Genomic DNA, 128,052 nt, shown 5'->3' on the forward strand with positions numbered 1-128,052 from the left:
GTCACGTCTCCACACTCAGCGCGGCAGCAGCGGGGAGACAAACTGGAGGTGGACGGGCAGGCTTCCAGCCTCGGAGCCCAGCGCCTCCTGTGAACGGCTTCCGGGGACACGGCGCACACACAGGATGGGGAAACAGCCAAATGCCAGGACATCAGGGAGTCAGCAGCGCCCACGGTCCAGGCTGGGAAGGCGGGGGGGGGGGGGGGGCGTCACGCAGAAAGAAGGGCGGAGCCCAGCACAGGGGAGGGCGTGGGAACGCGGGGCCTTACCCAGGGAGGCTAGAAGGGACAAGGTGTCCAGCATCACGTCGTGGTACAGCAGCCTCTGAGCATCACTAAGGAGCCCCCACTCCTCCTGGGAGAAGTACACAGCCACATCCTCAAAGGTCACAGGGCCCTGTCAGGAGGGGGACAGGTGAGTTCACAGCAGCCTCTGGAACCAGGACCCCCAGGTCATGGTCGTCCACCCAGGGCCCCCCTCAGAGTGGAGACTGATGCCACAGGGACCGCCATCATTCAGATCATTCAGTTAAGCCAGAGAGGGAGGGGCGGGCTCACAGGTGCTCTGGGCGGCCGCACACACGCCCAGTTACTCTCCTTCCGCTCGGCTCTCCTGGGATCACACAGACCGTGCCACCAACAATGACACTGGCACTCAGCCTCCTGGGGGAAACCTGAGCACAAGGGCCCCGAGTCATCCTCACACTCCCTCCCCACGGCCCAGCGGGGAGGATCTCACCTCCCGCACCCGCAGACCATGACCCCACCCCCACCCCAACACTGCCACCTCTGCTCCAGGCCTCGGGCGTCTCACTGTGTTCCCCACACCCCCTCAGCACAGGCCAGCCACTCTGACAGTCTGCAGGCTCCAGCAACACTTATCACAAACCCTGAGCCTGCGGAGGGGAGATAGTGCCCCAGGCCTCACCTCTGGGTCCCTCTCAGTAGTACCTTCTCCACCCCCTAGGATCCTGTGCCGCGACCAGGATGCACCTGAGGCCCCTCACAGCCCCAGCACACACACTCATGGTCACTGTACCTACGCATCCGTCACAGTGATGACACCCACCCCTGTCCCAGTGCCCAACAAGTGAGCCAGTCCACGGAGAAGACCCTCCTCCCCCACAACCTTCATGCCATCGCCCCCATGACCTGTGAGAGCTCAAATCTGGCCTGGGCCACGTGCTCTCCACCTGCTCAGGAGCACCTTCAAGCCTGACCCGCCTTCCCTGATCTCCAGAGGTGTTTCCTCTTGCCCACCTGACACCTCACACTCAGCCTGGTGATGCGTAACTCTGGCTAGCACTTCTGTTAATTACTCCTACTTTGGACTTCCCATCTCAGAAACGGCATCTCCACTCTCCCCTAAAGGCACACATCGCGGGGTCGTGTCAGGCCACTGTCCCTCACCCTGTACAGCAGAAGGTCACCTTTACTCACACACGAGACAGAAACGAACCTCCTCTCCTGCTACAGAGCCGCTGCTGGGATCCAGTCTCAGTGGACCTTCACCAGGGCTGTCCCTCCACTGGGTCTCCCTGGCTCCACCCTCACCCCCACAATCTCCTCCCCTGGGCAGGCAGAGCAGCCTCTTCAGACCCAGAGCCAGACCACTCCCTCCTCTGCTGCAAACCCGGCACGGCCCCCACACCCTCAGGAGAGCCCCAGCTCCCCAGGCTGCCGTCCCAGGAGCGACTCCTGCCCTCAGTCTTTTCAGCGGAATCCTGCTGCTCCCTGAGCCCTCCCAACTCACTCTCATCTCCAGGCATGTGGACAGGCCAGCCCCTGTGCCCAGGGACATCTCACCATTTGACCTTCTTCACTGGACATACAGGAACACCTCAGGACCACTTCTGACCTCCAGGATCCTGGGCCTGAGGGGACCCCAGGGCCCAGAACCAAGGACAACATCCTAGGACAACAGTGTCTCCAGATCGTGTGCCAGGACCAAGGGTAGGGATGACGTCTTCTTCCACTTACCTGTCCAGGGACCACAGATGTTGCTGCTACTATGAGAACCTGTGAAAAGATGGAGGATGTGAGATAAAGGTGATCATGGTGAGGTGAGGATGTAAAGCCTGAGCTGTTTCCCCCTTCCTCTTCTTTGGAGATGAATGGCCTCAGGCTGGCCTCTGACCTCAGATCCTTACTCTTTGGAACTGTAACTGGACAACTCTATGGCCCTGGACATAGACCCAACCTCACTGAGACTCAGTGTCTCCATGTGTAAAATGGCAACACTTAGGATGTCCCTCTCATGATGCTGCAGTGGACACCAGATGCATTACTGCATGTCTGTTGCTAAGGCTGAGCTATCAGACAAGATGAACATTTCTGCAAATGCTTTTGAAAACAGTATCTCTTAAATGTCTTCCACATCACTGTATAAATGTGACATTTACTTGATACCTGGAGTTTCTGTGATTCTCTTTCTGACATTAAATACACGGAGTCTTTTCAACCACAAATGATCTGATTCAATGACACAAAGTGGGTGTCCTACATTTAATCCTATTCTGATAGTACCTGAGGTGAGTGACAGAATCCACAGGTTTAAGGGCTCAGTCCCACAAAACTGCCCCCTTTTCAAAAGCCAGTTCCAATCTCTAGTGCCCTGGCAACCAGTACTTCTGTCCCACTTGGCTACAAGTTCAGGGTTTCAAGTGAACGTCTCCTGAGTTTTGATAACTTGCTAAAAGGACCCACAAAAGTTAAGAAACCACTTTTCTGATTTCTTCTCGTTTATAATAATGGATACAAGTTAGGTACAGCTAAATGGAAGAGCTGTCTAGGTCTAGGAAGGGGGTGGAGGGCAGCAGAGTTTCCAGGCCCTTTCAGTATGTGCCTCCCAGAACCTCCATCATTTGAATTTGTGTACCAATCTGGAGGCTCCTTGAATTTTATTGTTCAGCAGCTTTTACATCTAATTTCCAGTTCCCTTCTGATCCTTGGGAGTTCCCCAGTGGTGCTAGAAGTTTAAATTTATAATCGTTTGTTATTTCTGGTGGCCTGTCCCTATCTAGGGGACTGACCCTAAGTCACTTCATTATAATAAACTTCTGTTTCATAAAAGGGGCTGTTGTATATAATAAACAGTACTAATGCCCAGGAAATTCCAAGGGGTTCAGAGCTCTATGTGAAGAGCTCAAGACAGTATCTATCTATCTATCAATCTATATCTATCTATCAATCTATTTATGTAACACAGACATATATACTCATTTTAACCAATTACTACTTGCATACAGATTGTTACATTTATACACCTTTACCTCACAGTTTCCTGGGGGAGCTGAGGCACCTGTGCCCGTGACCAGGCCTGGGCTGCCCCACCAGCGGGGCTGACCCATTTCTGGCCCCACAAGGAGTGGACAGTCGGCTGTGTGCAGAGCAGTGAATCTACACAAGCTCACGCCTCCTTGTCCATCTCCATCCCAGCCATGGCTCCCGACTCCTTACACCCCTGCTTCCCCAGAAAGCCCCGGAACTACAGGACCCTCCCATCTGCAGGCAGCCTCAGCAAGTCCCACCCACTTGGCCCTGCCCTCCAGCCCCAGCTCTCCCTTCCCTCATCTCACAGATGAGAGAGTTTCAGCTCACAGAAAAGTGACAGGACTTCCCCCCAACTTGAGATCCAGACTTGGCCCCCCAATCCAGGACTTAGGCTGTCAGCACATGGACATCACTGAGCCAGCGACACCCCACCCAAATTCCAGACTACAGATTCCAGCAAGCTATATATTTCAAAAACAGCATGTCCCAAATCCAACTTTTAATCCCTTGTACAAACCGATTTCCCACATCAGTTTCTTGCCTCAAGTCTTCCAGACTCTCAGCCAAAAGAAAACCTTTATTGTCCTTTCACTGACCTTGATGTCAGAGCCACAGTCACTGCACCAGGAAATCCTGCCAATTATCTTCAATTGGGAACCTAATAACTTACATTCCTTTGTAAAAAATTAATGAACAGAAACCTCAGTTAGAGTTGGCACGCCAGAAGGGTGAGCCCTCACTGACCTCAGACAATAGCGGAATCCCGAAGGAAGAGGGGCTCTCTTCCCTGGAAAGGACTCAGCCAATGAAAGCCAAGGACGCTTCACTGACTACAGCCCTTCTAACTTCCTTTTTAAAATTTCTATGACAGTGTTCGCTAACCCTGGCAGCACATCCCAGTTTCAATATTCCCTGATGATCCCACAAAAAAAAAAACATCTTTGCAGGAGAAATCGCGGGCAGTCTATTTGTTTCAGGTCAACAACTTCCACAGCCACCACTCTGGTCCAGAAACCACCGTATTCTTCCAGTCTAACGCAGTCGGCTCTCCCAGTCTCCCTGCTTCCACCCTCATCGCCTTCCCTAGTCTGTTCCCCTCTGAGCAGCCTTTGAAATACTTTCCAACCTTTAACTCAAAAATCAATCAAACAAACAAAAAAACCAAACTCTAACTCTGACCGTTTTCCTGATTTATTAAGAACCCTCCATGGTTCTCAGAATCCTCACACTATTGGCCCAGACGCTGAGGCTGCCCTCACAGCTATGATTCATTAACTTCTCTGCTCCCTGCAGAAGGGACTCGACCCCAGGTTTCTCGAATGCCCCGGACTAAGGTGCACTTCCGTGGATTTGCACGCGCTGGGTCCACCGCTGTTAACACTGTCCGCACTCATCACATCGCCAGTCAGCAGCGGGGCCACCACACGTGCACACCTCCTGTTCTGGAAACAGAGTCCTGACCCGCAAGGCCCTGAGCAGGAGCCCCTCACTGGGGGCCTGACGATTTGCCCAGGATCTGGGGAGCAAGTCACCTGGGCCGGGTCCGTCAGCGCGCCGGTTGCCATAGGACCCTCTGGGGTCCGTGGGGCCAGGAGACACGCGGGATAATGGCGGACACTTCAGGTGAAAATCCCGGAACTAGGGTCCGCAACCCGCTCACTCCTGTGCAGTGTGGACGGTGCCCCCTCGGGCTCTTCCTATTTTCTGTTACTCGGCGGGACCCAGGGATCCAGAATTTCGTATCCCACAACCGGCTGTACGAGCCGCGACACAACCGCCATCAGAAAGAGGCCGGAAATCCCGCCCCATCCTGTTTAATGTTCACGGAAATGCCCCAACTAGGGGTCGTCATTGGAAGAGAGCGCAGGGCGCCCGCGCACGTCCTTCTGGGTAATGTAGTTCCCGTTGCGCGGCGGATTGAGTTGCGTGTGCGGCCCTCCCCCACCTCGTGCGCACGAAAAGGGCCGGGTACCTGCCGGCAGGACTGTTAAAAGCGTTATCAAAATACACTCAGCAAAGCCTATATGTACAATCTTCATAAGATTCTGATTTAACTCGCATTTATCAACATAAAAGTTGATAGAGGATTGGAAAAAAAGCATTCCAGGTATGAAAAGCCTGAGTCGCTACAGTGCTTGTTTTTGGATTTTTTGAAAATATTGGAAGATTTGATGAAAAAAGTAAAGTCCATAAGATTTTGGAATAAAAATATGTCAGGCATGTATAAGTAGCATTGCTATATCTGCCAAAAACATGAAAATAAGAAGCAAAGAAGTAAATTTGCAAGAACAGAATGTAAAACAGAATTTTTTAAAATCGGACCTGAGAATACTGTAAAAAATGGAAAATAAAAACAAAAACTTGGCACACAGGTGTTAAAGGAAAATTTCACAGAGTTTAATGTTTGTATTTAGTTTGCTTTTACCTAGTGCTTCACGAACTGGAAAGCATCCAGTTTGTAAAACAGGAAGGTGCTCCGAAGATCTGTACAGAATGTACACCAATACTTAAGAACAAGTTATAGTAGGCAACAGCTGATTGGTCATAGCAGGGTTACTTTCCTTAGAGGGGGCAAAAAGGAAAGTTTTGGAGCTAGGTTGTGAAAAACTAATGCTGACCAGGCATATTCTGATTGGCTGGCCTTGGGTTTCCACTCCTGAAAGAGCCAGAAACTTACGAAAAGGAGAACTAGAGGTAGGTTTTAGCAGGCACACTTGGATCTTCGCATGAGCCACTCCCTTGAGGCTCGTTTAGACACTGTAATCCACACCAGGGGAAAAAAAAGTAAAATCACAGTCTATTGTTTTCTGGCTTTTGTGAAAGAAGCCGTTATTACGGTGAATAATTTCCCCCAAGTATTTCTGAGTCACATGATTTCATTTTTCTTGTGGATAGACCCTACAAGTGAGATTACTGTGTCATGTGATATGTATATGGATAGCATTAAAGAAAGTAGCACAGTATTTTCTTTTTTTTTTTTAGAACAGTATTTCCTGAAGTTATTTATCTATTTGTATTCCCTCAAGAAATATACGAGAGGTGTAGCTGTTTCACATCTTCATCAATTTAGCATTTGAATTTTAGTTGTTCCAATGGTGTGTGGTACTCCCTCACTGTGGCTTTAAATTGTGTTTATGATGGCGAGTAATGACAAGAAGCACATTTTCATTTTCCTATTTACCGTTTATACATACGCCTTTTATGACATATGCCTTCAGAAATTCTGTGACTAATTTAAATTGTGTTATTTGAAAATTTTATTTATAAATACTATTCATATTAAGAATCGTTGTCATTTGTCAGATATATTTCTTGCAAATATCTTTCCCCAGATTGTGACTTGAGTTTTCACTTTCTTAACTGTCTCTTGAATGGCAAATTTTAATTTTGATTAAGTTTCAAATAATCAGTTTATTTTCTTTCATTGATGGTCTTTCTTTGTAAATAAACCCTTCCCTGCACCAAGGACAGAGAGCATTTTTCCTATGTCGTCTTTTGTAGTCTGTTTTTTCTCTGACATTAAGAACTGTGTTGGATCCATTTCAAATTCATTGTTAAGTGATGTGAGGGGAGGTTTACACTTTTTCATCTATTTTTTAGATAAGCCCCACCATATGATCTGTCAGGACAATTTGTTGAAAGTGTTCTCCCTTCTCCCTTAAATGCCTTTGGCAACTTTTATTGGAAATAAATTGACATCATTAGGGTTTGTAGATATCTCAGATCTCTATGCTCTTCCATTGTGCAATGACTGGTTTAGATATATGGTAATTTTTTTCTATTTTATTGTTTTTAATTAATTTATTTTTCTCCTTTTTGAGAGGTGATTAGGTTATTCGTTTTTTTAACGGATGTTCTGGGATCAAACCCAGGACCTCAGGTATGCTAGGCACGGGCTCGTCCACTGAGCTGTCCCCTCCCCTACAGTATTTTTTTATAAGGAAAAACAGATTTTAATTTGTTGTCTTCAAATAATGATTTGTCTATTCTAGCTTCTAGGCATTATTACTTAATAATTTTCGAATCAGTTTATGAATTTCTATCAAAAGAGATTGCTGGGACTGTTAACGCATAATGTGTTCATGTAGAAAAATTAGGGGAAAACTGACAACTTAAAATGTTCTCTGCTCAGATTGAGGTACACACTTCACCTTAATCAAGATCTTTCTTCTCTAGACCTCCAGGAACAAATGTTACGTATTTGTAAAAGCTATTTTAACATCGTTGTCTACTAATTGTTGAATGCTTCTATTGATTTGGGGTTTTTTCTGCTAATTGTGTATTATATTTCTGATTGTTGCCTGGTTAATAATTATCTTTGGATACCAGATATTTTTGACTGCTGCATTTGGTTGCATTGCTTTATGTAATGTTACAATTAAACTTGACATGGAAGTGGTTTCCCAAATGGGAGGCTTCTCTATCAGGCACAGTTCCATTAGTTGCGAGGCCACATGACCCAACCCCTGGAGGCTGGCACAGAACTCATCCCTCAAGAGGTCTCAGTGATTCAGGACGGGGACTCTCTCCACCTTTCCCAGTGAGTTGTAGGTTGTAATCTCATGTAAAAACCCAAGGCCAAGCGGCCACCTCTGTCTCTCAAGACATTGGTGACCTTAAACGATATGACTGTGCCTTCACCTAGGAGACATAAGGGCATCTGGACCTGGCCCAGAGGACACTGTAGGGGCTCGTGATGGAGAACTCTGAACTCCTAGTCTTGTTTGGTAACTGCCATGTGGGCAACCCAAGGCTTCCTCCTTGATCAACCTTTTGCTCCTTCCTGGCTGGTAAGCACAGCCTCTCAGGCCTCCCACCTCTACCCACTGCCCTACTGTGCGCTGTGTTCTGGTCTCCTTCTGCCTGCTCTTCCTGGTTCTGCAACCAGAGACGTCAGACAGGAAACATGCCTTCTGAACACAACCTTCACCCCAGTGCCCGGCACAGTCTGTCCTCGGTCTGAGGTTCTTGTTCCAGAATCCACGAGAGAGAGGCTGACTGGCCCAGCCTGGTTGAGGTGCTCGCCCCCACTGTCCATGTAGCAGGGCAGTGAGGGATGGGCTGTGCTCCGAAGAGCGACTGAGCCAGGCAGGACCCCGAGTAGTGTCTGTCATCAGTGCCCTCCAGGTCTGGCGTCTCTCTTTTGCAATTGGGTTCCAATGTTATTAGTGTTTCTTTCCAGTACAATCTGCCATGTGTCACTAGTCTACTGCGTCAGCATGCACTGACGATCATTGGGTAGTTGATTATTTCATAAGCTGTTGAAACATTTGCACCCTACTTCGATGGCTATTTCTGCATTTATAAACTAGAAATCCTCTATAAAGAAGAATTTTCAATAATTTTCTGTTAATTTACCTTAAAATACAGTTTGTACAGAAAAGGGAGGCCAGAGCTTGTTCCCCTCACTCTATTTGGTAATTCTCAGGATAATTAATAGGAGCACCGATCTCATCCTCAGACAATAATCAAACGTTTATCTTGATAAGATGCTCCCGTTGCACACGTGCTTAGACTGTGATCCTGGTAGCCTCTGTCCCAGGAGGAAAAAGCATTTGGTAAGTGGCTCTTCTTTTCAGGTAAATCTCATATTAAAATGTTATCTGTTTTAGTCCATTTGAACTGCTATTAAGACAATACCATAGACTGGATGGTTTATGAACAACAGACATTTGTTTCTCACAGTCCCGGAAGCTGGAAGTCCAGACTCAGGGTGCCGGCAGATTCAGTGTCTGGTGAAAGCCCACTTCCTGGTTCAGAGACCAGCTCCTTCTAGGTATGTCCTCATGAGGCGGAAGAGGATGGGAACTTTTTGGGGCCTTTTTCATAAAGGCACTAATTCCATTCACGAGGGTAAAAATGTCATGACCTTGTCGCCTCCCCAACGTTCTGTCTTCTAATTATGACACGAGGCGTTAGGTATCGAACTTATGAAGTGAGGGGGACACAAACATTGAGACTGTAGCTGTATCTATGTCTCGAATTTGAGTTAGAAATATTACATGGGAAAAACAGTTGGGCTTGCTGGGGTTGCAACATACACACAGAGATGTATCCATACGGGGAATAATTTTTGTTTGTGTCTGAGAAACAGGCAGAATGCCACGTCATCTACTGCCTTCTGGGCCTCCTGACAGCCAACATCCATTTCCCCTGTCATCATTCTGGCTGAATTCTATTCTTTCTGGTCCCTTGACTGCACATACTGAAGCCTACAAAACTGTATGTGATACTTTGATCTGCCTATCGTTGAAGAGCAGTAAGATACTATTTGTTGGTTGCCAACTACTGAAATGTACGGAAATACAGAAAATACAGAAATGTATACAAACCACGATGCTGTGGACCACAAGTTAACAGAGCGTTGTAGGCCAATCATACTTCAAAAATAAACAAACTCACTGAAAAAGATATCAGATTTGTGGTCATGAGGGCCGAGGGTGGGGGGGTGAGGGGAGGGGGAATGGGTGAAGGTGGTCAAAAGGCACAGACTTCCAGTTATAAGATAACTAAGTACTAGGGATGTAATGTACATGATAAATACAATTCACACTGCTAGATGTTATATACGAAAGTTGTCAAGAGAGGAAATTCTAAGAGTTCTCATAACACGGAGAAAAGTTTTCTATTTGTTTAATGTTGTGTTTATGTGAGATGATGGGCATTCACTGAACCTCACTGTGGCTATTTCATAACATGTAAGTCAGGTCGTGATGCTGTGCACCTTAACCTTACACAGTGCAGCACGTCAGTTATACCGCAATAAATCTGACAGGAAAGGAAAAAAAAAGAGGTGGTTTTTGAAACCTAGATTGTAAACCCTGACCTAACTGGTATGCAATCTTTGTGACTGTGGGCAAGACACTTGACAGAAAAACAAAACAAAACAGAAGCATACATATAGATATAGATACCACACAAACACATATATTGTTTGTACCCTGGATTTATTCTTCATAAGGGGAAGTTTTATAAATATCTTTCACTGCTGCCAACCTTGCACAAAATACTCTTAAAAAGTGTAGGTAGCAAATAAGTATCTAATGAATTAATTCTGTCCTCTGCAAAAACAGCTCATGTTATGTAAGTAGCAGTGGATTCAGATGTAACACTGTGTACACTGACAGACTCCAGCTGCTCTAAGAATAAGTGTATAACTAAAACTAATTTTTAAAAATACGAGGAGCATAGTTTTGTTATACCTGGATAATTAAGAATCCAGGAAAAGTCAAAATCTTAATTAACATTGACAAACATATTAACATTACCAAAAAAAAAGCCTCTGTTCCATAAAACACAGAACAGGCAAAATTTAGATACCAGTGAAAGAACAGGCAAAACAACTACATTAAAAATAAAAAGTCAAAAAAGCCAGCGATTCTCAGAGACTTACTCCATCAGGCAAGTGGGCATTTTTTGGCATCAGAGAATTGTTCTGTACCTAGATTGGGAAGTTTTTTTAGGGATAAATGCATTTGTCAGTCATCAGATTGTACAGTTGATAACTGATGTCTTTCCCTGAAATAAATTTTATATTTAAATAGTTTAAAACCCTCCCTGACCTTCAGTTAATGGCATGGACTGTGCCATCACAGGGTTAGTGTTTGCGAACCTAAATCTGGCGCCGTCAAAGAAGCCTGGAAGCAACAGCTCCCTGGTGTAGCACTTCCAGGACCCTGTTCTTGATTTCTCCATACCTTTCTCTACCAGAAGGAAGAACTCCTTGGAGAAAAGACTGATGCCTGGCAGGGCAAGGGAAGTTGAAAGATGAAACCTTAATATATTTGGTACCTTAGGTGCACCAAATGTCATGGTGACATGAAATGGGGACAGACCAGCCAGCATGAAGGATGGCTCATGGGAAACCTGAGCTTCAAAACCAGAGACACTGCAGGAGCATCACCCACTTCAGTATTTAAGAATCCACTGATACGAATTAATGAAAAACAAATGGACAGACAAGTCACTGGGAAAACTGACTTCCAAAGAAGAATGCCAACTAATACACGTAGAACACTGATGGAATTTGAAAATCATCAGTGGTGGGGTGAGATACTGATGTGGATCAGTATATTCACCTAGTTTCAAAACATCTTCTTAATTATTTACTAAAAAGAGAAATAATAATTTTACTTATTCTTCATTTTTAAAAAAACTTTTCTCTCCCTTAACAGAAACACTGGGGATTGAACCCAGGACCTCGTGAACGCTGAGCATGCTCTCTACCACTGAGCTGCACGCCCCACCCCCGGGAAAGAGTCATTTTAAAGGCAAGAACACAAACTTAAAGAAGTGACAGAGATTAACGCCAACACTGGTAAAAGCGGACAGCACCACATCACTTCTGGGGTTTCACTGTAAAGCAAGGCAACAGCGAAATACAGTCATTAGCAAACATCAGAGAAGCAGGAGATTTTACAGAATAAATGTCATAATGTTTGTCAAAAACAGTCAGGTCCAAGAAACTCAATGAAAGGCTGATGGAGTGTCTCCTTAAAGGAGTGTAGGGGGAGTAATGGTAACTAAACACACCATGCGATTCTGGGTGTGGTCATGGACCAGGAAAAATACAAAGGGACAATATTAGGATGAATGATGACATCTGAACTTCGACCATGGATTAAATAGTAGTATTTTACTAATATTGAATTTCCTGATTATGATAATACTCCAGTATAAAATATGCTCTTAGGAAACATGCATTGAAGTATTCATTTGTACAGAGGCAAGATATTTCCAAGTTAAACTCAAACTGCTCAGAAACACACATACATATACGTGGAGAGAGAGAATGATAAAGAAAAAGATGCAAAGCAAACAAGTGTTTAACTCGGGTAAATCTGACACAAGAGTATCTTGTACTAGTCTTACAAGTTTTCTGCAAGTTTAAAACTATACAGAAAACTTAAAAACACAAAAATCAATATATATGTTTCACCACCTACAGAAAACATGTCATATAATCAAATCAGAAGAGGCATAAAGATAATTTGATGCTAATTCACTCATTCTTGCTGTTTTTTTAAACAAAGTATAGAATGGATTTTCCTTAAACATCTAATCCACAAAAAATTCTACAACATATGCCATACATATGATCTATTATTAAATATTTCCCCCAAGGAGGTGAGGGTGTAGTTCAGGGCTAGAGTGCATGCTTAGCATGCACAAGGTCCTGGGTTCAATCCCCAGTGCTTCCATTAAAAAAAAAAAAAGAAAATTAATAAATAAACCTAATTATCTCCCCTCCCCCCAAAAATCTCCCAAAGATCAAGGATAAAATAAACATAACTGGTATCTCCTCTGTCCTTCAACATTACTCCACAGGAGTTATTTAATTCTGTATGGCAAGAAATAATATACACCTGTATGCATGAGAAAGGAAGAAAGAAGCTATCTTTTCTCACCTCTTTAAAATATGTGCTACCATATTGTCGTCACCCCATCAGTCCTAAGTGAACACTCTATTAATGTTTCACCTTGCCCCTACCCCCATGTTTTCCTTCCTCTGTGTCCTCTTTCCTCTTTTCCACGGAACTCATTACTTTCTAACCTACTGTGTAACTTAATCACTTAGGGACATTGCAAGTGGAATGTTTTGCTCAACCAGAATATAAGCTCCACCAGGGCAAAATCATCGACGTCCTGTGCATGTGCATCTCATCTACCCGAAGTGTCGGACACACATGATGTACAACTAATTATTTCTTGGAGCACGGAATAAACGTCACCTTACTTTGTCATCCATGTGTGCCGATGCTGCTACTCACTGTAACTTTCCCGATTCACTGCCCTCCCTGCATACTCAGTACCCTGACTGCTCTCGAGCATGAGAAACAACTAGGGGTTGGGGCTTAACAGATACACACACTACTATATATAAAATAGATAAACAAGGACCTACTGTATAACACAGGGAACTAAATTCAGTTTCTTTCAATAACATGATGGAAAAGAATCTGAAAAGAAAAAAAATGTGTATATGTATAACTGAATCGGTTTGCCGTACACCTGAAACTAACACTGTAAATCAACTACACGTCAATAAAAAATAAAAATTTTAAAATAAAGCGAATTACCTCCCTCCGTTAAAAAAAGAAATGATAATAAAAGATCAGATCAGGGATGGCTGAATATCCTGCAGCAGCCAGATTGAAAAAAAAAAAAAAGCCTTATGGAAAACATCTTAAAAAAGACTTGGTCATTGTATGGAAAAGGAACCTGTTTGGAAATCCAGGAGTTTATGAGGAAAGCACTAACCATTCTCTAGACTGCTGTTCTAACCTGCAGATCCTGGATCTGAGCTGCGACGTTCCCAGCCTCCAGTCAGCCCTGCTTCAGACTGGTCCCCATGATCCATGATGACAGAAGCCAATTCCTTAATATCCTGTTGCTACTTTCCTGAATCCAGAGGTTTTCGTATAGTGACACACTCCTGAAAGTCAGGGGGAGATTGTCAACTCTGCCCTGAACGGGTTTTTCTTCAGATTGCAGGGCTTGTCCCTATACTTGCTTACAAACGTGAATAGTTATACCACCCTCTAGATTTTTTTCCAGTTGTCGAATATACTGTGCAGTGTTTAACTCAGATACTTCAGTCTGTCCATTTATCTTTATTTCAAAAATCTGAACACCAGCGTATACCGAGCTCAGTGTGATTACAGTAGCATGCCCCATGCATGTGGATTCCTATTTCCGGTAATTGGCCTACTCTAGCGGGTCAGTCTATGCTAGTGGGCGGTTCTTGTGAGGTGGGTGGGGCAGTGGGCAGGGCTCTGTGCCTCCTCAACACTTGCCTTTTGCTCTCTAAGCAGGACAGGAAAAGCTTGTTTCCCTCTGGATATTGGGGCCCTTTACCAGGATTAACTAAATGCATGGGTTTGGGTTTAGGAAAACAACGCCTTGAGTTACCTACCTTTATGGGGCCATTGCCTAACTCACTGCATTTGCAGAGTTTTTTCAAAGTTCTGTTTAATAAGCACTTGGCATAAATTCTTTCCTGTTCCAGGAGGATTTTTCTTACAATTGCATCTGGGGGATGCTGCTCATGTGTCCAGTATTAAAGAAGTTTTGCTATTTTGCATCAGTAGTGGCCTTTTCCCCTCCAGCCCTGCTAATTGATTCTTTTTAATAAACCGAATGTTTGGTTAAAAAAAAAAAACTTGATGATTAATAAATATATGTAACTATGTTAAAAAAAAAGTGTTGTCATGCCCTGTGCAGCACATAAAGGGTGCACGCCCACTGTGAAAAGATGAAGTGTGTACGTGGTCTTTAAAAAGGCGCTGAAGACAGTTCCAAGTGAGGAAATTATTTTATCCTTTTCTGTACAAGAAATTTTTTTTTCAAAAAATTTTTAATTGGGGAGGTAACTATTTATTTAATGAATTACTTATTTTTAACAGAGGTACTGGGGATTGCACTCTACCACTGCACTATACCCTCCCCTCTTGTACAAGAGATTTTTTAACCAGAGTTAACACTGATTATCTTGCAGCGCTTGAAACTAATCTCAAAGTAAAAAAAAAAAAAAATCTCGGAGCAAATATCAAATAATCACATCCAAAGGCAGCACAAAGGAGTAAGTCCACAGTGCCCACTGGGAAACCCATAAAGATGCCACCTGCATGGACTTGTCTGGACTCACCAGTTACACATCCCTGGCCCTAGGAGGGAGGGTATAGCTCAAGGGGCAGAGCGTGTGCTCATCATCCGCAGTACCTCTGTTAAAAAAACAGGAAAGAAAGAAATCTAATTACCTCTCCCCACTCCCACATAGAAAGAAATCAAGGGCTGGCATTCTGGAGTACAGACATTTTTTAGAGCAGTGAAAATGCTTTGCATGACATTATAATGATGGATATATGTCACTATAATTTTCTCCAACCTAAGGTGAACTGTGGACTTTGGTGATTATGACGTGTCAATGTAGGGTCATTGTTAGTTAAAAAAAAAAAAGTACCACTCTGGTAAACGACTTTGACAATGGCTATGCACGTGTGTGTTAACGGTGTATATGCAAAATTTCTGTACTTTCCTGTCAGTTTTGGTGTAAACCTACAACTGCTTTAAAAAAAAGTCTTAAAATTAAAAACAAGTGTTAGGGTAGGCATTTTTGGCAAAACTTTTTCAGTTTTATATATATGTCTCCGTATTATACATGTGTTTTTGTGGGATTGTGATGTAAAATGTATTTTTTAGGTTAAAAAAAGTTTGCAGGCGTGAGGGTGGGTATAGCTCAGTGGTAGAGTGTGTGCTTAACATGCACGAGGTCCTGAGTTCAATCCCAGTACCTTCATTAAGAAAAACAAACAAAAAAACCCTAATTACCTCCCCCACTATTTAAAAAAAAAAAGAATTTCACAATATTGTAAACTGACTATACTTCAATAAAAAAAAGAATGCAGAAAAAGTTTGCCACTGTCGGTTAAGTTATACCAGCAAATAAAAGCACAAATTAACCCCTCTCCCCTAAAAAAAAGAAAAGGAAAAAAAATCAAGGGCCAGGATCCTTTTGCTCTCAGACATCGCCCCCCACCCCCACCCCCCCGAACCTGATGAGAGACCGCAGCGGGCGTGGCAGGGCGGTCTGGAAGAGGCTGCCGAGGCACCTGCTTCTTCCGTTTACAGCCACCGCTGCCTGCTTTCCTTCTTCCTTTTAAGGTAATGCTGAGATGGCTTCTTAATTGTGAACCCAGGACCCCATGCACGCTATCTATGCACGCGCTCTACCATTGAGCTATGCCCTCCCGAAAGCTGTTCCGTTTTGTTTTGGGCCCTGGGGCCTGCTTGGATGATGGAGCTCTCTAGTAGGTCGCGTCCCCCAGCTCTTCTGGGCGGGATCTGTAGGGCTCTCCCCAGGGAGACAGGCTGGGCTTCCGTCTCAGTGGCATCCAGCTTGTACCGGCTGAGCACTGTCCCTCACCCGTCCTGGCACATCACCCTCGCCCTGGCCGGAGCACGGCCTGAAGATCCAAGCGGCTGGAATCTGCACATCTGGACACAGAGGTCCCTCCATCCCCGCCTCAGCCTCCCTGGTGTCACTCTCCCCGCCAGGCACACGAGGCAATGCCCGGTGCGGGCTGCCCGGGCGCCCCAACCAGGTGGACTGGCGCTCCTGCGGACGGGCGATCATCTCAGCACGGGCTGGGCAGGCTGGGAGGGCAGACCAAGCGAAGCACCTTGGCCGTGGCTGAAGGCTGCGGTCAGGGCCCGGGACGCCACGTCTGTCCCCGTGTGCCTCCTCACAGGTGCAGCCCGAGCTCCGCCGGGTTCCAGCGTGAGCCCGCGGGACAAGTGGTGACCGGCCCGGGCGGTCCCGGCGGCGACGATGACGCGGTTCCTCTCCGTTACCTGTGCGTGTCCTCGGGGCTGAGAATGGCTCTCGTGTTCGATGCAGCATCTCTCGCCGCGTGTCTCCCGAGGTCGGCGGGGGCGGCCTGCAGGCGACGCGCCTCCTCCGTGGCGCGCACCCCCCAGCTGCCGGCGGCGGCGTCAGGCTTCGTGCCTTCACTGCGCCCCACGGCGGCCCGTGTGGCCGAAGCCCGACAGCGGAACCCTCTGCAGCTGCCCCCGCACGCACGGGGCCCCGCCCTCCCGCGGGGCGCGGGCCCGCGCTCACGTGTGGACCCGCCGGTGCTGCAGGAGGTGGGAGCGGCGTTTGAAGGCCTTGCCGCACTGGCCGCAGGCGAACGGCGTGGCGGCGGCGTGGACCACCGCGTGCTGCAGCAGGTAGGTGCTGCGGTGGAAGGCCTTGCCGCACTGGCCGCAGCGGAACGGCCGCTCGCCGGTGTGCAGGCGCCGGTGCTGTGCCAGCTCCGAGCCGCAGCGGAACGCCTTGCCGCAGTCCCCGCACGCGAACGGCTTCTCCCCGCTGTGCGTGAGGCAGTGCTGCAGCAGGTGCGCCCTGTGGCTGAAGGCCTTGCCGCAGTCCCGGCACGCGAAGGGCTTCTCCCCCGTGTGCGTCCGACGGTGGCGGAGGAACGTGGACCGGTGCGTGAAGGCCTTGCGACACTGACCGCACTCGTAGGGCTTCTCCCCGGTGTGCACCGGCCGGTGCTGGGTGAGGTAGGACCGGCGTTTGAAGGCCTTGCCGCAGTCCCCGCACCGGAAGGGCTTCTCCCCGCTGTGCGTGAGGTGGTGCCGGACCAGGGTGGAGCTCTGGCTGAAGGCCTTCCCGCACGCGCTGCACTCGTAGGGCTTCATTCCCGTGTGAACCCGCTGGTGGCGAGCCAGGTACCACTTCCTGCGAAACCCTTTCCCGCACTGCTTGCATTTGTAGACGTGAGGAACCATGGGGCCTTTTGGCGGTCCTGGTGGGTCAGGCTGGTGGAGAACAGCCCCCAGAGAGACTCTCCCCTCTAACGCCCCAGAGCGCAGACTAGCACCCGTTCCCAGACCCTCGTTTCCAAGGCTCATCTTCCTGAGGTGGGTCTCCTTGTGGGGGGCTGTCTGTGGCCTCAGCTGATCCCTCTCCACTTCCAGAATTCCCCCTGGATCCCTGGCCTGCCCCGACCTGGAGCACCTTGAAGATCCCAGAGTCAGGCTTCCCCGGAGCAAGGCTCCCTCGGACAAAACCAGCTGCGAAGTGCTTGGCTCTCTGGTCTGAGGTTCTGCTCTGTCACCTGAAGAGAATCCAACACACAAAGGGACTGGTAGTAAAGCAATACACGAGAGAAAAAAGCAGCACTTCAGTGGACAGATGAGGATACTTCCTGTGTTTTTACATTGATGTAATCTAGATTTCCAGTGACTTTTTATGATCCTCGTACCCTGACACCACTAGAGGGAAAATCCGGACAGTAGCCTGGGCCAGGACACAGAGAACCGGAGGGGAGACTCCTCCCACAGCCCAGAGTAGGGGAGGGGGACAGTCTTGATAATACAGTCCGGGGAGCATCTGTTCCAAGGACTGAGGTCCTGCTGCTATGAAAGCTTAGGGAACTGACACCTAACAAGACTGGGAAGGAAAAGGTCATCTTCCCTGGGAGGATCTCAAGAGCTGGGTCCTAATGGGAAGTCAGAGTCTCCAGAAAGAAGGGGCACTGGCTGAACAGGAGGAGGAAGCCTGGGTACATTCACCCTTGGAGACCGTGTGAGACTTAACGACGAAAATGGCTGCCACGAGGCATCACCTCACACCAGTCAGAATGGACATCGTTAAAAGCCCACAAATGACAAACGCTGGAGAGGGTGAGGAGACAAGGGAACCCTCCTACACTGATGGTGGGAATGGAAATTGGTACAGCCACTGTGGAAAGCAGTATGGAGGTTCCTCAAAAACTGTACAAACAACTCTTACCGTATGATCCAGCAATCCCACTCCTGTGTATATAACCAAGAAAACTCTACTTTAAAAAGACACATGCACCCCTATGTTCATGGCAGCACTATTTACAATAGCCAAGCCATGGAAGCAAGCCAAATGTCTACTGACTGGATAAAGAAGCTGTGGTATGTGTGTGTGTATGTGTGTATATAAATTGGGACTTTGGGATTTGCAGATACTAATATATATAAAATAGATAAACAACAAGGTCCTACTGTGCAGCACAGGGAACTCTATTCAATACCTCGTAGTAACCTAGAATGAAAAAGCATATGAAAACGAATATATGTATGTATATGTACGACTGAAACATGATGCTGTACAAAAGAAACTGACACAACATTGTAAACTAACTATACTTCACTTTAAAAAAAAAAAAGAAGGAAATGGCAGCAGGGAGGGTGTAGCTCAGTGGTGAGTGGGTGCTCAGCATGTACAAAGTCCTGGGTCCAATCCCTCGTACCTCCATCAAAATAAATAAGTTAATTAATTAACAAATAACCTAATTACCTCTCTCCACAAAGAAAATTTAAAAAATAAACCAAACCACTGCTTTTCTTGTTTTCATACTCACACATATTTAGAGCACTCTATTTTGTTGTTTTGGTTAAGAAAACTTAGCATTTCTTAAAGAAAACCAACCCCATTCAAGTTGTCTATTAATTCTGTCAGCTTCTATCTTTGTTATTCATAAATCTCTTCATACTGTTGTGTTTTCCCCCTGTTTAACGACTGATACAATATCCTAAACACAAGGATATTTTGGACTTAATACCTTGAGTGTAATAAGAATGGCTTAAGAAAAAAAAAGAAAAAGAGAGTGAAGACGCAGGTTCCCCAAGAAGGCAAAGGTACCATGCAGGCTCCAGCAGAGGAAGTGGATGCGATCAGAGGAAGACATCCTCTGTGGGGTGTGGGGGGACCATAGGGGAGAGACAAAGGTGAGTCTTCAAGGGCTCAGGAGCAAGACACAGAAGGACACAGCCTTTATTTTTACTTATTTATTTAATGTCTTTGCAGGGGGAGCAGTTAGGCTTATTTACTTAATTTATCTATTTAATGGGGGCACTGAGGATTGAACCCAGGACCTTGTGCACGCTAAGCACGAGCTATACTGTCCCCATGCCTTAATTTTTCTGATGCTGATTTTAGCTAAGACACCAGCGATGGAGGATGTGAGAAGATCTGGAATGTGTCTGGGTGGCCACAGGGCAGGTGCAGGGACGACTGCTGATCAGAAGCATAGAACAGATGTGCAGAGACCTGGTGGAGACTCTGGCATCATCCGAGCAAAGGATGATGCAAGCCTGGAGGAGGGTGTTGGTGATGGATTCAGGACACATGGACAACATCCAACGGGCAGGGCTGGGGATGGACAGATGGAGGCAGAGACCCTGTCTGAGGTGTTTCCAATGTGTTTTTGTTTGTTCGTTTGTTTTAAGCAGAGAAAGGTTTACTGCAAGGGTCAAGCAAGGAGGACAGGCGGGTCAGGTTCAAAAGACCCAAACTCCCAATCTTCTCATCTGCGCAGATGGCAGGAGGTTCTCAGAACTGGGCACGGGGAGGCGTGGGCAGGATCACGGGTGTCTTCTAAGGTCTGATGCACCTGAGGTGCCGCTGAGACACTAACATGGAGACTCGGGATTAAGGAAATGGGGGTGGAGGAGTGGCGACTGAAACAGAGGGCCTGCGGTGGAGCTGGCTGAAGACACTCACAGGCTGGCCGAGAAGCTGAAGGACCACTGGAGAGACTCGCTCCGGATTATTCCAGTCACAGTTAGCAGCACGGATGTGGGGCCAAAAAAGCCAACATCTCCTTGGTGTCTTTTCGGGCAAGAGGGGCAGGAAGACTGTCCAAGGGGCTGCTTCTGAGTGTCTGATGGACAGACAGGAGGATGGAGAGATGGACAGAGAAGGTGGGCAAGGGCTCAGTACAGAGCACAGCATAGATCCTAACCTCAAGGGGAAGAGAGGCCTTTTCCCTCTGAGTCCAGAAGCCCAGGAAAAAAGGCACGACACCGCCGCCACTGCCGACGGTCCACACATCACACGGGTGCATGGAGAGCTGGCCTCTGCCGGCCTCTCCGAGAGGCCGGGCGCTATCCTGAACGGCTTGCTGCATTGTCTCATCACAACTTCGACCAGCGCTCACCCAGAAACGATCCTCACTCTGACTTTCTGAGAGCGGGGAGCGTACAGTAGCCTGAGGTCACAGAAATCAAGCCCACCGGCCCCCCGGGCACACGGCTACCCCGCACTCTCCAGTCCTGAGCACCCAGGTGCAGCCAAAGGCCCAGTTCTTGTCAGTGGAATTTCTGCGAGCAAAGTACAGGAGCGTCTGGGTGTGACCCCCGACCTCGCTTCCCCTCCGCCTGCTGGATGGAGCTGGACCGACCTTGAAGCTAGACAATGATGGTGGAAGGTGCCTGGGTCTCTAAGTAACAGCATGGGCCAGGGCTGACCTGCTGATGCACACGATCCTTTGATGTGAGAGAACAACCAGACTCTGCAAAGAGTTCCCTCCAGAAGGTGAGAGGCTCGGGTCCCCGTGCGTTCCAAAGGCTGCCCTGAATCCACTGTCCCAGCGAGCTCCCAGTTCCTACCTGGACATGTACTCCATGAGAGGCCCCTCGTGACTGTCCATACCTTTGGCCCAGGCTCCAGCAGGTGCATCAGCTCTGCTTTGGGAACTGGATGCCCTGTTGATGGAGGAAGAAACAGCACATAAGTGTTTGGATGAGAAGAATGAAAACCCCTCCACTCTGTCTGGTACTTCAGGACAGAAGTGAGACCGTGAATGTAGCTGCCCCCTAAGGAAAGACCATGTTGATGGGTGACCTGGAAACCAAGGGCAATAATACCACTCCTGGGCCACATCTGCTGTCGAGGGCGGTGCTGTCTGTCTACACAACACCGCTGCCCTTGAACTTCATCAGGGGAAGCCGACCCCATGCAGGTGCACGTGGCTCTCACACACAACCCCGGGATGCTGGGATGGTCAGCCCTCCACCCAGGACATGCTTCCTAACTCATCTAAGTCAACTGGTCCTCAAACACCTTGTGCTTCAAAACTCCCCATGGATGCCCAATCCCAACCTCAAACCAAAAGAAACAGAACTTCTTAGGGTCAGACCTCGGCATCGCTATTTCTGAAATCTCCCCAGGAGATTCTAACGCCCAGAGAGGACTGAAGTCCATTGGTGGAAATAAATCGGCCAATGGCATCCCTGGTCATCAGTCATCTGAAGGAGGCAGGTGACCTCAGCTGGCCTGTCTTCTGAAGAGAGTCTTTATCCCAGCGTGGGACAAGAGGGCTGAAGACGGGGTCTCTGCAGCATCCTCCACCCCCACCGCGAAGCTGGCCCAAGGAAGAGGGGGACGCCGGCCCAGGGAGAAGAGCAGCAGAACCTTCGCGCCACTGATGATGTAGCTGCTGCTGTGGGGGCCCTGGGGCTTGTCCTGAGTTGAGGTGGTAAATTCCCACCCAACGGGGAAGCCACTCTAAGTCACTTTTCTGTTACATGAAGCCAAACGCATCTCAACAAAGATGGAGGGGGGGTTCTGTACTGAAGCCCAGGGACTGAGGTTCCAGGAGCCACCCAAGTCTCAACTGGCAGGTTCTGATTCTCAGCCCAGGATTCACTCCAACAGGTCACAGTACAGGTCACCAATGTGTGCTATGTGCCGGACACCACGCTCAGGGAGCGGGCAGAGGAAAGGTGAATCGGCCGGGAGCTGTGCACTCTCTCCCCTCAGGGCCTATTCTCCTGCTGGTTCCTCCACCTGGAACCTCTCCTCACCCTCCCTCCCAATGCTCAGCCTTCCAGTCTCAGATCCAACATCACTGTCTGAGATGCCTTTTTCGAATCATCCATGATAGGTTATGGCCTCCTGGATATACACTCCTGAATTCCTTATTTTTCCTTCTACAACTCATCACACTTCATCTCAGGTTTGATGTCTATAGATACAGCAAGTTTCTACTGTACAGCACAGGGAACTATGTTCAATATCTTGTATTAACTTATGATGAAAAAGAATATGAAAAAGAATATATGTATACATATGACTGAAACATTATGCTGTACACCAGAAATTGACACAACATTGTAAACTGACTACATTTAAATTAAAAAAAAAAAAAAAAAAACTACAAAAAACCTCTAAAAAAAAAAAACCGATGTCTGCCTCCACAATGAAACTCAGTGTCATGGGTCTGCAAAGCACACACAGTGATGGATGGCTTCTCTTTAAACTGGCCCCTTTTTAAAATTTTTCCTGAACAGTTGACAACACTTCTTCGCTTTGGTAAATGAGCAAAGTCAATTTCACTTTCCATAAATGGAAATTTACCATCAAAATACAACAATGAAATCAAAACAATGCCATTAAATGGCGGGGGTGGGGGAGGTACAGCTCAGTGGTAGAGGGCATGCTTAGCATGCACCAGGTCCTGGGTTCAATCCCCAGCGCCTCCATTAAAAATAAAGAAATAAATAAACCTAATTCCCCGCCTCTCCCAGAAATGGCTGAGTAAAGAAAATACTAACATTATTTTTTTTTTAATGCCATTTAAGGCCCCAGGGAGTTCATGTAGACTGCTCAGGGCTGTGAGCTGAGGCTGTTCCTTCCTTGAAAAGAAAACTTAGCCACCATTAGGGGACACGGAATCCTCACCCACTCTCACTGATTTGAGACTTTCTCCTGACAACGATCAGCATGCGAGACACAGAAGGTGAAAGGACTGGCTTCTGCAGGGGATATCCCATGGCCTTTCCTACACTCCTGTGCACCTTCCAAATCACCTCCTGCCCAGTGGAGGGTCATGGCCCAGTGTCAGAAAGTGTGGTAACAATATTAGCACTTCTAATCGAGACTGTGCTGTTCAGAAGATCCCTGGGTGGCACCAGTGACAAATGACAAGCAGGGGTCTGCCTGACTCACCCTCCCTTCTGAGAACAGCCCATCATCCACGGCCCCTGTAACAGGGCTGTGAGACCTGACCCACCAGGCTGGTCCAGTCAGCTTCCCTCCTGTGGAACCTGGAACGGGGACCTCAGACTGAGGCCTGGGTGTGCTAGGCACTGGGATGAAAGTTGGTGTTCAGAAGGAAGTTTCTATCGCACTGATCCCTGATACAGACAGAGGGAGACCAGAAAACTGCAGGGCCTGTGGGGAGGAGGGAATGTGACTCCTGTGACCCTCTTTATTGGCCAGGAAACAAGAGGAGGCTGCGGTCCCCCTCAGGTGTAAGACATGAGCACTTACCCAGTGACACCAGGAGCCCACAGGTCTCCAGCATCACCTCCCGATACAGGGTCCTCTGGTCCAGGTCAAGTTGCCCCCACTCCTCCTGGGTAAAAGTCACGGCCACGTCCTTGAAGGTCACCAATACCTGGAGAGTCAAACAAAGGTCATGGGATTGGCCCTGTGCCCTCGGATGAGATCAAGCTTATTACTCAGGTGCTGGTTAGGGTGCAGGGACTCAGGCCTGAATCACCGAGGCCTCCTGAGGGCCAAGCTCTGTGCGGGACTCAGGGTGAAGGTGGAAGCAGCCTTTGGATATAAGGCAACTGTGGCTCAGAGAAAAGCCTCCCCTAGGGGAATCTACCAGCAATGACACAGACAACGGTGTTCTGTGAGGACGGTGGAGGGGCAGAAGGTAAGTGCTCTGGGAAAAATTTCATGAGGGCAATTCCGACAATGATCACGGCAGAGGCAACAGCTGAGCCGCCCTGGTCCTCACCGTGCACCTGTCCTGGGCTGAGGGCTTCACATGCTCAGGTAAAGTGACTAAAGCTCCCTGGCTCTGGAGCCAGAATTCCAGGGTCTGAATCCAGGCTCTTGAATCTGTCACTGCTGACTGTGTGACCCTGGGGCGGGCATCCCACCATTTCTCTCAACATCCATTTCTGCACCAATACAGGAAACAATTCCCACTATGCCAATTCTGAGAACTAAAGAGAAAGTGTTCACACAGCAGATGCTGGCACAGCTCAATGTATCTTGTGAATTTTTTTCTAATCCTCTGCCAGCCCCTGAGCTAAATGCCAAAATCACCTGCGTGTCACAGTCGGAGGCCTGAGGGTCAGGCAGCTCTAGAAAGTCACCCACAATCTCAAATTTAAGGAACAGAAGTGGACATGGAATTGAACATTCAGCAAAATCCAGAACACAGTTGTCAGAGTTGTCACATGGGCAGGTGGGGGCCAGGGGTACCTCGGCCAGAACTGACACAGCCAGGAAAAAACTATCCAAAGAGGTGATACTGATGCACAGGAAGAGTGAGGAGAGACAGCCCTGCAGAGACCTGAGAACAGGGCCCCACACAAAGGAAAGTGCAAGGGCAAAAGCTGTAAACTGGGGAGGAGTTTGGCAAGTTCAGGACCTCCTGGCCAGGTGCAGTGAGCTGGCTAAGAATGGAAAGGAAAAAGGCCTGGAGGCAGGCAAGGGGCACAGCCAGCAGAGCTCTGTGGGTCCCGCTTGGGAGGAAGATTGTATTTATTATAAGTGTGATGAGACCACCTATTGGGGAGACCCAGTCATTCATTTAACCATTTGTTGAGTACCTTTTACAAGCCCAGGCACTCACAATCCCGGGCTGGAAAGAGATCCTAAACAAGCAACTAAGTAAACGAGCAAGACAATGTCAGAGGGACCTAAGATGCCAAAGTCAAGAAAATAGACTGAGAAAACTAAAGAGGTTACAGTCTGCTGTAGATGGGGCACTGGAAAAGGCCTGTTTCAGGACAGCACACTGGAGTGAGTATGAAATAAAGTGAGGAGGGGAGCCACGTGGACGGGAGATTAACAAATCAGACAGGTCCTGACAGTCAATGAGGACTAGGATGAGGGTACTCAGGGTGACGGCTATGGACTTACCCAGGACCTGCTGTGCTTTCGTGTCCAGACGGACACCACACTCCTACGCACTGTCCTCAATGACCATCTGAGTGGACTCACTTATCAACATAACTGAATCTCAACAGGAAAACAGATTCACGACTGTCAGTAGGAAGCCAGTTCACCTGCTCTAACCTGAAAGATAAAATTCCCTGGCCTTCCTGGCCCCCAGCCTGTCCTGACACCCATTCTGTCCTAGCAGAACCGCTATAACCAAACTGCTGCAGGCTACTCCTGGCTCTTCCCCTCCCCAGCTCTTTTCTTCGTAGAGATTACAGGACAGAGAAGCCCAAGGGTCAGATTCCCCCGGAGATGGGCCGCTAAGAACAGTGTAGGCCCAGGAGGCACTTCCGCGGAGAAAGAGCCAGAGCGATGCTCCCTGGACTGTGCTGGACACCAGGGAACACACCACCCACGTCCCTTTTCTAGTTCCCTTAACCCAGGTGCAGGAACTTTAATCTTCCTATTTTATAACGGAGAAAAGAGAAGCCAAGGCAGCAGGGGAAGGTGCTCGAGGTCACAGCCTTGGGAAGGAACGTAGCCGCAACACACAGAAAGGTCTCGGAAATGTCCGGCCTGCGCTCCTCCCCGCGGGTTGCTCCACGCAAGCAGGAGGGATTCCACACGGCATGCCACTGACTGTCAGAAACGACCCTCCCCCGGAGGCCCTGGGCTGGACTCCGACCTGGAGCACAAGGGACCCCTCCGGAGGCGCGACGAACAACGTCCTGGAGAGCACACGGCGAAGAGTCCGGGACAGCGCCGGCCGCGCAGCAGAGCGCCTGGGCCTCGCGCTGGGGGTCCGGGCGGGCGTGGCCTGGCGCGCCGTCCACTCACCTGCGCCGGGGTCACCAAGGCCGCCATCGGGCCGCGGGGAGGCTGGGGCCGTGCGAGGGAGAGGGGTGGGTCGGGGGCTCAGCTGACCCTCCCCGCGGTCACACAGGCGCACGGGGCTCCTCCTTGCGGTCCTCCCCGCGCGGTCCCAACGCCGAGCTAGAACTCACCGACCAGAGACAACCGCCCCGACGCCAACAAACGCCCACCCCAACGGCGCCGGAAGCCCCACTCCCGACAGAACCGTCCGCGACGCCCCTTTCCTGTGACGTCACCGGTCCGGCTGGCACCGCCTTCCTGTGTAGCACAGCCTTCTGGGTAATGTAGTTTTTCTCTGTATCTGTCCAGGAGAGGGAGTCTCTGCCTCTTTAGGACCTCTGGGCCCAAAGACGTGGCCTCTGACACTGGAAAAGAGACTGCAAAGGCTCTAATGAAGGCGAGGCATCGGATGTTCTAAAGGAGACGCACCCAGATTTCCCGGTTGTGTTTTCGGTATCTTGTATTTAAGATGCTCCTAACCGAGCAAGTGGACACATTGTACTGTAAACTTTTGAAGCTTCATATTTTGCTATCCTCACAATTATGTTACGAGCACCCCGCCCAGGTGAGCTAGTATACCAGTGTTATAAGGCTGACCCCTGACACAAGTTCCCCTTCGTGTCCTCCCCTGTGACCTAGTGACATCTCAATGCACCAGTGAAATCCACTCATGACATTTGCCTGCATACTCCCCTGACGCCCAATAATGGCACTTGTCTCGGGGTCTCACTCTCTCTCTCCCTCCGGGATCTGGTCCTGCTTGGTTGAAGCCTCCTTACATGATATCATGACACCCTTAAGATATAGGATACCTTAAGTCATAGGCGTGAACAATAAATTCCTTGTTACTCTTCAGAGATATGCAGACTGAAGCTTTACAATAATTTTGTAAGTGTCATTATGTTTGCTCAGGGTCAGGTGAGAAAGGACTTCACACATGGCCATTACTGGGATGTTGGGGAAGAAGAGGTTAAATGTGCCTGAAACAGACGGATAATAGAAAAATTTTGCTTCCTATAAATTTTTAAATAAATTTCTGAAGCCCTGAGAACTTTGTGTTCAATATATAGAATACATTTATTTTATGAAAAAAGACAGAGCTTTGACATAAATTATAATTTTAAGCTTATGTTATTATCCAAGTATCTGTATATTTTTTTCTGTCCTTTCTCTTGTTTGAACATATATTCCCTTTAAGGGAGACATTACATTGCAGACTGCATTCAGCAAACAGGAACCAAAGAAAAATCAGAATGAGCACAGTGTGGTGCCACTCAGTCACCAAGTGCATGCTTTCAGCAGTTGGCAACCAACAAGTATTATCGTGTTACTCTTCAACTTCACATAGATCAAATCTTCGGAGATAATTGTGTAGGCCTCCATACGTGCAGTCAAGGGACAAGAAAGAATATAGGTCAGCCAGGAACATGACGGGGAAATGGATGATGGCTGTCAGGAGACCCAGAAGAAAGTAGATATGTGTAGTTTCCCACACAAAAAAAACTCTTCCCTACGTTGAAAACATCTCAGTGTTTGTGTTGCAAGCCCAGCACGCCCAGCTACTTTTTCCATATATTATTTCTGGATCAATTTCCTGAAGTGCATACTGCTATGGTCTCGACATTTCTGTCCGCCTCAATTCATTTGTTCAAAACCTAATGCCTAATGTCATGGCATTAGAGATAAGACACTTAGTAGGCGGTTAGGTCATGAGGGTTCTATCATCTTAAATGGAATTAGCGCCCTTATAAAAGAGCCCCCAGATTGTTTCCTTCCCCTTCTGACATGTGAGGACAGAGCAAGAAGGACCTTTCCTATGAACCAGGAAGTGGGATCTCAGTGAAACTGCAGGCACCTTGAGTTTGGACTTCCAGCTTCCAGAACTGTGAGAAGTAAATGTCTACTGTTTATAAGCCAATGAACCTATGATATTTTCTCCTAGCAGTTTGTATGACTAAAACAGATAAAATTAATATTAAAATATGGGACTTATCTGAAAAGAAGAGCCACTAATCAAATGTTTTGCTATTACAACAGAGGCTGCCACGATCACAGTCTGAGCACGTGTGCAACGGGAGCATCGTATCCCCGAGATAAACGTTTGCTTATTGTCTGAGGATGAGGTCAGTGCTCCTATTAATTATCCTGAAAACTGCCAAATAGAGTGAGGGGAACAAGCTCTGGCCTCCCTTTTCTGTACAAACTGTTTTTTGAGGTAAATGAACAGAAAATTATTGAAAATTCTTCTTTATAGAGGATTTCTAGTTTATAAATGCAGAAATAACCATCGAAGTAGGGTGCAAATGTTTCAACAGCTTATGAAATAATCAACTACCCAATGATCGTCAGTGCATGCTGACGCAGTAGACTAGTGACACATGGCAGATTGTACTGGAAAGAAACACTAATAACATTGGAACCCAATTGCAAAAGAGAGACGCCAGACCTGGAGGGCACTGATGACAGACACTACTCGGGGTCCTGCCTGGCTCAGTCGCTCTTCGGAGCACAGCCCATCCCTCACTGCCCTGCTACATGGACAGTGGGGGCGAGCACCTCAACCAGGCTGGGCCAGTCAGCCTCTCTCTCGTGGATTCTGGAACAAGAACCTCAGACCGAGGACAGACTGTGCCGGGCACTGGGGTGAAGGTTGTGTTCAGAAGGCATGTTTCCTGTCTGACGTCTCTGGTTGCAGAACCAGGAAGAGCAGGCAGAAGGAGACCAGAACACAGCGCACAGTAGGGCAGTGGGTAGAGGTGGGAGGCCTGAGAGGCTGTGCTTACCAGCCAGGAATGAGCAAAAGGTTGATCAAGGAGGAAGCCTTGGGTTGCCCACATGGCAGTTACCAAACAAGACTAGGAGTTCAGAGTTCTCCATCACGAGCCCCTACAGTGTCCTCTGGGCCAGGTCCAGATGCCCTTATGTCTCCTAGGTGAAGGCACAGTCATATCATTTAAGGTCACCAATGTCTTGAGAGACAGAGGTGGCCATTTGGCCTTGGGTTTTTACTATTACTCACTCGCTGGGAAAGGTGGAGAGAGCCCTGGTCCTGAATCGCTGAGGCTTCCTGAGGGATGGGTTCTGTGCTGGCCTGGAGGACTAGGGCCATGTGGCTTGTACCATGAATGGAATTGTAGCTGATAGAGGTCTCTGATTTGAGAAACCATTTCCGAGTCAATTCAAAATATAACAGTATGTGAAGCAATGCAATCAAATGCCGCAGTCAAAAACACCTGGTATCCAAACAGAATTAGCCAGTAAGGAGACAGGAATTTAATACATAATTAGCAGCAAAAGAAACCAACTGAACAGAAACACACAAGAATTATCAGACAATGACATCAAAAGAGCTTTTATAAATATCCAACGTTTGTTCCTGGAAGTCTACAGAAGAAAGATGTTCATGAAGGTTACCCACTTACCTTCATCTAAGCAAGCAACAGTTTAAGTTGTCAACTGTCCCCTACTTTTTCTGTACAAACACAGTATCCATGAACAATCCCAGCAGTCTCTTGGTGAAAATCAATAAACTGATGCTAAATTATTATGTAATGCCAAGAAGTTAGAATAGATTAAATGCTTTTTTTAAAAAACCAATATGAAAATATTTCTCTTCTTTTTTAAAAAAATTTGCCATATATCTACACTAATTGTAGAGCAATGGGAAAGTATAGAGAACCTGGATATATCCAAACCCTAATAATGCCAATTTTCCTCCAATAAAGTTGCCAAAGGCATTTAAAGGGACAAGGAGAACAGTTTCAACAAATTGTCCTGAAAAATCATATGGTGAGACTTACGTGAAAAATAAATTAAAAAATGTAAAGCCTCCCCTCAAATCATTTACGGATTAATTTGAAATGGATCCTACACAGTTCTTAACGTCAGAGCGAAAACACAGTATAAAAGGTAACACAGGAAAAATGCTCTTTGTCCTTGGTTCAGGGAAATCATTACTTAAAAAACAGAAAGATCGTCAACCAAGGAATATAAATCATCTGAAGTTAATCAAAATTAAAACTTTGCAGCGCAAGAGACAGTTAAGAAAGTGGAAACTCAAGTCGCAACCTGGGGAAAGATACTTGCAAGAAATATACCTGATAAATGACTGTAATTCTTAATATATAAATAGTTCTTATAATAATAACAAAAAATTACACTTTAAAATGTTCAGAAAAGCTTGGAAGGTGTATATCACAGAAGAAGTATAGATGGTAAATAAGAAAATGAAAATGTGCTTCTTGTCATTACTCGCCATCATAAACACAATTTAAAGCCACAGTGAGGGAGTACCACACAATCGTTGGAATGACTAAAATTCAAATATTAAATTGATGACGATGTAAAACAGCCACAGCTCTCCTGTATTTCTTGAGGGAATACTAATTGATAAATAACTTTAGAAATACTGTGCTACTCTCCTTAATGCTACCCATACACACATCCATGATTTAGTAATCCCACTTGTAGGGTCTATCCATATGAAAAATGAAATCATACGCTTCAGAAATACTTGGGGGAAATTATTCACAGTAATAACAGCTTCATTCACAAGAGCCAAAAAGCAATATAATGTTTGTGATTTTACTTTTTTTCCCCTGTTATGGGTTAAAATACCTAAACCAATCTCAAGAGAGTGGCTCATGCTAAGATCCAAGTCCGCATGCTGAAACCTACCTTAATTTCTATTTCTTACAAACATCTGGCTCTTTTAGGAGTGGAAACCCAAGGCCGGCCAATCGGAATATGCCTGCTTAGCTTTATTTTTTCATAGCCCAAGTCCAAACTCCCCTTTGCCCCCTATAAGAAAAGTAACTGTGCTGTTTGACTTCCTTGTTCTCAGGTAATTTTATCTTTATAATCTGCGTATTCTGAACAGCTCTTCTGAACACCTTCTTGTTGTCCAGACTGGAGCTTCCCAGTTCATGAGTTGCTACTAAAAGCCAACCAGATACCAAAATTCAGGTCTGTGAAATTTTCTTTTAACATACATGTGTCTAGACTTTTTCCCTTCTTTTAATAGATTTCTATGGTCTGAATTTATAAAATTCAATTTTACATTCAATTCTTGAAATTTTATTTCTTTGCTTCCCCACCACCCACGTTTTTGGCAGGTATGGCAATGCTACTTAGACATACCTGACATGTGTCCTTCTTATTACACTTATTTAGGTATCAATAGAAAGTAGTTTTTTGCACAAAGACACAGTTTTGTAGTTACTGTATAATATCAAACTCATCTACAAACTGATTTTAATAGATACCCAGTGATAGTTCATGATATTTACTAATTTCTTCAGTGTTAGCAGTGTTTGGTAATGTCAGACTTACTGAGTCTCATCAATCTGATTGGTTTCATTTGCATTTGTATTTTCCTGATGGAAAACAAGGTTCTTTCAAAAATTTTTAGTTTGTTTTTTGTAATTTTGATTTCAAGTTGGCATACAAGAATTTTGCCTTTTTGGGTTTTAAATCTCTCATTAATGTTAATACTTATTGAACTCATTTATTATTTATAGGTTAACACTTTTAAAGTTATACATGGCTGAATAGCTTCTTATGTGTTTTCTGCTCGTTTCAATTTTTATGTTTTTTTTTAAATATAAAAGAAGCCTGCTATTACCATATAGTTTGTGTATATGCTGTGGTAATTTTTATATTTGGATTGAGAACTCCAGGGGTGTTGCAAGGCAGGCCAAATAAATAGTTTTTTGAAATGTGAAATAAAATGGAGTCACTTATGTCAAGGGGTTTAAATTGAAGCTGGGAAGGTATTAATTACCTGCGATGCCTCACCTGCTGAAAGCATGAACTTTCAATCTGAGTTAAACTGTAAATATTCCAAGGACTCTTCAAGAACGCCTGCAACTTGTCACAAAATGAACAATTATTTCGCCCTAGTGACCGCCTTAGCCTCAATCATGTTCCGCCAAGACTAGCTTCAGCCTCCAACTCTGATTAAAGTGTTTTGTAATTCAAACCTCTTTTTGTCTCTTAAGGCCCTGAGTTTTACTTTTTAGCTGGACACCTTTCGGGTTGCCGATTGAATGTGTGCCCCAAATTGCAGTTCGTTGGTCCCAAGTAAATGAGTTGAGCATGATTACTATCTTTCAGGTTCATTTATATCAACACCATCAACGTTAGACCTCGTCACCTTATTTTATGTATTTACTTTTTTTTGGCCAATAATAAAGATACTTTGTGGCATATAATTCCCCTTTTAATTTCAAAATCTTCTTGACATGGCTTTTCCTGTCAATTCTTCCAAGATTCACATAAAAAACAAAAACAAGGACTGTGGCGTCTCAGTCTTTTCATACCTGGAATACCTTTTTCCAATCTTGTATCAATTTTTATGTTGAGAAATGTGACTTAAGTCAGATTTTTATAAAGATTTTATATATAGGCTTTGCTGAGTCTATTTTGATACGCGTATACGGTCTTGCCCCCAGGGACTCGGCCCATTCCTGTCCCCGAGGTTGGGGGAGGGCCTCACAGGCACCTCAATCTGCGGGGCGACGGGAACTACATTACCCAGAAGGGTGTGCGCGGACGCCCTTCCCTCTACTCCAATGACGGCCCCTAATTGGGGCATTTCCGTGAATATTAAATAGGACGAGGCGGGACTTCCGGCGTCTTTCTAACGGCAGTCGTCTGGTTGCTTATTATCGCCGGTGGTGGGATCCGGGGCTCTGGATCATTGGGTCTCGCTGAAGTAACGGAACCCGGAAAGGTTCCGAGGGGGCACCGTCCACACTGCACAGGAGTGAGCGGGTTGCGGAACCTACTTCCGGGATTTTCACCTCAGGTGTCCGCCATTATCCCGCGTGTCTCCTGGCCCCACGGACCCCAGAGGGTCCTATGGCAACCGGCGCGCTGACGGACCCGGCCCAGGTGACTTGCTCCCCAGATCCTGGGCAAATCGTCAGGCTCCCAGTGAGGGGCTCCTGCTCAGGGCCTTGCGGGTCAGGACTCTGTTTCCAGAACAGGAGGTGTGCACGTGTGGTGGCCCCGCTGCTGACTGGCGATGTGATGAGTGCGGACAGTGTTAACAGCGGTGGACCCAGCGCGTCCAACGCCTTGGCGGTGCAGGTTAGTCCGGGAACATTCGGGAAACCTGGGGTGGGAGTCCTTTCTGCAGGGAGCAGAGAATTTAAGGAGGAGTCAACAGTCTGGGCCAACAGTGTGAAGATTCTGGGAGCCATGGAGAGTTGTGAATAAATCAGAAACAGTCTGAGCTAGAGTTGGGAAAGTATTTCAAAGGCTGCTCAGAGGAGAACAGACTAGGGAAGGCGATGAGGGTGGAAGCAGGGAGACTGGGAGAGCCGACTGCGTTAGACTCGGAAGAATACGGTGGTTTCTGGACGAGAGTGGTGGCTGTGGAAGTTGTTGACCTGAAACAGACTGCCCGCGATTTCTCCTGCAAAGATGTTTCTTTTGTGGGATCATCAGGGAATATTGAAATTGGGATGTGCTGCCAGGGTTAGCGAACACTTTTACAGAAATTTTAAAAAGGAAGTTAGAAGGACTGTAGTCAGTGAAGCGTCCTTGGCTTTCATTGGCTGAGTCCTTTCCAGGGAAGAGAGCCCCTCTTCCTTCGGGATTCCGCTATTGTCTGAGGTCAGTGAGGGCTCACCCTTCTGGCGTGCCAACTCTAATTGAGGTTTCTGTTTATTAACTTTTTACAAAGGAATGTAAGTAATTAGATTCCAACAAACCTTGAAGATAATTGGCAGGATTTCCTGGTGCAGTGAATGTGGCTCTGAGATCAAGGACAGAGTGAAAAAACAGTTAAGGCTTTCTTTTGGCTGAGCGTCTGGAAGCCTTGAGATTGAGAAACTGATGTGGGAAGTCGGTTTCTGGGGGAGATCAAAAGTTGAATTTGGGACATGCTGTTTCTGAGATCCCAAAGTTGAGGTAACATGTAGGCTGCTGGAATCCATAGTCTGGAATTGAGGCGGGGGGGCGTCTCTGGCTCAGTGATGTCCATGTGCTGACAGCCTAAGTCCTGGATTGGGGGGCCAAGTCTGGATCTCAAGTTGGGGGGAAGTCCTGTCACTTTTCTGTGAGCTGAAACCCTCTCATCTGTAAGATGAGGGAAGGGAGAGCTGGGGCTGGAGGGCAGGGCCAAGTGGGTGGGACTTGCTGAGGCTGCCTGCAGATGGGAGTGTCCTGTGGTTCCGGGGCTTTCTGGGGAAGCAGGGGTGTAAGGAGTCGGGAGCCATGGCTGGGATGGAGATGGACAAGGAGGCGTGAGCTTGTGTAGATTCACTGCTCTGCACACAGCCGACTGTCCACTCCTTGTGGGGCCAGAAATGGGTCAGCCCTGCTGGTGGGGCAGCCCAGGCCTGGTCACGGGCACAGGTGCCTCAGCTCCCCCAGGAAACTGAAAGGTAATGATGTAAAGATTTAACACCCTGTGTAAGCAAGTAGTAATTGCTTAAAAGGACTATATATGTCTGTGTTATAATAACATATAAATGTTTAGCTTTTTCTTGGGCCCTTCACCTCGAAATCTGAAACCATTGGAGTTTTCTGGGAGTTGGGACTGTTTTTTGTTATTTACAACTAGCCCATTTTATACACAGCAGTTTATTATAAGGAGGTGCCTTAGGGTCCGTCTCCTGTATATCCTCAGCTTGGGACTGGTCTCCAGAAAAATCAGGTGATTTGAAAGTTTAACTTTCATCACCATGAGGGGCCTCCCAAGAATCAGAGGAGAACTAGAAATTAGGTATAAAAGGTGCTGAACAGTGAAATTCAAAGAGCCTCTAAATTGGTGCACAGATTGAAATGATGGAGGTGCTGGGAGGGTGGCACGTACTGAAAGGGCCTGGAAACTGTCTGCTGCCCTCCACACCTCTACCTGGACCTAGGCCGCTCTTAGCCATTTGGCTGTTCCTAAGGTATCCAGTATAATAAATCAGAAAAAGTAAGAAAAGTATTTTCCTAATTTTTGTTGGTTCTTTTAGTAAATTATCAGCACTGAGGTGAGATTCATAGGGAGGCCTGAGTTTGTAGTCAAGTGGCATAGAAGCACTAGTAGCCTGGGGACCAGGGATCAAAAGTGGTTTCTTAAAGGATGGCAGTCTTGTGGGACTGATCCCTTACACCTGGGACTCTAACGAATTTCAATACTATAGTAATAGGAATAAGTTATAGGGCACCCCAGTGGTGTCATAAAAGCAAAAAGCTGGTGGTTTAAAAGAGATATTTGGTCCCAGAATGCCTTGAAAAACATGTAAGAAAAAACTAATTTCAAAAACATTTATGAAAATGTTAATCCTGTGTTCTGTAATTCCGTAGGTGAATCTTAGCATGGGAGACGCATTTTGAGGTGTACACAAAATTATGAGATGGGCGTCCTAAGTGTTGCCATTTTACACATGAAGACACTGAGTCTGAAGGAGGTTGAGCCTTTGTTCAGGGCCATAGAGTTGTCCAGGTATAGCGCTGAAGATAAAGATCTGAGGTCAGCCAGAGGTCATTCATCTCCAATAAAAGGAAGAGAGGAAAAAGGTCAGCTTTAACATCCTCCTGATGATCACTTTGATCCCAGGTCTTCTTTCTTTGCACAGGTTGCCATGGTAGGAGCAACATCTGTGGTCCCTGGGCAGGTAAGGGGAAGAAGCCCCGGTACCTACAGAAATGCCATCCCTACCCCTGGTCCTGGCACATGATCTGGAGACACTGTTGTCCTAGGATGTTGTCCTTGGTTCTGGGCCCTGGGGTCCCCTCAGGCCCAGGATCCTGGAGGTCAGAAGTGGTCCTGAGGTGTTCCTGTATGTCCAGTGAAGAAGGTCAAATGGTGAGATGTCCCTGGGCACAGGGGCTGGCCTGTCCACATGCCTGGAGATGAGAGTGAGTTGGGAGGGCTCAGGGAGCAGCAGGATTCCGCTGAAAAGACTGAGGGCAGGAGTCGCTCCTGGGACGGCAGCCTGGGGAGCTGGGGCTCTCCTGAGGGTGTGGGGGCCGTGCCGGGTTTGCAGCAGAGGAGGGAGTGGTCTGGCTCTGGGTCTGAAGAGGCTGCTCTGCCTGCCCAGGGGAGGAGATTGTGGGGGTGAGGGTGGAGCCAGGGAGACCCAGTGGAGGGACAGCCCTGGTGAAGGTCCACTGAGACTGGATCCCAGCAGCGGCTCTGTAGCAGGAGAGGAGGTTCGTTTCTGTCTCGTGTGTGAGTAAAGGTGACCTTCTGCTGTACAGGGTGAGGGACAGTGGCCTGACACGACCCCGCGATGTGTGCCTTTAGGGGAGAGTGGAGATGCCGTTTCTGAGATGGGAAGTCCAAAGTAGGAGTAATTAACAGAAGTGCTAGCCAGAGTTACGCATCACCAGGCTGAGTGTGAGGTGTCAGGTGGGCAAGAGGAAACACCTCTGGAGATCAGGGAAGGCGGGTCAGGCTTGAAGGTGCTCCTGAGCAGGTGGAGAGCACGTGGCCCAGGCCAGATCTGAGCTCTCACAGGTCATGGGGGCGATGGCATGAAGGTTGTGGGGGAGGAGGGTCTTCTCCGTGGACTGGCTCACTTGTTGGGCACTGGGACAGGGGTGGGTGTCATCACTGTGACGGATGCGTAGGTACAGTGACCATGAGTGTGTGTGCTGGGGCTGTGAGGGGCCTCAGGTGCATCCTGGTCGCGGCACAGGATCCTAGGGGGTGGAGAAGGTACTACTGAGAGGGACCCAGAGGTGAGGCCTGGGGCACTATCTCCCCTCCGCAGGCTCAGGGTTTGTGATAAGTGTTGCTGGAGCCTGCAGACTGTCAGAGTGGCTGGCCTGTGCTGAGGGGGTGTGGGGAACACAGTGAGACGCCCGAGGCCTGGAGCAGAGGTGGCAGTGTTGGGGTGGGGGTGGGGTCATGGTCTGCGGGTGCGGGAGGTGAGATCCTCCCCGCTGGGCCGTGGGGAGGGAGTGTGAGGATGACTCGGGGCCCTTGTGCTCAGGTTTCCCCCAGGAGGCTGAGTGCCAGTGTCATTGTTGGTGGCACGGTCTGTGTGATCCCAGGAGAGCCGAGCGGAAGGAGAGTAACTGGGCGTGTGTGCGGCCGCCCAGAGCACCTGTGAGCCCGCCCCTCCCTCTCTGGCTTAACTGAATGATCTGAATGATGGCGGTCCCTGTGGCATCAGTCTCCACTCTGAGGGGGGCCCTGGGTGGACGACCATGACCTGGGGGTCCTGGTTCCAGAGGCTGCTGTGAACTCACCTGTCCCCCTCCTGACAGGGCCCTGTGACCTTTGAGGATGTGGCTGTGTACTTCTCCCAGGAGGAGTGGGGGCTCCTTAGTGATGCTCAGAGGCTGCTGTACCACGACGTGATGCTGGACACCTTGTCCCTTCTAGCCTCCCTGGGTAAGGCCCCGCGTTCCCACGCCCTCCCCTGTGCTGGGCTCCGCCCTTCTTTCTGCGTGACCCCCCCCCCCCCCCGCCTTCCCAGCCTGGACCGTGGGCGCTGCTGACTCCCTGATGTCCTGGCATTTGGCTGTTTCCCCATCCTGTGTGTGCGCCGTGTCCCCGGAAGCCGTTCACAGGAGGCGCTGGGCTCCGAGGCTGGAAGCCTGCCCGTCCACCTCCAGTTTGTCTCCCCGCTGCTGCCGCGCTGAGTGTGGAGACGTGAGGGGGGGGTGTCTGCGTCACAGGCTCCGCCTCCTGTTCTGTGCCCTGCCTGCCCCCGGGGTCCCAGGTACTTACCGCTGAGCATTTGTGGTCCACACACACTCATGTTTTTCAGTATTCTCCCCACGGTTCCTACAGCAGTAAATATCTTTCCTCAAGTCTGTCATTGGTTGATTCCCTCTGGGCCAGTGTCTTTCTCATAGTGGCCCTGTTTTCCTGTGAGGACTTGGATCTGGTAGGTTCCACGGCCACCCAGCCTGAGCTGAGGGGTGGAGGCAGCCCTGGGTGCCTGACGAGGCAGACACCTCTCTAGACACAGGAAGAGGGTTGACTGGATCCGGGGCCGTGAAGAGGAGCTGTAGGAAGGCGTGGCAGCATCCGTGAGACTCATCCTACAAGCAAATGTCCTTTGCTCTCCCCTGATTTAGTGCCAAGACTCAACAGTTGTCACACTTCATTTCTTTCTTCCTTTCCTCCTCATTTTGACAGTTGGCCACTTTTCACTTCTGTGCTTTCTGACCCCGTCTCTTTCCTCCCTTAGCGTCCTCCACATCTCTGTTTTGCCCTCTCTTCAGGGTTCTCCAACATGATGCATTTCATCTATTGTACATGTCTGTGTGTGATGTTTTTTGAGAGGTGCATGTTTACGTATGTGGTCCTCAAACACTGGGTCGCCAGGTAAGATTGCATTTTTGTGGAGGCCGACACACATTCTATGTGCACACACTTGTCTCCACCATACCCTGCTAAACATCCCTGGCCAAGGAGTGGGTGGTTCCCGGCCTCTCCTCCTGGCAAGCACCATATCCAGGTATCCAGGTTCTTGCTGGTCTGAGACATTTCCCATCCCGTGACCATCATAAGGCAAGCACTGCACAGTGCCCTCGTCTGCTACTTGATCCTTCCTCCCTTGTGTTGAAAACAAGCCCACTGACCTATGTGTCATGCACAGAGTTGTAATGGGCTCCTGTTGCACCAATATCTCCATGCAGCTTTTCAGCACTTTTTGTGCTTTCAGGTTGTTGTCCTGGAGTACATGCCGAGGTGGTCACTTCTGAACAAGGTGTTTCTGTAGAACAAGTGACACAAGCCAGGAGTCCAAAGCCAGACCCATCCATCCTGAAGACTCTTACTTCCGATACGTGTGTCCTGGTAGAGAAGGATGTTTCATACCTGGCCGAGCACCAAGGAGTCCCTCCTGGTCTGGAACCACCCTCTCCTGGGGCCTCTGGGGAAATGTTCAGTTCTTACCTAGAGCAGCACCAGAAGCAGCCCAGTGGAGAGAAACACCTCACAGGGGAGGGGAGCAGGGCCTTGCTCGTGACCGGCTGCAGAGCGCGTGTATCTGACAGCATGTTCACATGCAGGGAGGTCGAGAAGGATTTCCTAGGCACCCTGGACTTTCTCCAGCACCAGCCCTCCCACAGCGGAGAGCACCCACGTCGAAGCAGGAAGAGCAGGGAGGTCTCCCACTCTGAGCAAGGGCATTACAAGTGCAGCGACTGTGGCAGAGCCTTCAATAAAAAGTATAAATTCACAGAGCACCTGAGAGTTCACACTGGAGAAAAACCTTATGAGTGCAGTGACTGCGGGAAGTTCTTCAGACTCAGGGGGGGTCTTACTCATCATCGGAGAGTTCACACAGGGGATAAGCCTTTTGACTGTAGTAAATGTGGGAAAGTCTTCCTCTACAAATGTAAACTCGTTGAGCACCAAAGAGTCCACACTGGAGAAAGACCCTATGAGTGTAAGGAATGTGGGAGAGCCTATGCCCGCAAGGATTCACTGGTTCAGCACCAAAAAGTCCACACTGGAGAGAAACCTCATTCCTGCGGTGAATGTGGGAAGCCCTTCCTTTACAGAAATAAACTTCTCGTGCACCAGAGGATCCACACTGGAGAAAAGCCTTTTAAGTGTAAGGAATGTGGGAAGTCCTTCAGTTACAAAACAAGTCTCATTGTCCACCAGAGAACCCACACTGGAGAACGGCCTTACGTGTGCAGTGAGTGTGGGAAAGCCTATGTCAACAAGAAAAGTCTTGTTGTCCACCAGAGAATTCATACTGGAGAGAGGGCTTACGAGTGTAACAAATGTGGGAACTTCTTTACAAGCAACTTTGCCCTCAATAAACACCAGAACGTTCACACTGCACGAAGGCGTTATGAGTGCAGTGAGTGCGGGAAAGCTTTCAAGAGGAAAATTAGACTTATTGAGCACCGGAGGATCCACACTGGAGAAAGGCCCTATGAGTGTAATGAATGTGGGAAAGCCTTCAAGCTAAAGAATACCCTTGTTGGCCACCAGAATGTCCACACTGGAGCAAAGCCTTTCAAGTGCGGTGAGTGTGGGAAGCCCTACAGCAACAAAACAAGTCTTGTTGTCCACCAGAGAATTCATACTGGGGTAAAGCCTTTCCAGTGCGGTGAGTGTGGGAAGCCCTACAGTTACAGAACGAGTCTGATTGTCCACCAGAGGATCCACACTGCGGAAAAGTCTTACGAGTGCAGTTCTTTGTAGGCAGCTCCTAAGTGCATGATAAACAAGGGATTTCACACTGGGGAGATGCCTTCTGGACTTGAGCTTTCCTGCACTTGAGTTAATATCTAGCAGCACAGTCCCTGGGTCGTAGTGTAGGTGCCTGTTCCTCTTCTGTGGGGCCCGTCACACATTCCTGAAGTGGCAGTGTCCTTGTACAGTCTCACCAGAACAGCCAGAGCCCGCGTTCCCGTGCTTGACGTTCTCACCAGCACTTGGTGTGGTTAGGCTTTCTAACATCAGTGACATCATAGGTGTATGGTGGTAGCAAGTGATTTAAATTTGCATTTCTCTAACGAGATGGTATTGAGTGGTCTTCCCTGTGTTAATTCCCAACCATGTATCATTTTTGAAATGTCTGTTCATATCCTTTCTTGTGTTAATTACTGACTTTTGACATTTCTTCATGGATTATTCATCAAGGTTCTCTAATGGAAATATTTACCAATACATTCTTCCAGAATTGGGTTTGCCTTTTCAGTCGATTTTCTAGGAAAATATTTTTAATTTCAGTGTAGTCTAATTTGTCCATTTATTCTTCTGCTGATGATTCTTTTGGTGTTGTAAATAAGCAGCGTTTTCCAAATTTAAAGACACTGTTTCCTGTGTTTCCTTCTGTAATTTGTATGGTTTAGGGTTTTTATTGATGTAAATGAATCATTTTCAGTTAATTTTAGAAGTTATTTTTTAAAAATATGGATACCCATTTATCGCAGTGATACTGATTTAAAAGATTATACCTTTTCCCCTGAATTGCTCTAGTATCTTCATTGAAGGTCCATCAATTTAGGTATATGTTTATTTCTGGACTTTCTCTTCTGTTGCCTTTATCTACTGTGTTTATACCAGTATTTTGATGTGCTGAGTAATTTGTTTTATATATGTCTTGAAATCAAAGTCATATACTCCAATTTTCTTTATTTTTCAAAGGCATTGTAGCCATTCTTGGTTCTTAGCCTTTCCATGTGAATTTTAGAGTCCAGTTTTCAGTTTGTACATCACAAAAAATCTTCCTAGAAGCTTGATTGGGATTGCATTTAATCTTTAGTTTAGAAAGAAATACTGAGTGTCCCAGTCCATCAACATGATATATTTCCTTTTATTTAGATCTGATTTAATTTTTCTTAGTAATGTTTTTTTAGATTTCTATTCACAGGTCTTGCGTATGTATTTTCTACAACTGATGATTCTGTGAATAGGAATTTTAAACACTTTTTTTAATTTGTGAGTTGTTCAGTGCTAGGACACTGAGCTATCAAAGTAAGGATAGATGTGATCCTTCTTAATCTTATAAGTGACATCTACAGAGAGCTGTTAGAAGTGCTGTACCTTTGAACCATTATTAAAATACTTGCATTAGGATAAAATAAAAGGAGGACAGCTGCCCATTGCTCTCTTACTCACTGCTGTCCTGGAGCTCCAGTTTCATTCAGTGACGCAAAATGACGAATATGCCGCAGTGGGAAAGGAAGAAATAAATCACCAAACTTACATCCTCATTTGTCATCTTCACAGAGTCCAAATGTGGACACTCAATTTAGTGCCTGAATCCATCATAAACTCCTAATTTTTTCATCACCCATATGCTGCCCTTCTTGCTTCCTTAGGACCCTTCCCCTTCTGTTACACTATGCACTCAGCATCATAGATGAGCTGCTCATTGTATTGTTCCAGCAAATACAGAGTAAGTTCCAGGAGGGAAATGTGTGTTTATATGTTGTGCACTGATAGATTCCATAGTCCTGGAAAAATGCCTGAAATACATATGGTGCATATTGACGTCTTAAAATACGGAACAAACTATCAGCACAAATGTAACGTTCATTTGCACATCTGTGAATATACTTTCTACACCTCCTCACACTGTCTTTACTTCATTACCCTTAATGCTCTTCAGTTATGGGAAGAAACCATATTTTGCAAAAAGTGTTTAAATCAACTAAAAGGCTCCAACACCATTTTATTGGCTTCCTTCTCTTCTTAGATCTCAGATTTTTTTCCTCACATTCCATCAGGATTTTGATTGTTTATTCCAAAAACCAGTTTTCCTGCATCAATGTGTGCCACTCCTGATGGGTATCTGTCTTATGAAGCACTTTTGATAGCTGTTGGTAGGTACACAGTCCCACGTGTTTTTCAGAGTCATCTCCACTCCCCGTGCAGACACTGCGAGTGCGCTCACAGGTGAAGTGTTAATCAGTTCCCCATGAACAGATGACATCATGGACTTACAAACCTTCATCACAGGCTTATATGTCACCCCTGTTGCTCACTTTCAGAGATGCTGCCATGGCAGTCCTTGTTCTGGGAGCAAATACACATTTGGTAAGTATCTCTTCAGCAATCTGATTGTTTGGAAATATTTATCTCAGGAAACCAAAGATTAACTATTTTAAAACTAAATTTGGCTTCCTGAAATTAGAACAATAGAAATAAAACCTTAGATAGATTAGATATACAGAAACAGAGATTTAGACAGACAGATAAGAAGAAACCCATAAAAACAGGAAAGGTTTGCTGAGGAAAGCAAAGGCATGTTGCCTGTCATCAGCCTGCTCCAGGAGTACCTGGCATCTCCCCTCATTGCTTTGAAACTGGACTCACTGGATTCTCAGTAACCACACTGACTATAAAAGGGTTCACTGTCGAGGCTTCAAGCTAAGGTAGGTTGTGGGTAGTCAGATGAAGATGAGCTCTCACTCTGAATGGAAGCCTGGTGTCTGTGTGACATCTGTTGATTGGGGACATGTTTCATGGAGCCTTTAATGAAGTCTACATTTCCATCCTTGGTGGAAGGCTGTTCATGGCACCTCACATTCCTGGGTGTTCTCTTTATCATACTAATCGACACACTGCCCTCCTGGGGCCTTGGCTTCCATTCCTTCTATGAAAATGGATCCATTCTCCTCTCTTCTAACAGTCTATCACCTACTGATACATCTATCTGTGTCTTTTTATCTGTCATCTTTGCTTTACTGTAATTTCACCTCAACTGCATGTCCCGTTTATAATTTTTTTAAACAGAAAATAAAAATTTGGACCAGAGACCCTCTTAGAAGAATAGACCCACCCTACATTCAATGAGAATTTAATTTAGACCCTTCCTGTGTCTACACGACGCTTTGGGAAGTTACCAGTCATTGTCGGTGAGTCACTGCAGGTTGTCAGGAGTGGAGTGACCCGCAGCCTCAGCACTGCCATAGTTGCAGACACTCAGGTTTATGCAAACTTCGAGATTCCCACAGTCATTCTATTGACATTTGTTTTTGTTTTTTAACCTCATCTTGAGTCTTCTCAAGATTCCTGGTTCATTCCTTTGTCCATTTCACTTCATTTTTTGATTTTTTAACCTACTTTCATTACACTGGTGGTATTTTTTACTTCCACTTTAAATAGTGTAAGACTCATAATGTTTACTATTAATATTTTGAAAGGATCCACTTGTGTATAAAGTTAAATTGAATAAGGACATCAGTACACCATACTCCTCCTGCACACAGTCTGCAATCCAGGGAACAAACACTGTTCGCAAATGGTGAGGATCCCTCCAGAAAGAAGTGACAGTTTATTCCAAATCCACACAAACGCTCAATAAGATCTCTGTTCTCTTAATCCCAAATTAACTACTCTAAAGAGTACAGCTTCTAGATTTGAATGAAAGACGCTGTTGGGGTAAAGGGGGTGATTCAAAAGATGGGATACATTTAAAGAAAACTATGTAAACCTGTACATATTCTGCACTCAAGAAAGGTTTAAATGTCCCCTGCTTTTAACACCACCTTACATGAGCTTCAATATCTAAATCGTGTTTGATTAGTTATGGTTTGTGATTGGAAAGAAAAAATAGAAATTCAGCATCAGAGAATTATGACCCACAATATATTTTGGCAAATTAACATATGTTAGTGTTGAGAAACAATGGGAGAGTGTTTTCAGTTTCACTGGCATTTCTATCATTTGTGAAAGGTGTCTGATGCACACATGAATGTCTGTTAAGTACTGCCTATCCATGTATGTGCCCAGCATCTTTTTGGGTCCTTCAGAAATGTAATTACTATTGTTACTCAAGTTATTGGTAATAGATTTCTGTTCTATGTTCTGTAAATAAAAATGGAAGGCTAATTTTAATTTGTTTAATATAATTTATGAGTATTATTACAAAAATAATCTATGAATATTATTATGAAATAAAATGGCCTCTAGTTTGGACCGTGTGGAGCAGTGATTTCCTCAATGCAAAGTCATGAAAGCATGCTCCAACATACTTCCTTAGAGATTTATCGTTCTTTACATTTTGAGATCTAGGGTGTTATTTACTTTTAATTGTGAAGGCCGAGTCTACTTCTATTTTATTGAATCTCTGTTTTATGGTACAAATATTTAAATAATCACGTAATAAAGGATTTCTCAAGATGTTGATAATTTATATTTACCAGGAAAACTATATCCATTGACATGTATGTGTGATTTGTTTTAGATGCTCCCTGTTCTGTGCCATTGAGTAGTTTGTTTTTTATTTTCAGTATAAAGGAGTAATTAACACCCATTGCTTTTGAGACTTCTGGTTTTAAAATTTTGACTATTTTATATTTACTTGGGAAATGTTAGAAATGTTACATGTTTCTAGCTTTAAACATTGGAAATACTTCCCAAAATAAGTATTATCAAAATATGAGTGTTGGGATTATGTTAAAGAAGAAACTTTGATTGTAAAAACTGTTTGCCATGTTTGCTTGGGCTACAGTTTGTCTCTGCTGTTATTTTTGATCTTCGTATTTTAATAGAGTTTTAAATTTTGCTTGTTTTTGAAGTTACCTAATTTTAGTGTTACTTTGCCAAATGTTAATAGGATTATTAATTTTTTAAATGTCTTAGTACCGATGCAGTTTGCCAAAACGTGCTATGGAAAACACTTTAAAGTATCTTTGGAGAAATGTTTGCACCGTATAGATCCCTTGGATTTTTTAATTGAAATATGTCTTGTGAAAAGAAGTGGTTCACATGCAGTGGTAAGAGAACACAGAGAGATCCTGTGTGTAGTTTGCCCAGTGCTCCCAAGGGTGACACTTCGCAGGACTATATTATGACACAACTAAGAATGATATTGGTGTTGACCCTGCCACCTGATCTTACTCAGGTCACCCTGTTTACACCTGTGCTCAGACGTGTGTGTTTATCCTCTGGGCCTTAAAGCCACTTTATTTGTCCTGGGACCTCATCAAGGGTACACACACTTCCTTCCATTTTTGTTTTGATTTTATGGATTTTAAAATTCCATTTTGATTGAACATTGTTTAAACATTATGGAAAATACTTAAATTGGTACAGAGTAAAAACTATAGCACAGGAAAATGTCCTCATGTTCGTTCCTGTCCTTCCAAACTGTTAAATCTCTGTCCCTAAATTTTTCTCTTCTACTTGACTCGAAACAGTATATTTTGTATGCGCTTCTGGACTATAGTTTTTCACTTAAGAAATATCCTGGTAAGGGAGCCCTTGACGCTATTGGTGGAATGTAAATTGGCGCGGCCACTGTGGAACACAGTATGGCAGCTTCTCAGAAAACTAAAAATAGAACTACTATATGACCCAGCAATCCCACCCCTGGACATGCATCTGGAAAGAACACAAACACTAGTTCAAAAAGATACATGAACCCTAGTATTCATAGCATCATCATTTACAATTGCAAACATGCGGAAGCAGCCTGAGTGTCTATCGACAAATGAATGGATAAAGATGTTTTTATATACAATGAAATAGTACTCAGCCATAAAAAATGACATTTTGCCATTTGCAACAAGGATAGACTGGGAAGGTATTATGCTAAGTGAAATAAGTTATACGAAGAAAGGCATACTGTATGATATCACTTATATATGCAATCTAAAAAATAAAACTAACAAATATAACAAAAAAACCAAAAGTCTCACAGATACAGAGAACAAACTAGTGATTACCAGAGGTGAGAAGGCAAGATGGCATGGGAGATTAAGAGGTACAAACTGATGTGTATAAAATAAATAAGCTACACGAGGATGTGTGTGCAGCACAGGGAATACAGCCAGCATTTTATATTAAATGTAATTGGAATATAACCTTTAAAAATTGTGAATCACTATGTTGTACACTTGAAACATATAAGAGTGTACATCAGAGATAAATAGATGTCTCTCAGCCTGCCCCCAAGCCCTGCCAGTGAACTTGCTTTTTTATTACTGCACAGTGGGTACAGGGGTCTCCTTCTGCACCATCTGTCTCCTTAGTGGATTCCAGGTCATTAAGCTGAGTGCTAGTATTCATAGGTGGGTGGAATTCAAGATTAAGTCCCAAAGTTCATTGGCTTCTGTTGTTTCTTGTGCTGGATCCTACATTTCTTGACAAATGTACGTGTTCCTATAATTGTGAGTGGTCCGCTGAATAGCAAAACCTTAGTGTAAAAATTGATGATGGATTCGGCAGCTGGAACGGGGCGGGAAGACTGCACATGACGTGCAGTCCTATCTCGTTCCCAGACTGCTGGTCTGAGCTTCAGATCTGGGCCAGTAGCTGCATGATCTCTGTCCTGCACAAACACGAGCTGCAAAGCCAACGGAGCTGCAGCAACAGCCGCGCCCTGGGCCTCCCGGGAGCCCAGAGCCACACACGCGCCGCTGTTTCGCTGAGCTCCTTCGGTGCTTTCTGTCCAACCTATGCTGTTCTGACTGTTGCGATGACTCTGGCTGCAAAGCCAGGCCGAGGAACAGTGAACAGCTCTGAGCTCATTACAGCTCTGTGCTCATGCCTCGTGTTTTCTAGCATTCGGCCCCTTTGTGCTTACGGTGAGTTCCGCTTTGTCTGTGCACGTGGAGAAACTGTCTTCCTGATGCAATTGTTGTCTGTCTGTTTTCTTTCTGGCACGCAGTCATTTCAACATTTGTTAATATTTGGTTAACTATTACATGCCACGGATTGTTGATGCCATGGAAAATCAGGCCAGTGGTGTCCCTGACCACATGAATCTTTACCAAAGAGCTAAAAATGAACATATTTTCTTAATTATATGAAGAATATACAATCCAATTATGTGAGGCTGACAAGCGGAGAAGTTCAGGGGATTCTGAAATACTGTAATAGAATGAAAATTCTAAGTTTAGGGAATTAGGAGACATCTGTCACTTTAAGTCTTATGAAGATACATGGAGGTTTTTTTCATATATATGTGTATGTAATGGAAAAGAACAGATCTGTCTCCATATTAGATCTGTTCCTGTGGATTTAGACCTGTGCTCTATTTTCTAGACTTTGTTTTGCTGGTTCTGCACCTTTTGTAAAAGAATGTTGTCTACAGCCTGAAATGTACAGGAGAGCCCATTCTCAAGGCTCTGATCTTTGAGGATATTAACACTTTTGCACACATATAAAGTTAAGTTGCAGAATAGAAAATAATATTTTTGTTGGAGGTTTTACAGGGACACCATGGCCTGACCCACATGGGTAGTTGCAATAACAAAGGATTCCAAGAACAAAGAATTCTAACACCAAGAAGTTTGCAACAGCCAAGAACACCCTCTCCCCTTTTTAGTATAAAAGGAGCCTAAATTCTGACTTGGTGAAGAGTGTTCTCCAGGACATTAGTCTGCCATCTTCTCAGTCTACGGCTTCCCAAATAAAATCGCTATGCCTTGCGTCTCCTGATTTACTGGTCTGTTGTGTGGTGAGCAGAACAAGTTTGGACTAGGTAATGTGTGTGTGTGTGTGCGCGTGCGCGTGTATTACTAAGCCATAAAAAAGAACAAAATAATGCCATTTGCAGCAGCATGGATGGACCTGGAGATCATCATTCTAAGTGAAGTAAGCCAGAAAGAGAAAGAAAAATACCATATGATATCACTCATAGGTGGAAAAGAAAGAAAGAAAGAAAAAGAAAGAAAGAAAGAAAGAAAGAAAGAAAGAAAGAAAGAAAGAAAGAAAGAAAGAAAGAAAGAAAGAAGGAAAGAAAGAAGGAAAGAAAGAAGGAAAAGAGAAAGGAAGAAAAAATAGGACATGAATTCATCTACAAAACAGAAACAGACTCACAGACATAGTAAACAATCTTATGGTTACTGGGGGAAAGAGGGTGGGAAGGGATAAATCTGGGTGTTTGAAATTTGCAAATGTTAAACACTATATATAAAAATAGATTTAAAATTTTCTTCTGTATAGCACAAGGAACTAGATTTGAATATCTCATAATAACCTTTAATGAAAGAGTATGAAAATCAATATATGTATGTATTGCATGACTGGGACTCTATGCTATACACCAGAGATTGACACGTTGTAAGGAGCTATACTTCAACTAAAATATATATATATTTTTTTAATATATAATTAAATAAAAAATGTAATTTAATGAAAATACATACATTTTAATTGAAGTAAGTATAGTCAAAATATATGGACAAACGTCTCCTCGAGCAACAGAATGCAAAGAAACAATAAGGAAGGGACTAAAAATAACTGTGTGTATGCACAGTTGTGGCAAATTATGAAGAAGATACAGAAATTCCAAAAACGACGTGTGGCCAGTGAGGCTGGAGCAGAGCAAAGGGGTCAGGGCAGGAGCTGAGGCCGCCCGGACGCGGGCGCCAGGTGAGCAGGGGCTCCAGGCCACAGCAGGGAATCTGGCTTCCACCCTAAGTCGGGGCTGCCCAGCTAACCCTAGTGACGTCAAAGACCTTCCATTCTGTATGGCTTCCTCTTCCGGTTTATTTTCTATTCCTAGTAAGTCATTTTTCTTTTAAATTGCATCTGGTGACAGTGTGTTGACGACAGATGGGAAGGAGTGGGCGGGGTGGGGGCGGCCAGGTCCTTCCCCGGAGGCAGCTGGGGGAGCTGTGCCTGCGTGGCTGGAGGGTCCAGGCGGGGATGTGCCCTGACGCGAGGAACGTGGTTGTAACGCACTCCCTCTTGTGGCCACGTAGCGAATAGACTGAAGAGACTAGAGCCTGGACCATCCCAGGGCGAGAGGCTGAGGGCTGGGCTGATGAAATAAAATTTATTTTTGAGGGCAGGACGAGAACATGTAAGTATAAATTCCCTCTGTGTGTCTCTTTGGGCCTCGTCTGTCCCTAGTTAGTGTGCATCTGCATTAACCAGACCCCTTCAAAGATGGGATGTCAGCTCCACCCTGAAGATAAACGTTTTTTCCTTTCTTCTGACACTAGCAAAGTAACTTCTTAAAGGATTAGCATTTTCCCCCAAACTCCGTAGAGGGTCATGGTGACTTTCTGCTTGCTTTGTACCTGCTTACCTGGACTATGTATCCTTGGTGAACTTTCTGTAAAATGTCTGTACATCATTTTGATGTACGATCCTTTGTCTCATAAGTGTACATGACTATGCTTTCAACTTCTGAGAGGCGGAACAGTTCTCAGAGCGTCTGACAGTTGTCTCCTGGCTTATAATCCTCAATGTGGCTTGAGCAGAATTCTCCTTTTCCTCTTAACTTCATTGTGAACTGACGTTTCGTTGGCAGGGCTGAGGGTTCTGGCAGCGGAGGGGTGAACAGGGGTTTGATTCTGGTATAACTGAGCAGAAGACAGACAGTGACTAGGCTGCTGCACAGGGTCCCTTTCTGGTCAAATACGTCCTTTCACTCCCCATTCTCTCCCTCGTCTTATACGGGGGTCACTCCACGTGAGTCAGGAGATGGAGGTGCTGAGTTTCACTGAATCTCATCCCGTTGCCTTTCTTCCTGTTCAACTCGCGACCCACCCTCCCGCCAACCCCAAGCCCACCCAGCCCCTCCCACTCCGCCCCTCCCACACCCAGCCCCACCCCTCCGCCCTCTGCCAGCCAGATTTTCACACCCAGAGACGCAGAACGTTGTAACTCAGGCATCACCCCCAGTTTCCACATTGAGTCTCTCAAATGACGTGCTTTCTCAGCATAAAATAAGCATCACTCTTTCCCCTTGTCCCCAAATGGTCTTAGTTTCAGCCCTCTGACTTCTCAGCTGGACTAGAAACCCCTCCTTTGGGGTCCTGGGGTGCCCTCTGACTCAGCAGCCCTGGACTGGCGCAGGAGGAGAGGATATGAGCCTTGTTCTCTGCTTCACTCACAGTCCCAAATCCTAGAAAATTAGAAAGTGTTACCAAGTTTGTGTCACAGCCACCTGGGACAAAAGTTGAGCAGAACGTCCGTGAGCCTACGTACATGCGCCCTCTTAGTGCGATCCTTGCTGCATCTCACTGCAGAAGTGTTAGTGAGTCTCATTACTGGAAAGGCGGAGCTGGATGAGAATTCCATCAAGGGTTACGTCAGCAGGCACATGTTATCCGATCACATTGTTAACTGCATCCCTGCCTCAGGCCCTATAAAAGGGAGGAGCCCCGGGAAGGCCCACCAGACCAACGCAGTGCAGGAGAGTCGCACAGCAGCTCAGCCTTCTGCCCGGGGTGACCCCGCCGGAAGTCCAGTCTTCCGAACGCGGTGAGTTTCCTGAACAACAAGAAAACTTCTAACTTTGTTCTCGAGCTTTGTGCATATGTATGTGGGGGAATCCTCAGGTACCTGCTTTTCCAGGCATGGAGGATGGTTATTTTGACAAGTGCTCTGGCCCCAAAGGGTCTGACTGAAAGAGACTCCTGTGAAAGCCTTGTTGTATGGCTTTGCTGTCTTGATAGGTTTATGTTTCTAGTAGTTCATTTCCGTTTTGTTTTTGTTTTGGGGAGAGTTAATTGGGCTTATTTAATTATTTAAAAATTTTTATATACTTATAAATAAATAAATTTATTTATTTTAATATTATTTATAACATTATATAAATAATGTATTATATAATAATATATAAATACATATTATTTATTTTTTAGTGGAGGTACGGGGGATTGAACCCAGGACCTTGCCCATACTAAGCATGCACTCTACCACTGAGCTATAACCTCCCCCCAGTAGTTCATTTTTATGAAAACCTGTGACAGTGCTAGTCTATGGCGGATTAGGGTGAGGGTGGGGCTGAAGTTTACAGGGTCATTTAACAGACCCTCACTGACGCTTACCTTATGCCCTGTAGGACCTCTGCATGTGCCTCTCATAAATTAACTCACTGAGCTCTGGTAACAGAGTCCATGACACAGATGGGGACCTCACAGGTAACCTGCCTGGGTCAAAGAGCTGGTTCCACCTCCCTGGAAGTCTGATTTTGAATTCCTAGGTCTTAACTGCAGTGTTCCACAGATGTGTCGCTGTGACCATGTGGCAGTGTGTGCCTGGGGTAGCCCTGAAGGAGAACCTGCAGGGAGGCTTAGATGAAGGAGAAGTCATGGGATCTACAGAAGGAAAAAAAAAGCCAGTGTAGCTGGATATAGAGAACCAGCCCCAACACCTACGATGGGGGTGGTCGCAGGCCCAGGCCAGTCCCTGCGGTACCAGGGAGCACTTGGTACTTTTTCCTGGGGGTACAGGAAAGTAACATGGGAGTGAGACCTGAGTGGATTACATTATATTAAGGCCATCTAGTAATTTGTAATAAATGGATTAGGAAAAGGAAAGAATGTATTAAACTTCCTCCTACAGGGTTTTTCTGGATTTATCTTTGCCTCTTTTTCTTATGTTCTTTTTTCCTTTGGAGGGTGTAGAATGGGGTAATAAGGTTTAATTAATTAATTAAACTTTTTTAAAAAATTGGAGGTACTGGGGATTGAACCCAGGACCTCATGCTGCTAAGCACATGCTCCACCACTGAGCTATGGCCGCCCCCCGTATTAGGTTTTGTAATTGATTTTTCTGATGGGATCAAGGCAGTTGATCCGATCAGACTGCTAACTGTGTTTGATGCTTAGTGTGATATATCATCAACTGACAGAAGTAAATTTCTTTTCTGTGCCCATGTTGTACTCCCACCAATCCTTCACCCTTTTTGTTTTACGGTAAGAAATTTAAAAAAACTACAAGTCCTTGAATTACTAACCGTGTATAAAATTGAAAAGGGCATAAAAATAGACAAATCATATAGAAGTTGGACTTAATCTTTTTTAACAACTGAGTTATAACTGACATCCTACTACTATAAATGATATACTGAAGCGTTGTGTCAGTTTCAGATGTACAGCGTGATCTGATATTTATATACGTTGTGAGATAATCACCACCATAAGTCTAGTTAGGATGGGATGATCACTGTACACAGTTGTGAACTTCTTTTTCTTGAGATGAGGACATTGAAGATTTACTTGCTTAGCAGCTTTCAAATACGCAAGACTGTCTTCTTAACTGCAGTGCCGTGCTGTACGTTACGTCCCCTTGACTCATTTATCGCTGGAAGTTTGTACCTTTTGACCTCTTCACCCGTTTTGCCCAGCCCCTATCTCACAGCCACCAACCTGTCCCCTGTATACATGAGCTTGTGGGTTTTTCCTTTCTTGGTTTTCTTTTTCAAAGATTCATCATATAGGTGAGATTACACAGTATTGGCCATTGTCTGTCTTATTTCACTTAGCACATAGTATCCTCAGGTCCTATCCATGTTGTCACAAAAGATTTCATTCTTTTCCACAGCTGACTAATATTCATGTGTGTTTATATATGTAACATCTCATCCATTCATTCATCAATGGCCACTCAGGCTGTTTCTGTATCTTGGCTATTGTACGTAAGGCTGCAGTGCAATGAGTTAGTGTTCCTGTCTTCTTCGGGTAAATAGCCAGAGTGGGATTGCTCGATCATAAGGTAGTTCTATGTTTAATTTTTTTAGTAACCTTCGTACTAACTTCCGTAGTGGCCGCACCAATTTACATTCCCATTGACAGTGCACAAGGATTTGTTTTTCTCTTAAACTTGCTTTTATCAACTTGACCTTCCAAGTGTTGTACCTACAGTTGTCCAGGGAATGTGACTTGCAAATAGCTATAAACATTGAGTAGTGGAAACTCGATTTCGTCTGAACTGGCTCCCACACTCCGGTGGGAAAGGACTGATAAACACAATGTTGTCACTTTGATAGAAGTGAAGCGGAGACAAGTGTTAATCACAAGGAAGAACAGCTCTGGAGGAAAGAAGCAGGGAAGGCAGTGAGGGAAAGCTTCCCAGGGAACGGCTCAGCGGGCCGACGCAGCGGTGAAGCGAGCGCGGCCAGGCAGACGCCCATGCCTAACGTACAGGTTATCAGAAGCACAGGGAATCGTGTGTGGATTCTGGTCTGTAGCTTCTATTTTACTCACTTTTCTCTACTTTTTCTAATACTTTTTCTTACGATAATCAAATGAATATGCTTTATATAGCTCATTGCTTTATTTAATTTCAACAACCCAGTGTCACATTTTTCATGCATTAAGTGACTGAGTACCTGTCACTCAGCACCGGGACACTGTTCTGTCCTGTTGATCTGTTTGTCTATCCTTGTGCCGCTATGACACCATCTTAATTATTAGAATCTCAGTACGATTTTGCTACCTGGTTGTATACATCCTCCCAATTAATTCTTCAGAAATATCCCGTCCACTTTTTTGCCTTTTGACATCCATGTCATTTTGCAATTGCTTTGTCATTTCTCTGTCACACTCACACATTTTCTGGACATTCCTTGAAAACGCTTTGACTACATCACCAGTTTGGAGAGAAATGACATTTCCTACTATACTGAGTCTTTCAATCGATTCACACATGTGGCGTTCCTTTCCGTACATTTAATAATTTTTTTGTAGTTATCTGTGCAGAGAGCTTGCATGTCTTTCATTAGCTCTCTTCACAGGTGTTTAATGTTGGTACTAGTGGTACAACGTTTACTTTGACTCTCTGATTCTCTTACGATAGAAAGTGATTTTGGAATACTGATCTTGTATCAGGCACCTTGCTAAACTCACCTCGTCTAATATTTACAGAATATTTTGGATTTCTCTACAAACAAAATCAGACTATCTCTAAGTAATAATTGATACATTTTCTTTTTTTTAAATTTCCATTCTTTTTTATTGAATTGTAGTCAGTTTACAATGTTTTGTCAACTTCTGGTCAACAGCATCATGTTTCAGTCATACATTTACATACATACATTCCTTTCCACATTCTTTTTCATTGTAGGTTACCACGGGATATTGAATACAGTTCCCTGTGCTGTACAGCGGAAACTTGTTGCTTATCTGTTTTATATACAATAGTTAGTGTTTGCAAACCTCAAACTCCCAAATTATCCCTCCCCAGCCCCTTTCTCCTCTGGTCACCATGGGATTGTTTTCCATGTCTGTGAGTCTGTTTCTGTTTTGTAAATAAATTCATTTGCGTCTTTTTTTTTTTTTTTTTAAGATTCCACATATAAGTGATATGGTATTTTTCTTTCTTTTTCTGGCTTACTTCACTTAGAATGAAAATCTCCAAGTCCATCCATGTTGCTGCAAATGGCATTATTTTATTAATATTATATCTGAGAAGTATTCCTTTGTATATATATACACCACATCTTCTTTAAGTTGATGCATTTCCTGATTTATTTTTTGCATTTTCTGATCTTCTCTCACTGTTAAGGTATCAGTCAAATGTTGCATAGAATTGATAATGGGCTTCCATTGCTCAGCCTCAAGGATGAAACTTTTAAGAATAACTATTGTTGTGCTATTTTTTAATGCTTTATCACAATGGGAGTTTCCTTCTATCCCTGGTTTACTAAGTGTCTTTGTTGGGACTGAGTGCTGATTTTTACTAAGTGTATTTAATGTCTTTACTAATATGATACCATTTTTTTCAATTCTATTAATGTGGCAAATTACATTCTTTTTTGAAATTTAACCCAGAACGCATGTAGAAGATAAAATATCCGTCTCCATGATGTATTTTCTTTACATATGACTGCGTTTGATTTGCAAATATTTAGTTTAGGATTTTTGCATCCATGCTTGTATGAATTATTAGCCATAGCATTCCTTCCTTTAATGTACTTGTAAAGTTTCATTATCAGAAAGGTTAACTAATTAATTAAAATAGAAGTGTCTCCTGTTTTTCCATGCTCTGTGAGAACCTGTATATTATTAGAGTTACATCTTAAACTTCTCAGAATTTACCTATGAAGTAATCTGAGCCTGAAATGGATGCTTTCTTTTAACTTTTAAAATTATGTCAGTGATATAAATAAATGCATATCTCTTCTATTACTAGCTTATGGTCTCTGAGCATCCACCACTATCAACATTTCATGCAACATTTATGCAACATTTGATTGTTACCTAAGTAGCAGAAGACCAGAAAGTGTATCAAATACTATTTATAAATGGCCTGATTTTTAAACATTTTTTATTGATTTACAATCATTTTACAATGTTGTGTCAAATTCCAGTGTAGAGCACAATTTTTCAGTTATACATGAACATATTTATATTCATTGTCACATTTTTTTCTCTGTGAGCTACCATAAGATCTTGTATATATTTCCCTGTGCTATACAGTATAATCTTGTTTATCTATTCTACAGTTTTGAAATCCCAGTCTATCTCGTCCCATCCCCTACCCCCTTGGCAACCACAAGTTTGTATTCTATGTCTGTGAGTCTATTTCTGTTTTGTGTTTATGCTTTGTTTGGTTTTTTTAGATTCCACATATGAGTGATCTCCTATGGTATTTTTCTTTCTCTTTCTGGTTTACTTCACTTAGAATGACATTCTCCAGGAGCATCCATGTTGCTGCAAATGGCGTTATGTTGTCAGTTTTTATGGCAGAGTAGTATTCCATTGTATAAATATACCACTTGTTTTTTATCCAGTCATCTGTTGATGGACATTTAGGCTGTTTCCATGTCTTGGCTGTTGTAAATAGTGCTGCTATGAACACTGGGGTGCAGGTGTCTTTCTGAAGTAGGGTTCCTTCTGGATATACGCCCAGGAGCGGGATTCCTGGGTCATATGGTAAGTCTATTCCTATTCTTTTGAGGAATCTCCATACTGTTTTCCACAGTGGCTGCACCAAACTGCATTCCCACCAGCAGTGAAGGAGGGTTCCCTTTTATAAATAGCCTGATTTTGTTTTGAAACAGATCTTCAGAAACACAAGACATCAATCAAGACCTGAATCCTGGAAGTCGACTCTCTGAGCAACATTGCCAAGAATGGATTTAGATCTCAGAAACGCATTTCTATGTGAACCATCCAGGGATGACCCAGGACCAGTTAATACAGACTTGAAGCCCAGCCAAGGACCTGCTCCGCCGAAGATGGGGGGTGTCTCTGAGCTCCAGAGCCCTCAGCATAGCTTATTGCAAAGCGGCAATAACTCGTGTGCAAGGCAGGAGCTGCAAAGGCTATATAAAGCATTTCACTCATGGCTGCAGCCAGAGAAGCACAGCAAGGATGAAATGATGTTTCAAGTCATCCTGGAACAATTTATGATCAACAGACATTTCAGTGAAAGGTCCGCTTTGAAAGAAAAATGGGAATCGAGTGGCAGAAACCTGGAGAAATTCATGGAAGCCCTGAGCGATGGCTGCATGAAGCCACCTGGCTTAGTGAGTAGCGGGTTCTACCCTCTGGGGCGAGAGGCAGAAACGACGGAGGTGTAAGTACATCCAGCCGGAGATGCCTGGAGGCAGAGAAGGGAGACTTACTACAGACCCACTTATTAGTCACATCACTCTTCCTCAGCAGGGCAAATAGAACTTACTGTTCTAAGTGAGCAAGAATAAAACTTTTATGAGCATTTATTCAGTGGGACACGTAGAAACCAACATATTAATTAGTGTAATTGATTTTCATTTGTGAAACCGTTGGAGGACTCAGTGAGAAATTGCCAACTGGGTAGAAAGTTCAGGATGAGAAATGCTTTAACAAGAGTTGGTTCTTGCCTCAGAAAGCCTTAGTATTCATCTTTTTTCCTTAGGGAAGACACACTAATGAAGAAATTACCATGAAATTTAATAGCAGAAAAGAGGGCGGGACAGAGGTGTGGGGGCCCACAGTGTAAAGACCCTGGGACTGAGGTGGGGTTTCTAGGTGGGTTTTGTCAAACAGCAGAGCCGTAGATGAATGATCAGGCTTTTTGTTTTTTTAAACAGGTCCACGTCCACATGCAGGGACAGGAAGCCCTCTTCTCTGAGAATATGCCCTTAAGAGAAGTCATTGTGCATCTAACAAACCAGCTGACCATGGGAATCCCAAACAGGGAGAACGTGGGGACCCCTTTCTGGACTCCCCAAGGTACTTCCGTGGAAACAGGGCAGAGAGAGAAGGGTAAGTCCGGGTAGCAGGGGTGCTCTGTGTGGACTTGGCCTCGGGTACAGCTGCACTGAGTCGCTTTCTGTCCACACCCCCTACCAGGAAATGAAGATAAAGAAAATGGCAACGTTTCTTCGAAAACCTGTCAAGCAAATGACAGTATTACTAGTCAAAGTGATCAGACACCTTTCCTACTCATTGTCCAAGAAGAGAACTGTCCTCGGCTGGAAGAAGGGGGTGTTTCTCTGGAGAATCCACTCCGCTTCAGAAGAGCAGGTCCAGGCACCTCCAGGTCCCAGGAAGGGTCCCTGAAAGGACCCTCTTATGAAGATGTCCTTCTGGAGGAACCAGGCTTTCTCTCTGGGCCAGACCAGGTCACCCTGGAGCCTGTTCCTGCCCATCAGAGCACTGAGGGAAAGTCTGCTTGCGAGGAACACCGAGAAGGATTCCACGGAGTCCAAAAAGCATACAAATGTGAGGACTGTCCCAAGGTCTTTAGGTACTTCTCTCGGTTAAAAGTTCATCAGAGGAGACACCGGAATGAGAGGACATTTGTTTGTGCCGAGTGCAACAGAGGCTTCTTCCAGGCATCAGACCTGCGTGTGCATCAGAAGACCCACACCGGAGAGAAGCCTTTCCTATGCAGCACGTGCAAAGCGGCCTTCAGCCACAAAACCAACCTGCGGGCTCATGAGAGAATCCACACGGGGGAGAAGCCCTATGCGTGTCCCCTTTGCCGGAGAAGCTACCGCCAGTCATCCACCTACCACCGCCACCTGAGGACGCACCGGAAGGTTGCCCTCAGGAGTGTCCCCTCCACGCCACAAGCTTCCTTGGCCACGGCCCTAATGTAATGTCTATAAATGTGTATGCGAGGATGTTTATTTCCAGAGTTCTTCTCTGTTTAGAATATACTTTATAACTTCCTGATTGTATTTTCCATTTATTGCTTCACCCCAATAAAACGTAAATTTAAGGAGCGCAGGCAGTTCGTCAGCTCTGTTCACTGACTTATCTCAAGTGCTTTGAAATAGCTGACACATTTCAAACAACCAAAAAATACCTGTTGAAGACATGAATTTACGTTTAAACTGAGCTGGGTCAGATCCAGAGGGATCGTCTGTCAGGCTTGGGCTGGAAGTCGCTGTGCTGTGGTTACTGACCATTCCAGCTCTGAAAGGCTTCAGCAGTGCATGGCAGTGAGGCATCATGATACTTCCCTCATCACAGGCAGCAGCGGGAGGCTCTGAAGTGAGTGACTCCCGCTGTCAGAGAGAAGCATGTAGCCTTGGCCATCAAACAAGTTCTCTGGTCAGGATTTTATTGTTTTTATTCTTATGTTTTAGTCTGATAAAGACACATCTTGGAGGGTAGAGAGAGCAGTAGGTTAATAGCAGAATGGGAATAACGTGGCGCTTTGACACCTGGTTACGTTACATACTAGAGTAATCTCACAATCTTAAGACTATTGAAGACTTTTGACCCCACTCCACACACAGCTGTGATGGCAGCCCTGCACTGAGGGACGCAGCTGAGGTGAACACTGCGCCCCCCTAGGTCCTCACCCAGCCTCCCCCCAACCCCGGTTCTAAAGCAGGGAGTGAGGGACGGCTGATCATGTCACCACTTTCCAGCCACAGAGACATTCTCGATCACCACCTGAGAGTCTGCACCGGAAAAAGGGTTTATGAGTCCAGCAAAAGTGCGAAACCTTTTGCAGCAAGTACTCACGTGCTCAGCTTTAGGCAGTCCACGCTGGGGAAAGGCCTTACGAGTGCAGCGAATGCAGGAAATCCTTCAGCCAAAACTCCCATCTCAATGACCACTGGAGAGTCCACACTGGAGAAGGCCTTATGAGGGTGGCTAATGTGGGAATTCTTTAGTGGAAGCTTCAGCCACGTTGAGCACCAGAGAATTCTCACTGGAGCATGGCCTTAGGAATGCAGCAAATGTGGGAAGTCATTTAGAGAACACTCCAGCCTCACTCCCCACCGAAAATGTCCCCACGGACAGGCCCCATAAAAGCAAGTGTGGGAAATCATCGCCTCAAGGTCTAGCACGTTTTCAGCCCCAGAAAGTTCACACTTGAGAAAGGCCTTAGAGCTGCAGGGAATGGGTTTGGCGGGAGAAGCCCTTTCTGTTATGAAACGCGAGTGAGAGGAGATGACAGTTGATGTCTGTGCAACGTCCTTGTTGGAGCAACACCGTCACCAAACCGTCCCCTCCCACTCCCCCACCACTCTACCCTCCCTCCCCCACATCCCTCTTCCCTCGTGTCTCCCTCCCTCCCTCCACGGCTGTTGGCCCCACACAGCTGCCATGAGCTGTTTCCTGCTGGTGTATCACCCTGTGCACACCTGGAGCCACCCCATGTGGGTCACATCCCAGCCCTGCTACTGATGAGCCCTGTGACCCCGGGCAAGTTCGTGACCTGTCCATCAGGTCGCCGCGCTCCGCCTCACTCAGAGGCTCTCAGCTGCAGTTGTTTCCTGACTCCCACTGGGACGTGAAAGGTGAGCACTGGCCCCGGGCCTCAGCTCTAGTTGTTTCCTCTCTTTGGAGTCAAGGCTCACCACACATCCCTCAAGTGTTTCCCTAAGTTTCCTCTTCTAAGTGGAGTTTTCAGTGTAACCCTGTTCCCCCACCTTTGCTGAGGTGTAATGAACAAACCCCTTTAATATCACAACCAGTCTGCACTCTGCCGCATGTCACACATCTTGGTCATCTCTCTCTCTCTCTATTTTTTAATGGAGACCTGGGGACAGAACCCAGGACCTCACGCATGCTAAGCACGTGCTCTGCCACTGAGCTATTATCCCCTCCTTTCTTTTTTCTATTACAAACACCTACCCCCTTATAACATACTATATTGTTTACATTTATTTTTATTATCCTAGTTAATATCCTCAATGTGATTATAAGTCACATGATATAGGGCTCGTTGCCTCATTTCATTCCTGGCACATTACGCACACCTGATAAAAGGACCAACACACCACACACCTCAATAAATGTTTACGGAAATGATCAAAAATATGTGCCATCACTGTCTCCCTCTTCATCTTTATGCCCTGGAAATGCTGTCTTATTATCCTCTTCCTCTACAAGTCCCCAGAATCTGGTAGTTTTAAGTGTCCACGGGAATCTTAAAATATCGCATTTGGAAAACAAACCCTCAGGGTAGCTGGGAACCCAGAGGGCAGCCTGTTCGCTGCATCACCAAATTTCACAGAACTTAGTCGCTCATCTGCTATTAATATTCAAATTATCTAAGTAACTGAATATATGTTTTCCCCCATGGAGTTCTATCACTTTTCATGGCTAACATTACTATTAAAAGCATTCCAGCTTTGCACATTTCCCAAGTGTTTTTCAGAGACCATCTCAACTCCTCATGTGGATGTGGTCACAGTTATAAGTAAAATGAGTAATCAGTCCCCAGAAAGAGATGAGATCCTGGTCACAGAAACTTTCAGCTCAGAGCTCAGATACTCATTTTGCGCACATGCATGGATGCCAACATGGCAGCCACCCTCCTGGCAGGAAATGACAATTTGGTAAGTAACCACTATTTCCAGAGAAGTGTCAGATGATAGGAAACAACAGACCAGATTATGAAAATCAGAAAGTAGCACTGTCCTGAATGTCAGCTCTGCTTGCTTGGGTTGGGACATAAATACTGACAAACAGAAGCTGAGAGATGGTTTCCCAAAGACACACGTGATCCGTGTCTACTTGCTTTAGGTCTGCCTCATTTTCTTCTCCATGTTCTTTCTGACAGGCTGGATTCCTCTTTCATTTCTGACCAAACTCATCCTCACTACATCCACTCTAAAGCCTTCACTGTGCATGAAGTGAATAGCAGGAAAGAGTGTGTTTAACTCACAGCTAGAGGATTCCTTTAGCATCCCTGTAGTCATTGTTGGCATGTATTGTTTTCCTTAACAGAGGCACTGGGGATTGGACCCCCGCACACACTCTACCACTGAGCTATATACCCTGCCCCCTAAGATAATTTTTTGGTATTACTATTCTACTAGTCATTTAAGATTTTTTTCTGTTGAAGTTTAAAGGTTGTTACAGGTCCATCATCTCAGCAGAGCGCTGAAGCAGTCTCGAGGCTTCTACGCCCTACGCTCTCCTGCGATTCATCCTGGTTCTCCTCTCTTCACTGCTGCTGCCTCCGTTAAGCCCCCACCCTTTCCACCTGGAACATTCACTTAAACCTGACATGTATGTCATGAATTGCCATCAAATGCAGGTATGTGTCAAACACCGAGGGCACAGTGGGGGCGCAAAACAGATAAAAATCCCTACCTGTCCCGTGGTCACGAGCTCCCTTCTGCTTTTGTTCCTATGGTAATAGCTTTACTTCTCCCTCATTTTTTAGAAGACAGTTTTGCCAGGTATAGAATTCCCACTTGACAGCTTTGTTTTGTTTCGTTTTTTTGTTTGTTTGTTTGTTTGTTTTTATAATCTCTGTTGGGGAAAGAGGACTTGGAGCTTACAAATCCACCACTTTGCTGATGTCACTCCCCACATAATGTTTTAACTGAAAGTTTTTAACTAAAAATAGAGAGAGACAGCAATCTGGATCAGATGACCTGGTGACACAGTAAAAACTTAGGCAGAATGAGGAACAAAACTAGGAAAAAGAGCCCACTAAGTTCTTGCCTTTTCTTGTTTGCACATCTGCCCACATGCCATGTCTGGGTTTTTTTAATTTATTTTTTTTCTACCAATACCATTTCTTTTAAGACTTTTTAGAAACAACATACATGTAATTTCAAATTTTAATTACCCATGATTTTACTCAAAATATTATATTTTTATATGTTTTACAACATTTCATATAAAATGTTTTATCTTTAGTTTATTCTCTTATTTATTAATGTAGAACATAGTCATACTGACTTCAGTTTTCATTGGAAATAATTCCTCTTTTTTGTTTAAAATCCCAAATTTGGTACATGGGTTTGTTTTAGTTTTGTTTCCATTTATGTGATTATATATTAAACTCCTTTGTTGTCATATCTATTCAGGCACAATAATTACATAATTCTAAGACAAAAAACAAGTACATTCTGAGTGACATAGTTTCATACTTTCTGCTCTGTCTTCTTCCTTCTTCCCACCTCACAGCTGCCCACTTGAATAGTTTTTATTTTTCCATTATTAAGATATAAAGGCATAAATATATAGAAGTGCATATCAGCTTCACTTTTTTGCCAAAATAAAACTAACTGCACATGGTATTCTGATAGTTACTGCCAGTTTAGGTCAGCATAGTTGAAAGAACTTACTCCCCACAACCACAGCTGCCCTGTGATCTCTTAGGAAGACGCACCCTTGTGTATTTATCCAATCCATGTTCATTGATGTTCAGTGGGTTTCAATATTGGTTATTATCAAGAAAGCTGCAAAAATGGTTTTGTGCTTAGGAAAATATATGCTTTTAATGTTCATATAAAATTGGAATCATTCTTAGGAGAGCAAAGAAATTTCCTGACTATAATGACAGATATTCAGTATTTTACTGTATTCTCCAGAGTCTTCTGATTGTGATAGTCAAACTCCAACATTCCCTCTAAATTAAAAATAATGGTTTTTACTAATGTAAATTTGAGTCTTAATTTCCTCATTTAGAGTAGGGCTGGGATCCAATTTCTAAATTTCTCATCCCTTCATCTGCATAACTTCACTTCACTCACTGCATGACATTCTTCCATCCACTGACTTCTGAGTCAGCTGGTCATAGCCACCTACTTGGTTCTTCTCTCCAAAGAACTCCTTGGACAATAGCAGCTTTTGGATTTCGATATTGCCTGGATGATTTTGGGTGTAAATGTCTTCTATTTACAACGAGTGGGCAGAAGGGTTTCCCTCAGCGCTATCTGCCCCTCTCTTTATTTCTTTTTTCCTTTTTTTAAGCAGATTAATGTTTATTGCAAGGGTACCACCTGCCTCTTGAGTGACTTCAAGGCTATTAAGCTTTGCCCCAGTTACTGTACCACGTGCACAGCCTGGGCATAGTCCCCACTTTTCCTCATCTTCCAAGCTAGGGTGGGGGGTGCGGCCCACGTGGGGGTTGAGCCACGAGCATGAACCCCGGACTCTGGCAGGGAATGCTGCCAGTCCCTTCATGCCACAACTGCCTAGACAGTGCTGGGACTGGCCCGAGACTGCAGGACGATGTAACTGTCATAGCCTCCTGGAATCCTGAGAGAAACATGGCCAGACGCCCTCCTAACTTCACGAGACTTAGCTGCATCCTCAGGTCCTAAGAGGGCATGTTCACCGCTTCTGTTTCATTCTAATGTACTTTTAATTAGGTATTTCTTTGTTCATGTTTCCCATCTGTGTTCCTTAAATAGTCTAAGACTCACAAAGGCAGGCTTGTCTTTGTTTTCTGACTTTTCTCTTGTGCCTCCAGTAGTTCCTGAACCTCAGTAGATGCTCACTGAACATTTATTAAAGACTTGAATAAACATGACACCTCAAATGATAATCCCCTCCCATCAAAGAGATTTTGGCATCTTAAGCTTTTTTTTTGGTTGTTTTCCCCACACATGTATTTACTTACTTTCCAGTAAGTTTAAATCCTCGAGGGGTACAGCATCACACAGATCCTGTGTCCGTGTCCTTAGCAAAGAGGTTGCTTTGGAGTTTGTCAAGAACCATGGCACTGTCTCTGAGCAGGAGCTACCTTTCCCCAGGTTACTACGGTTTTGTTTGGTTTTCCACCAGGAGTTACTTTGTTGTTCTTTGCTTTGCACACATAAGCACATCTCCTACCGGGATAGAATTGAGTTTCACCTCGAGCATAAACACCTTTGGTTTTTAAGAAGAGCTTTGTGCTCCCTCAGCTTATACCCAGCAAAAATGGCCTGGGACGGCAGCCTTCCTTCCAGACATAATTGTCCTTTCAGAAGTCCTGTTCCCAGCAGGCCTCCTCAGGGGCCGAGATGGCTGGAAGAAAAAGGCCGGTGTCCCGAACCTTTCTCTCAGGGTCCTGGTGTCATCTTTGCACAGGTGCTCCCACCGCGCCACTTTCCATTCATGTCCGCTGAGCAGAGCCCGCGCGGGGAAGGGGGGTTTAGCTGCGCGAACTACATTCCCCAGAGGTCTCCGCGCCGGGCGCCTTGCGTTGAGCCAATGAGAACTCAGAAGACGGGCGCTTCCGTGCGTGTGCATCGCGTCGGGGCGGGACTTCCGGCGCCCAGTCGTTGCGGCCGTTTTGGCGGTTGTTCTGTGTGTTCACCGGGTCTGAGGTTACGGAGAGAGTCGAGACTGAGAAGGTTCGAGAGGAGACGCCGCCCGGGGGGTCCCCGCTCCCGCGTTCCCCTCCTCCCCCGCCGCTCCCGCCCTCAGACCCCGATGGCGGCCGCGCTGAGGGACCCGCCTCAGGTAAACGCGCGTCCTCCGGGCCCGCACCGCCCTCTCCCGCCGGACACTAGAGCCACGACTGCGGGGCGCCTGCCCGCGTGCCTGCGGCCCGGGCCCCGGGGTCCAGGCCGGGGAGGCGGCCGCGGGTGGGGGACCCGCAGGTGCGGAGGCCTGGAGGCCGGGCTGAGGCGGGGGGTCGGGAACCGCGAGGTCTGCCTTGTGTGTTCAGGGCACAGAGAATGTGAGGCAGAGTCGGCGCTTGGGGGGCCAGGTGCCGTTTTCAGGAGGCCAGGAGCCACTGAGAGTTGTGAACAGAAAAGGCCTCTCCTGAATGAGGCTTTCAGAAGTTTTCCAAAGGGCGTTCGGAGCAGCAGACTGGTTGGCCCAGGTGCAGGTACCCCAGTGTGCACATGCTTGGAGGGGAGACTGCATTAGTTGAAGGGAATCTCGAGTCTGCCTTCTATCTCGGGAACAGAGCAAGGGGGCAGGAGGCGTGCCTGGAATGGCTGAGAAACTGAGTGTCTGTCCTGGAGGTAATGTGAAGAATGGGCGGTTTGGAGTGCAGGAGGGCGGCGATCCGAGCCGGCTTTTATCAGGCTCCCTGTGACTGCAGCGTGTAGAACGGACTAGGGGGTGTGAGGAAGGTGATAGGAGACCAGGGAGGAAGCTACTGCCATAGTCCAGGTAGCGTTGATGATGTGAGTCAGTGTGGTGGCCTTGGAGGTGGTAGACATGGTTGGATTCTGGATCTTTTTTTCTCCCCCCAGAGGATCTTTCATTTTTTGATTTTGAAGGTGAGAGAACAAAGTAGAAGTTAGGGATGGCCGCAAGGTTTTGGGGTTTAGCAGCCAGAGGGATGGATGCTCCATCAACTGGGATATGAAATTTGATAGCAGGAGTAATTTTCAAGCAAGGTATTAAGAGTTTGGCCATGTTAAATGTATGAGATGTTTCAGAGAACAAGTAAATGGAGGTGTTAAGAGGGCGGTTGTACGAACAGGTCTAGGTTTCTTGGGAGAGTTTCAGGATGAAGAAGGTGGTGGATAGTATGTGGACCAGGGTGGGGCTGTGTGTCTTAGCTTGGATGGTTAGAACAAACTACTTTCATTTCTCCCAGTTCTGGAAGCTGAGAAATCCAAGATGAAAGTGTTTGCAGATTGGATTCCTGGTGAGGGGCTCTCTTCCTGCCTTGCAGGTGGTTCCCTTCTCTCTGTCTCCTCACGTAGCGTTTTCTTGGTGCAAGGAGGTGGCGAATGGAAGCGATGTCTCTGTCTTCCTCTTATAAGGGTCCCTCCTCATGTCCTAACCTAAACCTGATTACTTCCCCAAGGCCCTGCCTCCAACTACCATCACATTGAGGGTTGGGGCTTCAACATATGAATTTTGGGAGGATGCATACATTGAGTTCGTAACACTGTGGGTCACTTTGAGAGGTGGTGATCTTGGTCACGGTTAAGTTAATAATAGCCCAGGAAAGGGAGAGTGAGGTCTGGGGGCTGGGCCTTATGCTTGGGCACCAAGGTGAAAGAAGACAGACATCACAAACACAGGTGAAGTGGCTGTGGGAACAGTGTGGGAGAGAGGATGACCTGGCAGGTGATTCAGGCTTCTGAGGGCTGAGTGCATGTGAGACGGAAGTGGAGGCACAGGAGAAACTGAGGCAAGATGACAGGCCAGATCTACTGCTTATTCACTGCTCTGTGGGCTCACCAGGATTTGCTGTGACCTTGTGTGTCCGCGGAGTTTTAGTCAGCTTGGTGGATTAGTTCAGGGGCACAAATGGTCATCTGGGAGAGTCAGTGGACCTGGGGTAGAAAGCCTCTGGGATTGGGTTTTGAATGACACTTAGGAAGAGAGGGGAAGTCTCTGATGAGAGCACATGAAGTGTAGCACACCTGGAGGAGGGTCATGGCCATGTGAGATCCACAGCTGGTTCTGGGTGGCAGAAGCTGAAGCAAGGGACAGAGTCAGGCAGTGGGGACCGTTGGAGGTCTGGGCAGTATTGGATCCTGTTTGAGTTTGCCAGGCACTCTCTGTATGCCATGTGTTCAGTAACACGTAGGAAGGACTGGTGGCTGCCTGTGTTGCAGGGCAGGGAAGAGGTGGTGACTGAGAGAGGGATTGTAGAAAGAGTGAAGTTTGCATAGAAAGGGGATGAGGGCCAGTGGGCTGAGAGCCCTGGCATGGAGGACCTGAGGGTGAAATGTGAGCCCACACCCTTGGTTATATTTGGGAGCGTGACCTGGGCACCCTAGGAGAATTGCCTGGTCAGAGGGAGTCCTTCCCTGCATGCCAGGCCCACAGCGTAGATGTCGTCTGTCTGCCCACCTGCCTGTTGGTGTGGGTGGACATAGTAATCAAAGGGACCAAGAGAAGAGTGTGCACATAAGTGTCACCAGGGCCTGGTGCCTCAGCTAAGATGGGGAAACAGGGAGGTGGGTAAGCAGGGTGTGAGCGGGTGGGTGTGTGAATTTGGGGTCCTCTGAGAAAAGCTGACCATGGAATGAACTGTCCCTGTCATGGCAGGTCTCTGTGACTTTTGAAGACGTGGCCATTTACTTCTCCCAGGCGGAGTGGGGGCTCCTTGATGAGGCACAGAAGTTCCTGTACCGGGATGTGATGCTGGAGAACTTTGCACTTACAAGGTCCCTGGGTAAGTCCTTCATATTCCTCGCGGTGTCCTTAACTAGCCTCTGTCTTTGCCCCTGTCCGAGAGGCACCTCTGTCCATTCCACAGCTAGACCAGGTCTCTGCAAACTTCCCCACTTGCCTGGCACATGTATTGTGTGGTGCTGAGCTGTGTGCACTGCCTGGAGCACTGGGCTCCTCAAGCATCTCGCCATCTACTAGCACAAGGCCTGCAGGGAAATGTCTAGGAGTCAGTCCGGCAGTCAGCCCAGGAGAGCCCACATTTCTTGTCCTCTCTTTGGCAGGATGACTGTATCCAGATCTATGGCACCTTGTGCCCCAGAGTCTGCCCCTTTTTCTTTTTTAAATTGAGATATAATTGATATATGACATTCTGTTAGTTTCAGGTGTATAACATAATGACTTGGTCTTTGTGTATATTGTAAAATGCCACCACAGGTAGTTAACTGTGTCTAGTTAGCATCCATCACCACGCAGAGTCCCACACTCTGCTTTTCCTTGTGATGAGACCTTTTAAGTCTTCCTTGTGACTGCCTGTATCAGGAGTTGCAGGCATCGTCATGGTCACTGCTTCTATGTAGGCTTTTCTTGAAAGACCCTGTTGAGAGATTTTGTTGTAATATCCTTTCCTTGCCTGCAGTCTGTCGTTTCCTGAGTTGCTCTGGGCCAGTGCCAAGCACTCACACGTCGTGTCTTTCCCTAAGACATTTTATTCGGGTCTCGTGTAGTTGTACAGTGGAGGGTGTGGGGAGAGCCCTGATTGCTTTACAGGGTGAACATGGCAAGATGGTCTCAGAGGAGGCCTGGCCCTGGTGAGTGCACCTGGGGGAGGGCATGAAAGTGAGGCTGTGTTTATTTTATTTTATTTTATTTATTATTTTGAGTAAAGGTAGATTTTTTTTTTAGAGAGATACATAGTGCATAGAGTGGAGGCTGTTTCAAAAGGCAAAGAAGGGCCAGGAGGTGTGGGGGTTGGGAGCTCAGATTACAGTAAAAGTAGGTAGACACTCCATAGACAGTGCGGGCCGCCTCTGGAGAGGAGGGAGCAAAAAGGCGGCTGAGGCTGTGTTTAACTCATACCAAGTAACTGTCCTATGTCTGTCCACCAGTGTTTTAATGCAAGTGCCACTGGACGCAAATCGTTTTTACACTTTGTTCTACATACTTGACACCTCTCTGATTTGTCATTTCAATTGTGACTTGCGTCTTCTGCGTGTGTCGTGTCCCTCTCCACTGCACCACGTGCAGTTCTGCAGCGACCTAACACCTGCAGATATGACTGGGAGATGTTGCAGGTTCGGTTCCAGACAGTTGCAGTAAAGCTAATACTGGAATAAAGTGAGTCATACGAATGTTTTGATTTCCCACTGCATATAAATTATGTTTATACTGTACTGCAGTGTATTAAGTGTACAGTAGACGTATGCCTGAAAAACAATATAGCTACCTTGATTAAAAAGTAATTTTTTGCAGGGGGGAGGGTATTGCTCAGAAGTAGAGCACATGCTTAGCATGCATGAGATCATGGGTTCTATCCCCAGTTCCATTAAATAATGATGATGATGATGATGATGATGATGATGATGATGATGATGATGATGATGATGATGATGATGATGATGATAATAATAATAATAATTAAAAAAAAGCCTAACAAAAAAATTTTTAAAGTATTTTTTTGCTAAAAATCCTAACCATTATCTCAGCTTTACTAGTTGTAGTAGTAATGTCAAAGAGCACTGTTCACAGATCTCCATAACAAATATAATAAATGAAAATACATTGAAAAATATAACAGAAAGTTTTCAAAGATGGTGAGATTTACCAGAATGTGACACAGAGACATAAAAATGAGCAAATGCTGTTAGAGAAGTGGCACTGATAGGCTTGCTGAACATAGAGTTGCCACAAACCTTCCATTTGTAAAAAGCTTAGTGTTTGCAAAGTGCAGTAAAGCTGCATGGAACGATATATGCCAGTAAAGTACTGCGAGGTGTGCATGTGTTCTTAAATAGTCCTTGAACACCAGCTAGTCACTTCCACTTGATTTCCCCTGGGCCCAGACACAGCCATCCTCTGCATAATGTTACTGGCTGACAAGATCTTGCTGCAGACTCTTGGGAGAGGAGTGAGTCATTGATCCTGCCGGTCCTCCCCATGTGGCACACCATACTTGTGTCCTTTGTCCTGGAAAGTTACCGCATTCTGTGATTTTCAGAGGCCCAGTACCACAGAGCAGCCCTCCCTTCAGATTACTGCCACGTCCTGAAAATATTCCCATTGATTCGTTCTTTGGTCTGAATGTACGTGTATGACACACATTTTTGTGGGACTTCCTTCTCCCACTAAGGTTAACAGGCACTTTATTAGCATTCCTCTGCTTTCAGATTGTTGGCGTGGAGCAGAGGATGAGGAGGTACTGTCTGAGCAGAGTGTTTCTATAAGTGAGTCACAGATCAGGACTTCTAAGCTGGTGCCTTTAAACCCGAAGACTCGCCCTTGTGAGAAGTGTGTCCCAGCCTTGAAAGACATTTTGCAGCTGATTGAGCTCCAGGCAGCATATCCAGGGCAGAAATCGTACTTTGATGGGGGCTCCAGAGGCTTCTGGTTGAATACAAATCTTCAGCAGTACCAAGAGCATGACAGCAGAGAGAAAATCTTTGAAGTGGATGTGGACAAGGCCTCATTTGTGACGAGCCTCACATTCCATGTGTCAGGGAAGCCCTTCCCCTGTGGGGAGGATGGAAAGGACTTTCTAGCTACCTTGGGCCTTCCTCAGCACCAGGCCACTCTCAGCAGTGAGAAGCCACACGGCAGCATGGAGTGTGGGGAGCGCTTTCACAGTGGAAAAAGCCATAAGAAGTTGGTTGAGTGCCAGAAAGTTTTTGGCAACACTCACACACTTCACCACCAGAGAGTCTGCCCTGGAGAAGGTCTTGAACGTAGCAAATACAAAGACAGGTTTGTCAAGCACCAGCAAATTCACACTGGAGAACGGCCTTATGAGTGTAGTGAATGCAGGAAATTCTTTAGCCGCAGGACCCACCTCATTCGACACTGGAGAGTTCACACTGGAGCAAAGCCTTATGATTGCAGTGAATGTGGGAGATCTTTTAGCCAGAAATCTGACCTCATTCAATACCAGAGAGTTCACACTGGAGAAAGACCTTATGAATGCCGTGAATGTGGGAAATCCTTTATCCAGAAATCCATCCTCAAGAAACACCAAAGAGTTCACACTAATGAAAGGCCTTATAAATGCAGTGAATGTGAGAAATCGTTTAGCCAAAGTTCTGGCCTCCTTCGACACAAAAGAGCTCACACTAGAGCAAGGCCTTATGAGTGCACTGAATGTGGGAAATCATTTAGCTGTACAACTCACCTCATTCGACACTGGAGAGTTCACACTGGAGTAAGGCCTTATGATTGCATTGAATGTGGAAAATCTTTTAGCGAGAAATCCGTCCTTATTCAACACCAAAGAGTTCACACTGGAGAAAGGCCTTACAGATGCAGGGAATGTGGGAAGTCCTTTAGCCAGAAATCTGTCCTTATCCAACACCATAGAGTTCACACTGGAGAGAGGCCTTACAGATGCAGGGAATGTGGGAAATCCTTTAGCCGCAAAACCCACCTCATTCGACACGAGACAGTGCACACTGGGGCAAAGCCTTACGAGTGCAATGAATGTGGGAAATCCTTCACTCAGAGCTCTGGCCTCCTTCGGCACAGGAGAGCTCACATGCAGTGAACGTGGGAAAGCCTTCGGCTGCAAATCTGACGTCCGTCAACACCAAAGCGTTCACACTGAGGGAGGCCTTGTATGTGCAGGGAGTGTGCTCCTCCCTCATTTAGTGTGAGTGTCGGAGGAAAGCCTCTGTGAGGAGCCATCTCCCTGAATTGAATCTCGTGTCCGCATATCCACAGGCTGGAGATGGATTCGCCATAAATTTGAGTGCTGTGGGAAGCATGTGTAACCTGCCCAGGGTCCTTGCCAGGTAGATCACTGCTGGTTCCTGTGGCAGAAGCCACTTCTCCTCTAGTGTCTGGCAGGTCCACACGGTTGGCGTCAGTCACCACCCTCGTCCGCTCAGTGCAGCTGGTCTGTGCTTTGTTGGAATCATGAGTATCCTGAGCCCTTAGGGGTCTTCACTCCCTTCTCTCTGAGAAGTTAGCGTGTGGACCTCACCATGTGTGTTGGCCCAGAGAACGCAATCTGAGTTCTGCTTGCAGAGCAGGACTCGCTGTCTCAGGGATGAGGTCTCAGATGGCACTTGTGACGGTTTTCCAGCTTCCAAGTTACCAGAGTGGAGGTTGCCTGCTGCACATTTCTCTGGCTTGTGCAATAATAAAGGCCTTTCTGTTTAAGCACCTAAGTGTTAGAAATTCTGTTCACTGTGTGGAGTGGTTTGAAAGCACAATAGGACTGTTAACTTGAGGAGTAAGCTTCACTTTTGGGGATCCAAAGTGCAGGTGCCTCCAGGGGCAGTGTGATGGTGGATCATGGCACTCTCATTTTGGCCGAGTTTGCTTTGCTGGCAAGGCCTCCTAGGAAGGACTGCTTGTAGTCGTGATTGCCTGGATACCAGAGGTCTGTGGTTCAGAGTCATCCTGAGGAAGGGGCAGTTGTGACAGTGCTTCTGAAGACAATGTGGTGGTTTTTGTTTTTCTTTCTGTTTTCTCACAGAGGACAACACACAGTGCCCAGCATTACTGAGGGGAATCGTAACCCCAGTTTCTCCAAAGGAACATAGACCCTGATACCCACAATTCAGTGGGCTGGTGCCCGTAGTTGGAAGACTTCAGGGGCAGGGGAGACCACAGTGGGGGATAAACACTGGTTAATAGTGGAGGAGGCTGCAGCAAAATACGTGGAATGTACCTCTTCTAAGGATAACAGGCACGCACGTCCTGCTGACAGTGACTGCAGGGTAAGTGTGTACGGAGGTGTCAGGACCTCCAGGTGTGCTTATCTTGTGAAGTCATCGGCAGACAAAGTAAGGGTTGTGTGGATTCCTGCAGCCTTTCAGAGCCGTTCACCTCAAGGCCAGTGCTATGCAGGCAGCAGAAGAATGGAGAGGTAACTGTGGTTTAGCGAGCAGTCTTCTTGACTCAGCTGGAAATGGCCTTCATTATTTGCCAGTATTTCCTGCCACCGAGGAGAGACTGTACCTCAGAGCACAAGGAGTGAGATAGTGGAGTCAATACAGATTGATTTTCTGAAAAGTGGGATTTAGATTTTTATCATGAACCATGTTTTAAACCTGCATTAAGTACAGTGGGTGTAGAATAAGTTGTATACACTTAAAGTGTACGATTTGATAAGATTTCACATGTATACACTTGTGAAACCATCATCATGGTAAGGAGTGTATTTCCAAGCTGATATGAACATTAGTTTTCAATTACTTATATGAATATGGTTCATTTTTTTTCTATCGATAACTCAGAATATAGTGCCTGAGTCTGTGGGTGGATATTTAACTTTTTAGGAAGTTACCAAACTGATCTAAAATGGTTGTGTTTCTTGTTTGTTTGTTTTTTGCATTCCCACCAGCAGAGTGTGAGAATTCTAGTTCCTTCACACCCTTGTCAATACCTGCTAAGGTCACTTTTTTTGCAGGGGAAAAGGTGTTAGGTTTGTTTGTTTATCTTATTTTATTTATTTTTAATGGAGGTACTAGAGATCAAACTCAGGATTTCATGCACGCTAAGCACATAACACTACCACTGAGCTACACCTCCCACCCCCCATAAGGTCACTTTTGAATTTTACCCTTTCAAAATAAGTGTGTGTTGGTCATTTATGGTTTTAACTGCATTTCCCTAAGGATTTGTTGAGCATTATGTCATGTGTTTGCTACTCGCATAACTTCTTTAGTAGGATACTTCTTGTATTTGGCCTGTTTTGTATTTTGTGAGTTTGGCTGTTTGCCTTTTAGTTATAGTAAGAAACAAGAAAGACATGTTGGAATTTTACTTATTCTTCAATGGCGTGAGTGACTTCTTTGCTGCATGGAATAATTGTTTTTGAATACTGGAAGAATATCCGTCATTTTTTCCTCTTTATTTTTGGTGGCGTGCACAGTGTAATGGACACATTTACCAAACACATCATTAACATTCTCCATCACGTTTCTAAGTGTGGACATCCGATACATTGCATTTAACAATAGTATAAATCAAGCCCTGGTTTGTGATGTTTGGCAGTTTCTTTGGTGTCAGTACTCAACCATGACCCACTTCAGACTCCCAACGTGTCAGTGTGCAGGGCTGGGAAGAGCGGCAGTAGCACACCACTGCGTTTCCCTCACGCGAGGAGAGTGGCCACACTCCTGAGAACAGATTGTGAAACAGAGAGGAATGAATAGAGGGTGACGATGTTTGAGTGTTTGTGACTTAGAAGAGTTTAACTGAAATATAACTGACTTTATGTACATATTTCAGACACCAAAAATTTTGATGTTTTGATGCATAAACGTTTCCTTGTGCCATTTTAATTTTTTTTGATTGGTTATTCTTTGCACCCTTTTAAATTTTGGGGGGAGGGTAATTAGGTTGGTTTGTTTGTTTACTTATTGGAGGTACTGGGGATTGAACCCAGGACCTTGTGCATGCTAGGCACACACTCTACAACTAAGCTGTACCCTCCCCTATTCGATGTTAAATTCATCCTTTCGACATATAAGATTTCTGATATAGGATATATTCTACCATTTGTAATGGCTATTTTCAAATATATACAAAAGTGGAAAAGACTATCTTCTGGGTCCCCCATCTTCCGTCATTATTTATAATTGTTCTTGTTTCATCTCTCATGCACATTAGTGGGTTATGTTACTTACAAACCCAGACGTCATGTTGTTTAATGCATAGCTTCTTGAAAATGCTTTTCTAAAATGCAAGAGTTTTTTGATAGTGACAATAACTTTTTCACAGAAAATAAAAATATTTTAAAATGTGATAAATATTTTATCCATGCTGAATTTTGTGAGTTTTCTCAAAAGTGTGTTTGTTCTTGAAGGCAGACTACAGACATACCTTGTTTTACTGTGCTTCACAGATACTGTGTTTTTTTTTTTTATAAATTGAAGGTTTGTGGGAACCCTGCATTGAGCAAGTTTCTCGGCGCCATTTTTCCAACAGCATTTGCTCACTTTGTGTCTCTCTCTCATTTTGGTAATTCTCACAGTGTTTCAGACTTTTTCATTATAATATTTGTGATGGCGATCTGTGGTCAGCGATCTTCGATGTCACTGTTGCAGTTGTTTTGGAGTGCCACGAACCGCACCCGTAAAAGGTGGTGAACTTTATCGAGAAATGTGTGTGTTCTGACTGCCCCACTGACTGGCTGTTCCCCTGTCTCTCTCCCTCTCCTCGGGCCTCTCTATTCCCTGAGACACAACAGTATTGAAATTCGATCAATTAATAAGCCTGCAGTAACCTCCAGTGTTTAAGTGACAGGAAGAGCCATAGCATGTCTCTCACTTTAAATCAAAAGCTAGATATGATTAAGCTTAATGAGGAAGGCATGTCAAAAGCCAAGACAGGCCAAAAGCTAGGCCTCTTGTGCCAAGCAGCCAAGTCAAGAATGCAAAGAAAAAGTTCTTGAAGGAAATTTAAAATGCTACTGCAGTGAACACATGAATGATAAGATAGTGAAACAGCCTTAGTGCTGATTTGGAGAAAGCTGCAGTGGTCTGGATAGAAGATCCGGCCTGCCACAGCAGCCCCTTAAGCCAAAGCTGAATCCAGAGCAAGGTCCTGACTCTCTTCAATTCTGTGAAGGCTGAGAGAGGTGAGGAAGCTGCAGAAGGAAAACTTGAAGCCGGCAGAGGTTCGTTCGTGCCGTGTAAGGAAGGAGGTGGTTTCCGTGACATGAAAGTGCAGGTGAAGCCGCAAGTGCTGATGCAGAAGCTGCAGTAAGTTCTCCAGGAGACCCAGCCAAGACGCTCCATGAAGGTGCTGCACTGAACAAGAGATTTTCAGTGTAGATGAAACAGCCTTCTGTTGAAAGAAGATGCCATCTAGGACTTTCATGCCTAAAGAGGAGACGTCAACACCTGACTTCAAAACTTTTAAGGACAGGCTGACTCTCTGAGGGGCTGATGCAGCTGGTGACTTTCAGTTGGAGCCAGTGTTCATTTACCATCTGAAAATCCTAGGGCCCTAAGAGCTATTGTGAATCTCCTCTGCTGTGCCCTAGAAATGGACCACCAACGCTCGGATGACAGCACAGCTGGTTACAACATGGTTTACTGAATATTTCAAGCCCACTGTTGAGACCTACTGCTTCAGAGAAAAAGATTCCTTTCAAAATGTTGACAATGCAGTTGTTTACCCAAGAACTCTGAATGAAATTTCCAATGAAATTAATGTTCTTATGCTTGTTTACACAGGGTTTTTTCTGCTGCCTGTGGATCAAGTAGCATTTTGACTTTCAAGTCTTAACATTTAAGAAATACATTTTGTAAAGCTAAAGCTTCCATAGATAGTGATTCCTCAGCTGGATCTCAGCAAAGTCAATTGCAAACCTTCTGGAAAGAATTCAGCATTCTAGATGCCATTGAGAACATTGTGATTCATGGGGTGAGGTCAAAAAGTCAACACGAACAGCACTTTGGAAAAAGTTGATTCCAACCCTGATGGATGACTTTGAGTGGTTCAAGACCTCAGTGGAAGAAGTAGTTGCAGATGTAGTAGAAATAGCAAGAGAATTAGAATTAGAAGGGGAGCCCAAAGATGACTGAATTCCTGCAATCTCGTGATAACATTTTCATGGGTAAGGAGTTGCTTCTTGTGGATGAGCAAGGAAAGTGGTTTCTTGAGGTGGAATCTTCTGGTGAAGATGCCATGAAGATTGCTGAAATGACAAGAGATTTAGAATATTACCTAAACTTAGTTGACAACGCAACAACAGGATTTGAGAGGATTGACTCCAGTTTTGAAGGCAGTTCTCCTGTGCATAAAGTGCTATTAAGCAGCATTGCACGCTACAGCAAAATCATTTCTGAAAAGAAGAGTCAATGAATGAGGCAAACTTCACTGTTGTCTTATTTGAACAAGTTGCCCCAGCCACTCCAGCCTTCAGCAACCACCACGCTGATCAGCCAGCAGCCATCAACATCCGGGCAAGACCCACCACCAGCAAAAAGATTACAGCTTGCTGAAGGCGCAGATGATGGTTAATATTTTTTAGCTGGTTGTATTTTTTAATTAGGGTTTTAAAAAAAGGTATAATGTGTCATATGCTTAATAAACTACAGTATAGTGTAAACAACATGTACACTGGGGAACCAAAAAAGTTTGTGTGACTCACTTTATTGCATTATTTGCTTTATTGCGGTGGTCTGGAACCAAGGCTGCAGTGGTATGTCTAAGGTATACCTATCATTGCAGTCAGAATACAAAATGTGTATCTTGTAAGTCTTAGCCTGTTGGCACCACTAACCTCTTTTTTGTTCTTATTTACCGGTTGAAGTCGTGAGCCATGTGTTCATTACAGTTTGCTTCTAGATCTGGCTTATTGCACCCCTCTTACTGTTAACCTGCTGAGTCTTCCGCCAAATTTCCTGTGCACTGGATACTGACGAGTGATTGCGGCCTGGTCCCAGCAGACAGGTGTGTGTCAGATGTGTGGTGAGGGCACCACTTGGAGATACGCACATTCTGGGGGGGCTGTGTGACAGGCGTGTGTTACTGACACTTCTCAGCACATCCCTGCAGCGTACGACGTGCACTCAGATCATGCACAATGGATGTGGGATGCCGACACCGTCAACACAGCCGGTCACACACAGGCACACACCACATCCACAGAATAGTGGGTGTGGGATGGACTCGAAACACATACAACCAGCATGTGTAAAACACACCAGGGACCTGAGAGAGAAGGGGGGGTATTGACGCATCATAGTGTATGGGACACACACACCCACAGATTCTTGTCGGAGACTTGTGGGACAGGCACGTAACAGGGATCCCCGAAACCTGCTGTGTGGGGCACACATACAGCTGTACAGCCCCTGTGGACCAAGTGTGGTGAGGCGTAGACCACCTGGTGTGGAAAGCAGCTCCTCCCGCTGTGTCGCTGCAGGTCTGACAAGGTGCTGATGGGGGTCAGGGTGGCAGCATGTCTTGGTGGAAAGGCTCCTGGTGCCTTCACAGCCACGCCTGTGTATTTTAAGGCCCAGACCACAGTCCCCCAAGGGTGCAGGGGTGATTTTGGAGGGCTCACAGACGTGACATCAGATAGCGTCGGTGGGCACACTGAGAAGGTGGTCCTTTCCTCCCTTTCTCGTCCCCTCCCGGTTATTGTTGGGAGGAAATCTTGGGGTAGCGCTGAGGCTCTAATGCTCACGTCTTGCTCACTTCTCTTTTCCACAGGGCCAGCCATGCTGGGACATAATAGCATCATTCTGATTTTATTGTGGGTTTTTTAATTGTCATGTTTTCATGGTAACATGATTTATGGCAAGGAAGACTTTTTCTCATTTACCAGAGAGATGTAACACATAGAATAATTATTTTTATATTTATTTGCAAATATGTTTTTTCTTTTCAGATTCCTTTCCATTATATTTTATTACATGAAATTGAGCACAGTTCCCTGTGCTATAGAGTAGGTCCTTGTTGTTTATCTGTTTTATATATAGCAGTTTGTATCTGTTAACCCCTCCCTCCTTTTCATGTGGGTAACCATAAGTTTGTTTTCTATGTCTGTGAGTCTATTTCTGCTTTGTAAATACATTCATTTTTATCATATTTTAGATTCCACATATAAGTGATATCATACAATATTTATCTTTCTCTTTCTGACTTACTTCACTTAGTATGATAATCTCTAGGTCCATCCATATTGCTGTAGATGGCATTATTTCATTCTTTTTTATGTCTGAGTAATATTCCAGTTATCTGGAATGCACATTTAGGTTGTTTCCATGTCTTGGCCGTTGTCTGTAGTGCTGCTGGGAACACTGGGGTGCAGGTGTCTTTCTTTTTTATAGTCTTGACTGTGTCTTTTGTTTTGTTTTCTTTTTTATGTATTTATTTTACAATATCATATTTTTAAAAATTGAAGTATAGTTGATGTACAATATTATATGTTACAGGTATACAATATAGTGATTCACAATTTTTAAAGGTTATACTCCATTTATAGTTATTATTCCCCAAGCTGCACATTACACCCTTGTAGCTTATTTTATTCCTGATAGTTTGTACCTCTTCATCCTCCACTTCCATCTTGTTCTTCCTCCTCCCCTGTCACCACTGGTAACCACTAGTTCCTTCTCTACATCTGTGAGTATGTTTCTTTTGTGTTATAGTCACTAGTTTGCTGTATTTTTTTAGATTCCATATGTAAGTGATATCTTACGGTATTTGTCTTTCTCTGACTTACTTCACTTTACATAATGCCCTCCAAGTCCATCCATGTTGTATACCAGAAAGTAATACAACATTTTAAATTAACTGTACTTCAATTAAAAATCAAGCAAGCAAACAACCAACCCATTTAAATATATGGGCAAAAGAACTGAACAGGCATTTTTTTTTCCAAAAGAGGAAATGCAGATGGCCAACAGAAACTTGAAAAGTTGCTCAACATCACTAATGTCAGGAAAATGCAAATGAAAACCACAATGAGACATCATCTCACACCTGTCAGAATGGCCATCATCAAAAAGAACACAAATAACAAACGCTGGAAGGATATGGAGAACAGGGAACCCTTGTGCACTGTTGATGAGAATGCAGGTTGGTGCAGCCACTGTGGATAACAACATGGAGAGTCTGAAAAAGCTAAAAACTGAACCACCATATGTCCCAGCAATTCCACTCCTGGTCATATATCCAAGAAAAACAAAAGCATTAATTCAAAAAGATACATACACCCCACTATTTACAACAACAGTATTTATAATTGCCAAGATATAGAAGCATCCTAAGTGCACATCACTAGATGAATAAAGAAAATGTAGCATATATATATATATATATAATGGAATACAACTCACCCATAAGAAAGAAGGATATTTTTCCATTTGCAGCTGTTCATTCACTTTTTTTTTTCAGTTCAAAAACCAGAATTTTATAACTGGCATAAACATTTCCATTGCATCAAAACCCACAAAATGCCTGGAAATAAACAACTAAGGAGGTTATCTATACTCTGAAGACTGTAAAACACTGATGAAGGAGATTGCAGATGATGCAAAGAAATGGAAAGAGATCTTGTGCTCTTGGATTGGAAGAATCAACACTATCAAAATGGCCACACTACCCAAAGCAATCCACAGATCCGGCGCAACCCTTGTCAAAAGACTCACGACGTTTTTCACAGAATAGAACAAACAATTCCAAATTTGTATGGAACCATAAAAGACCCCAAATTGCCAAAGCAATATTTTGTAGGTCTTTTTTTTACTTTCTTTTTGTTCTCTACAGTTTGGTGACTAGAGAAGTTCCTTTTAACATTCGTTGTGAAGCTGATTTCATGGTGCTGAATTCTTTTAGCTTTTGTTTTCTGTGAAGCTTTTGATTTCTCCATCAAGCTGAGTGAGAGCCTTGCTGGATAGAGTATTCCTGGTTGTAAGTTTCCCCCTTGCATCACTTTGACTATATCATGCCACTCCCTTCTGGCCTGTAGAGTTTCTGCTGAAAAATCAGCTGATTACCTTATGGGAGTTCCCTCGTGTGTTATTTGTTGCTTTTCTCTTGCTAGTTTTAATATTTTCTCCTTATCCTTAGTATTTGTCACTTTGATGACTGTGTGCCTTGGTGTGCTCCTCTCTGGGTTGATCCCATGTGGCTCTCTCTGTGCTTCCGGGACTTGGGTGACTGTTCCCTTTCTCACACTGGGGAAGTTTTCAGTATCAGTGTTTTCCTTTATTAAGGTGGAGGGAAAAACCTGTTTTCCCTGACTCTTTACAGTGAGTTTGTATAGATTCGCAGTATCTGCTAAGCCAATATACTGTTGGCAGAGATGGGGAAGGAGACACGTATGTCCTGTCAAATGTCCTTAAGACACGCATGCCAATCCCAAATCAGAATGCTTAAGAAAAAGTGCCTTCCTTTCATTTGAATGGAGTACAGACTGTGAGGAAAGTACCCCATTCCGCTTTGCCCCTAGTGAGAGGTGAGCACTGCAGAGTAGAAATGAGAGCACCTTTCTCATTTGGCACCTGCTGTGGCACAATTACAAGTAATTTAGGGTCAGGCTCAGTCCATCTTGTTCCTGATTCTGTCCACCTGACTTGGCCATAGTAAGTGCTTAATATAATGGAGCAAAGGGTGACTATATAAGTGGACAGTATTCAGAGACATACATTCTGACATTTATAGTGATCTGACCAGTTTATGGAAATGGTTTATTTTGTGCAGCAGGCAAAAAAAAAAAAAAACCAGTCTAGACACCCAGGGGTCTGTGCTGGTGAGCACAAAGGGCCTGAGGGCGGGGAAGCACGCGGCCACGAGGGCGTTGGCGCTCACCAGCCACTGGCCAGGCTCATCAGAGCACGCTATGTAGAAGGTGAAGAACGAGGACAGGGCACTGAAGAAGAAGAACGTGCTCACCAGGGTGAGGACGCTTTGGGTGGCTCTGGTCTCAGATGAGCGTGTGGGAGGGAGCTTTGTGCTGTGAATGTGTAGAATAGTCTGCTTGTGTCTGTACAAGACGGACATCATGGAGCCGCTGGCCCAAAACATGAGCCCCAAAGTCAACACATCAAAGGAAGAAAATACTGCTAAATGCAATAAAGATACGTTTCTGTCAATGCCTGTGCCAGAACAGTACCCCAGATCCATTGTCTTTGTGTGGTTTTGGCGTTCGCTCCCGTCAGTGATATGCAGAGGAACAATACCACGTACCAGCATGTGAAGGGTCCAGCAGATGATAGCACAAAACCTAATGTACTTGGGGGCTTTGGCCTTGAGCTTCATCCACTGGTGTCGGCTAGGGCTGACTGTGATGGCCTGGAAGCCACTCAAGATACAGGTAGTGCCAAGGGACACTCCTCTGGCCACTCTGTGAAGATAGAAAATTAGTTTGCACCCTAAATCATCCAGAAAGAACTTCATCCCCAAAGCTACCAGTGTCTGAGGAGTTCCTCTAGAGAGAAGTGTTAAACAGTTGGCCACAAACAGGTTCTTGAGAATCAGATCCACATGCCTCAACTTCCCCTCAGTGCAGTAAATGAAGGCATAGTGACTGAGGAGCCAGACGTTACCTAAGATCCCAGCTTCGGTCAGAGAGACCAGGATGAGTCCTATTGTCAGGCTCCTGGATGGCATTCAGTCATGAGGACAGCAAGTGTGTCTGGGGACAGTGGACCCTAGAAAGAAACGCCAGTCGTGTATTTTATTGAGATAAGTTAAGTCCATTGCTTAGCACTAATCATTTTCCCCCCTCAGAAATGCCTGCTACAAAAATACACCCTTTAATTTTCTAAGATTGAATTTGAATGCTTGTTGTTAGGGTAATATACACATATTTGTATTCATATAACATGAGTTGCTTAGGTTTCCTGCTAGTTCACATCCATATTTATCTTGGCCTTGTATACCATTTTCTGTTCTATTTGTGTTACAGTATCTTTCTGCACAGCGCTTTGGTCAGACATCCTTTTGCTGATTAAGTAATCATTCCATAGGGCAATCTTCTATTTGCATGAAAGGGCAGGAGTCCAAATTAGAATACAGATGAACTGTTTCATAGTAGTCTGGTACCAGAATGAGTCAGCACAAACAAACTGGATTAGTCTATATAATTTCCTTTCTATACAAGGATGGTGAGGTCACACATTTACTCCTGCTTCATTCAGGTGCAAATGTACAATGGCCACTGTCACAGAAAATGCTCAGAAACATTAAGATCTCCCCTAAGCAACAGGGCGTGTAAGTTAAAGTGTAATACACTGTAAAGCAAAAACATGAAGTAATTTCATCTGTAGACAATATAATTAACTCCTTTTTGTATGTAGAGATTAATTCAGAATTTACTAGAATTAATGACACCCCAATATAAGCAAAATAGATACAAAATCAAGGTTTTACATACTTCAGCATCAGCTAATATAAAACATTAAAGATAGTTATTTTATACCATCCTTCTATCTCCATAAAAGCCTTGAACAATGAAGACAAGAAAAGGGCATCACCTGAATAGTCATAAGTTAATGTTAAAGGCATTAGGAGAACCCGTAAATAGAGACCCAGATCTGCCCCTGACATGATCACTGGGAGGAGGTCCAGTGTTACACAATGAGTCGTGAATATTACAGTTCCTCATGGGGACCAAGCTTTGAGTTGTTACACTTGAAATTACTTAAAGGGTAATTAGACCAGCAACTGTGACACGTACCAGCATACACCTCTCCCTTTCCTCTGCTCCAGAGACAGAGAGGGAGAGAGAACAAATTCAACTCTTCATCAACAGAGCGAGGATAGGGATTCTGGAAGGCATGGAGAACTCCGGGTGAGGAGACGGTAAAGGCAGAATGTGAATAAACACACCACAGAGGGAGATTAGAAACCACCCATGAGAAGCAGAGAACAGATGACAAGAAGTGCTAGAATTGTTTGTCTGCTGAAGACACTGCATGCTTTTGCTGTCTGAAACTTGCATTCAAGAAGTGACCTTTGCCTTGAAGACTTTTCCTTTCTCAAGAAAATTTGTTTTTAACAAAAAATTAGAGAATTGTCTACAGAGAAGCTCTCGCTGTCTCCTTGAATGACATCGGGGGCTTAGAGAAATCAGCGTGCACATGCTAACAGTTGTCATTCGCGTGCGTAGTGGCTGCTCACTGTCTGAGAACTCACCAAAGCTCTCACCACCCCACGTCACACACACAGCGATGACAGCGGTGTGACTCTTACTGACCCTGACAGCAGAGGCTGCAATTCTAACTACAGAACTGTCATCTGAAGGAACCAGAAAGCCAGATCCCTGCCCTGGCATGTCCCACACCGACAAGCAGTAACACTGATGGTCACACCACCTGAAATTGGAGGAGGCAGAGAGGACGTGGAGTTGCTTACCTGCGGGCTCTCTTCAGAATGTCCCTCCTGTTTGTGTGGAGGCTTGTGTCCATACTGGTCCCAGCGCTGGCGCGCTGAGTTACTTTTCCAGATGGTAAACCTTGCTTGTTACCCCAGGACAGAGCCTTGTTCTTCTGAGCCTGTGTCTCTTGGACTGGTTTGTAGGGAGTCATCCAAAATGTTTTCTTTTGTCAGGAGGCTGGACCAGTGGTGACAGTCAAAACAATCAGAGGATGGGTGGTGGGAGACAGCAGAGCCCCAAGACACAATTTGCAATTCTCTGACCTCGCCTCCCTGCAGAGCTGTGATTATCCCGTTGCCTGGTGGGGTAAGGACAGTGCCTGCCAGGGGAGTTGAAAATAACTCTGGGAAACGTGCGTCACTTCTGCCAATTAGCAGAAACAATCACTAGCGATTGGAAGGCTCTCCCAAGGAGCCGTGAGAAACGTTAGTGAGGGAAACTTGCCTGTGACCCGTGGACGCTGCAGTGTCTGTCACGTGGAGACGAGCAGAAAGGTAGTGAGGTCTGGGTGATGGGACACCACAGACCAAGGAGACGATGTCAGTGGATTGTGTGCTTCTGTGATGAGGCTTCTCCCAAACTGACTAACCCACGGTGCTTCAGATCCCAGGGAAGTATCCCTCACGATGTGGGCAGAGAAACAGCATCTTACAAAAGGATCAGGAAACGAGCTGTTGACAGGTGGCTTCCTGTTAGTAAGGGGAGAGGACAGAATCAATTTCAAGAAAAAGAAGAGCCTAAACGCATCAAAAGATCCTAGAGGATGACTTTTAAACGGCTTGGAAGTGCCCATTGCATTCAATGCCCCTAAACTTAAAAAAATTCGTTTGTTGAATTTCAGGGGGAGGTAGTTAGGTTTATTGATTTACTAGTGGAAGTGCTGGGGATTGAACCCGGGACCGCATGCATGCTAGGCAGGCGCTCTGCCGCTGAGCTGTATCCCCGCTTCCTACACTTTGTTGACCCTGCTGGGGTATTTCCCAAGGAACCGCCGGGGGGGGGGGCGGGGGGCGCCCGTGGGCGGTGAGTGGCAGCCTGCAGTGCGCACAGGCGTGCAGGGACGGCGAGGATAACTGCTTTCGCCTGTGAAAGAAGACGTGAACGTCTGCTTCTCCCCCTCTGACTAACTGAAGTGCACAACAGGTGAAGAGAGAAAAATGGTCAGGTGTGAGCTCCCGAGCCAGTACGTGTGCTGGCGCTTTCGATGTATGAGACAGAAAATGGCAATCCTTTGGTTAAGACCCTGGAATGTTTCGCAGTTTTTCTGAGAAAAGGCAAAATCCTCGCAGAGACCAGCGGAGCCTGGCAGGACCCGGCCCCACGTTGCCTCTGACGAGCTCCTTGTCAGCCCCGAGCCAGCGCACGGCTGCCCGCCCGCCGGTTCCTCTGCTGGGGCACGTCTCCCCGGCTGCTCGCACGACGCCTCGCCTCGCACATCTTACCAGCGAGCCCTCCCCGCCTCCCTGCCGCACGCCCCCCCCCCGGCCCCGCTCTGCTCTGCCCACGCCTGGGTTGCTGCCCGTTGTCTTCCGTGATCTTCCTCGGGCACGGAGGCTAACGGTGACCCGCTAGGGGCCGTGCGTGGCTTTGCTGAGGAAGATTTCTCCACTTTCCCCGGGGCGCTTCTAACGCTCTGGCAGTTCCTTTCCATTTTCTCCCGTTTCTTTTCCTCTTCAAGGCTGTAACGGTACTTGGCTCTCAGAAACAACACATAATCATAGTTGGGAGACAAAACCCCCGGTTGGCCAGAGACAGAGCCCCGCCCTGTCCTCCGCTTCCGTCCTCACTTCCTAGGCTCTCTGGCTCCTCCCACTTGTTACTTCCGTCTGGTCCTGTTCAGGCGTCGCGGATATGCCTTGCCCAGCCCCTCCTGCCTCCTCTCTCTGGGTGGATTACTTAGTCACCGTCGGGAGCAGTCCGTCATTTAAAGACTTTGCGAAGGTTTTTCTCTCAGGTGGTCTCAAGTCCTTTTAGAGAGACGCTGCTGCACTGACAGATGAAGGAAGACTCACCTCCAAGCAAGGGGCTGACCTCATGGTGGCCCGAGCCTTTATCTTAGGGATAGGATGCCCCCTTTCCCTATGTATTCTGTGACCGTGATAGCCCCTGTCCCCACAGGGAATGTAACTTGGCAAATGGACCTTCTTCCTAGGCAAAACAAGATTTTTAGGCAAGTAGAATATTCCTTGGGCAACCCAATAAATGCTGTATGGAAATTTAATTATTTCTTTCTCCTTGGGTTGCGACATGAGCCCTGATAATACAGGTAGGAGGCATATTTTCGGAGGATTCCTGAAATATTCAGTCCTTCTCACCTTCCTGATCCAGGAATGCCTGATTGCTAACCTCTGTCTTCTTTGAAGTCTTCTTCCTGAGTAAATACACTGAACTCAAAATCTTCATCCTCCTGCTCATGAGACAGAGAAGGGCATGCTCAGCTCTTAACTACTGAGTGTACACCTACTGTCTGATGGCAGCTTAGGATTCACAGTGTGCCACTGTGTTGTAAATGGAGGAGGAAGTCCCTTTTGCTGGGATTTTAAGGATCATCCCAACAGGGCTGCAGAAATTACACTAGCAGAAGCATGTGAAATTAAAGGATTTACTATACTCCTATGTCCTACTGATCGAGGGCACCACACCCCACTCAGGGTGCCCGAGGATTGTTGTCAACCAAGCAGATGGGGAGCCCAGAGAAAGAGTGAGGGCCCCCGGCAAGTGGCTTTATTGGCATGGAGGAGGGGAATCCAGAGGCAAAAGGCCTGGGGGTTGCACTGGAGTGTTTCCATGTCCCTGGGCCATGGTCAGGGAAGGGCAGGAAAAGGAACTTGTGACAGGGACCCACCTCATCACACTGGTGCACCTCATCTGGGCCGAGTGCTCCCAGCTTGCTGGTGGGGACATCGACACATCAGGGAAGTTTGAAGTTTAGGGGATTTACAAAGCAATCCAACCTGTGACACCTCAGCATCGTTAACAACATTGATTGGGAGGGACACCACTGGTCACCTGGGTTGTAGAGATGTTAAAGGTGAGTGGGACGGCTTGACTTCGCCACTCTAGGTAAACTTTGATAAGGGTGACAACGAGGAAATGTCTTGTGAGCACATGATGAGGGTTTGGAACTCAGTGGATGAAGAACTGCGGGAGTCCTCCGGGCACCCACTGCACATGGGGCTGTGGTTTCACCAGGGCAGAACTAGGGGAGGTGTCAGCAAAGAAAAATATGCAAGGTGCTGTGAGTTTGGGCCACAACGGAAGCCAAAGATGCCACTACTTAGAGCACAATGTGCCCGTGAGCATGTGGTGGTGTGTTTATCCAAAGGGAAAGGGTGGCTGTGGTGGTCATGGTCGGAGATTGTGGTGAAAGCTGGGGGGGTCATAGGAAAAGACATTGGGAAGTGGGCGATCCTCTCCCCAGGGGGCCAAGGGGTTGACCGATAAGAGGCGGGTCCTTCCTGGAGGAAACAGTAACTGCCATTAATTTTTGGAATGGCACAGATAGTGGCAGCCTCCACCAGATTAAGGCATGGGAGTGTAGGGGCGGATATTTTAGCAGAGAGTAAGGAATATTCCAGGGTCAAAGGCTAAATAAGCTTTAAAAAAAAATTTTTTTGGAGTGTAATTGATTTACAGTGTTAGTTTCAAGGGCACAGCGAGGTGATTCGGTTACACATACACATACATATATGCTTTTTCTGTTTAGATGCTTTTCCATTATATGTTATTACAAGAAATTGAATCTAGTTCCCTGTGCTGAACAGTCGGTCTTGTTTATCTGTTTTATATACAGTAGTGTGTGTCTGTTAATCCCCCATCCCTAATTTATCCCTCCCCACCCTTTCCCCTTTGGTGACCATAGTTTGTTTTCTGTGTCCATGAGTCTGCTTTTGGTTTGTAAATAGAATTCGTATCATATTTTTTTTAGATTTCACATATAAATGATATCATATGATATTCGCCTTTTTCTGTCTGACTTACTAAGTAAGCTCTTAAGGAAGCTCAAGAACATAATGGAATCCCTAATATCAAAGGAAGAAATGCAAAAATGTCCTGTGTCCAGCCTGTACCTTAGGAGATGCAGTCATGGGCATGGCCGAGGTGGAGGGTTTACTGTAAGGGCGAAGTCATTGTGGCTCTAGTGGGGTGTAGCCCAAGGCCAGGGTGGGCAGCTGCTTCTGTCAGAAGCCTTTGGCGGTAGGGTGCAGCTCAGGTGGCAAAGCGCATGCTTAGCATGCACGAGGTCCTGGCTTCAGTTCCCAGTACCTCCTCTAAACTAAACCTAATTACCTCGCCCAGTACCAAAGAAAATAAATAACAACAATAAACAAATAAAATATAAAAAAAAGTTGAATAGTTAAAAAAAAAAAAGAAGCCCTTGGAAAACTTCCAGCCATCATATATGTCCCTGTTGGGCCATATTAATTATTTTAACCGCGTGTTCATGAGGTCCCATTTATTAAGCCACTTTGTGAGTGTCAAAAGCTTTAATTTAATTTTACTTTATTATTCATTATGTTAGAGCGTCTCTGCCCAGTGTGGAATGTTTTAGGGCAGTGGGTACTATGACTATGGAAAATTTAGGCAAGGCTCCAGTTAAACTGAGGAATTACCAATTTTTTCTACTTTCTATTTAGTCTCTTTCTTGAGGTTACAGGGCATACAAGATTTAAATTTAGTGGGATCCCAGACAGAACGACAATTTGAGCCCAGTATTAAGTTCATAAAGTTTTGTCAATTGGTGCATGTTAGCAAATGTTAACTTTTTAACAGAAGTTTTTTAGTATATAAATGTTGGGTTTCCAATTGTATCCGATTATGGAAACTTGTTTTACCTCACTTATATTTACACTATAACACATGCATACATACATAAACACACAATTTAATTTATTTAATTAATCTTAATTACCTTTTATTTTTCTCTCCTGTACCTAGGGGTTTGTTTTTAAGTCAGTAAGTAACCTAGAGCGACGTTTATCTTCGCTCTACCTGGAGTTCGCAGAGTTCCCTCTCACACAATCTTAAGCTCACAGCTGCCTAAAGTGACGTTCTATTTTACTTTGTTTTTCTTTCTTTTTTTTTTTTTTTTTTTTTTCAAATTAAAGCTTTTAACTTCCTGAAGCCGTGGTCCTTAGCTGCTGTCTCCGGTTTATAAGCAGAAAAGGGGGAGGAGGAAGGGCCCTGATGTTCTAAGAAGTAGCCTCTCCCTGGGGAGGCCCCGACCACAGGATAATGAGTCTTTTTCTGGTCTTTAAAAAAAAAAGTGGCAAATCTTTTAAAATGGCTTTTATCTCTAGGCGGCTGAGTCCCGCCCCCTTCCTGCTGGATCTGGTCCTTTCTGGGGGTCCGCAGGGGCCCGCTGTGAGCCTTGGTCTCTTCTTCCAGGGCATCCCCTCAGGGGGGCCGGTGGACAAGAGCGCCTTAGGAGGGCTGCGGTGGGGAGGAGGCTCCGGGCGGCCTGACCCTTCCCAGGTCGGGGAGCCCTCGGGAGGGCCAGTCAGTGCCGTGCGCATCCGAGGGCCCCTCCTGGGGACTTTCCCCAGGGTTTAGATCCTCACGTCCCTGTCCCCCGATCGTGCTCTGAGAGGAGGAGTAAGTCCCCCTGGTGGGATATTTAAGGATCATTCCAACACGGCGGAAGAAATTACACTTACGGAGGCGTGTGAAATTAAGGAATTTATTATACTCACAGGTCCTAGAGGAGGAAGGGCAGATGCAGACCCAGGGGCCAGGTGGGAGGAGCGCACAGGAGGCCCAGAGAGACACAGACGGAGACAGGCATGCGAGGGCAAGAAGGCAGACGTGTCAGCCTTATCACACTGGTGCATTTGGTGTTCAGTCTGTTTGTGAGGCTGTTGAAACATCAGGAAGTTTTAAAAATTGACCATACTCAGTGTGTGTGTGTGTGTGTGTGTGTTGTTTCATTGTTTTATCTGAGGGACCACATTGCACTATAGGTATCTTGGTTAAGGGGGTTGTAGTTAGAGTGATTTGATTGATTGATTTAAATGCAGGTTTTGGGGATTGAACCCAGGACCTAGTACACACTAAGCATGCACTCTACCACTGAACTATATACTCTCTCCTCCATAGATGTCTTTAATAGTACATTTCTTAAAACAAACAAAAAAACAAGAAAAAACCTCTGTGATAACCATGAGACTGAAAACCTCTGCTTTCTTTCTGTTTGTGTAAGGTTCCCTTTATTGTGTCTGTAACATTATGACTTTAGAAGATGTGGGTGGCCAATGCAAAGGAAGTTGAAGTTCATCTCCTATTTAGAAAAATAGAAGATATGTTAAATTTAAAAAGTGTTAAAAGGCTGCAAGTGTTGGAGAACAGGATTGACCAGGAATTGTAGATAAGTTAAGCTCTGAATATTACCCAGTCATGTCGACAGATGTAAAAGTGCTTTGATAGATGCTAACTTGGCACCCCTTTTGGATTTGTTGGGATTTCTAAAACTTTCATCCCTTTGAGCCTTTTATCAGTGATAATCTAGTTTGTTCTTTGTTTAATTTAATTTTTAAATTATTTTTATTTTTAGAGGGGGAGGTAAGTAGGTTTATTTATTTATTTACTTTCATTGGAGGCGCTGGGGGTTGAACCCAGGACCTCGTGCATACTGAGTATGCAGTCTACCACTGAGCTCTGCCCTACCCCAGCCTAGTCTGTTCTAACTGCTTAAATCCCAGCCAGAAGAACTGTGGCTTGGGGATTTTCTTATTATTGACCTGAAAAAAAAAAAACATGTACCTAACTTAGTCCCAAGTTGTGCCTCCACAGTGACTACTCTGGTCAAGGCAATGAAGTGGGACTCTGTCTGCCCGTGAATGACTTCAGTTCTTAGAAGGCATGTTCCTCTCAGATTCACAGGGATTCAGGAAAACTTTGTAGATTTAATTCACCTTTGTATTTTTAAATTTTTGATGTGTTTCACCTTACATAAATCGTACATTTTTACATGCTCTCATTTAATTAAATTATCTTAACATCTATTTTTTGCATTGCTTGCTAAGTATTTGCCATAACTCTCGTTTTAAAAAACACCTACACCTCTGTATGGTTTATTTATGTGTTCAATGAGCACTTGCCAGAGCAGTGAATAACAAACAAGCAGAGTCCTTGTTTATGTTTTATCTTCTGGCTACTCTAAATGTCCTCTTTAAGTCCTTCTCCAAGCTGATTTTGCTCAATGTGCTTATGAATGAAAAGCAATCACGTTTTGGAGGTAGTATTCTCAGTGACCACGTTTCTAGCACAGTCACATGTTCAACTGCATTCTGGTCCTCTCAGACTTCAGTGAGTTCTCAAATTTCATTGAGGCCTTAAATGTTTTACCCTTCACTGATGTTTCCCCAGACTTTCTGCCACTTTCTTTAAAGAACAACATAAACATTATTAATAATGTTCTGTCATTTTTATTTCAAAACTTTCTGAGATCGTCTGAACTCCCTTTGCAGAACTGTCCCTTCAGTAGTAGGAGTAATCATCATTCCCCAGCAAGACAGTGAGATCATGGGGTTTGGATGCTTCTTAATATTTGGGTTCAGATGCCCCTTTTGCACATGTGCTGTGAGTGTGAAAACCACAGTCACTGTTCCAGGCCAGAACAGCATTTGGTTAGTTGGTCTCCACTTGCAATTCATGTCAGATCTTTCGAAGGAACTGAATGTATCTTAGACTATGGAGAAAGAAATATCATGTGGATAAAACAGTGCTCTTCACTGGGTAGGACACAATCAGCAAATATACATGCAGAAGAGGTGTTTTCTGTGGGAACTAGAAGTGGAGTTTCACCCTTGTCCACCTGCTTCCGGGCAGCCCCGCGTCTGTTTTCTGTCCTCCTGCCACAGCCCCGTCTAGAGACTTTTCCTCTTGTTCCTGACCAAACTGCTGAAAGGCACGGACCTGACACTAATGCTTCAGGTTGCATGCATGTGAAGAACAATAAGGAAAAGCTGTGAGTCAAGTCTATTCTGTATCTTACTGAGAACTCTAGCCCAGGAGACAGCCTCTTAGAGAGCTCTGAGAAACTGTTCCGAAGGGAGGTCAATGTGTAGGTGACTTTGGAGTCTGCAACCACACACCCATCTGGGTGGAAGGATGCTGCTGGACACGGGGAATCATCGTTAATGGTTTTAGTGCTTGTCTAAGTTCAGGAAGATGTAAGAATCTGGGTTCATAAGAATTTTCTCTTCCAAAGAGTTAACTGAAGGCCTGTTCTGTCAGTTTTCCCGGAGCACAGAGCGCTTCATCCTGATCTGAACTCCTTTCCGTGTGCCGAAGGTGAGTAACCGCCGTGGCTAATGACAACCCTTACAGAGCCAGGTGGCTAGCAACAGCCTTTAGCTGGCACTGAGCATGTGCATATTTCATGTTCAGATGACTTACACGCTTATTTTCCCATTTGTATCTGTAGACTTTAGGAGCCTGTAAAATACAGTTTTTAGTCTCTGAGAACGTGCTTCATGGGGTCGGAAACAGCATTTCTGAAAACTTTAGTGATCACTTGCACACACAACTCCCCATAGGTCTGCGTGTAGCCACCTCGAGAAGTAAGGAAAGCCACCCCTCCAACCTTCTCAGCCCCCTGGCGTTGCCCTTGGGCCTTTGCGTTTGTGCGGGTGGGACCACCCCCACCCTAGAGAGGTCTGGGAACTGCATTTCCCAGAGGACTCTGCGCCAAGACGCACCTCGTATGAGCCAATGAAAGCCCAGGATGAAGGCATTTCCGTGCGTGCGCTGCGCCTCGGGGCGGGGCTTCCGGCCTCCTCGCTGTGGCGGTTGTTTTAACTGCTCTGGGTCTGTTCCGCCCCGGAGGGCTGAGTCCGGCCTGAGGTGACGGGACTGAGAAGGTCCGAGAGGAGCCGTTGTCCACGGGGTACAGAGGCGGGTTCGAGGCCCCGCGACGCCGCCCGGGGACCCCCGCGCCCACGTCCCCGCCGCTCCCGCCCTCAGACCCCAATGGCGGCGGCCGCGCTGAGGGACCCGCCGCAGGTGAACGCGCGTCCTCCGGGCCCGCACCGCCCTCTCCCGCCGGACACTACAGCCCCGAGTGCGGGGCGCCTGCTCGCGTGCCTGCGGCCCGGGCCCCGGGGTCCAGGCCGGGGAGGCGGCCGCGGGTGGGGCCGTGTTTCTGACAGACGGCGTGACGGCGCGGGGAGAGGCCCCCAGGCGGGGGGACCCGCAGGTGCGGAGGCCTGGAGGCCGGGCTGAGGCGGGAGGATTCGGGAAACCCGATTCGGGTCGGGCTCGTATCCACTTGGAGCAGAGCGTGTGAGGTGGAGCCACACCTAGACTGTCAGGCTGCGGGCTTTGTCCTCCGTTCTGAGGGCCCTGGGAGCCGTGGAGGGTTGTGAAGAGAAGAGGGACATGGCCTGATTTAGGGTTTTAAAAGTTTCCCAAGAGTTACAGGGAAAACAGATTGGAATGGGAGTGATGAGGAAAACGAGTCTCAGGGAGGCTGAGTCCTTGTCCAGCACAGAACTGGGAAGAGGCAACACTTTGGACTAAAGCAGAGTTAAGTCTTTTAGCCCAAAGTCGTCTGGCGTCCAGGGCTGGGGAGAGGTGCCAGGGAGCCTGGAGCTCCCTGGAATACACCATGATCCCCAGCTCTATGCCTTGCTTCTGCCCATGGGTCCCCTTGGCTGAAGAAGTACTTGTGGGACCTACGCAGGGAGGTGGAGGGTGACCCAGGCCCTCACTGGTTTGGATCCCACGCAGATGCACTTGGCATTGTGGTGCCCTGGGATTATTCACCCGCCATTCTCCCAGCCCTTGGTTTTGGGGACCTGGGAGAAATCCTCTAGACTCCTTCTGAGTCCAGGCGGTGGATTTCATGGCAGAGTTGCTATTTCTGACCACCAGTGACAGAAGGTGAAGAACAGGAAAAGGTACCAGCATGCGCAGATGTTTGGTGGTGTGTCCGAGCTGGGAACAGGGCACAGCAGGTCTCCTTTCTTTTAGGAACAGAGACCAGCGGGGTAGGGGTCAGGCTTGTGGCTGTTTGAGAATTTAGGCATCTTTGTGGTGTAATGGGAAATTTGGAACAGAGGAGGGGGGTGATCTAACTTAGGTCTAAACAGGCTCCATCTGGCTGCAGAGTGGAAAACAGACTTTGAGGGTGAGGAAGGAGGAAGGATGACCAGGGAGACTACTGCAGTAGTTCTGGTGAGTGTTCATGGACCAGAGGACTGGCTGTGGGATGGAAGGAGCAATTGGGTTTTGGATCCATTTTTTAAAGAAGGGCTGCCTAGATTTTCTGAGTTTGAGGCCGAGAAAGGTAAGAGTCAGGGATGACACACTGAAATTATGGTCTTAGCAGCTGAAAGACTGGAAGCTTCATTAACTGAGATGAGATGATCAGTAGTAGTCAGAGTGATTTTCAACAGGGGTAACAGGACTTCTGTGTTTGGCTGTGTCAAGATTCCAAGAAACTTGAGAGAACAAATGGGTGGTGGGATCAAGTGGGCAGCTGGACACAGAGGTCTGGAAATCTGCAGTGTGGTTCTGGATGGAGACATCTAACAGTGGTGGCTGGTGTCCTCACCAGGGTGGAGCTGTGGATTGTACTGAGAGGGTGGAATTAGGTCATAGCAGTAATGTTACTAGCAGCTCAGAAAGAAGTGTATGAGTTCCGAGCCCTGGATCTGTTGCTTGGGTACCTGGTTGGAGGTTATGGGCATCATAAACGTGGATGTGGAAGAGAGGTAGCCACGAGGGGAGTAAGTGTGGGAAGTCTGTGTGGGGCAAGTGATCATGGCAGGTGTCCAGGACTTCAAAGGAAGAGTAGACATGAGGCAGAGGACTAATTGAGATAAGACACATTTGCTAGAATTTTGTGGTGAGCTTCGGTGGGATGCAGGGTGTTTCAGTTTTGCTGGTAGAGACGTCATGGGCAAATATGATAATCTGTGGGATCACTGTGCTTGGTGTGGGTACCGATGTGGCTGGGGTTTAATGACGGATAGGCGGAGAGAGGAGGGTTGTGGTTGCTGACACAGCCCAGGAGTGAGAGAGGGTTATAGGCACCTGAGTTCTCATACGGATCTGTGTGTCTAATGTTGAAATATAAACTAGAGACATGCAGAGAGGCCTTCAGAGCAGCATCCAGGGCTCCCCTGGTGGTGGGCTCCATCAGAAGTCTTCCTTGGATAGAACTGGATTCTCTTCAAATTTGCCACGTTCTCTGGGGTGAGTCCAGGGAGGTGACTATGGTATGGGACAGGGAGTTGGCAGTGGCAATGCAACTATGGGGTCTGAAGATGTAAGAAAGATACATATGGGGAGAGGGAGCATTTATTGATGGCCACTGGGCCTGGTACAGGACTTAAAGGTGATGGGTGACCCCAGATTTTATTTTGAGGCATGATGTAGAAGACTGCATGGATTGCCTGGCAGGAAGAGATGGGGCGCCGCAGTCCATTCCTTGAGCTTAGATGACATCTCTCTGCCTGTGGTTGCTGAGGGCTGGCCCCGTGGTTAGTGGAACCACGAGGAGAGACATTGCCAATGGCATAGGTCCTGGTGTCTCATCTGAGATGAGGAGCCAGGGAGGAACTTGTGCATGGGGTAGGTGTGTGCAGGGTGGATTGTGGGTCCTCAAGAGGGAGGCCGTGGTTTCATCTGTCTCCGTCACGACAGAGCAGTGGGACTTTGGAGGACATTGCCATGCGCTTCTCCTGGGAGCAATGGAGTCTCCTTGATGAGGCTCAGAGACGCCTGTAGCACAGGCTCATGCTGGAGAACTGTGCGCTTACATCTTCACTGGGTAAGGCCTGCACACCCACCCCTGTGACCTGGGCTCGATGCTGCCTTTCTGCTCTTCCTTAGGGGCTGCTCTGCCCTTCCTGCATCCAGCCCTGGGCTGAGGGGGGACTACTCCTTTCCTGGTTTTCTGGGGCTGAGTTGTTTTCACCGCCCTTTTCCCTCCTTCCAGCCCCAGTTCCTGCTGCCTCAACGCCTGGTAGGAAGCTGGATGGATCCCACCTTGCTTCCTCTCCCTGCTTGGGTGACTGTCCAGGTCCATGATACCTGTTTTGCTCCGTTCTTCTGACAGTTCTTTCATGCCTGCCTGTGGCAGGAATTGCTATCACCTACATGCATCGTGAGCTGTTTTTGTGAGACCCTCGTCTGGGGTTCTTTTTCTAACATTTAGTTTTCTTTTCTGTGATACGTCACGTGATAAGTTGCTGTGGGTTCATACTGGTCACTTCCACCTATCCCATCTTTCCCATAGGACTTGGATTTTCTAAGTCCCAACTAAGCTTGCAAGGGCTAGTTCTGGGTGCTTCAAATGGATACCACTCCTGCCCTGGCAAGATGGGTTAGAGGGGATCTGGCCCTGCTGAGCGAGGACATGACATGCAGGGCTGTGTTCACATCATACCAGAACCTGTTTAAACTAGTGTTTTGGTGCCCTTGCTGGATGACATACCTCATTTCCATCTTTTCTTCCCCATTCTTTATACTTGACCAGCTTGTCTTTTTTTTTTTTTTTTTTTTTTTAGTTGAAGTACAGTCAGTTACAACATATTAATCTCTGGTATACAGCACAATGTCCCAGTCATGCAGATACATACATATATTTGTTTTCATAATCTTTTTCATTAAAGGTTATTACACGGTATTGAATATAGTTCCCTGTAGTATACAGAAAAAATTTGTTTTTTAATGCTTTTATATGTAGTAGTTAATATTTGCAAATCACGAACTCCTAAATTTATCCCTTCACATTCCCCTTCCACCCAGTAACCATAAGGGTTTTTACTATGTGAGTCTGTTTCTGTTTTGTAGATGAGTTTCTTAGTGTCTTCTTTTTTCTTTTTTAGATTCCACATATGAGTATCATATGGTATTTTTCTTTTTCTTCTTTCTCGCTTACGTAGAACGACAATCTCCAGGTTCATCCATGTTGCTGCAGATGGCATTATTTTGTTTTTTATGGCTGAGTAGTATTCCACTGTATAAATATACCACAACTTTATCCAGTCATCTGTTGATGGACATTTAGGTTGTTTCCATGTCTTGCCTATTGTAAATAGTGCTGCTATGAACAGTGAGGTGTGTGTATCTTTTCGAATTAGAGTTCCTGCAGATATATACCCTGGAATGGGTTTGCTGGATCATACGGTAAGTCTATTTTGGGGAATCTCCATACTGCTTTCCATAATGGCTGCACCAAACTACATTCCCACCAACAGTGTAGGAGGGTTCCCTTTTCTCCACAGCCTCTCCAGCATTTATTGTTTGTGGACTTGTGAATGATGGCCATTCTGACTGGTGTGAAGTGATACCTTATTGTAGTTTTGATTTGCATTTCTCTGATAATTAGTGATATTGAGTATTTTTTTCATGTGCTTATTGGCCATTTGTATGTCTTCATTGGAGAACTGCTTGTTTAGGTCTTCTGCCCATTTTTGGATTGGGTTGTTTTTTTTTATTATTAAGATGTATGAGCTGTTTATATATTCTGGAAATTAAGCCCTTGTCGGCCGCATCGTTTGCAGATATTTTCTCCCAGTCCGTAGACTGTCGTTTTGTTTTGCTCATGGTTTCCTTTGCTGTGCAAAAGCTTCTAAGTGCAATTAGGTCCCTTTTGTTTATTTTTGCTTTTATTTCGATTGCCTGGGTAGACTGCCCTAGGAGAACATTGCTGAGTTGTATGTCAGAGAATGTTTTGCCTATGTTTTCTTCTAGGAGGTTTATCGTGCCCTATCTTATGTTTAAGTCTTCAAGCCATTTTGAGTTTATTTGTGTGAATGGAGTGAGGGAGTGTTATAACTTCATTGATTTACATGCTGCAGTCTAGTTTTCCCAACACCACTTGCTGAAGAGACTGCCTTTTCTCCATTGTATGTTCATGCCTCCTTTTTCGAAGATTAATTGACCGTAGGTCTGTGGGTTTATTTCTGGGCTCTATTGTGTTCCATTGATCCATACATCTGTTTTTGTTGGCCGGCTTCTCATTTTAACTCTGACTTCTAGACCCTGGCTACTCTCGATTTTCCTGCCTCTACCCATTACCCATTCCTCTTTACTGCTCTCTCTGTAATGTTCTCCAGCATCGGCTCACAGTGAACAGGTTGTGGGCAGATATCCTTAGTAGCCCTTGAACACCACTTACTACGTGCAATCGACTTTTTCTATTCCTAGACAGAAAACTTCTGCACGACACTCACGTGTAGCGGTAGCTGAAGGTCATCCTCAGAGGAGGGGGTTGAAAACTGCCTGCCTCTCCTCACTGTGCTGTGTCCCATTCTTAGGTTTTCATTTTGTGAGGCTTCCCTACTTCTGTGACTTTTTCGAGTCCTAGTGCTTCAAAACAGCCTGTTCCCCATCCTGACTTAACCTCCCTCCTCCTGAATACAACCTCATGTATTCATTCTTTGATGTGTCAGGCACACATTTGTGATGTGGCTGCCACCTGTCCCCAAAGACAACATGTACTTAACTCACACTTCTCTGTTTTCAGGCGGTTTGTGTGACATAGACAGTGAAGAGGCTCCTTCAGGACAGAGTGTTTCTCTGGAGAGAATGCTGCAGATCAGGGCTCTAAAGCCAGATCCATCAACCCAGAAGGCTTGTCTCTGTGAGATGTGTGTTCCTGTCATGGAAGAGATTTCATACGATGCTGAGCATGAAGGAACACATACTGGGCAGAAATCATACACATGTGTGGCATGTGGAGAACCACTCTGTTTCAGTGGGAATCGTCGGCAACAACAGAGGGGCACAGTAGGAAGAAACCCTACAGCAAGGTCATGGACGGGGCCTCCTTCATGAAGAGCCATGGAATCCGTTCATCAGGGAAGCCTTTCACTGGTGGGCCAGATGGAAAGGACTTTTTGGCCACTGTGGGCCTTTTTCAGCACCAGGTCACTCCCAAAGTGGTACTAAGCATACACAGCAGTACTGAGTGTGAGGAGGCCTTCCACAAAAGAAAGAGTGCTTACAAGTGTGAATGTGGGAAAGCCTTCTGCCGGAAACATATACACTTGTTCAGCACCAAAGAATCCACACTGGAGAAGGACTGTACGAGTGCGGTGAATGTGGGAAATCCTTCAGCTACAAGCACACATTTGTTCAACACAAGACAGTTCACACTGGAGAAAGACCTTTTGAGTGCAGTGAATGTGGGAAGGCCTTCCGGTTCAAATATAAACGTTTTCAGCACCAGAATATTCACACTAGAGAAAGGCCTCATGAATGTGGCAAATATGGGACAGCTTTTGGGTGCAAATCCAGACTTGTTCAGCACCAGAGAATTCACACTGCAGTGAGGCCTTAGAATTGTGTCGACTGTGGCAAATTCTTTAGACAAAATTCCAGCCTTGTTCATCCAGAGAATTCACAGAAGGCAAGGCCTTATGAATGTGGCAAATGTGAGAAATCTTTACCAAAGCGCCAGCCTTATTCAGCACTGCAGAGTTCACACTGGAGAAGGGCCATATGAATGCAGCGACTGTGGGAAATCCTTTAGCCAAAGCGTCAGCCTCATTCTACATCAGAGAATTCACACTTCAGAAAGGCCTTATGAATGCAGTGAATGTGGAAAGTCATTTAGCCAAAACTATAACCTCATTCAACACCATCAAGTTCACACTAGAAAAAGTTCTCAAGAGGGCAGCCGCCGTGAGAAAACGTTCAGTCAACACCAAAATTTCACAACTCAGGTAAGTTTTATGAATTCATCACATGTGGAAAAGCCTCCTGCTTGCAGGAATCTGCATAAAATAACAGCCTTAGACTTTAAGGAACGTGCTCTCTCTTTGTTCGGTGAGAGCCTGTGTGAGGAACCATCTGCCGTGAGTTCCAGGTATGTGAGAAGTCTTAAGGGGCTAGGTCTCATATTTTAATCTGCTCAGAACCCTTGCCATAAGTCACTGCCTGGTTCTGTGGCAGAAGTCATCTTGCCTCTTCCACCTGGCAGGTCCTCTAGTGTGCAGTCATCACCACAGCACGCTCAGAGAAGACAAGTGTTTGCTCTGTCTCCCATTCTCTAGAGGAGATTGCAGTCTGAGCCCCTAGAGGGTTCCCCTTTTCTCTCTGACTAGTTATGGCATGGATCTGACCCACTTTTGGCCCCAAAGATCCAGTCTAGGAACTGTTGGTGGCTTTACCTTCTTCGTGGCATTGTTGGTCTTAGGTGATACTTTTGATGGATGTTCTAGCCTCCAGGTCAGCAACCTGGGAATTGTCTGGTGCACAGTGCTCTGGCTCGTGCAGTAGTAAAAGTCTTATTGTTTAAGTCACCTTTAATCTTAAAATTTTTATTCACTATGTGGAGGTGGTTTGAAAAAAAGTATTTGACTCTGCTGGTGTGAGCGGGTAGATAGCTTTCACGAGGGCCTCAGAAGGGACAGCGTGATGGCCGAAAATCTCTGGCTAATTGTTGCCTAAGCTGTATTCCTGTCTGTAGTAAAATAAAAAAGTAAATACTTGGTGTGTGTCCCCAGTGTCTGGCGGGGAGTCTTCCAAAACCCTTGGAATTTCCTAAGTGATGAGAGTGGCTTTGGCATGATAACGAAATGACTCAAGGTGGAGGGCAATAAAGAGCTTCAGGATGGGTGCTGGTCGCCAGACCTTAGAGCCTTAGAACTTTTAAACCTGCCCCTGACATCTGAGGAGGGGAAGGAGCTGGAGATGGAGCTCAGTCACCAGTGGCCAATGATTTAGTCAACCAGGCCTATGTCATGTTAGGACACCTTCATAAAAACCCCTAAACAATAGGGATTGGGGGTTTTCTGTGTTGGTAAACACGTCCAGCCAGGAAGTGGGCTGTACCCTGACTGCACTGGGTTAGAGGCTCCTGCACTTGGGTTCTTCTGGACCACACTTCTTTATCTGTCTGTTGACTTGTGTCCTTTAAAATAAATTGTAAGTGTAGCATTTTCCTGAATTCTATGAGTCATTCTATCAAATTACCAAACCAGATTTGTAGTTGACCTGGCAGAAGTGGAGGTAGCCTTGGGGCCCATTTTGTGGCTGGGACTAAATCCTTAGCCTGGGGGGTCTGCACTAACTCCGAGTAGTTAGTGTCAGAACTGAACTGAATTGTAGGACACCCAGTTGGTGTTGGAGGATCGGTGAATTGGTGTTGGAATGATGTATTTGGTGTCCATGAAAGGCACACAATGCCCTAGGCCTTCTAGGAAAGACTGCTGGCGTCGTGGTCCTAATAAGTGGCCTGAGTGCCAGCATTCTTGTAGGCCCAAAGACCACCCAAGAGCGCACAGCTGTGACAACCTACTATACTTCTGCAAGTGCAGTATCTAGAACATAATTTCTCCCAGTTACAGTGAGGAGAATCAGTAGCGCTCGAATGATGCAACATGATGTGAAGCCTGATTATCTAAAATGCATTAGGAAAATACAAAGTGCTTAATCTTTCTCTGGCTATGAAATTATTGTGATGTTCTTAAATTAAAACCAGTTTAGGGTGTTGGGGGAAGAGGGGAAAAAGTTTAAAAGATCTTCATATCAATCAGTACCATTAAACTTGGAGTTAAACTTTAGGATAGTCTGTGCATGGAAATTTTATTGAGGGCATTGATGGTGAGGAAATTTTATTGAGGGCATTCCTCATTGCATAATGTCCACCTACATTTTTATCAGCCCAAAGAACCTTTGCTGCAGTCTCCATGTTCCATTTGCTCAGCCACCATCTCTTACAAAGAGCCTCACTACAGACATTCCTCAGATGTTTTGAGTTCAGTTCTAGACCACTGCAATAAAGTAAATATTGCAATAAAGCAAGTCACATGAATTTGTTAGTCTCCCAGTGCCTATAAAAATTATGTTTACGCTATCTTGTAGGCTATTAAGTGTGCAATAAATAGCATTATGTCTTTAAAAAATTTACATACTTTAATTAAAAAACAATTTGATGCTAAAAAAATGCTAACCATCATCTGAGCCTTCAGTGAGTCATAATTTTTTTGCATAACAAATATGATAATAATGAAGAAGTTTGAAATGTTGGGAGAATTACCGAAATGTGACACAGACATTAAGTGAGCAAATGCCATTGGAAAAATATACTGATAGACTTGCATGAGGCAGGGTTGCCACAGATCTTCAATTTGTGAGAAACACAGTATCTGCAGAGCACAGTAAATGACGTATGCCTATAGTTCCCTTTTGTTTCAAGGGAATACATATTGCAAAGGTGAGTTGCAGTTCTAAGATTTTTTAAAATCTAAGGAGTTGTAGTTTTAAGATTTTTTTTTTAATCTGTAAGTTTTGTTTTGTTTTGTTTTGTTTTCACCCTAAATCTGCATCCTTTGAATCACATTCAGAATGCTAAGGGCTTCTTGAAATCTTATTTTTGCTTTGTACACTCACCCCACTTCAATTATTATGGACCCAGTAGCATCTTCATGGCAGGTTATAGGCTATTTGCAGTAAAGTACATAATTCCTATTTATGGTTCTAGTGGGAACTGCCCTTCCAGCACAACCACTAGACCCCAGCAGTTAGGGGAGTGTGCTTGCACCCTGCCCCAGTAACCCTTGGTCCATGCTTACAGTGTGGAGCATAAGATGACTACAGATACAGGGAAGGCCAGATCCATCGCTGGGCTCACAAACATGTTGTCTGCTCTTTAGAGCTGCATAATTTCCTGAGCTCGCCAATCACTGCTCTAACGTTCCACTGCTCCTGTTGGCTGAAAAGACTCCACATTTTGATTACTTCGTAGTCTTACTAACTGCCACCACCTTCAAACCTTCTGTCACTTAGTTAGGGAATGTCCAGATAACATAGGACCTCTTCTAGTCTGATTGTCCTACTGTTTATGTTAGGTCCATCTACTCAAAGGGATGTCATTACTGACCTGTCACTTAAAGGCTTCCAAATCCTGGTCAAGGACGTCACCCAAATCCTCCGGCTGGCCTTTATGCCAGCACCACCTTCCCCTCTTTGCTGCTTGCGTGTCAAGCTTGGTGTTCCTAGCTCAGCAGATCCACCAGACACTTCAAGAATCTTAAGACTGTTTGTTATTTTATAAAGTTCCCCCAGGATTACTTCTGTCTATATTAATATTCTGCTGACTTTATAACAGAGAAAAGAAAATCATTTGATTTCATTTGACAACACCCTCTGCCTCTCACATCTAAAACAAATCTCTTCTTGTGTTAAAATGGAAGCGATGCCTCACCTCAGTTTAGGGCCAATGCCCCCATTAATGGCACCTCAGGGTGACTTTCCCCTGTCTCAGCATTTGGGGGGTTTTGTTCTTGGTTTATCAAATCTTTTCACTGATAAATCCCCCATCACTTATCTTCAGTCTTTTCATCTCTTTTACAAATAACATCAAAAAAACTTGTGTCCTTCATAAAATAACTACCCTTCACACTATGATCTAGTACATTTTCTGTTCTACCATGTTTTCCTCTCACCCTTTATGGCTAAAGCTTTATGAGCATTTTCTCTTTTTGTTTCTATTACCTAAACTCCTACGTGGTTCTCACTCATTCAAATGAGAGGTTTTATCTTCTCAACTCCATCATGATTAATGAATTTCTAAACACAATAGTGTCATCCAAGATTTTTGTTCAAGTTCTTTCAGCAGCTTTTCACACCGTTGATTTTTTTTTGTAATTCTTAAATGAATATGCTAGCATTGTTTTTTAATGCATTCCCTTAATATTATAATAAACAAGAACTCAGTCAGCAGGTATTTCTCTCTTCACAGTCTGTACACATTCTTTTGGTAATCTTCTACAGTGGCCTGGTTGTAAATATTAACAAGCTCAAAACTTCCAAATGTATATCTCCATCCAAAAATCAAGTGATTATCTATTTACTTGCAACTTATTCCTGGACATCTAGTGGATATCACAGATTCAACACCTTCAAACTTCTCAGCTTTCACTTAAAAAGTTTTTTTATATAAGTTTTATTTTTTTAGAGCAGTTTTAGACCAGAGACACAGCCCAGCCTTGAGCTAATCCTTCTCCTTTCACTTCACACATCTTAATGTCTTTGTCTCATCTGTCATTTCCACCTGATACTTTTCAGACTATTTAACCTTGTTTTCCCCAGGCTGTTCCTGCTTCTCTTTCTGAACAAATTAATTAACCATACTAATAACTTCTAGTAGTTTGTACATTTTATAATTTTTTTCAGAGATAATCTCAACTCCCCATGCAGACGCTGTCACTGCAATTACATGTGAAATAATTACTCCCCAGCAGGCGATGAGCTCATGGTGTCTCAGACCTTTGTCTCAGGGGTTGTCCCCTTGGCACACATGCTCCAAATGTGACCACAGTGGGTTCTCCCAGCAGGATGTGACAGTTGTGTTTGGTAAGTGGAACTTCCTTTTAGGTAAAGAGATAAATTCTTAGAGAAATACGATATTCCTTAGAAAACATTTTAAGGAATATTGTGTGTGAATATAATCTTATTTTCCTGAAGTGAGACCATGGAGACCAGTGTATAAGGAGGGATCTTTTCTGAGAGTTCCCAGGAAGTCAGACCCCCAACATTCCTTTCCTTGGGCTGTCCCTTTTAGTTCTTGGGAACTCTCAGGAAATATTCCTCTTTATATATTGGTAACTCTCTGAAATTCTGGGTTTAGGGAGCAGGGATCATCAGGTAATAATACTGCATTAAAGTCTACATGTAACTCTGACGTTTAACTAGATGTAAAGATCCTTAGAAATTCCCTGAACTTCAGCAGCTGCTTTGAATCTGTTGTGGTTTCTAAAGTCATGACCCCGACTTGACTTTAGAAGTAGTAATAACTTGGTCTATTCTGACCACTGAGATCCCAGTCAGAGGAGCTTTTGATAGGGATTATTCTGTCACTTTGCCATGAAGGAAAATGTGCCCAGTGTAATTCCTAGTTGTGCCTCCAGAGACAGCAATTTGATCAAAGAAATGAGATGGGGTTTTATTTTTGCATGAATGTCTGCATTTCTTAAAGGTGATATGGGACCAGAATTGACAAAACGTTTGTGTCTACGTTATTTACCCAAGTTCTGTTGTTCTTACTCCTGCTTAATTGAAATATCAGATTATTATTAAATTCAATTTTATGGTTTATCTTTATTACGATAATGATTCATGGGCAACCCTCCTATGTCTTTCTCTCATTTGGACTTGTTAATCCGTTTCTAAAGTTTATTTTTAAAAATTTTACCAGTGATTTCTTAAATTTTTAATGCTGTGATTCATTATCATTTCTTTTCTTAATTAATCTGTACTTTACTAAGATTCCAATGTTTCCCAAACTTTAATTCATTTATATATTTATTATAACTTGATCCATTATTGCCTATTAATATAAACAAGTGAAAGATCATTATAAAAATGAAGACAGTTCTTATTTGATGAATACTGATTTAATTTTCTGGAAAACATCTACCATTCAGGTACTTTATAAAAAACTACTATCTAAGTAAGTGTGGATAATGGAACTGAAGATTTTTACAATTAATAATAATATTTTATAAATCTAGAAAAATCCTACTCTTACACCATTATAAAGATTTTCAAACCAAGAAATCATATTTATTTTATGTTTGTCTCAACAAAGTTAGATGAGATTCCAGTGAGAATATTTATTATGCAAAGTAAGGATGTGAACCTGAATTAAATATCTGGCAAATGAGTGTATTTTTACATATAAAATGATATCTTCTTTTAAATGTTTTATGTGTTTGCATGAAAATTTCTGAGACAAACCTCATTTTATATTTATGTTATATGTTGTATTTTTCTCTTGAGAAATGTTTAACTTTCAGTGTTAAAATGTATGATCATTTATCTTATTAATAAGGGAGGACACATAGAATATTAATCTCTCCTTTCTATTGTTGTGTAAGGTATCTTCTGTTGTGCTTCATCTTTATATTTTAATTTTTTCATGCCTTTTAACATACATAAATTGTATATTTTCACCTACTCCAATAAGTTTTTTAATTGAAGTATAGTCAGTTACAATGTGTCAGTTATAATGTGTCAATTTCTGGTGTACAGCACAATGTCATACATATACATACATATATTCGTTTTCATATTTTTCATCATAGGTTACTGTAAGATATTGAATATAGTTCCCTGTGCTATACAGAAAAAAAGATTTTAATCTGTTTTTATATATAGTGGTTAATATTTGCAAATCCTGAACTCCCAGTTTATCCATTCCCACCCCGTTTACCCTGGTAATCATAAGATTGTTTACTAAGTCTGTTTCTGTTTTGGAGATGAGTTTGTTAGTGTCTTTTTGTTTCCTTTTTTAGATCCCACATAGAATGATATATGGTATTTTTCTTTCTGTTTCTGCCTTACTTCACTTAAAATGACGATCTTCCAGTAAGTTTAAATTACTGTATGACTTCTATTTTATACATTGCTTACTAAGTACTTATCACAAATCATGTTTTAAAAATATATATACAGTCCTATACAGTTTATCTGTTAGATTCAGATTTTTGTAGTTATATACATGTTTTTATTAAATATTAAAACACTTAAAAACATGTATATAAATGTTTTTATTTGTCTAAATGTCATGTAGTAGAAATTTAACTTTAGTTTTTCAAATAAGTGTACCAGTATTTTAATAATTTATATTGACTTTTCTTTTCCAACTAATTTTAAAATTCATTTTTACTCACACTGTTTCTGTTTTTTCATAGCTGTAAATCTATCTGTCTGCTTTATGTACAAAAATATCTATCCAATTTTATATCTCTATTTATCTGCCTACCTCCCTGCATATCAGTGCTTTAAAACATTTTGTAGACTCTGTTCATAATCTGTTTCATAGCGTCAGTTTTACTGTCTAATTATTGATCAAAAACCAAGCTGTAATTGCATTTTTTCAGTAACTGATAGACTTAATTCTCCCCTTAAACTCAGTTTCATTTATTTCTCTTTTTCACTATCCCAGGAAACTTGTAAATATTATTTGATTACAAATTACATTATTTAATAAGCATACTTTGATTTTTTAATGAATTTATTTACAATATTAAAGCTTCCCATGTGGGACCATAAAGCTTATCTCTCCTTTATTTAGATCTTTTTTTAAAAGTCATACATTTTCTTTTAATGTTTCTTTTATATTTCTTTAATTTTATGGTTGAATAGCACAACTAAGTATCTCTCATAACATTTTCCCTCATTTTTAGATACAACATTGTAGAGAAGAATATTGTATATTACTAATTTTTAAACATAGTATATATGTGTATTCTAAATACTTAATAGCATTAATAAGAATTTATTTTATTCATTATATTTAGCCATTATGCACCTGCATTTCTCTCTGAATGGTTAGTTGTGGTTTTGTGATTTCCGTAAATAAACCCAGGATAATATTTCACCTTACTGATGGACCATGCTTGAAATATATTGAACAAAAAGTGGTGGTGTGTGTGCAGCATTGTGATCTCATTTCTGAACAATTTTGAAGTGCTACTAATATTTAACCACTGCAATACAAATATAAAAAAGAAAAGGCGAAACTACCAGTACCCAGTTGTCAGCCGAGGGAGGCTGACGTGGGGTTCTAGGAGGTGAGCAGCCCAAACGAAAAAATGCACGAGGAGTTGCCATACCGCCAGACTTCAGCCGGAGACACCACGGGGTTAACAGCACTTTATTGCCACAGCGAGGTGTGCGCCTGTGATGCACCTGTTCTGCTTTGTATCTGTTCTCTGCCAGCACATGCGCAATCTGAGTTTCTTTGTTCATTAGGCTTACAGAATATCTCTAGCACATGCGTACTTCTATTTTCTTTGTTTTAAATCTTATATAATTGACGCATGCGTACAGCAATTGTTTACTGCACAGTAGAAACATGCTCTGATCGTGGCCTTGGGTCCCACGGCCTTAACTCATCTCAAGGCCAGCTCACACTAGTGATTTTGGAAGAGATCAAAGTTGAACATGAGGTAGTGCCCTCTTTATATACTGCACCTTTCTTTATTGCTGAGGCTCCTGGTTGGGAGCCAAGATGCTACTCCTAAAGAGTAGGTCTCTTGTCTGCCTGGTAGTATTTTAATTGGAACCTTGTTTTTATGAAAATTGAGACTATTGCAGAAACCACCTGGGTGTGTTGATATTACAATATAAGTAAAAACTTGGCTGCCCCTGGGAAACACCAACCTACTCGGTGGGGTCTTGCGTTCCCCACTTTGCAACTCTACCTACATGGCTGGCTGTTTTTCCCCTCTCCTGAAATGAAGGCATTTAGATTGTTGGTGCTGGCTTAGGAAGATGGTGAGAAAGAAGTAATACAAAGAGATTTCAGTGAATTCCAGTCTGAAAATAACAGGGTAAGCATGCCAAATAAGGAAGTATGTGGTACTGTAGGGAACAAGGTAACAAAGTCACAGCAAGCAGAGAGCAAACTCGGTGTTTCTCAATTACTGCAACAAATAGTTTCCAACTTCAATACAGATCTTTTGAAGCATCTGCAAAAGAAAAGAGGGTGGACCACCCATGGACTCATCACAGCTACAACATAAACAACCCAGGGCCAACTCAGTTCATCTTCCCTCCAGCCAGTACTCACAGGTTCTTGTATTGCCCTCTGGACCTCTTCATCCGCCCATTGTGACATTCATCATGGACCTGCTATGTGATCCTACAGTAAGGAATGATTATTGCTTCAGTTTAGGTTATGTCCCACTTCTGTTTCCTTTTTCTCATATTTGGTGGAAACTTGTAGAGAAATGCATTATTTTACTACTTTTTTAAATGAAAAAAATACTGTAAACTAAGCTAAAAGAATGGTAAACTATAAAGTGTACTAAAATAAAATATTTCCTGCATGATATTGGATGTAAACTTAAACTTGTCTTCTGTTTACAGAGAGTGGCCAGAGGGGTTCGCCTTAGCACCACCTGCCTTCTCAGTCTCTTCCAGGCCATTAAGCTCAACCCCAAAACCTCTAAGTGGAGAGAGCTCAAGATTAGATTCCCAGTGTGCACTGGCTTCTGCTGTTTTCTCTGCTGGATCCTGCATCTCCTGTTAAACATCATTAATGCCATGAATGTTACTGCACCAAGGAAGAGCACAAACATGAGTATGCGAGGAAGTTATGGCTATGGTAATTCACCCGTACCAAACAAATCTGTAGTCCCACTGCATGCATCTGTGTTCGTTTTCATTGATGTTATGTGTTTGGGCCTCGTGGCCTGGGCAGGTGACTCCATGGTCCTTGTCCTGCAAGGGCACAAGCGGGGAGTCCAGCACCTTCACAGCAACAGCCTCTCCCCCAGACCTTCATGTGAAGCCAGAGCCACACGCATCATCCTGATCCTGGTGCATCTTCTTTTCTCTTCTCTCCTCCATTTTGTGTTTTTTGGTAACACTGATCGTGAACCCAAGCCACTCACTCATGAACACCTCTGCAGTGCTGTCTTCCAGATTCCCAACATTCAGCCCCTTCTGCTCTTTGGCATCGATACCAGTGCCTCTCACTTCCACTCTGCCTTCTGCTGAAAAGAGTAATTTTCCCAAGTGTGGTCTCTGGACAGTAAGTTCCCTCTAAGACATCCTATCATGGTTCGTAGGCTTGTGTTTTATGCCAGGTAATCTGTCACCATATTGGGATTCAGTATGGAGTGACAGCAAAAATGGACCCTGGCTTCCCACTGCTTATAAGATTGCCAGAAATGAACATGGAGTAAATGACTCAGTGATGACTTTCTAAAATTATATAATGCTGGTCACTGGAGAACATCAGGCAATAAAGATCATGACCTATGGGAAGACTGTCAGTGTTTGGGAGTTCTGGAGTGGAAACTCACTGTTGATGCAGACTTTGAAATGACATCCAAAAGATGTATTTGCATTATCAAAGCAGAGTAAGTGAAAGGTGTTTCACGTGCAAATAAAATGACCTGGAAATACCCTGAATTGGCAGGGCACAGGTGGACTTCAAAAATTGGAGGAAGTTCATGGCATTTGACAAACAGTATATGGTATATAGTGTGGTGAGAAAGGAAAGTAGGTGATATCTGTGGGGTTTGGGGACAAGTAAGAGGCCCCATATTGAGCCAAGGGGGCTCCAGTCACAAGACATCTACCTGTGCCCTAGTCACTCAAGTCAGGAAGACATAGATCAGAAAACACAAAGAACATTCCTCTCCCACTATGTAAAGTAATAGCATGGGAGCCAGCTTCTGTGGGGTCCACGGACATCTGGCAGATTCCTGCTCCAAGGCCCGTCAAGACACCTGGCTGCTGGCCCTTAAAGACAAATCAAGAACAACCCCCCCCCCATCTTTCCTAATATATACTTGCCTTAGCTGAGCTAATGGTCATCTATACAATGCCAGGAACCCTGGAAGCCTGACCCAGAACCGGGCATGACCCCCTACCAAAATCCCTAGCCCTACCCTTCACAACCCCTCTCCCCTGTTAACTCCGCATCAGTCAGAGAAGTGTGCACATGTGCATCCTGTGACCCTCTTTGTGCCTGATGTTGTGTAAGCACGAGTTAAAAGTTTACCCTGTCTTATAAAAGACCTCAGTAACCGGCCCCCTGCGCACACACAGGCACCCCTAGTCTGTGTGGCTGCTGTTCTGTGACTGTACCTAATAAACCCCTTTTCTGTTTTCACCCTTTGTCTTTGGTAAGTTCTTTTCTCACCGGCTTGCCAGACCCCACGACAACATCTTTTTCTGGTGGGTGTTGGCAGTCACATCAGTGATCACAGCTCTTCATAGGAGAGATCAGAGATCGCTGAGATTTGTGTCTACTTGGTGAAATAATCAAAATCGTTTATGATAAAAATAATTCAATTTAAATAAATTTAGTGTACTTTATAGTTTACTACTTTTATGTTAGTTTGTAACATTTTTTCATTTAAAAAAAAGTAGTTAAATAATGCATTCCCTAATTACTGATATTTAGGGGTCAGATCTGACAAAGGGTCTCCTTGACCAAACTTCAGTCAGGCTCCCCTGAACGCTCTTCCCGACTAGGCCTGCACTTTCGGACTTCCTTGCCCATCTTTTGTCACTAAGTCACCTTTATAAGTTAAGACCCAGGCACAAATCCGCCTCCCTTGGCTGTGTAGTATTACATGTCATTTCCTCACTTCCCCGTGCCCTCACCGCCTCTCCTTCCTTTTGTGCCTGTCACGTTCTAACAGTGTGTATAATTCTGTATTTTTTTTTTTTTTCATATTTCTTCCTCTGTTGAGTACAGGGTAAGCTCCCTGATGGCTGGGATCATCGTCTCTTGTTTTCACACTGGTTCCTCGCACTTAAGGCAGTGCCTGAAATGCCGTAGGAGTTCGCTGAATACTTGCTAGAACGGTGAATAAGCATGACACTACAGTATCTCTCTCTGCTCGTCTCCGCCGAGGCGCCCGTCAGCCACTGTCCTGGCCCACAAAGTCTTGTGTAATGGTTCTTTCCAGAGAGGCGGCCTATCCTTGAAAGGAAATAAATACACCTCAGCTCTTGGGCTAAGAATGTCATCTGCACCAAAGAGTGCCGCTCCCTGGGTTGGACGCGGTCGGTGACCTTGACCTCCTGCCTCAAAATCACCCCACCCCAGTCCTCCCAGGCCCTGTCCGGAGCCCTTCCGGGAAAGCAGCCTCCGTCCGAGGCGAGCTCGTGCGCCCCTCGCCGCAGGGCGCCCGCACCGTGCCTTCCCCGCGCCGGGACCCGCCACTTCAGCGGGCTCGCGAAACCGGCTGAGAGCGTCCGTCCGTGGTCCGTATTTTTAAAAAGGAAGTATGAGTGGACTCGAAGTGACACCTGACGTGCGGCGTCCACCAGATCCCGTGGCTTCGGGACTATCTGGGAGAGCGCTTCTAAGCGGCCCCTCGATCCCGGCGGGCCGCGCCGCAAGGATCCGGGCGCGACTTCGGAAGCGGAGTGAAGCCCCGGCCCGTCCCCGGAGCCGCGAGGCCCGCTTCCCGGCGCCCCTTGCGGTACCTCGGCCTCAGCCCAGGCCGCGAGAGCTCCGCGGGAACCACATTACCCAGACGCCCCTGCGCCGCGAGCGGCGGCTCAGTTAAAGGGCGTTTCCGTGCGTGCGGAAGTCGTCCGGGAGGGACTTCCGGCGTCTTCCTCGCGGCGGACATTTTGTCGGCTCTTGGTCGAGCCGTCAGAGCGGAATCTCGGGAAGTGGGGTTCCGTTCAGAGGTGACAGCGAGAAGATTTGGGAGGAGACCCTGCCCCCGATTCCTACAGCCCCAGCGGTGGCAGCGCCCGCGAGCATTCCGCCACCAGGGCCGAGCGATGGCGGTGCCCGGGTCCCGGCCTGGGCCCCCTTCCCGACCCCGTGTGCCCCGACTTTGATGGCGGCGGCGGCTGTGAGGGACCCGGCGTAGGTGGGTGCTCGTTCCCCGGAACTCGACGCGTCCCGCCCCCGTGTCCGGGTCGTGGGCCTCCGAGTGAGCCGTGCCTGTTGAGGTCAGTGTGGCCCAGGCTCCAGGGCTTGTGTGTGGGTGGCACCACCACTTCTAACAGCCAGTGCGACGAGACGTGGAGGAGTGTTACCGGCCGAGCGACTAGCACGAGCGGGGGCTTGGGGGTGCGACAGAGCGCGCAGCGTTCGGGAAACTGGGTGCTGGTACCCGAGAGCAGAGCGTGTGAGTAGCTGGCATGCCTGCAGGGGCAGGGTGAGGCGAGTACCTTCATTAGGAGGACGCCGGGAGCCGTGGAGGGGCGTGATCTGGTCAAAGATGTTTGAAAATATCCCGAAGTATCGCTCTGCGGAAAACAAGCTAGGTTGGGGTGGAAGTGATGAGGGTGGATGTAGGGAGACCAGTGAGGGGGGCCACAAACCCCAGGAATGTTGTGGAGGTGGCTGTACCTGAACAGTGGCAGGAGGGGTTGAAGAGTGGGTAATTTGTTAAATTCTGGGGAGGTTTTGAAGGTAGAACCAATGGAATTTTCTGCTGCGTCAGTTATGACTGTAAGTGAAAAAGGGGTTTGAAGGAATACCCAAGTCTTGTTTTGCTTTTCCCCTGAACGTCTGAAAAAATGGAAGTGGGTAAGTTGGAGCAGGGACACCTTTCAGGGGGAGCAGGAGTTGGACTTTGGACGTGGTAAATCCAAAGTGTCGTAACAGAGGTGTCACATGGCCATCTGGAGGTGCTGGTCTGGAGTTCTGCTGAGCACGTTGGGCTGAAGACCTCTGAAGAATGAGGCCTCAAGTCAGATTTAGGGAGAGAATATGTTGCTTTATGTGGTCCCTGAGGTGAGAGATTGGAGTGCAAGGAAGAAGGGGTGAACATCTCTAAGATTCCCTCCAGAAAGGAGAGGTCCTGGAATATGAAGGGGATATGGCGGGTGTCATCAGGAGGAGAGGGCTGTAGGGTGTTAGGAGCCTGATGAGAGATGGGGATCAAGGTGTAAACTGCTGTAGATCTGCTACCCTGTGGACTCGGTGTGCCCCCTTAGGCACAGCCTGTGGAGAGGGAAAGTCTGCCAGGCTAGTGGAGCAGCCCCACCCCAAACCAGAGCACTGGTACATCAGTTCCCCCGCTCCCCAGGTCAGAAGAAATAATGAGCATCTCTGATGAAGGGCCACCAGTGTGCTCCCCTTCAGAGGAGTATGCTCCAGTTAGGCTGGTTTGGTGAAAGGACTTGTGTATACCTGCTAAGTATACATAAGGACGCAGTTACAAATTAAGAATGTTTATACCAATGCTTAATAATCAACTGAAGTGTTTGCCTTTAAGTATTTGATTACAATGGAAAGTCTTAATGTTTTCTTAAAAAACAAACCCGGAATTTAAAAGAACTTATTACTTCATTTGCACCAAAAACATTTGCAAGTAGGAGGTGACACTAAGGTCTGAGTATCTGAAGTTAGACAACATAAAATCATCCTCACCAAAGGGCAGGGCTTAGGGGAACAGTTTAGCCAGTCAGACCCCATTGTGGTAACCTGCCACTCCCTGCTCCCTCTTCCTGCCAGGTTGCTGTGGTGACAGAAGGGCTTATGAGCCCTACAGAGGTGCGTGCAAAGTGTGGAGGTCCTCAGTCAACCCAGCCCACCTCTCCGTAATCTTGGCAACCCAGTATGGTGAATAGTAGTGTCTTTGGAATTGCAACCTACCCTTTTGCCTGCCATTGGGTTTGGGGATCCTGTTGTTACCGTTGGTGTTGTGCCGTGAAAACCGTTCTGGGAGCATATGGAAGGGTTTCCATTTCCAGCAAGCAACGGGATGAACTGTGAAACTGTCTGAGGCTCGGAAACCAGCATGCGCAAATGCATGACTTGAGACTGAACTGGTTGTGTTCAGAATCTCAGGTCTCCATTATGTCTGGTGATGAGAGAGCGGGAGGCAGGATTCAGCTCTGGAATGGCAGCCTGTGGAGCTGGGCCTCTGTTCTGAAAGTGGCAGGAGCCATGGAAAGTTTGGAGCAGAGAAGGGAGTGATCTGAGTCTGGTCATAACAGGCTTTCCCTTGCTACACAGTGAAGAAAAGACATGGGAGTGAGGAAAGAGGACTGTTGATGATGGCTGAACCAGACTGGTGGCCCCGAGGGTGAGAGACAGTGCTTGGATTCTGGTGGAATTTTTGTTTGTGTTTGTTTTTGTTTTTAAAGTAGGACCAGCCAGGTTTTCTGATGTGGAGGATGAGAGAAAGAAGGGGAAGAGTCAGGGAACACCCCACAGTTTTTGGTCTGAGAAGACATAAGGAAGAATAAAATCCTCAACTGAGATAGTGAAGTTGATGGTGGGAGTAACTTTCAGAGGTAACTTACATCAGGAGTTAGGTTTTGATCATGTTCATTCTTTGATGTTCCAAAGACATCTGAGTTGAGATGTCATGGACACAGGGGTCTGGCGTTCAGAGGAGGGATTCAGATTGGTGACAGCCACACGGGGACGGCCAGTCTGTGGATTAGGGTAGAGCTGTGTGTCAGATTTAGAGAAAGAACCTTGAGTCATGGTGGCAGTGCCATTAGGAGTCTGGGAAGCGGGTGAGCCAGTAGAGTGGAAGTAGGAGTTACCTGAAAGGCAAGCGGGAGGTTAGTCTCCATGGTGGGCGGAGAAAATAGGTCCTGGCAGTTGATGGAGCCTTCTGAGGAGAAAGCAGACACGGGATGGACACGGGTAAAGGAGTCAGAGCAGATGGAAGCGAGACCAAAGCTGGTGCTCATTGCCCTCCCTGTGTGCTTCCAGGGTTGTTGTGGTCACCTTTGGCGGGACCTGGGGAGTTCCAGCCGGGCTGGCAGATTAGCTCAGGCCTAAATGGGGTCAGCCGGGGGTAGAAGGCCAGTGGGTGTGGACTCTGAGAGTTTAGCGTTAGGTTTAGTGGTAAGCCTGTGACTGATGAGGGTATGTAGCATTACCAGCCAACAGCAGAAAGTGGAAAAGGGCCGACTCTATCTGATAATCTGCCCGTTGTTCGGCATTCCTGAGGTTGAATCGAGGAAGGAAGAATTTAAGAGCTGAGTTCAGAAATACCTATGGCAGTGGGGGCCATCCACTGGTGCGATCCTGGGTGCATTAACCAGTCATTATCTGGGTGATGCATGCAGATGACGTCTGGGGGTGCCTATGCTGTGAGCCTCCGTGTACATGATGGAGGTGTGGTCTAAAGAGTGGTGTGTATGTGGAAGTGAAATCTGAATTCATGTCCTGGGGGCTCTGGTACTGAGGGCTTTAGGGGGAATGTTGAGCTCAAATTTGTGTGTGGGGGAGGCATAAGCTCTGGACCCCGTGGGAACTAGCTGGCAGGAGAAGGGTTGGTGTTTGCCTGCCAGGCCCAGACTCTGTAGTGTCTGTCTGTCCACTTGTGTTCTAGGCTGGACAAAATGATTAATGGGAAATGAGGAAGGAGCAGGCATCAGTCACACAAGGGCCTGCTGTCTTGTCTTGGGGAGCTGGGAAGGAAGGGGAATGCATGTGGATAGACTGGGAATCCTGGGGAGAGAGGCTGCCCTGGCGTTCGGTCATTCCCTTCATGCAGGGTCATGTGGTTTTTGAGGATGTGTCTGCGTTTTTCCTGGGAGCTGTGGGGGCTCCTTGATGAGGCTCAGAGACTCTCCTGTCACAGTGCAGTGCCTTCTGTGCTGTGCTCGTACAGCCCTCCTGAAGGCCCTGCACAGCTCAGTGTTCTGGGCTGTGTTCTGCTCTTCTCCCCCCGCTGAGGTCGCCGTCTCCTTCCTAGGCTGGACTGTAGGCACACGCATCACACACACACAGATTGCGCAGGTCCTCCGGGTGCCCGGGCTCGGCTGTGCGCACTGCCTCCTCCGCTCCTCATGCTGCCCAACTTCTGTGGCTCCAGACTTGCCAGGAACGATTTGAGGGTCAGGAGTCTTGTGGTCCGCCCAGTGGGTACCACCCTGCCTGGCCTGTTCTGGGTGGCTGGCCCTGTCTACATTCATGATACCTCTGTGCTCTGGGTTCTTTCCCTTCCTTTTAATTGACATTCCCGTGAGCCTACCTGTGTAATGAACTACAGTCACAGTCACTGCTTGTGGGTCCCATTGGGCTGTTCCTTCAAGACTTTCATTTCGTAATTCTTAGTTTTCTCTCAACCTCTCATGGGTGGGCTGCCCTAGACCAGTGCTTTCCCACTCACTTGCCCTGTCTGTCTTCTGTAACTTGTATTTTCTAGATCCTCTGTGGTTGCCGAACTGTAGCAGGAGAAAGAACTCTGAGTGCCTGATTGAGATGTCACGACTCTAGCCATCGGAGAAGGGACTAGCACGGGCCTGGTGAATGGGAGCTTGGGGAGGACGTGACTTCAGGGATGGGTTCAGATAGCACCAGAAGCCTGTCCTGTGCCCACTCCTGTTCACTGCTCCGGCTGTAGGCCACCCCTTATTTCTCTTTCCCTCCACATTCTGGACACTTCACACACTTGTGATTTCTGTTTTGGTCTGTGACCCAGGACTGTCCACCCTACTCACCAGTGCTCTCTCCTGCTCCTCCTGTAGAGCTCTCTGCTGTTGGACACCGCTGATGTGTCATGAGACACAAATATGTTCTGAGATGGTTTTTGAATACCAGTTACTCATCTTAAAACACATTTGCTACAAACAGAAGCAGACTCACAGACATAGTGAACAATTTTATGGTTATGAGGGGAAAGGGAGTAGGAAGGGGTAAGTTTGGGAGTTTGAGATTTGCAAATGTTAACCACTATATATAAAAATAGATTAAAAAAACAAATTTCTACCGTATAGCACAGGTATTCAAAATCTTGTAATAACCTTTAATGAAAAGGAATATGAGAATGAATATACGTATGTGTATGCATGACTGGGACATTGTGCTGCATACCAGAAATTGACACCTTGTAACTGACTGTACTTCAATTAAAAAAAAAATCAGGTTTCCTAGGCTTGGCAGGGAAAGTGCTCCCCTGTCACCAGTAGCCAGGGCCCTTCTAAAAGTCATTTGCAGGGTGCGAGTTGTAGATCTTGCCTGACTCTCCCTCCTGAGCCACAGCCCAGCCTGTGTCTTTGTCTCTTACAAGGCCTTCCCCATTCTGTGACCCAGAGAGTACAGAACTATACAGCAGCTGTTCTTTAACCTGATCCCAGATCTCTTGTCCTGCCAGCAGCCCTGTGGACTAAGTCCTGGGCATGCTAGACACACATCCCACTGAAGTCAGCATGCTTCTAATGGCAGTTTTCTGCTTTCAGGTAGTTGGCATGGAGTGGAGAATGAAAAGGCATCTCCCGCGCAGAGCATTTCTGTGTGAGTGACACGTGCTCATACGTCCAAGGCAGGTGCATCAGCCCAGATGGCTCACCCTTGTGAGTTATGTGGCCCCGTCTTGAAAGATATTTTGCACCTGGATGAACATCAGGAAGCACACCATGGACTGAAACCTTACACTTGTGGGGCATGTGGGAGACAATTCTGGGTCAGTGCAAACCTTGATCAGCACCAAAAGCTGTACAGTGTAGAGAGACTCTTAAAAGGAGACAAAGGCAAGACCTCGTTTGTGAAGAACTACAGAGTTTGTGAAGAACCCCTCCTGCAAGAGAAGCCCTTTGCATGTGAGCAGGAGCAGAACTTGCAGGCCAGTTTGGGCAGTCACCAGCAAAAGGCCACCCGCAGCAGAAGGAAGACGAGGAGCACTGAGAGCGAGGAAGCCTTTCACGTTGGACAAATGCATTACAAGTGCAGTCAGTGTGGGAAAGCTTTCAGCCGCAAAGACACACTTGTCCAGCACCAGAGAATCCACACTGGAGAAAGGCCTTACGACTGCAGCGAATGTGGGAAAGCCTTTAGCCGCAAAGCCACGCTTGTCCAGCATCAGAGAATCCACACTGGAGAAAGGCCTTATGCATGCAGTGAATGTGGGAAAACCTTTAGCCGCAAAGACAACCTTACTCAGCATAAAAGAATTCACACTGGAGAGATGCCTTATAAGTGTGGCGAATGTGGGAAGTACTTCAGCCATCACTCCAACCTCATTGTCCACCAGAGAGTTCACAATGGAGCGAGACCTTATAAATGCAACGATTGCGGGAAAGTCTTCAGACACAAATCCACGCTTGTTCAGCATGAGAGTATCCATACTGGAGAAAATCCTTATGTTTGCAGTGACTGTGGGAAATCCTTTGGCCACAAGTACACCCTCATTAAACACCAGAGAATTCATACTGAGTCAAGACCTTTTGAATGCATCGAATGTGGGAAATTCTTTAGTCGCAGCTCTGACTTTATTGCACACCAGAGAGTTCACACAGGTGAGAGGCCTTTTGTGTGCAGCAAATGTGGGAAAGATTTCATCAGAACCTCCCACCTTGTTCGGCACCAAAAAGTCCACACTGGAGAAAGGCCATATGAGTGCAGTGAGTGTGGGAAGTCGTACAGCTTAAGCTCCCACCTCATCAGGCACCAGAAGGTTCACGCTGCCGGAAGGCTTTAGGGGCGCCTCCAGCACAGCAGGGCCGCGGAAGGGATTACCCTTCGAGAGGGAGCCGTTGATCGGACGTTGAGCTTCATATGTCTGAACCTCGACACGGGGGAGACCCACTCAGGTCCCTTGCCTCATTTGTCAGTGTCAGTGCCCGTGCCTGGAACCATTTCAGCCTGACCAGCCTAGTTACCCTGATACCCTCAGCGGAGGCGGAACTTTGTACCCCCTCCAGTCCCTGGAGGGAAGTATAAGAAATGTGAGTTAATGGGGGTCCGCGTTTCCTCCGCCCTGGAAGACGTGTGGACATGACCCATCTAGAACCAGGAGGTCCTGAGCTGTGTTCCGGTAGCAGAAAAGCTTTACTTCATGGACGTTGTTGGACTCACACGACACTTGGGACAGATTGTTCCAGCCTCCAGGGCACCCAGCCTGGATAACTGCTTGTCTCGTGTTGCTCTGGTTTGTGTGCTAATAAAGACTTCATTATTTAAGCCACCTTTAACCTTGGAGGTTCTTTTCACTGTTTGGAATGGTTTGGAAGCAATTAGGCTTTGCTCAACTGAAGAGGTAAACCGTGTGGGGGTTTCTGGCTTTGCCTTAAATGGAGCAACAGGTTGGCAGAGAACAGTTCTCAGTCCAGTGTTGGTGTTAGTTTCCATTGCTGACAGAGGCTCAGGTGGGAATTCAGGCCGTTGCGGGCCTGGTTTTGTCTGGATTTCAGTTATTAGAGGGGCCAGACATCACCTTGAGGAGGGTGCTGTTGTAACAACCTACAGTGTTTGGAAGCAGTATGGCTTGAGTGTCTTGTTTCCACCATGTGTCCCCCGTTCCCCAGCGCCGTTGAGGGCCAGCTCTTCTTCAGGACCTGCCAAGCGCCCTGTGCCCTGCAGGCCAGAATCGGTGCACAGGCCGCTGGCTGGAAGACCTTCTGTGTCCAGGAAGGAAACAGTTGGGACAGAAACACTGGTGTGAATGATTGGGATTGGGGAGACTGCAGCGGACGAGAGCAGGTGTGCCTGTGGACGGACATCCACACACATCCCAGTCCCTGGCTGAGAGGTCAGGGTGTGCAGACGCTCCCCTGATCTCCAGGGCCGGGTCCCTCCTGTGACCAGGGTCCGTGGCGGAGCGAAGGATGTAGTTTTCTTCAAAGAAGGTAGCTTCCCTCAATTTCTGTTCCTGCCTAGGCCCTTCACCTGATGTCCCTGCTGCACGGGCAGGAACCCTGGGGCTGAGAATAGGGGTGTAGTCGGCGTGCGGTGTGCGGCACGCGCCTAACGTGGTAAGCCTCGGTAGACGTGCACACATTGGAAATCACGCCCGGAGACGTGATGCTGGGCATCCCCACCACCCCAACATTACCTCATGCCCCTCAGGATCCCCCCAGTGCCCTTCCTAGTGCTCTCCCTGCCGTCCCTAGGGAACTGTTGATTGAATACAGGTAGATTTCCCTTCTCTAAAATTTTATCTAAGCAGAACCATAGTTTATTTTTGTCTGCTGTCTTACATTATTTTGAGAATCATCTATTGTGTGTATGAATAGTTCATTCTCTATTGCTGAGTAATATTCTCTCTAGATACACCACACCTTATCAGTGTATCTTAACTGATATTTAGCCCCCCCCCCAGATTCTAAATATTAAAAATAAAGTTGCTGCAAATAGTGTTGGGCAAGACTTTTTATGGACATTTAGCTGAAGGAATTTCTCAACAAAAGTGTTGGAAATGTGGCTTTGTTTTTCTTAGTGATTATAGAAAAAAATATGACAGGGAAAAGTAAATACAGGGAAGAATTATTAAATGGAAAAGATCCAAGACTTGATTTGGGAAATTCTCAGCGCATTTTTAATTGTGAAAGACAACGAAATTAAGACATCCATGGTCAGGAAAGCGTATCCTAGAAAAATAACTGAGGGTGTGGCTGCACAACCTTTCAGCAAATGTCAACCTTGCTGATATTTCAGCAAGATCAAAAGATACTGAGTCTAATTTGACACAACATTGTACAGTGACTATAACTCAGTAAAAAAATGTTTAATAAAAAAAAAGGTATTGAGTCTAATGAGCTTAATTGTGTGATTAAGCAAGTGCCCTCAGTATAACCGGAGAGCCTCTAGGAAGCTTAAAGGTGTTCCTCAGCTGTCTCGGCAAAAGCCAGAGATACGGGTTTATCTGGGGAAGAAAAAAATCTGTAGACCAGCCTCTTGTCTGATGGAGTGAATCTCTGATAGTTACAGGAGACCCTTAACGTTCTTGAAAATTTTATTTTGCTAGGAATGCACTGTGGATCTAAAGAGCATGAAATTGAAGGATGGAGGACCTCCAGTACTCTATGCGTGTGACACTGGCTGAGAAACCTACAGGCTGCAAGCCTTGTTCACTTTCACGAGAGGACACATGATACAGCAGATTACAGTCCAGAAGGGCGCTTTGGGGCCGGTGGGCAGAATCCTGCACCACAGGTACTATCTCCAGGCCTCGATACCGCATGTAGTTTATCAAGCTTGGTTTCAAAATGTCTTGGGACGTGTGGCTCTTTTTCTCCTTCCATTTTCTCCCCCTTTGAAACTGTATATCTTTAAATGTACACATATAATGAATTCTAGGTCTGTTCCACTTTATTTGGGGAATAGAGACCTTGTTTTCTAGCTTTAGAGATCTGCAGATGGAGAAGATCTGTGCCCCAGGGTGGGTTACACCCAGAGCCTCACCCGTGCCTGATTTGAATAATTCGGTGATAGATCTTATGCCTAGCATGCACAAGGTCCTGGGTTCAGTCCCCAGTACCTCCATTAAAGAATAGAACTGCCAGAGGGCATCATACCAAAAAGATTCCTGGAGCTCGTGTAGAGCTGCAAACGGTCTATGTTATCATAAATGTAGGTGCGTTTTTAATGCAGGTCATTATTTGTACTTTGGAAATGTGATACACAAGTTAAACCATATGCTGATTTTACATTGTTTTTCTACTAGGACACATTTTATTTAAGTTGAGTTACCATTGATTTGTAAAATTATGCAAGTTTCCTGTGTACATTACATTTCTACTTCTGCAAACCCTGCCTTGTGCTCACCACCAAAAATTGTTTCCATTTGTCACCATGCAGCTGAGCCCCTTCACCCATTTCACTGCCCCTCCCTCCCCACCCCTCCTCCTCTGGTAACCACTGCTCTGTCTCTGTATCTATGTGTTTCATTTGGTTCGTTCATTTATTTTATTCAATTTTATTGCTTATTTATTCATTTTTAGTGTATCATGTGTGAATGAAATCATAGTATTTGTCTTTCTTTACCTGACTTACTTCCAGGTGATGTTTTGAATTTAGTTTTCTTGAGTGGAAAATTTTCATCAAAAAAAATAATGTCCATTTAAATAGGTTTTAAAACCCTCTTACACTGCTGGTGGGAATGTAGGTTGGTGCAGCCACTGTGGAAGACAGTATGGAGATTCCTCAAAAGACTAGGAATAGAATTACCATATGACCCAGGAATCCCGCTCCTGGGCGTATATCCAGAAGGAACCCTACTTCAGAAAGACACCTGCACCCCAGTGTTCGTAGCAGCACTATTTACAACAGCCAAGACATGGAAACAGCCTAAATGTCCATCAACAGATGACTGGATAAAGAAGTAGTGGTATATTTATACAATATTTATATAATTTATTCAGCCATAAAAATGACAACATAACGACATTTGCAGCAACATGGATTTTCCTGGAGAATGTCATTCTAAGTGAAGTAAGCCAGAAAGAGAAAGAAAAATACTGTATGAGATCGCTCGTATGTGGAATCTAAAAAAGAAGAAGATAAATACAAAACAGAAACAAACTCATAGAATACAAACTTGTTGCCAAGGGGGAGGGGAGTGGGAAGGGACAGAGTAGGAGTTCGAAATTTGTAGATACTGACAGGCATATGTAGAACAGATAAACAAGATTATACTGTGTAGCACAGGGAAATACATATAAGATCGTGTGGTAGCTCACAGAGAAAAAAATGTGACAATGAATATATGTATGTTCATGTATAACTGAAAAATTGTGCTCTACATTGGAAATTGACACATTGTAAACTGACTATAACTCAACAAAAAAATGTTTAAAAAGGTAGGTTTTAAAGTAGAAAAATGGAAACTTGATATAATGAATTATCTTGATGGTAAAAAGGCACTACTTCATGAATAAATTTACTATGAAAAACTATTTAAGATCACGAAAGACTTATAAAAGAAGTATTTTCTTTATGGAATGAAAAATGATCTGGAGCAATAGCTTAGGGAACCCTGAGTTTTGGTCCCTATTTTACTGTTAATTCTGTAGCTGTGAGCAACTAATTTAACTTTCCAAAGCCTCTTCCTCATTTCGATAAAGAATGAACAATACTTTTCAGCTACGTCAGTAACGAGGATGCCCTGTTGGATGATGTTTATTTAGTCCGTTAAGCTCTGTAGGTGGGAAGGCAGTGCTACAATATGAGCACAAGCTGTTGCACAAGCTGTTATGAATTGCTTATTTTTTAAAATACGTATTTTAAAAGATACTTCTTTTAGGTCTGTTATGTGTAGGGGACCAAGTGACTTGTCCTTCCTGGTAGATTATAAGCCCCTGAAATGCAGCTTCCATTTTTCATTCACAGTTGTGCCCTGTCTGTTCAAGACCTTGCCTTGACTCTTCTACATGGGAATAATCAGCAAATGTTTATTTAGACTGTAAATATGGATGACGTAGGCTTATAAGTCAGCCTTAAGACAGTGTGTGCGTGTGTGTGCGCGCGTGTGGATGGGATGCGTGTAGACGGAGAATGCGTGTGGACGGGGGAGACAGGCTGCGTCAGGAGGGACTTTGCTTTGAACAAGAGCTCTCGACTTTATTTGCCTTTACGTTTATTTCCTTCATGATTAAACTGTTTGCTTTACCCTCAAAAAAAAAATGTAGATGCGATTGTCTACAGGCCAACAGGTAGGATCTTCAGAAATATATCACTAGGTAGTGGGACTTGTAAATAGAGTCTCAAAATCTGCTCTGGAACCACCCTGAGAAGAATTAAGAACAAGCCTCCGAAGGAAAAACCGTTGCCAAGTACCTTTACTGAAAGCCCTGTCAAAACCTGGCTGTGAGCTGGCCTTGAGATGAGTTAAGGCCGTGGGACCCAAGGCCAAGATCAGAGCATGTTTCTAGTGTGCAGTAAATAACTGCTGCACGCATGCATCAATTATATAAGATTTATAACAAAGAAAATAGAAGTACGCACGCGCTTGAGATATTCTGTAAGCCTAATGAACAGTGAAATTCACATTGCACACGTTCTGGCTGAGAACAGATAAAAAGCAGGACAGGTGCATCATAGGCACACCTCCCAGTGGCAATAAAGTGTTGTTAACCCCGTGGTGTCTCCTGCTGAAGTCTGTCTGGCGGTATGGCAACTCCTCGTGCATTTTTTCGTTTTGGGGCCGCTCACTTCCTAGAACCCCACATCAGCCCCCCTTGGCTGACACTGACCCTATTTAAATGGATACAGCAAATGCCACACTCAGTGTATAGTTTATCTTGTCTGGTACCCAGTGAAGAATTACTGCACACACAAAGGGGCAGGAATTTAAGACAGCATATTAGCATAGTGAGAAAACCAATAGAAGCGAACAAAAATGACAAGAATGATAAAATCAGCAGACGAGAACGTTAAATAACTTATAAATATCCTACATTTGTTCTTGGCTGTATGGGGAAAACAAGTTGACTAAGAAAGAGATGTGGAAACAGACATGGAAATAGACCTATGGAAATTGTGGGGAGTATAATGTAACACCGAAAACATGCTGTGGGGGATGAAAAGCAGATGAGACAATGCAGAAGGAAAAGTTCAGTGAATTTAAAGATGTAGTTATAGAGATAATGCAAAATGAACCACATCGGGAATAAATGGACAAACTAACAGCAACCGTGACTTGCAAGAAAACACCGAGTGGTCTGGCAGACGTGAATTTGGAACGGCAGAAGCAAGAGCACACCAAGAAAGAAAAAAAGAGGAAGGAGAGCTGAGGCATTTCTCTATTTGTTTAGGACTAAACACCAGACAGCAACCATCAGAAGCTAGGTAGAGGCAGGGAAGGGGTCTTCCCTAGAGCCTTCAGAAGAAACACGGCTTTAAGGGCATCTTGATTTCAGACCTCTAGCTTCCAGGACTGAAAATAAAATGCTGTTGTTTTAAAGCATTCAGTTTGTGATCATGTGTTACATCAGGCATAGGAAAATAACACATCCACCAACTTGGTCTTACTGACATTTAGAGAATCTCCAACAACAGCTGAATATACTTTAAGGTTCACAAAGAACGTTCACTGAAATAGACCATATTCTAGACCATAAAAAAGTCAATAAATGTAGAATGATTAAAATCATGACAATATATACTCTGACCACAGGGAAATTAAACTAGAATTCATAAAAGAACACTATCTGGAAAAAAAAAAACCCATATATTTGGGAGTTAAAGAAAACATTGATAAACAATGTTTGGGTCAAAAAAGAAATGACAAGAAAAATTAATATTTTGAACTGAATGAAACTAAACCCAATATATCAAGATTTGTTATTGCTGAGATTAGAAGAAAATGTATAGATTTAAATATTTTGGAGATAAGGAGGTAAGTTAAAAATTTAATATCCAAGTTAAGACACTATTAAAATAAAAAATAATTAAAGCCAAAGTAGGCAGAAGAAAAGAAAGAATAAAGGGCAGAAATTAATAAAATAGATAATAGAAAATAAAGAAAACCAGTGGACTCCAAAGCTGTCCTTTGACTGGATCAGGGTAATTGATAGATTTCTAGGTAGACTGATCAGAATAAAAGAAAAAAACAAATTATCAATATAAGGAATGAAAGAAAAGATGTCTTTACTAGATGTAGTAAAGACATTAAAAGGATACTTTAAACAGCTCTTTCCAACAACTTGACAAAAACTAGAAATTGATGACAAATATTTCTTGAAATACTGCAAGTACCCAGATTCACCGAGGAAGAAATGAGTCATCTGAAGTGCTCTCTACGGTAGACATCGAACTGGTAGCTCAAAATTTCCCCACTGTGATTTCATGCCAAGATGACTTCACTAGTGAATTCTTCTAGACATTTAGGGAAGAAATAATTCCAATTACACTCAAATCATTTTTTTTAAAAAGGATGGAACTCTTCTCAACTAGTTTTACGAGACTGACTTTAAGTTGATACCAAAAGCAGGCAGAACTATTAATAGAAATCTGAGGCCAATAACCGCATGAACGCAGATGCAAAACATTCTTAACAAAATTTGAGAAAATAGAATACAGTGATGATAGAGAAAGAGTAAACCCTCACCCTAGAGAGGTGATAAATATAATATGTAAAAATATATATGCAATATAAATATATGCCTACACATATAAAAGTATCTTTCCTAAATATATAACTATCTCACTAACTACACAAAGACCAAAATAAGAAAATTTAATATTGATAGAATAGTGTTATATAATCCGAAGATTGTGTTCAAATGTCAGTTGTTTTCTTATCATCCTTTACAACTTTTTTCAAGTCCAAAATGAAATCCAACATCATTAATTGTATGTATTTCTCATCTCTCTTTAGATAGATAGACACATAGATTTTTCCTAAGGGAAAAAACAGCAAGATATTCAGGCATTACCTAAAAATATCATGACTAAATATTTCCTAGAGTTGATGAAGAATTAAATACTCGATTATGAAAGCAAAATGATTCTAATAAAAATCAACAAAAGAATTGATACAACATTGTAAATTGACTATACTTCAATAATATATATATAATACCAAAAAAGTCAACAAAAGAAATTATACTGAAAGAAAATAAATAAAGATTTTTTTAAAAAGAAATTACACTGAAAGATACACCCTTATCAGATTATACTCCAGTGAAAAAAGAAACAAAAATCTGAGGAAGAGCCAGGGAGGAAAGATAGACTGCCTGCAAAGAAATGTCCTCAAACTGAGAGTGAAATTTTAAAAGAAACAATGGAAAATGGAGGAGAGTCACAAAATATTTTAAAGATGTAGAAATAAAATTACTGTCAACTCAGGGTTGCGTATAATTCCAAATGATCCTAGGAGAATGAGAATGATCATGAAAATACATGTAGATCAATATTCAGTGTCTTACTACCAGTGATGCTGTGTAAATAAATTATGTACTTAAGAAAAGTTCCGATGCTAGACAATACTGAGATGTACATAAGAACAGTTTGAAATAAAAGAATACTAACAGCTTTGAAGAATTTAAGAAAAGGGGTTAAGATAATTACTAATTTTAGACAGGGACACTGTAAAGATGAAAGTTAAACTATTCAAGTCAACCTCCAAGAAAAATGGGAAAAGGGTCTTCTACACAAGCGGGGATTAAACTGATTTTAAACAAATCAAAGAGTAGAAAGAAAAGGATAGAAAGAGGAACATAAATTTATAAGTTTATGATTAAGGTAAAATACACCACACAAGTTAGAAATTAACCTACAGGGGAGGGTAGAGCTCAGTGGTAGAATGTGCTTAGCATGCACAAGGTCCTGGGTTCAGCCTCCAGTATCTTCATTAAAAAAATAATAAAGTAAATAAACCTAATTCCCAAATAAATAAATAAATAAATAAATAAATAAATAAATAAATAAATAGTTGTCCACAACAACCTCACAGAAATAAAGGCAATGCTAGGAATTTTTAGGAAGGAAGGAATCAATCCAACCCTCACATTTTAAAAATTAAATAGATTGATTTTTTCTTTTAAAAGTCAATGTCTTATTAGACTTGTCCTGACAGAGGTTACACAGGGTTTAGTTGCTCAGGAAGACTCAAGGGTTCAAAATGGCTTTGATAATGAATCTGCAGTTTTTGGCAGTAAGAGAAAATATAGAGCAAAAACATTTAAGACTATCCATTCCAAACACAGGCTGTCTCAAAGCGAAGGCCAGAGAAGCTGGTTGTCCTGCAGCTGCCCTCCTGCTGTGGGTACCTCCACCCGCCAACTCTCTCTCTCAGGTCAGGAACCACCACCGTGCAGACAGAACACTCAGGACCAGGGACCCCTGTCCTGGTCACATCGGGTAATCAGCCCCAACAGCAGAGCCCTGGGGCACTCACCGCAACCAGGCACACATCGTCCACATGGTGAGTATCAATAAACAATGTCAATAAATTTGTAAAAACTGCCAACATTCACCTTGAATTTACAGGGGCCAACAACACTGATAATTCATATGTGGTGTGCTTTGACCATGAGTCCCTGCTGTGAAGGTACTTTAGCAAAATACCTCAGGCTAGTGCCAGGCCCCCGACTCAGCTCACAGAACTGGCCACCCCTGTGACCCACGGCTTTTTCATGACAAGACGATGATTCTTAATTGGACAGTCACCACTTGCCTTACAACATCATATAATCAG

At 45.1% G+C, this 128,052-nt stretch overlaps 6 protein-coding genes across 16 annotated transcripts in view; 4 read left to right on the plus strand and 2 right to left on the minus strand.

Annotated features, from left to right (window-relative positions):
• LOC116147091 (zinc finger protein 773) overlaps nucleotides 1-5,080 on the minus strand; it is a 12,464-nt gene extending 7,384 nt beyond the window's left edge. The window contains exons 1-3 of one of the 2 annotated variants that reach the window (XM_064489560.1): nucleotides 4,805-5,080; nucleotides 1,980-2,018; nucleotides 270-396 (exon numbers count right to left, since the gene is read on the minus strand). In XM_064489560.1, the coding sequence (XP_064345630.1) occupies nucleotides 270-396; nucleotides 1,980-2,018; nucleotides 4,805-4,837 (199 nt within the window). In that variant the 5' untranslated portion in view covers nucleotides 4,838-5,080. The other variant, XM_031457361.2, reaches the window with a different exon arrangement.
• A 5,138-nt stretch (nucleotides 5,081-10,218) lies between these two features.
• Nucleotides 10,219-26,572, minus strand: ZNF550 (zinc finger protein 550). 2 transcript variants are annotated; one of them, XM_064489561.1, is made up of 4 exons: nucleotides 26,341-26,572; nucleotides 23,869-23,995; nucleotides 21,063-21,299; nucleotides 10,219-17,896 (listed from the first exon to the last, which is right to left on the minus strand). In XM_064489561.1, exons 1-4 carry the CDS (start codon nucleotides 26,365-26,367, stop codon nucleotides 16,890-16,892), a joined length of 1,398 nt encoding a protein of 465 aa, XP_064345631.1. In that variant the 5' UTR covers nucleotides 26,368-26,572; the 3' UTR covers nucleotides 10,219-16,889. The 2 variants fall into 2 exon arrangements, with proteins under 2 accessions (XP_064345631.1, XP_031313227.2); XM_031457367.2 differs by having other exon boundaries at nucleotides 21,204-21,299; nucleotides 26,341-26,571.
• A 6,452-nt stretch (nucleotides 26,573-33,024) lies between these two features.
• Nucleotides 33,025-44,726, plus strand: LOC105105036 (zinc finger protein OZF). Of its 5 annotated transcripts, XM_064489932.1 has the most exons (6): nucleotides 33,025-33,468; nucleotides 35,955-35,993; nucleotides 37,594-37,720; nucleotides 39,003-40,322; nucleotides 42,799-42,844; nucleotides 43,544-44,726. In XM_064489932.1, coding segments are annotated over exons 1-6 (1,764 nt in total). In that variant the 5' UTR covers nucleotides 33,025-33,237; the 3' UTR covers nucleotides 43,545-44,726. The 5 variants fall into 5 exon arrangements, with proteins under 5 accessions (XP_064346002.1, XP_064346001.1, XP_064346004.1 ...); XM_064489931.1 differs by having other exon boundaries at nucleotides 42,799-44,726; XM_064489934.1 differs by having other exon boundaries at nucleotides 35,955-37,432; nucleotides 39,003-44,726.
• An 11,747-nt stretch (nucleotides 44,727-56,473) lies between these two features.
• Nucleotides 56,474-58,628, plus strand: LOC105105047 (zinc finger and SCAN domain-containing protein 4-like). The gene is made up of 3 exons (XM_031457385.2): nucleotides 56,474-56,969; nucleotides 57,516-57,690; nucleotides 57,778-58,628. Exons 1-3 carry the CDS (start codon nucleotides 56,574-56,576, stop codon nucleotides 58,527-58,529), a joined length of 1,323 nt encoding a protein of 440 aa, XP_031313245.1. The 5' UTR covers nucleotides 56,474-56,573; the 3' UTR covers nucleotides 58,530-58,628.
• A 6,257-nt stretch (nucleotides 58,629-64,885) lies between these two features.
• LOC105105049 (zinc finger protein 530-like) lies at nucleotides 64,886-110,363 on the plus strand. Of its 2 annotated transcripts, none has more exons than XM_031457366.2 (3): nucleotides 64,886-65,082; nucleotides 67,588-67,714; nucleotides 70,098-76,993. In XM_031457366.2, exons 1-3 carry the CDS (start codon nucleotides 65,053-65,055, stop codon nucleotides 71,459-71,461), a joined length of 1,521 nt encoding a protein of 506 aa, XP_031313226.2. In that variant the 5' UTR covers nucleotides 64,886-65,052; the 3' UTR covers nucleotides 71,462-76,993. The 2 variants fall into 2 exon arrangements, 1 of the variants encoding a protein (XP_031313226.2); XR_010382499.1 differs by lacking the exons at nucleotides 64,886-65,082; nucleotides 70,098-76,993 and adding exons at nucleotides 98,250-99,450; nucleotides 108,194-110,363 and having other exon boundaries at nucleotides 67,585-67,714.
• A 1,449-nt stretch (nucleotides 110,364-111,812) lies between these two features.
• On the plus strand, nucleotides 111,813-119,100 carry LOC105105041 (zinc finger protein 134). 4 transcript variants are annotated; one of them, XM_031457387.2, is made up of 2 exons: nucleotides 111,813-112,171; nucleotides 117,377-119,100. In XM_031457387.2, exon 2 carries the CDS (start codon nucleotides 117,478-117,480, stop codon nucleotides 118,612-118,614), a length of 1,137 nt encoding a protein of 378 aa, XP_031313247.1. In that variant the 5' UTR covers nucleotides 111,813-112,171; nucleotides 117,377-117,477; the 3' UTR covers nucleotides 118,615-119,100. The 4 variants fall into 4 exon arrangements, with proteins under 4 accessions (XP_031313247.1, XP_031313246.1, XP_031313248.1 ...); XM_031457386.2 differs by having other exon boundaries at nucleotides 111,813-112,089; XM_031457388.2 differs by lacking the exon at nucleotides 111,813-112,171 and adding an exon at nucleotides 112,193-112,350.
• The last annotated feature ends 8,952 nt before the right edge of the window (nucleotides 119,101-128,052 follow it).

The sequence above is a fragment of the Camelus dromedarius genome, chromosome 9 (assembly GCF_036321535.1).
Source record: "Camelus dromedarius isolate mCamDro1 chromosome 9, mCamDro1.pat, whole genome shotgun sequence".
NCBI lineage: Eukaryota > Metazoa > Chordata > Mammalia > Artiodactyla > Camelidae > Camelus > Camelus dromedarius.

Bases quoted from the DNA above. Each gene is read 5' to 3' on its own strand.
- ZNF550 (XM_064489561.1), bottom strand. From the start codon at position 26,367: ATGGCGGCCTTGGTGACCCCGGCGCAG. The intron at 23,996-26,340 runs GTGAGTGGACGG...TTGACTCTCCAG, and splicing joins CCTTGGTGACCCCGGCGCAG to GTATTGGTGACCTTCAAGGA. The intron at 21,300-23,868 runs GTAAGTGCTCAT...CTCCATCAACAG, and splicing joins TGGGCTCCTGGTGTCACTGG to GGCATCCAGTTCCCAAAGCA.
- LOC105105047 (XM_031457385.2), top strand. From the start codon at position 56,574: ATGGATTTAGATCTCAGAAACGCATTTCTATGTGAACCATCCAGGGAT. The intron at 56,970-57,515 runs GTGAGTAGCGGG...TTTTTTAAACAG, and splicing joins GCATGAAGCCACCTGGCTTA to GTCCACGTCCACATGCAGGG. The intron at 57,691-57,777 runs GTAAGTCCGGGT...ACCCCCTACCAG, and splicing joins AACAGGGCAGAGAGAGAAGG to GAAATGAAGATAAAGAAAAT.
- LOC105105036 (XM_064489930.1), top strand. From the start codon at position 33,238: ATGGCAACCGGCGCGCTGACGGACCCGGCCCAGGTGACTTGCTCCCCA. The intron at 33,469-35,954 runs GTTAGTCCGGGA...TTCTTTGCACAG, and splicing joins CCAACGCCTTGGCGGTGCAG to GTTGCCATGGTAGGAGCAAC. The intron at 35,994-37,593 runs GTAAGGGGAAGA...CCCTCCTGACAG, and splicing joins CATCTGTGGTCCCTGGGCAG to GGCCCTGTGACCTTTGAGGA.
- LOC105105049 (XM_031457366.2), top strand. From the start codon at position 65,053: ATGGCGGCCGCGCTGAGGGACCCGCCTCAG. The intron at 65,083-67,587 runs GTAAACGCGCGT...CTGTCATGGCAG, and splicing joins CGCTGAGGGACCCGCCTCAG to GTCTCTGTGACTTTTGAAGA. The intron at 67,715-70,097 runs GTAAGTCCTTCA...CTCTGCTTTCAG, and splicing joins TGCACTTACAAGGTCCCTGG to ATTGTTGGCGTGGAGCAGAG.
- LOC105105041 (XM_031457387.2), top strand. From the start codon at position 117,478: ATGGCTCACCCTTGTGAGTTATGTGGCCCCGTCTTGAAAGATATTTTG.